This window comes from Aquarana catesbeiana, linkage group LG10, assembly GCF_042186555.1.
Source record: "Aquarana catesbeiana isolate 2022-GZ linkage group LG10, ASM4218655v1, whole genome shotgun sequence".
NCBI classification, from domain to species: domain Eukaryota; kingdom Metazoa; phylum Chordata; class Amphibia; order Anura; family Ranidae; genus Aquarana; species Aquarana catesbeiana.
Window position 1 is genome coordinate 15,401,058 of NC_133333.1, and position 144,179 is coordinate 15,545,236.

The 144,179-nt window shown below is 41.4% G+C and overlaps 3 protein-coding genes and 1 long non-coding RNA gene across 4 annotated transcripts in view; all 4 read left to right on the top strand.

Annotated features, from left to right (window-relative positions):
- Positions 1–34,844: 34,844 nt before the first annotated feature.
- LOC141109799 (uncharacterized) lies at positions 34,845–35,961 on the top strand. The gene is made up of 3 exons (XR_012236201.1): positions 34,845–34,985; positions 35,356–35,493; positions 35,836–35,961. It is a non-coding gene; the product is annotated as an uncharacterized lncRNA (long non-coding RNA).
- A 15,379-nt stretch (positions 35,962–51,340) lies between these two features.
- On the top strand, positions 51,341–54,601 carry LOC141111489 (alpha-tectorin-like). The gene is made up of 4 exons (XM_073603780.1): positions 51,341–51,355; positions 51,492–51,617; positions 54,053–54,212; positions 54,420–54,601. Exons 1-4 carry the CDS (start codon positions 51,341–51,343, stop codon positions 54,599–54,601), a joined length of 483 nt encoding a protein of 160 aa, XP_073459881.1.
- Positions 54,602–56,137: 1,536 nt separating this feature from the next.
- LOC141111490 (uncharacterized) lies at positions 56,138–110,467 on the top strand. The gene is made up of 33 exons (XM_073603781.1): positions 56,138–56,157; positions 56,231–56,393; positions 58,832–58,991; positions 59,194–59,331; positions 59,674–59,798; positions 59,998–60,279; positions 60,390–60,515; positions 62,562–62,721; positions 62,940–63,065; positions 63,411–63,535; positions 64,726–65,007; positions 65,118–65,243; positions 66,556–66,715; positions 67,908–68,045; positions 69,392–69,516; positions 69,725–70,006; positions 71,105–71,230; positions 75,827–75,986; positions 79,202–79,309; positions 81,642–81,766; positions 81,958–82,239; positions 82,356–82,481; positions 84,240–84,399; positions 87,700–87,837; positions 88,750–88,874; positions 89,074–89,355; positions 89,496–89,621; positions 91,434–91,593; positions 93,378–93,455; positions 95,435–95,512; positions 101,429–101,506; positions 104,500–104,607; positions 108,962–110,467. Exons 1-33 carry the CDS (start codon positions 56,138–56,140, stop codon positions 109,129–109,131), a joined length of 4,968 nt encoding a protein of 1,655 aa, XP_073459882.1. The 3' UTR covers positions 109,132–110,467.
- A 29,401-nt stretch (positions 110,468–139,868) lies between these two features.
- LOC141109800 (sushi, nidogen and EGF-like domain-containing protein 1) overlaps positions 139,869–144,179 on the top strand; it is a 27,942-nt gene continuing 23,631 nt past the window's right edge. Inside the window, exons 1-2 of the mRNA XM_073601072.1 lie at positions 139,869–139,965; positions 142,843–142,903. Coding sequence (XP_073457173.1) covers positions 142,864–142,903 — 40 coding nt within the window. The 5' untranslated portion in view covers positions 139,869–139,965; positions 142,843–142,863. The remainder of the gene's footprint in view (positions 139,966–142,842; positions 142,904–144,179) is intronic.

Sequence of the window (144,179 nt, forward strand, 5' to 3'; positions counted from 1 at the left end):
GTAACCACTGTTTACGCAGTCATCCCTGCTAGTCCAACCCACAAAGAGAAATGGAATGAGCTGATTGAATGATATTGACTGGATTCACCTGCAATGGAAATTAATGAATGGAACTAAATTATTTTCGGATTCATTTGGTTATGTTATGACTTGGAGATTCTGACGGATCCTCCTCCATCCAACCCAAACACAATAAGTAGGAATCATCTTATTTCACTTTTATACCTTACTGTAGACAGAGAAAACTGAGTACTGTCCGTGATACTTTTTTATTTGTGCTAACATACAATTTTTCAGGACAAGCTTTTGGGTTATCTCCCCTTCTTCAAGGTCCAAGCAGTACTTGGACCTTGAAGAAGGGGACATACCCCGAAAGCTTGTCCTGAAAAATTGTATGATAGTGGAAATAAAAAAGTATCACTGACAGTACTCAACTTTCTCTGTCACAATTGCACTAATACGGCTACAATCACATCAAGTATACCTTACTGTATTTATTGCAATATGTTTCCATTTCATATGTGGTGCATTTTTTTATAATAATGAAAAACGTTAATGCAAAAATAATCGGCTGATTATCCAAGAGTCACAGATTACCACGCCACTCTCATCCGAATAAAGCGAAAGGATCTGATTCAAATCATTCGTTATGTCTTTACATTATTTTAAATGCTTCAATCGTTAACAAAAGGACCAAACTGTCAGCCCTTCCTTCTCTGAGCTGGCCGCTCAGCTGTCGGCTTATTGCCAGCTCCTATCTCTCCACAGTTATTCAGCTGTTGATGATAACCTGCTTGTCAGTCCTGCCTACTTAAGCCGTTCAGCCCAAAGGATCTCTGCCTTCGCCTTGGTCAACATCACAGAGACTATCTCCTGAGACTATTTATCATTATGAGGGGCTCCCACCATCCCTTTGCTGTGCTGACTTCCTGGGTTTTTAACTTTTAGGTTCGTTAACCTTTCGTAACAATTACGAATGTTCGTTATGATGAATTTATCATTATGAGGGGTTCCACCATCCCTGTGCAGAGTTCCCAGGTCTGTACAACCGCTGTGTCCATTATGAGGGGTTCCCACCATCCCTGTGCAGAGTTCCCAGGTCTGTACAACCGCTGTGTCCATTATGAGGGGTTCCCACCATCCCTGTGCTGAGTTCCCAGGTCTGTACACCTGCTGTGTCCATTATGAGGGGTTCCCACTATCCCTGTGCTGTGCTGACTTCCTGGGTTTTTAACTTTTAGGTTCGTTAACTTTTCGCAACAATAACGAATGTTCATTATGAAGAATTTATCATTATGAGGGGTTCCCACCATCCCTGTGCTGTGCTGACTTCCTGGGTTTTTAACTTCATCATAATGGATAACCGTAATTAACAAACATTATTATTTTGTCCAATTCTGGAATTTGAATCCGAAGTTCGTAAACGAAATTTCGTAATTTGTACAAAATTCGTATGTATAAAAATTTGTATTTCGGACCCTCACGAATGTACGAATTTCCAGAAATTCGTATGAATTTTCGATTCGTACGAAACTAATCGCACATGTCTATTGGCTAGATCTTCCCACCATTTTTTCTGAGAACCACATAAAAAAGGGTTCTTCCATGCCCCAAAGGGTTCTGCTGCTGAAACAATGGAAACAAAGGGTCTGCTGCTGAAACAATGGCAAAATGTAGTCCCAAGCTGTGGGGGGGGGGTCTTCCAAGGTTCCCTGATGGGGCTGAGGACTTGCTGGACTCTTTGCTACCCAGGGCTTTTTTTCATCGGGAACGCGGGGGAACGCAGTTCCGGCACCTCCAGCACTTTATGAATGTAATAGCATGGGAGTGAAGGTTCAGGAATTGGGGCTTATCTGATGTGTGAAGGTACAGGAAATGTGGTAACCTGAGGTGTGAAGGTACAGGAACTGGAGCTGATCTGGAGTGTGAAGGTGAAGAAATCAGGGCTGATCTGAGTTATGAAGGTGCAGGAGCTGGGTTTATCATAGGTGTGTAGGTGCAAGAATTGTGGTTGATCTGGGGGAGAGAAGGTGCAGGGATTGGGGTAATCTGAGGTGTGTATTGGTGCAGGAACTGGAGCTGATCTGGGGTATGAAGGTGAAGGAATTGGGGCTGATCTGAGGTGTATAGGTACAGGAGAAGGGGTGATCTGAGATGTGAAGGTGCAGGAATTGGGGCTGATCTGGGATAAGAAGGTGCAGGAATCAGGGTTATATGAGGTGTGTAGGTGCAGGAACTGGCGCTGATCTGGGGTGTAAATGTGAACGAATTGGGGCTGATCTGAGGTGTGAAGATGCAGGATTCAAGGCTGATCTGAGATGGGAAGTTGCAGGAATTGGGGATGATCTGAGGTGTGAAGGTGCAGGAATTGGGTTGATCTGAGATGGGAAGGTGCAGGAGTTGGAGTAATCTAAGCTGTGTAGCTGAAGGAACTGGGGCTGATCTGGGGTGTTAAGGTAAAGGAATTGGGGTTGATCTGAGGTGTGAAGGTGCAGGAATCAGGGTGATCTGAGATTGGAAGGTGCAGGAGTTGGGGTCATCTGAGGTGTGAAGGTGCAGGAATTGGAGCTGATCTGGGGTGAGAAGGTGCAGGAATTGGGGTAATCTGAGGTGTATCACTGCAGAAACTGGAGCTAATCTAAGGGTGTGAAGGTGCAGAAATTGGGATGATCCTGAGGCATGAATGTGCAGGAATTAGGGATGATCTGAGGTGTGAATGTGCAGGAATTGGGGATGATCTGAGGTGTGAATGTGCAGGAATTGGGGATGATCTGAGGTGTGAAGGTGCAGCAATTGGGGTAATCTGAGGTGTGTCACTGCAGAAACTGGAGCTGATCTGGGGTGTGAAGGTGCAGGAATTGGGGCTGATCTGGGATGAGAAGGTGCAGGAATCGGGGTTATATGAGGTGTGTAGGTGCAGGAACTGGAGCTGATCTGGGGTGTAAATGTGAAGGAATTGGGGCTGATCTAAGGTGTGAAGGTGCAGGATTTAAGGCTGATCTGAGATGGGAAGTTGCAGGAATTGGGGATGATCTGAGGTGTGAAGGTGCAGGAATTGGGTTGATCTGAGATGGGAAGGTGTAGGAGTTGGGGTAATCTAAGGTGTGTAGCTGAAGGAACTGGGGCTGATCTGGGGTGTTAAGGTAAAGGAATTGGGGTTGATCTGAGGTGTGAAGGTGCGGGAATCAGGGTGATCTGAGATTGGAAGGTGCAGGAGTTGGGGTGATCTGAGGTTTGAAGGTATAGGAATTGGAGCTGATCTGGGGTGAGAAGGTGCAGGAATTGGAGTAATCTGAGGTGTGCCACTGCAGGAACTGGAGCTAATCTAAGGGTGTGAAGGTGCAGGAATTGGGATGATCCTGAGGTGTGAAGGTGTAGGTATCGGGGTAATCTGAGGTGTGTGGCTGCAGAAACTGGAGCTGATCTGGGTTGTGAAGGTGGTGGAAATGCTGCTGATCTGAGGTGTAAAGGTTCAGGAACTGGGGGTACCTGAAATGTGAAGGTGCAGGAATTGGGACTTATCTAAAGTGTGAAGGTGGGGGAACTGGAACTGATCTCAGGTGTAAAGGTGCAGGAATTGGGCTGATCTGGGATGTGATTTCTAATTGTATATTTCGCAGAAGTCCTTGGCTGGCATATTCATTTCAACCTTACCATACTTACACCTTAATTCACAGCACACATCTTCGGGAAAAATGGTAAGTTATTATTTACTGGACCAGTTTCCATTGATCTTTGAAAGCCCAATTCTCATTTCTTACTATTATTCAAGTGGTTTTTCCTTTTCGCAATTGATAGTGCAAAGTGACTGGAACTCTCAATTTCTTTGAGAACATTTTTCAGCACACTGTGCTCAAAAGGTTGCCTACCCCTGTTGTACATTTTTAAACCACTGGAATAATTGAACAATTTACCCAAGAAAGAACATTTTACCCAATGTAGCAGTTAACTGCTGATAATGTGCAGTTTCAGGGCAGGTTTCCACAATTCCCCAGATGTCCCCTTTACAGTGGACTACAGACATTTCCTGATCCTGTCTATTATTTCTGCCAAGCTTTATTCCACAGTTCATGCATGCAAAACATGGAAATAAAACATGTTATTTGAAATATTGCACTTAATAACAAGACTATAATGACCTGCGCTCACTCTAAATGTTACACGTAGTGTGTAAAAATTTTAATTTAGAAACATTTTAATGTGGTCAAAGCAATATCTTTATTGTTTTATCCTATAAAATATTGAACTGAACATTCCTATCTTCTACATCTGGATCTGCAAATTGAGGCCCATGAGCCACATCTGACCCGCTACAAGAATTTAACTGGGCCACAGCTAGGGTCAGTCGGGTATCCTTAATGTGCCAGAGGGCTGCCTATGGTGTTCGCTTAAAAACCCCTCCATATAAGAGGGGGACTCTAAGGGGTACCCTGATTTTAGAGGGGACTGACGGAGACCTTATTGTAAGAGGGAACTCTGATGGGTATCACTGATATAATGGGGGATCTCTAATTTAAGGCATACTCTGATGGGGATCCTGATATAAGGGGGACACTGATGTACAGGGGCTGTGATGGAAGGGGGTGCTAATGGGGACCCTGATGTAGGGGAAAAAAAATCTTATGAGGTTCCCTCATGGGGATTGTTTTTGGTCTGCAAGTATTTGTAAAATAAACAATGTGTCATTGGTACTAAAGAGTATGCAGGCCCCCGCTTTACGTGAAACAAATTCTTTCTTAACTCTAACATCTAACATGTGATCTATAACGCAACCTTCAGAAAACTAAGCTAAGAAAACTAATATTAAAGCAAAGACATTTGCGAGAAACGCTTTTAATTTGTCAGCTGGGTGGAACTAGTTTATAATACATTTTTTGCAACTACTTCCTGCAACTACTTCCTTGTACAAAAATAACCCCAGAAAAGTGACACTGACTATTCCTAATTACATTTTCTTCTGTTTTAACCTCTAGCCCCTAGCATGTTACATTCTTCTACTGTTGACTAACCCCATACCTCTGCTGGCAGTCCGTTCCAAACAATAGCTACTCTTTCAATAAAAGAAAAAAAAACTCTCTAAGATTAGTTTTGAACTTTGCGCCTACTAGTGCATTAAGGCCACGTCCCCGTCATTTTGTATTTGAGTTTGAATTTTGATACTTTCAATACTATTGGCTATTTGGTTTTAAATTTGACGCCATGGGGGGGATATTGTATTGATATTGGGGTGATATGGAGATGTCCTTAAGTTATTTCTAGCCCTGATGAAGGGGGCACTCTTGGACCCTCAAAACACATTTGCTGCCTTATGAATTGTCCTGCCCAGACCTTTTTCGGAATAAAGTTTGATCTGGACCTCTTAGCAGTGGTGTGGCACTTCAATTTTAATTTTCTTGCTTTGGTAAATAACAGCATAAATATAAATAGCAGCGTAAATACCTTTTTTTTGTATCCTATTCCTAGCGGTCATGTGATTGCACACTTCTGCTATGACTGATGGGAAAAAAAGAGATCATCAGGACACTTAAATGTGTGGAGCAACAGATAGCCACACAATGTGGTTGTGGGTATATGGTCCAAATCAATTAAAATTGCATGGGTTACCAGATGGGATGTGGTCTGTGGGAAAAAACATCAATTGTATGTGAGGTCCCAAAACTGTTGTGAAGGGCCCAAGGAATCCATATATTGAACACGAAGCAGGTGTTAAACCACTATGTCTTTCTCATTGAGAGTAAAGATAAAAACATATATGGTGTGCCACTTACATCCAGAAGGTGTAACAATTCACAGTCCCACATGAGATCCGGTGCTGCTGAAGAGAGGTACCATCTATGTCGCCTGTGGTCATCAGGTGAACAAAGGATGGGAGGATGGATGGACCAGCCGGGAGGAAAAAATTGGCAATGGTGAGTAGTGTGTATTCCAAACCGGGAAGAGCCGTTGACCAGACTGAAAATAACATTGCAGGAAATTACGTCACAGGAAGTGATGTTTCGCCAACCAGCAAGACCCGTTGACTGCACCGGAAATGACACCATAGGAAATGATGTTCCAACCAGAATCCAGAAAGCTGGGGACTGTGCTGGAAGAAGGCAAACAATTTTGGTCTTCGCAGCAACTTTTCAAGGCTCTGCTTCTTTGTCAAGCTCTGTCTCTATGTCAGCCTTGAAAAATTGCTGTGGAGACCAAGATATTTTTGCCTCATTCCAGCACAATCCTCAGCTTTCTGGATTCTGGTTGGCAAGATGTCACTTCCTGTGACGTCATTTCCAGTCCGGTCTACAGCTTTTCCAGGTTTGGAATACACACTATTAACCTTTGGCAATTTTTTCCTCCCAGCATACCATACATGTTTTTATTTTTACTCTCAATAAGGAAGACATAGTGGTTTAGCACGTGCTTTGTGTTCACTATATGGATTCTTTGGGTCCTTTACAACAGTTTTGGGACCTCATATACAATTCATGTTTTTTTTTCCCATAGGCCACATCTCATTTGGTTACCCGTCCAATTTTAATAGATTTGCACCATATACCCACAACCACATTGTGTGACTAAAGTTATCTAGACTGATCACTGGAGGGATCTCTCCACATCTTCCTTCCATGTCACGCTAAAAAAAAATATCTGCTGCATAGGGAGTGCATTGTTTCCAGTCAATCAGCCTGCTCATAGTCTTGCCTTGTGATAGGAGCAGACATTGTGTGGCACTGCAAAGCAGGAAGCAGGGCCTGCATAGGTAATGAGCAAATATGGCTGCTCCCATGTACATTACTCACAGAGACTATTTTTTAAAAAAATTTTATAATGATAGGTTTTTTTTACAAGATTACCTAAATCAAGCTGATTTATTTTACATGTATTGTTTTTATAAAAAAGGAAACGACTATACTCTCTCTTGAAGGTGACAGTTATAATGTAAACTTTGCTTCCTTCTGTGAAAAGGTGGTACACATTATATTTAGATGAAGCAAGAAGAAGTGAGTGAGTGAGTGAATCGGGAGGCTTCAGTAACCAAAACTGCAGTGTTTATCCTCATGACACAACACAGGAAACACCTCCATGGTTAACAGAGGACAGAATTAAAATTAGACTTGAGAAACTTAACATTAATAAATCACCGGGACCAGATGGCTTGCATCCGAGGGTACTTAGGGAACTCAGTCAAGTGATTGCCAGACCGTTGTTCCTAATTTTTACAGACAGTCTATTGACTGGAATGGTACCAGCTGATTGGAGAAAAGCCAATGTAGCACCAATATTTAAAAAGGGCCCAAAATACATCCCTGGGAATTACAGACCAGTCAGCCTAACATCAATAGTATGTAAACTCTTGGAGAGGATGATAAGGGACTATATACAAGATTTTAGTAATAAGAACAATATCATTAGCAGTAATCAGCATGGATTCATGAAGAATCGTTCTTGCCAAACCAATCTATTAACCTTCTATGAGGAGGTGAGTTGCCATCTAGATAAAGGAAGGCCCATAGACGTGGTGTATCTGGATTTTGCAAAAGCATTTGACACAGTTCCCCATAAACGTTTACTGTACAAAATAAGGTCCGTTGGCATGGACCATAGGGTGAGTACATGGATTGAAAACTGGCTACAAGGGCGAGTTCAGAGGGTGGTGATAAATGGGGAGTACTCAGAATGGTCAGGGGTGGGTAGTGGGGTTCCCCAGGGTTCTGTGCTGGGACCAATCCTATTTAATTTGTTTATAAACGACCTGGAGGATGGGATAAACAGTTCAATCCCTGTATTTGCAGACGATACTAAGCTAAGCAGGGCAATAACTTCTCCGCAGGATGTGGAAACCTTGTAAAAAGACCTGAACAAATTAATGGGGTGGGCGACTACATGGCAAATGAGGTTCAATGTAGAAAAATGTAAAATAATGCATTTGGGTGGCAAAAATATGAATGCAATCTATACACTGGGGGAAGAACCTCTGGGGGAATCTAGGATGGAAAAGGACCTGGGGGTCCTAGTAGATGATAGGCTCAGCAATGGCATGCAATGCCAAGCTGCTGCTAATAAAGCAAACAGAATATTGGCATGCATTAAAAAGGGGATCAACTCCAGAGATAAAACGATAATTCTCCCACTCTACAAGGCTCTGGTCCGGCCGCACCTGGAGTATGCTGTCCAGTTCTGGGCACCAGTCTTCAGGAAGGATGTACTGGAAATGGAGCGAGTACAAAGAAGGGCAACAAAGCTAATAAAGGGTCTGGAGGATCTTAGTTATGAGGAAAGGTTGCGAGCATTGAACTTATTCTCTCTGGAGAAGAGACGCTTGAGAGGGGATATGATTTCAATTTACAAATACTGAACTGGTGACCCCACAATAGGGATAAAACTTTTTCGCAGAAGAGAGTTTAATAAGACTTGTGGCCACTCATTACAATTAGAAGAAAAGAGGTTTAACCTTAAACTACGTTCTTTACTGTAAGAGCGGCAAGGATGTTGAATTCCCTTCCACAGGCGGTGGTCTCAGCGGGGAGCATTGATAGCTTCAAGAAACTATTAGATAATCACCTGAACGACCGCAACATACAGGGATATACAATGTAATACTGACATATAATCACACACATAGGTTGGACTTGATGGACTTGTGTCTTTTTTCAACCTCACCTACTATGTAACTATGTAACTATGTAAGACAACGCCGATCGCTTAGCTTCAGGGCCCTTCATGTGCAGTAAACTCGCTGGATGAGATTTGTGTCTGCATAATTCAGCATTTTTGTTTTTGCAGAAAGTTGTCACTAAATGATATATTGCTTAAACATGCCATAGGCATATGTGAAATTACACCCAAAAATACATTCTGCTGCTTCTCCTGAGCATGGGGATACCACATGTGTGAGGGCTTTCTAAGGGCGTAAAATGGTGATTTTACTTCCTCATTACCTATCACAGTTTCGGAGGTCATGAAATGTCAAGATAGCACCCCCCCCCCCCCAAATGACCCCATTTTGGAAAGAAGACACTTCAAGCTATTTGCTGAGAGTCCATGGAATATTTTAAATTTTGCACACAAGTTTCGGGTAAACTTTTTTTTTTTACACAAAGTTGTCACTAAATGATATATTGTTCAAACATGGCTTGGTTATATGTGGACTTACACCCCAAAATACATTCTGTTGCTTCTCCTGAGTACGGGGATACCACATGTATGGGACTTTTTGTGAGCCTAGCCGTGTACAGGACCCCAAAAACCAAGCACCGCCTTTAGGCTTTCTAAAGGCGTAACATCGTGATTCTACCTCTCACTACCTATCACAGTTACGGAGGCCCTGAAATGTCCAGATAGCACAACCCCCCCACCCCCACCCCCAATTGACCCCACTCAATATTGAACCCTACGGACTAAGATTTGGATGCCATTAAAGTTCATGTGCGTGTAAAGGCAGGTGTCCCAATACTTTTGCTAATATAGTGTGTGTGTGTGTGTATATATATATATATATATATATATATATATATATATATATTGTATATACTGTGTATCTCACCCCAATTAAAAAAAAAAATTGCATATGGAAAAAAATACAGGCGGTCCCCAGGTTACAAACAAGATAGGGTCTGTAGATTTGTTCTTAAGTTGAATCTGTTTGTAAGTCAGAACAGGTACATTGTTTAAGTGTAACTCCAGCTAAAAAAAATATTTTTAAGCTTTTTGGATAGCATAGGGAAGGGTTAACACTCCTGTAACGTTTTGTTTTGCTGTTTGTGCCCCATTTCAGAAAATTTCACCTCTTTTTCTGTCCCAATGACAAATGGATTTTGAAAATTTTGGGTTATTGTGGAAACAAGCCTTGGTGATAATAAAGCATCAGTGGTGACCCCTTTTTCCCCATAATAACTCTTACAGGAGAGAATTTCCCTTCCTAGGGGTAGATTTCATCTCACTTCCTGTTGTCTCCCTCCGTTTGTAAGTCGGATGTTTGTAACTAGGGGATTGCCTGTAAACTGAAAATGTTTTGTACATTTATATATAAAAAGAATATGTCTGATGGTGTTTTTTTTTTTTTTCAGGGAAGGAAGTCTGTGTGGAACGTTCAAAGGTAGAAAATGAAGAATCTCTGCATCGTCTTCCTGTTCCTTCACACTGGTGAGATGCTCTTATGGTCATTTCCATAATCTGGTAGAGGACTTCAGTCATGATAACATGATTCTATATTATTTATGTATCCATTGTGAAATACTATGGGGGAGAGATAACTGCATGGTAACTTTAAATAGTTGTCTTCAAAAATTAAATAATATTGTGCTAAAAGAAATGGCTACGTGAGAAAACTGGTCTTTACTTTGGGCTGTGAAAGATCAGATCATCAAGAATTTAAACTAAAAAAACAATACAGGTGCTACTACTGATAATACTAATCCTACTATTTCTACTAGTACTACTTATACTAACACTACTCCAACTTCTCTTATTACAACTACCACCATTGTTTTACTGCTACATCGTATACAACATTTCTATTACTACTACTGCCACCAGTGTAATATTGCTACATCATATACCATATATACTCGAGTATAAGTCATTCCGAGTATAAGTTGAGGCCCCTAATTTACCACAAAAAAATGGGAAAAATGTATTGTCCCGAGTATAAGACGAGGGTGAGAAATGCAGAGGGTCAACAATGCCCATCTGCAGCTGCCTGCCTCCCTGTGTCCTGTGCAGCCTACCTGTACCCTGTGTCCTGTACATGTGTGTCCTGTACATGTGTGTCCTGTACATGTGTCCTGTGTCCCTGTGTGCATGTGTCCTGTACATGTCCTGTGTGCATGTGTCCTGTGTGAATGTGCAGCCTACCTGTGTCCTGTGCAGCCTCCTTGTGGCGGTCTCCAGCCTCCCTGTGGCGATCTCCATCCTCAAACGGCGGCCGGCGTGTGATGATAGTGTTCGGCGGCCATTCCACAGTTCAAAAGCCGCGCCTCCTCCTCGTCTGTGATAGGCTGACCGCTGACTGCCTTTCACGGACATTCTCTCATTCTCGTACCACGGACGAGGATGAGAGAATGTCCGTGATAGGCTGTACACTGACAGCTGTTCAGCCTATCACAGACGAGCAGGAGGCGCGGCTTTTGAATGCTGGAATAGCCGCCGAACACTATCATCACACGCCGGCCGCCGTCTGCCTGCATGACACACTGATCATGCAGACAGACGGCGGTGACTCGAGTATAAGTCGAAGGGGACACTTTCAGCCCAAAAAAAAGGGCAGAAAAATTCGACTTATACTCGAGTATATACGGTACTAAACTTCTTTTACTACTACTACCGCTGCTGTAATATTGCTACATTGTATACTAAACTTTTATTATTACTACTACCACCACTGTAGTATTGCAACAACTGATACCCACATCTGATATTTCTTCTACTAAGACTACTCCAGCTCCTATTACTACTACTAGTACCACTATGCTACAGCTACAACTTATGTTGGTACTTTCACTAATACAACAACTACTAATAGTAATAATTATTATTCTTACTAATTAGAAGCAGTAGTAGGAATATTATTACTAATACTAATAGTATTATTATTTATACTTCTGCTACTATATTATTATTATTATTATTATTATTATTATTAATATTTTGTTATTTTTACTATAAAACTTAATTCTATTTCTTCTTCTGCTACTACTACATTTTTTACATTATTTTTTCTACTACTACATTTCCTATTACTCTTACACTACACTTTTCTACTATTAACACTCTTATTGCAGCTTATACTACTACTTTTATTACTTCTACAGCAACAACAACTGCTACTACTATTTCTATTACTTCTCTTGATACTACTACTGTTAATATTACCTTTACTTCTGCTATTACAACTTAGAATGATTCTGCTACTACTATTACAACTACTTCTACTACTACGAGTACTCTTATGCCGCGTACACACGGTCAGAATTTCCAACAACAAATGTTCGATATGAGCTTGTTGTCGGAAATTCCGACCGTGTGTAGGCTCCATCGGACATTTGTTGTCGGAATTTCCGACAACAAAAATTGGAGAGCTGGTTCTCAAATTTCCCGACAACAAAATCCGTTGTCGGAAATTCCGATCGTGTTTACACAATTCCGACGCACAAAATTCCACGCATGCTCGGAATCAAGCAGAAGAGCCGCACTGGCTGTTGAACTTCATTTTTCTCGGCTCGTAGTACGTGTTGTACATCATCCCGCGTTCTTGACGTTTGGAATTTCCGACAACATTTGTGCGACCGTGTGTATGCAAGACAAGTTTGAGCCAACATCCGTCGGAGATAAATCCAGGATTTTGCTGTCGCAATGTCCGATTGTGTGTGCGCGACATTACTGTTACGACTACTACTTTTATTTAAACAATTACTAGCATTATTATAACTCCTGCTTTTGGCAATACCTCTATTACTGCTTCTGCTTTTACTACTGCAACCACTACTATTTCTATTATTACATCTACTATTTCAGTTACTACTATTACTGTAGCTACTACTACTATTGCTACAAATGCTATCAGTATTACTCCTGATACTATTCCTGCAACTATTCCTTATGCCATGTACACACGGATGGACTTTTCGACCGGACTGGTCCGACGGGTGGAATGCGTCGGACAATCCGACCGTGTGTGGGCTTCATCGGACCTTCAGCTGACTTTTTCAGGCGAAAGTCAGACGGACTTTAGATTTGAAACATGTTTCAAATCTTTCCGACGGACTCGAGTCCGGTCGAAAAATCAGTTTGTCTGTATGCTAGTCCAACAGACAAAAACCGACACTAGGGCAGCTATTGGCTACTGGCTATCAACTTCCTTATTTTAGTCCGGTCATACATCATCACGTACAAATCCGTCTGACTTTGGTGTGATCGTGTCTAGGTAAGTCTGTTCGTTCGAAAGTCCTTCGGAAGTCCGTCCAAATTCCGTTGAAAGTCCGTCGTAAAGACCGTCGGACCTTTGATGCCGAAAAGTCCGACCGTGTGTACACGGCATTAGATTACTTCTTACAGCATACTTCTACTACTCCTGCTACTGCTGCTCTTTCAGCTACTATTCCTCTTATTCCTTCATCTATTATCTTTACTTATTCTTTTCTTGTTATATAATTCTGAAATAAACATTGATATACCTGTATAAGTTTTTACTATACTTATTAAGGTAAAGCTATTTTATAATAAAGTTTACATTGGGTTATTGTGGCTATTATTTAGATTTATACAGGTGCTTCTCATAAAATTATAATATCATCAAAAATTCAATTCAAAAAGTTAAATACATATATTTTATACAGATTCATTACACACAGAGTTATATATTTCAAGCATTTCTTTCTTTTAATTTTGATGATTATGGCTTACAGCTAGTGAAAACCCAAAATTCAGTATCTCAGAAAAATAGAATATAACATAAGACCACCAAAAAAAGGATTTTTAATACAGAAATGTTGGCTCACTGAAAAGTCTGTCCATGTACAGTATAGTATGCACTCAATACTTGGTCGGGGCTCCTTTTGCATTCATTACTGCATCAATGCAGCGTGGCATGGAGGCGATCAGCCTGTGGCACTGCTGAGGTGTTATGGAAGCCCAGGTTTCTTTGACAGCGGCCTTCAGCTCATATGTTGGGTTTGGTGTCTCTCATTTTCCTCTTGACACTACCCCACAGATTCTCTATGGGGTTTAGGTCAGGCGAGTTTGCTGGCCAGTCAAGCACAGTGATACCATGATCATTAAACCAGGTATTGGTAGTTTTGGCAGTGTGGGCAGGTGCCAAATCCTGCTGGAAATTAAATCAGCATCTCAATAAAGCTGGTCAGCAGAGGGAAGCATGAAGTGCTCTAGAATTTCCTGGTAGAGGGCTGCACTGACTTTGGACTTGATAAAACACAGAGGACCAACACCAGCAGATGACATGGCTCCCCAAATCATCACTGACTGTGGAAAATGTTGCATTTCATTTGGAAATCAAGGTCCCAGAGTCTGGAGGAAGAGTGGAGAGGCACAGAATCCAAGTTGCATGAGGTCTAGTGTGAAGATTTCACAGTTAGTCATGATTTTGGGGAGCCATGTCATCTGCTGGTGTTGGTCCACTGTGTTTTATCAAGTCCAAAGTCAGCGCAGCTCTCTACCAGGAAATTCTAGAGCACTTCATGCTTCCCTCTGCTGACCAGCTTTATGGAGATGCTGAGTTAATTTCTAGCAGGACTTGGCACCTGCCCACACTGCCAAAACTACCAATACTTGGTTTATTGATCATGGTATCACTGTGCTTGGTTGGCCAGCAAACTCACCTGACCCAAACCCCATAGAGAATCTGTGGGGTATTGTCAAGAAGAAGATTAGACATCAGACCCAACAATGCAGATGAGCTGAAGACCGCTATCAAAGAAACCTGGGCTTCCATAACACCTCAGCAGTGCCACAGGCTGATCGCCTCCATGCCATGCCACATTGATGCCGTAATTCATGCAAAAGGAGCCCCGACCAAGTATTGAGTGCATACTATACTGTACATGGACAGACTTTTCAGGAAGCCAACATTTCTGTATTAAAAATCTTTTTTTTTTTTTTTATTGGTCTTCTATAATATACAAATTTTCTGAGATGCTGAATTTGGGGTTTTCACTCGCTGTAAGCCATAATCATCAAAATTAAAAGAAAGAAATGCTTGAAATATATCACTCTTTGTGTAACGCATCTATATAAAATATATGAGTTTCACTTTTTGAATTGAATTACTGAAATAAATTAACTTTTTGATGATATTCAAATCTTGAGATGTACCTGTCTATACAGAGCCTTGAAAAAGTATTTATACCCCTTGAAATTTTCCACATTTTGTCATGTTAAAACCAAAAACTTAAATGTGTTTTATTGGGATTTTATGTGATAGACCAACACAAAGTGGCACAAAATTGTGAAGTGGAAGGAAAATGATAAATGGTTTTCAATTTTTTTTACAAATAAATATGTGAAAAGTGTGGGGTGCATTTGTATTCAGCCCCCTTTACTCTGATACCCCTAACTAAAATCTAGTGGAACCAATTGTCTTCAGAAGTCACCTAATTAGTAAATAGCGTCCACCTGTATGTAATTTATTCTCAGTATAAATACAGCTGTTCTGTGAAGCCCTCAGAGGTTTGTTAGAGAACCCTAGTGAACAAACAGCATCATGAAGGGCAAGGAACACACCAGAGAGGTCAGGGATAAAGTTGTGGAGAAGTATAAAGCAGGGTTAGGTTATAAAAAAACATCCCAAGCTTTGAACATCTCACGGAGCTCTATTCAATCCATCATCCGAAAATGGAAAGAGTATGGCACAACTGCAAACCTACCAAGACATGGCCGTCCACCTAAACTGACAGGTCGGGCAAGGAGAGCATTCATCAGAGAAGCAGCCAAGAGGTCCATGGTAACTCTGGAGGAGCTGCAGAAATCCACAGCTCAGGTGGGAGAATCTGTCCACAGGACAACTATTAGTCGTGTTCTCCACAAATCTGCCCTTTATGGAAGAGTGACAAGAAGAAAGACATTGTTGAAAGAAAGTCATAAAAAGTCCCATTTTCAGTTTGTGGGAAGCCATGTGAGGGGCACAGCAAACATGTGGAAGAAGGTGCTCTGGTCAGATGAGACCAACATTGAACTTTTTGGCCTAAAAGCAAAAAGCTATGTGTGGCAAAAAACTAACATTGCACATCACCCTGAACACACCATCCCCACCGTGAAACATGGTGGTGGCTGCATCATGTTGTGGGGATGGTTTTCTTCAGCAGGGACAGGGAAGCTGGTCAGAGTTGATGGGAAGATGGATGGAGCCAAATACAGGGCAATCTTAGAAGAAAACCTGTTAGAATCTGCAAAAGACTTGAGACTGGGGTGGAGGTTCACCTTCCAGCAGGACAACGACCCTAAACATACAGCCAGAGCTACAATGGAATGGTTTAGATCAAAGCATATTCATGTGTTAGAATGGCCCAGTCAAAGTTCAGACCTTAATCCAATTGAAAATCTGTGGCAAGACTTAAAAAAATGCTGTTCACAGACGCTCTCCATCCAATCTGACAGAGCTTAAGCTATGAATGCGCAAAAATGTCCCTCTCTAGATGTGCAAAGCTGGTAGAGACATCCCCAAAAAGACTTGCAGCTGTAATTGCAGTGAAAGGGGGTTCTACAAAGTATTGACTCCGGGGGGGGCGCCATAGAAATGCACGCCACACTTTTAACATATTTATTTGTAAAAAATGTTGAAAACTATTTATCGTTTTCCTTTAACTTCACAATTATGTGCCACTTTGTGTTGGTCGATCACATAAAATCCTAATAAAATACATTTACGTTTTTGGTTGTAACATGACAAAATGTGGAAAATTTCAAGGGGTATGAATACTTTTTCAAGGCACTGTATAGCTGAAATAAATTGATTATTGAATGAGTGACTTTATCTTTTTGTCTTTTTCTCCAGATGGTCTTCTCTATCCATATGGACCCTCAATTGACAATGTTTCCCCAAAAAGTGATGATGGGGTGTCACCACCAATACCCGCCACTGTTCCTTATTTTGGGAAAAATTATTCTTCTATATATGTGAGTTGTACTATTTAAAGCTGAAGATTATTCTGCTTATATTTAGTGGCCCCTGGTTTCTCCCTGCCACTCATCAACATGTAAATGACATTTAGTTTTAAAAATAACTTTCCATTTTCTTTCATACTTTATTTTTAGACCCAGTGAAGTCAATTCTGGGTCACTGTGCTTGCAGGAAGATCGTGGCTGGTGGGAGGGGCCGGCGGTGTTCTTTCCAAAAATATCACAGCCCCTGGCCTCAGGATTCCTCTGAAGAGCCTTTGGCCCTTATGATAGCAGTGGGCTGGCTCTCTAGAGAAGTTATGAAAATATCAGAATGCCTTGATAGAAGTCAGTCTGGAGCAGTGAGCATTTGCATGCAGATTGCACTAACCAATGCCATTGCTGAGCCTCCACGACTGAAACCATTTAAATCCAATGAATAAAAGGGGTGGGGAGGAAATTACTAGATAGCAGTGGCAGCCGGTGCTCAAAATTTTTTTTTGGGGGGGCAAGCAAACTGAAAAATTCTGAAAAAAACCCCATCTATTGCAGCCTCACTGTACCATCAATCGCAGCCACTGTGCCCATCAATTGCCGCCACTGTGCCATCAAACTCAGCCACTGCACCCATCCATTGCTGCCACTGTGCCATCAAATGCAGCCACTGTGCCCCATAAAATGCAGCGATTGTGCCCATCAATTGACACCACTGTGCCCATCAAACACAGCCACTGTGCCCATCAATTGCCACCATTGTGCCCATCAATCGCAGCCACTGTGCCCATCAATTGCCGCCACTGTGCCCCATCAAACTCAGCCACTGTGCCATGTCAAACGCGGCCAGCGTGCCACCCGCTGGCCCACCGTCTGCACTTACCTGTCTCGGTGGGACAGCTCCTCGATGTCTTCTCCCGTCCTCTCTTCCTGTCCTCTGCTATGATTGGACGTCTGGCGTCCAATCACAGCGCCTGTCGTTTCAGCCAATCAGGTGTGCCATATCAAATGCTGCCAGTGTGCCCCATCAAATGCTCCCACTGTGCCATATCAAATGCTGCCAGTGTGCCCCCCACCCGCCGTCTGCACTTACCCCGTCTCGGTGGGACAGCTCCTCGATGCTCCTTGATGTCTTCTCCCGTCCTCTCTTCCCATCCTCTGCTATGATTGGACACCTGATAGGCGTCCAATCACAGCTCCTGTCGTTTCAGCCAATCAGGTGACGGGTAACAGATCCGAGCACCTGATTGGCGGAGAGTCAGTTTAGTGTTAGGAAAGCGAATATTAATTCGCTTTTCTAACACAGCTGAGTGACCTGCGAGCGCCCCAGCATGGTTCTCGCAGGTCACCTTTTTTGATGCCTATTAGAGCCTATGGCTCTAATCAGGTGCTTCAAAACCACCCCTCCCCGCCGCTGTAATTCAGGAGCCTGAAAAGGGGCCGGGCGCCTGAATAGGGGGTGGCAGCGGCGGCCATAGATAGATTCATGCAATGCATGACTATCTATTGGTGATAGAGGGGGTGGCAGGAGAGAGGGGGCGGCGCCGTGCGCCCCCTACGCATGGGCCGCCACTGCTAGATAATGCTGGAGGTCCTCCAGCTAGGAAATGAGGCGGGGCTTTATCTGACTTGTTGCAGCTTCTAATGCACATTCCAAGAAGCTCACAGTGTGCAGCGAACTCAGAGTAAGCCATTTCAGAAGGGGAGCCGGTACAACTGTGCAAGAATGAAGGGAAGGCATAGATTGCATTCACAACATAACTCACTGTTGACAACCTTTTGTGTCTCCTACAAATAAATTTACTGTTTTGTCATCAGATTTTATTTTGTAAACTTAAAGCACAGATATATTCACCTCCCGTCACTCCCTTAGCCAGCGCCAGACATTTTTGATGTGCATGCCTAAGGGTTTATTCATTCCGACACCGAGGTATGCCTTTAACCACTTGACCTCCAGAAGATTTTAACTGTGTCATGACCAGACCATTTTTTGCTATTCAGCACTGCGCTACTTAACTGCTTGCCGACCAGCCGCCATCATTTTACTGCAGCAGGTCGGCACGATCCCGCGAGCCATCGCAGCTATATGTCTGCTCGTGGGATTGGGATCGCAGGCACGTGCCGCTGCACAGCGGGGGGGTGCCGATGCTCATGGCCGACGGTCGCAATGACCGCTGGCCACGAGCGATCACGGGCACGAGAGGCAGAACAGGGACGTGTGTGTAAACGCACAAATCCCTGTTCTGTGGGGCATGACAGATTGTGAGCTCCTATTAACTAGGAAGCACGATCCGTCACTTCCTCTAGGTCAGTCCCCTCCCCCTTCAGTTAGAAACACAAACAGGGAACGCATTTAACCCCTTGATCACCCCCTAGTGTTAACCCCTTCCCTGCCAGTGACATTTATACAGTAATCAGTGCATTTTTTTAGCACTGATCGCTGTATAAATGCCAATGGTCCCAAAAATGTGTCAAAAGTGTCCGATGTGTCCGCCATAATGTCGCAGTCCTGATAAAAATCGCAGATCGCCGCCATTACTAGTAAAAAAAGCAAAAAATAATAAAAATGCTATAAATCTTTCCCCTATTTTGTAGACGCTATCATTTTTGCGTAAACTAATCAATATATGCTTTTTTTTACCAAAAATATGTAGAAGAATACATATCGGCCTAAACTGAGAAAAAATTTGTTTAAAAAAAAAAAAAAAAATGGGGATATTTATTATAGCAAAAAGTACAAAATATAGTGTTTTTTTTCAAAATTGTCGCTCTTTTTCTGTTTACAGCACAAAAAATAATAACTGCAGAGGTGATCAAATACCACCAAAAGAAAGCTCTATTTGTGGGAAAAAAAGGATGAAAAATAAAAATGAAAATTTTGGCAAAAAATGTAATGTTCTACTTTCTGCTATAAAACATATCCGAAAAAAAAAAATCAAATCCAATTTTTTTATACATTTAGGCCAAAATTAATTCTGCTACATGTCTTTGGTAAATAATAATAATAATAATCCCAATAAGAGTATATTATATTTGTTTTTTTGTGAAAACTACAAAGTCTACATACTATAGTATATGCTGTATATTTTAAAGTTGATCTATCCTGATGTACTGATGGCCGATCTCATTTCTTGAAGCACTAAAATGTCAGGACAGTACAAATATCACCTAATGACCCCTTTTTGAAAAAAAAAAGACATTCTGAGGTATTTAGTAATACATGGCAAGTTTTTAAATTATAATTTTTCGGCATAATATTTTGGAAAATGAAGACATTTAATAAAACATTTTTTATATGCTGTCACCAGTGCAACACGGCATCATTATACTATATAACTGGTATGGCAGTAATCAGGGACACTGACCGGTGATAGTATGTACAAAAAAAAATAATATTTAATTTTTTTTATTTTATTTTTTTTTATTATTTTCATTTTTTTAAACATTTAGTTTGTTTATTTTTTTTAAACTTTTTTTTTCTTTTCTTACTATTTTTTTTTTTCATTCTGTCACCAGAGTAGTCCGGTGTCACCCTAGCGATACTGTACTACTGTACTACTGTACTACTACTGTACTACTGTACTACTACTACTGTACTACTCTGTGGGGAGTGTAATCGGGGATTTGTTTTTACACTGTTATTGCTTATAACCGTTTTAGCTGTCATGAATTGGTTAACATTCATGACAGTTTAGTTACTGATGACATGCTGTGATTGGCTACAGCTAATCACATAGTACAGGTAGCCAGGTACCATGTGATAGCTGTGAGCCAATCACAGCATCACAATACTAAGCAAGCAGTCTTAAATGACTGACCAATCATAATGATCACATGATACCCAGTTACCGGTTGCCGGTTGCCACTAACAGCAATCCCCTGTATCTGGTGGACAAAGTGATCAAAGTAGCACCCTTAACCCGCAGCAGGCTGGATGATGTTATGACTAAGTCATAGGCACTGGACTGCAGCCCAGACCTTATTTGATACACCAATTGTTACCCAGGTTTTCTCATCCAACAACCTCACAAATGCTCTTTTGGCTGAATGGGCACAAATTCCCACAGAAACCCAAACCCTGGTTGAAAGCCTACCCAGAAGAGAATGTTATAGCTGCAAAGGAGGTGAGGGGACTCTATATTAATGTCCATGGTTTTGGAATAGAATGTCCAACAAGATCATATAAGGTCGGGTGTTTTTGGTCATATCGCCTACTTCATTAGGGAATAATTTAGATAATGAAAAATGAAAATGTATAACGTTTTAGAAATTGATCATTTTAATTCCCCATCTTTCAATATATAGCGCCCTCCTGGTAAGGTCGCTAGGGATGTTAAGGTAAGTTTAGTTTTTGGCTCCTCTGTAGCCAGTGGAGCAGAGTGTGATTGCTTTTGACTGGTCTGGGTCTTGCTGGTTACAGGGCCAACTATCATAAAGCAATGATTCCGAATGGCTGCACTTCCAAAAATCCTCTTTATTGAAACTTCATGTGGCAAGTGGTTAACAGATGGAGCAGGGGACAAAGAGGTAGACGCGTTTCGTGCAAATGTTAGCGCTTAGTCATTACCTGACAATGACCTGACTAATGACTAAGCGCTAACATTTGCATGAAATGTGTCTACCTCTTTGTCCCCTGCTCCATCTGTTAACCACTTGCCACACGAAGTTTCAATAAAGAGGATCTTTGGAAGTGCAGCTGTTTGGAAACATTACTTTATGATACACAGCATGTGAGCTGGGCTAGCACCTGACTAGTGTGTGTGTGTGGGGATTAACTGAAGACTCACTCATCTTGAACAGCTTTCTTTGTTTCATACACTGTCAACTATTTTCCCCTGCCTTCTAGTGGATTCTAGTGGGCTGAAAGAGTCAGACCCTGGACTTGCATAATTATACAGTTTCAGCAAATCCCTGGGATAGAGAATGGCCAGTACGGGGCTGAGGTGTGCATAAATAGGATGGGGCCTGGACCAGCAAGGCCCTTGTCCAGGAGGAGAAGACCCAGCCTGAAAGGCTGCTGACCTCCTGGGCAAGATAGCTGATGTCTGCAGGAGTGTCAATGAGGTCTCAGCTCAGGGAGAGCTGGAGGGCCTACTTTTTCAAAGGGGTTCATTGAGGTCCCAGCTCAGGGAGAGTTGAGGGACCTGCTTTTCTCAAAGGGGTTCATTGAGGTCCCAGCTCAGGGAGAGTTGAGGGACCTGCTTTTCTCAAAGGGGTTCATTGAGGTCCCAGCTCAAGGAGAGTTGGTGGCCTGCTTTTCTCAAAGGGGTTCATTGAGGTACCAGCTGAGGGAGAGCTCGGAGGCCAATCTCTAAAGTCAGTTTGAAGGGAGTCCACTGATGATCTGGCCTGGGGGCTAACGGTTAGAGGGGTCTGCTGAGTATTGGAAGGAGGCATCCTAGCACACAAGGACACAGTGAGTGAAGGTCTGAGAGAGAGGTCCTAGTGCCTGTTTCAATTTAACCATTTGGGTGACTGTTACAGAGTTGCTGGCTTAGGACTGCTCTAGAAATTGAGAATTCTCTGAGTTGTGTGTCCATTTACTGCTAGTCCGAAAATGGGCCCGCCCTAGAGGGTCTCGTTATAACCAGAGAGTGTCTTCTGTTACACTTTACATTAAATTTTAAGCATTAAACTTCAAAAAGGACATCCATTGCGCGATCATTGTGTTGTGAGATTGTGGAGCTAATGTGTGCTTGGCTGCCATTGACCCGAATAGGGAATAGAACCGGGGACAAAATTACAAGACCGGTCTGGGGTCTGTGCTACAAATATAGTCAAAGATTTCTTTAAATGTCTAAAAGGATTTATGGCTTGACCTGCACCTGCTGGCAGAAAATAAGAACATACCATTTTCATATTCAATACTTATATTATACTTTATTTAAATCCAACCAAATAAAGAAAGAAAGAAAAAAAATGCATAAACCCACTATAAATCCACTAAAGTTGGATAGTTCTTATACTTTGCAGATACTGTATAAGGCAGAGGCAGCCTGAGCTTTTTGGGTAACAGAACCACCAAAAAAAAGATCAAACTCTGTATAAGATTATACCATGTAACACTGTAAGGAAAATAATAACCCAAGTTTTTTCCTATCATAGGTGAACAACAATGGTCTTTTGTCATTTGATGTAGAGCTTGGGAATAGCAGCGTGCTGAATTTAACCATTGCCACGATGGGGCCGTTCTTAGCTCCGTTTTGGGCTGATATAAATAATGAAGTCTCAGGGGAGGTATATTATCGTCTCAGCAATAATTCAGAGCTTCTTAATTTGACAAGAAATTACATTTCCAGCTATTTCCCAGATGTTTCCTTTTCGCCAAAATGGGTTCTTGTGGCAACATGGGACAAGGTTTCATATAACCATTCCCAAACAAACAAGGTGTGTATTATATCGGTATAGGGAAAGTGAACTACTGTGGCAACTAAATTCAGAATCCACTATCTGTTAACTATCTGCTAACTAACTACTACTCATTCACCTTTTTCTCATCAACTACCTAGTCTGTACCCACTAAATATCACTTCTTCTACATTAATACATACAAACGAATGCTGCTCCTCCTCTACCATCTACTAACTACCAGCTAATCAACTATGAATGAAACTAATCCTCAACTTATTCACTGCTCACTAACTACTACTAATCTATCATCTATTAACTACCTGCTAACTAGCTGCTACTACTCCCCCTCAGCTACCTACTCAGTACCTCCTTATTACTATTTCTCCTTCTCTACTGCCTACCCACTAACAAATGATACTCCTTCGCTAATAACTAACCGCTAGCTAACAAATCAGTAAAAACATCCACCCACCATTTTTTTTTCCATTTTTAGACAAACACATTTCAAGCTGTTCTGAGCACAGATGAGAACTCAACATTCATCATATTTAATTATGGTGATATTCAGTGGCCAACAGGCAAAGAAAATGAAGGTCCTCCTGCATTGGTATGCATTTTTTTCCCCATCATTCATTTGCTTACTCTTATATTATTGGCTGTATTAGCTGCAACCCCGGTATCCCACCCATAGATAATTCTATTCTACTCTGCACAGAGCTTGGACCTCAAAGGCCCTGCATTAGTTTGATGATGTCCATGAACCTCAATGAAACTCTATACAGCAGTGGTTCTCAACCCCTGTCCTCAGGGGCACACTAACATGCCAGGTTCACAAGATAATTGAAATAAATCACAGGTGATATAATTTGCCGCTAAGTAATTGCAGTATCCTAGTCTGCATCTCCCCAAGGTAATACTTAAAATCTGGCCTGTTAGTGGGTCCTGAGGACGGGAGTTGAGAACCAATGCTATAGGGAAACTTGTATGTAGCATTATAACTTGATTAAAGGGTTAAGAACAATCATGGTTATGGATATTTAAAAGAACAATGCTCCATCAATGGTGAACTCAGCTGAACGCCACTACTTTTATATATATACACTATATGGCCAAAAGTATGTCAACTCCCCTCAAAATGATTATGTTTGGGTGTTTCCATTGAAGGATCTTGTTAATGCTACACCAATTGTGCTCTTCCAGCCTTGTAGTCCCAGCTTGGGAAAGACCCTTTTCTGTTCTAGCATGACTGTGCCCCTGTGTTACATAGTTATATAGTTAGTCAGGTTAGTTCGGTTGAAAAAAGACACAAGTCCATCAAATTCAACCAAAAAAAATAAAGTAAAAATACAATCCCATATACACAAATCTATGCCCACAGTTGATCCAGAGGAAGCCAAAAAAACCCCAGCAAAGCATTCTCAAATTTGCTACAGCAGAGGAAAAAATTCCTTCCTGATCCCCCGAGAGGCAATCAGATTTTCCCTGGATCAACTTTACTGATAAATGTTAGTACCCAGTTATATTGTGTACATTTAGGAAAGAATCCAGGCCTTTCCCAAAGCGATCGGCTGATCTTGCCAGAACAACCCCTGGAGGGAGTCTATTCTATTCTATTTTTACTACTTTACTACTGTGAAGAAACCTTTCTGTGTACAAAGCCAGCTCCATAAAGACAAGGTCTGATGAGTTTGTTGTAGAGGAACTCAGGTGCATTGTATAAAGCCCTGATCCCAACCCTACTGCATAGTTTAGGGATGGGTTGGATTACCGACCAAGTCCAATCTTCTCCTCCAACTTTAGCCTTCGAGGCCACAAATGCTCTTTTGGCTTAATGGGCACAGATTCCCACAGACACACTCCGAAATCTGGTGTACAGCTTTCCCAGAACAGTGGAGGCTGTTATAGACACAAAGGATGGCCAATTCCATTTTAGCACCCATTATTTAGGATAGGATGTCCATCAAGCTCCTATATGCCATACAATATATATGTATAGAAATAAATTAACAGAGCATAATTTTTCTCTAGGCCGGAGGTAGTGGTGGATTTACTGAACTGAACTTTGAAATCCCAGGATCTTTAACTGCTGACATAATCAACATAACTCACACAAGTAATGTCAACTTTCCAGGACGTTGGGTGTTCAGAGTTGACCAGGTAGAGGTTGGGTCACCTACAATGAACATAGGTAAGAAATATTGTTGTTAAATGTAGTTTTTTGATAAAGTTTTTTCTCTGTAATAAAGTTCTACTGCAACAGTGATAACTGGACAAAATACAACTTTTAATACCAGCAGAGCACACAGTAACTATAATAATGCAGTATGGAGAACTCAAACCTTTTTCAATGGGTGGAAAAGAAAATTTACTTTCCAAGTGATAGTTTCTATTTGAATTCTTTATCACAGTGACATTGAGCTGTGGTTACATAACTGCAGCACCAGGGGATTTGTCATTTGTGTTGGGATTGTGGCAGGGAAACATCGTCAGTCGCAGGTTATCATGGTGGCAGGGAACATTGTGGTGGTGCCAGGGAAAGATTGTTGGGTGGTGGGTCATTTGATTGAGAATGTATTTGCATAATTGGATGACATGAATGATGATAGATTTACATCAGGGAGACATTATTTTACGTATTTTTGTATTAGAGGAATTTTTCAAGGTGTCTGTGTATTGAAATTTTATTTTTTACAAAATTAGATAAGAGGAACTAATGTACTCCTATTCTCATCTCCCAGAGATGAGGGCTGATATCTGGCGGTCCCTTATTATAAAGGGGTTTCTAGAGTCTTTTAAGTCCCCCCTCAAAACTCCACATCTTTTTTTGAGGGACTGAATATGGGGAAGCAGCCCTTGTCCCTTTACATTGGGACAAGACACTTTGCAGAGAAGGAAGGCTTCACTGCTCCCCCTTGCAAGGTACCCCCCCCCAAAGTTGAAAGGCATGTGGCCTGATTTTTAGATTTTTACCAGAAGAGATGGGTGCATACTCACTGCCCCCCTTTTCTTGCCCCCCCCCCAGGCTGCATGCATGGAATATTTTTTAAATAAGCTATAGCCATAGCTTAGCTATGAATAAGCGCCATGATGGGGCGTGAAACATGTTAGCTATTTTCCTGTTCCTCCCTGTACATGAGGTGACTGCATTTGGATTTTATTTCTTTACATCAATAAGATGCCTTCTATGGTGTGCGGCCGTCCAGGATCTTTTTCTTTCCTCAAGCTTGTGCAGAGCCAGCACCTGTAAGTTCGATAAGGGTGGGTGTCTTGTTACGGATTTTAAAGATTGGAGCGGCAATCTTTTGCTTATGTTTTTGTGCTCATATATTTATGTATATACAACACTAATAGAATTAATATCAATAAGCTGATTTACTTTAAAAAAAGAATGTACTGTACATTTTCTTGAAGAGTACAAATGAGATACATAGCCATTGTAAGGCTGAGTCTATCAGCAGAATATTCTCAGAGAACATGTCGTGTGTTCTTCTTGTTCCTTACCTATTTCACCAAAACAGAATGGGGTAGGTGGGTTAGAAGGCCGCTGTGTGTAAAATAAATTAGGTATGTTTTTTCTTCCTAGATAATTCTAGAGAAAATGACAATTCTACAGGCATGCCATTGGCAACTACGTCTGGACCCATCACCACATACTCCAGAAATATTACCTCTACATTCCCACGCAACACAACTAATACCCCTGCTTTTATACAGTCTTCAGGTAACAAAGATTTATGAGCAACTATTCAAAGTAGTATAAACTAGATTGAGGAACCCTGAGATCTTCTTACTAAAACATGATCTATGATGAATTCTGCTCTTTAGTTGCTCTTCAAAGTTGTTTATAATAAGTATGAGGGTCTGTGAAATCTTCTTACTGATACACAGTTTGCAATGAATCCTACACTTCAGCTGCTCCAACAGATTAAGTACAACAGTCCCCATGTATGCGGGAGGCTGAAGCTAGAGGATCATGTTTGCACATTTAATCTTCTAGGTTGATGGTTAGAGTGTAGATATATTCTTGGATGGGGAATTAAGTTATGATTGTTCTTTTGGTCAGATCTGCTCTACCCATATGGATCTGCAATTGACATTATCAGTCCAAAGATGGATGATGGAGGATCTCCAAAAATATTTCCATCCAGGAACATCCCACTATTTGGGAGAAATTACTCTTATCTCTATGTAAGTATACCATTTATTCAAAATCTCTTTCTTTATTATATAACATACTGAAACAACCCTCAAATCAAAATTAGGCTTCACCCAATAAAAAATTGTTCTCCGGTCATACACCCATTTCCTACTTCAGTTAAATAGGTGCAATTCCTCACAAATTCTACATTGGTACATCTGGTTAAAATGGTTTTCTTCTCAATTTTCTCATTCACAGGTGAATAATAATGGTCTGTTATCATTTACATCATCAATCAGTCAATATACACCACAAGCTCTTCCTGTTGCTTTTGGAAACCCGTTCCTGGCTATCTTCTGGGCTGATATAAATAATGCATTAGCGGGTGATATATATTACCGTGAGAGCACCGATCCCTCTCTTCTGTCCCGGGCCACCTCTGATATCAGAACTTACTTCCATTCCTTGAATTTCACAGCTCAGTGGGTGTTTGTAGCCACGTGGCACCGAGTTGCTTATTATGGTTCTTCAACAAACAAGGTGAGGATATTACCATGTTGGGTTTTTTGAAGCTGCAATAATGGCTGTTTTCTGAACTTAAAAATCTTTTTCAGAGGTTTAGTCTCCAACTATCATTTTCTGTACTTTCAGGTGAACACATTTCAGGCTGTCCTGAGCACAGATGGCAATCAGACCTTCCTTCTGTACAATTATGCAGATATTCAGTGGCCAACTATGAGTTTAAATGGTTTCTCCCGGGATGGACCTTTGGCATTGGTGAGCAGATCACTTTATTCCTGAACTACAAGTTTTTCAATTCACTGGGGGCTTTCAATAAAGCATCATTTCATGAGTTAAGCACTGCAAAAGAAACACATGTATAAACTGTGATCACATGACTTTGTTTATCAGCGGAGAAACTGTTTACCGTGCTAGCAATGACATGGTGATCAATTGTTTTGTTGAAAAACTTCTAAAACCATCTTTATTAGAACAAACAGATGCAAAAATTAGGGGTTCCAAACTTTCGGCTCAGATCGCCACAGCAATGTGAGCCGGAAGTGGGAGCGAGTACCTCTCAAAACCAGGTTACTGCTCCCCTCCCCCCCCCCCAAAAAAAATTGCCAAATGTGGCAGTGGAGAGGGGTTGCAAAGAAGTTTAGCTTCACATAATGGCTGCAGCTCCACTTTAAGGACCACTTTAGAACATACTCAAAATAGTTAAGCCTTGAGGCTCACGGTTGACTCTGGTCAGTTACAGAATGGAACAGCCTGGTTACTACTGTGCATGCGCAAGTCACGCTGTGCTTTGTGATTGGTCCCGCTATGGGACCTTTACGTGTCCCAGAAGAATGCGGGGGGAAGGAGGGGGTCCGATCTTATGGCTCACATTGCCACAGTGATGTGAGCAGAAAGTGGGAGTGAGTACCTCTCAAAATCAGGTACTCGCTCCCCCCCCCAAAAAAAAAGTGCAAAACATGGCAGTGGAGGGGGGTATTGTACAAAGAAGTAGAGCTTCACATTTTGGCTGAAGCTCCACTTTAAGGAACACTTCTCACCAAAGTTGCTTTTCTGGTTAAAACATGGACTTTTTGTCCTTCTTGAGTATCAGTAAATAAAGTTTTTACAGCTTACAGTATACAGTGTAATGTGCATAGACAACCCTTTATACATGTTCTTGCACTACATAGGCTGGACTGAACAGCGGCTATGATACAGGATACTACACACTCCCAGGATCCCTTACAATCTCAGTCGCCAATTTATCATCTACAAGCAATGTCAATGTAACCGGACGTTGGGCATTTAAAGTGGACAAATTACATCCAGAAGATGTCAATGGAAATATAGGTGAAGTGCCACTGTGTCTATACCAGTGTTAATAAATCACTGTAAATATATTATCTGACCAAATCTGAAGTAACTAATTTCAAGGGAAAGTATTGTATGTTTTTGTGCTCATATATTTACATATATACAACACTAATAGGATTAATAACAATAAGCTGATTTACTTTCCAAAAGAATGTACTGTACCTTTTCTTCAAGAGTACAAATGAGATACATAGCCATTGTAAGGCTACTGTAAATCTATCAGCAGAATATTCTCAGAGAGCATGTCGTGTTTTCTTCCTGTTCCTTACCTATTTCACCAAACCAGAATGGGGTAGGTGGGTTAGAAGGCCGCTGTGTGTAAAATAAATTTACTTATGTTTTTTCTTCCTAGATAATTCTACAGAAAACGAAAATTCTACAGGCACGCCATTGACAACTACGTCTGGACCCATCACCACGCGCTCCACAAATATTACCTCTCCATTCCCACGCAACACAACTAATACTTCTCCTTTTATACAGTCTTCAGGTAACAAAGATTTATGAGCAACTATTCAAAGTAGTATAAACTAGATTGAGGAACCCTGAGATCTTCTTACTAAAACATGATCTATGATGAATTCTGCTCTTTAGTTGCTCTTCAAAGTTGTTTATAATAAGTATGAAGGTCTCTGAGATCTTCTTACTGATACACAGTTTGCAATGAATCCTACACTTCAGCTGCTCCAACAGATTAAGTACAACAGTCCCCATTAGGGATGAGCTTCGAGTTCAAGTCAAACTCATGTTCGACTCGAACATTGGCTGTTCGCAAGTTCGCCGAACAGCGAACAATTTGGGGTTTTCGCAGCAAATTTAAATGCCGCAGAACACCCTTTAAAAGTCTATGGGAGAAATCAAAAGTGCTAATTTTAAAGGCTTATATGCAAGTTATTGTCAAAAAAAGTGTTTGGGGACCTGGGTCCTGCCCCAGGGGACATGGATCAATGCAAAAAAAAGTTTTAAAAACGTCAGTTTTTTCAGGAGCAGTGATTTTAATAATGCTTGAAGTCAAACAATAAAAGTGTAATATCCCTTTAAATTTCATAGCTGGGGGGTGTCTATAGTATGCCTGTAAAGGGGCGCATGTTTCCTGTGTTTAGAACAGTCTGACAGCAAAATGACATTTCGAAGGTAAAAACCCATTTAAAACTACTCGCGGCTATTGCATTGCCGTCCGACAATACACATAAAAGTTCATTGATAAAAACGGCATGGGAATTCCCCACAGGGGAACCCTGAACCAAAATTGAAAAGAAAAATGACTTGGGGGTCCCCCTAAATTCCATTCCAGGCCCTTCAGGTCTGGTATGGATAATAAAGGGAACCCCGGCCAAAATTTTAAAAAAAAATGACGTGGGGGTCCCCCTAAATTCCATACCAGACCCTTCAGATCTGGTATGGATTTTAAGGGGAACCCTGCGCCAAAAATAAAAAATGGCGTGGGTTCCCCCCAAACATCCATATCAGACCCTTATCCGAGCACGCAACCTGGCAGGCCGCAGGAAAAGAGGGGGGGATGAGAGTGCGCCCCCCCCCTCCTGAACCGTACCAGGCCACATGCCCTCAACATTGGGAGGGTGCTTTTGGGTAGCCCCCCAAAACACCTTGTCCCCATGTTGATGAGGACAAGGGCCTCATCCCCACAACCCTGGCCAGTGGTTGTGGGAGTCTGCGGGCGGGGGGGGCTTATCGGAATCTGAAAGCCCCCTTTAACAAGGGGACCCCCAGATCCCAGCCCCCCCCTGTGTGAAATGGTAAGGGGGTACTTACCCCTACCATTTCACTAAAAAACTGTCAAAAATGTTAAAAATGACAAGAGACAGTTTTTGACAATTCTTTTATTTAAATGCTTCTTTCTTCTATCTTCCTTCATCTTCTTCTTCTGGTTCTTCTGGCTCTTCTGGTTCTTCCTCCGGCGTTCTCGTGCAGCATCTCCTCCGCGGCATCTTCTATCTTCTTCTGCTCGGGCCGCTCCGCACCCATGGCATGGGGGGAGGCTCCCGCACTTCTCTTCATCTTCTTCTTCTCTTCTTCTTTTCTTCTCTTCTTCATTTTCTTCTCCGGGCCGCTCCACATCCATGCTGGCATGGAGGGAGGCTCCCGCTGTGTGATGGCGTCTCCTCGTCTGACAGTTCTTAAATAATGGGGGGCGGGGCCACCCTGTGACCCCGCCCCCCTCTGACACACGGTGACTTGAAGGGACTTCCATGTGACGTCACAGGGAATGCCACAGGGAAGTCCCATCATGTCCCGTGCATCAGAGGGGGCGGGGTCACCGGGTGGCCCCGCCCCCCGTTATTTAAGAACTGTCAGACAAGGAGATGCTGTCACACAGCGGGAGCCTCCCTCCATGCCAGCATGGATGCGGAGCGGCCCGGAGAAGAAAATGAAGAAGAGAAGAAGAGAAGAAGAGAAGAAAAGAAGAGAAGAAGATTAAGAAGATGAAGAGAAGAGCGGGAGCCTCCCCCCATGCCATGGGTGCGGAGCGGCCCGAGGAGAAGAAGATAGAAGACGCTGCGGAGGAAATGCTGGACGAGGAAGAACCAGAAGAGCCAGAAGAACCAGAAGAAGAAGATGAAGGAAGATAGAAGAAAGAAGAAGCATTTAAATAAAAGAATTGTCAAAAACTGTCTCTTGTTATTTTTAACATTTTTGACAGTTTTTTAGTGAAATGGTAGGGGTAAGTACCCCCTTACCATTTCACACAGGGGGGGGCGGGATCTGGGGGTCCGCTTGTTAAAGGGGGCTTCCAGATTCCGATAAGCCCCCCGCCCGCAGACCCCCACAACCACCGGCCAGGGTTGTGGGGATGAGGCCCTTGTCCTCATCAACATGGGGACAAGGTGTTTTGGGGAGCTACCCCAAAGCACCCTCCCAATGTTGAGGGCATGTGGCCTGGTACGGTTAAGGAGGGGGGCCGCACTCTCGTCCCCCCCTCTTTTCCTGCGGCCTGCCAGGTTGCATGCTCGGATAAGGGTCTGGTATGGATCTTTGGGGGGACCCCACACCGTTTTTTGTTTTTTTTTAGGCGTGGGGTTCCCCTTAAACTCCATACCAGACCTGAAGGGCCTGGTATGGAATTTAGGGGGACCCCCAGGTCATTTTTTTTTTTAATTTTGGTTCGGGGTTCCCCTGTGGGGAATTCCCATGCCGTTTTTATCAATGAACTTCTATGTGTATTGTCGGACCGGCAATGCAATAGCCCGCGAGTAGTTTTAAACGGGTTTTTTCCTTCGAAATGTCATTTTGCTGTCAGACTATTCTAAACACAGGAAACATGCGCCCCTTTACAGGCATACTATAGACACCCCCCAGCTACGAAATTTAAAGGGATATTACACTTTTATTGTTTGACTTTAGGCATTATTAAAATCACAGCTCCTGAAAAAAACACAGTTTTTAAAACTTTTTTTTGCATTGATCTATGTACCCTGGGGCAGGACCCAGGTCCCCAAACACTTTTTATAACAATAACTTGCATATAAGCCTTTAAAATTAGCACTTTTGATTATTCATGTTCGTGTCCCATAGACTTTAACGGTGTTCGCGTGTTCGAACGAACTTTTTTCCTGTTCGCATGTTCGGGTGCGAACCGAACAGGGGGGTGTTCGGCTCATCCCTAGTCCCCATGTATGCGGGAGGCTAAAGCTAGGGGATCATGTTTGCACAATTAATCTTCTAGGTTGATGGTTAGAGTGTAGCTATATTCTTGGATGTGGAATTAAGTTATGATTGTTCTTTTGGTCAGATCTGCTCTACCCATATGGATCTGCAATTGACATTATCAATCCAAAGATGGATGATGGAGGATCTCCAAAAATATTTCCATCCAGGAACATCCCACTATTTGGGAGAAATTACTCTTATCTCTATGTAAGTAGACCATTTATTCAAAATCTCTTTCATTAATATATAAAATCCTGAAACAACCCTCAAATCAAAATTAGGCTTCACGCAATAAAAAATTGTTCACCGGTCATACACCCATTTCCTACTTCAGTTGAATAGGTGCAATTCCTCACAAATTCTACATTGGTACATCTGGTTAAAATGGTTTTCTTCTCAATTTTCTCCTTCACAGGTGAATAATAATGGTCTGTTATCATTTGCATCATCAATCAGTCAATATACACCACAAGCTCTTCCTGTTGCTTTAGGAAACCCGTTCCTGGCTATCTTCTGGGCTGATATAAATAATGCATTAGCGGGTGATATATATTACCGTGAGAGCACTGATCCCTCTCTTCTGTCCCGGGCCACCTCTGATATCAGAACTTACTTCCATTCCGTGAATTTCACAGCTCAGTGGGTGTTTGTAGCCACATGGCACCGAGTTGCTTATTATGGTTCTTCAACAAACAAGGTGAGGATATTACCAAGATGGGTTTTTTTAAAGCTGCAATAATGGCTGTTTTCTGATCTTAAAAATCTTTTTCAGAGGTTTAGTCTCCAACTATCATTTTCTGTACTTTCAGGTGAACACATTTCAGGCTGTCCTGAGCACAGATGGCAATAAGACCTTCCTTCTGTACAATTATAAAGATATTCAGTGGCCAACTATGAGTTTGAATGGTTTCTCCCGGGATGGACCTTTGGCATTGGTGAGCAGATCACTTTATTCCTGAACTACAAGTTTTTCAATTCACTGGGGGCTTTCAATAAAGCATCATTTCATAAGTTAAGCACTGCAAAAGAAACACATGTATAAACTGTGATCACTTGACTTTGTTTATCAGCGAAGAAACTGTTTACCGTGCTAGCAATGACATGGTGATCAATTTTTTTGTTGAAAAACTTCTAAAACCATCTTTATTAGAACAAACAGATGCAAAAATTACACAGGTATCAAGGTTAGAATGTCTTGATACGTTTCAAGCTCAAAGTGATTAGAACGTATGACTAAATGTTTTGTATGTGTGAAACTCGTCAAGGCTACTTATCTTGATACCCATCTACGTTAAATCTGATTGCACTAATAAGCTTTAGTGTAGCAGTGAGAACAAGGAAGTACTATTTTTTTTTTTTTTTTTTTTTGCACGTAGTAAAAATAGTTAAGCCTTAAGGCCAGGGTGACTCTGGTCAGTTACAGAATAGAGCAGTCTGTTTTCTACTGTGCATGCATGAGACACGCTGCACTTTGTTAATGGTCCCGTAGTCTTATGGAACCGTTGATGTGTCCCAGAAGACTGTGGGGGAAGGAGGGGTTCCAATCTTCCGTCTCAGATTGCCACAGCAATGTGAGCCAAAAGTGGGAGCGAGTACCTCTCAAAACCAGGTTACTGCTCCCCCTCCCCCCAAAAAATTGCCAAATGTGGCAGCGGAGGGGGGGTTCAAAGAAGTGGAGCTTCACATCATGGCTGCAGCTTCACTTTAAGGACCACTTTAGAACGTAATCAAAATAGTTAAGCCCTAAAGGCTCACGGGTGACTCTGGTCAGTTACAGAATGGAACAGCCTGTTTACTACTGTGCATGCACAAGTCATGCTGCGTTTTGTGAATGGTCCCGTTATGGGACCTTTTATGTGTCCCAGAAGACTGCGGGGGTAAAGAGGGGGTCTGATCTTCTGGCTCACATCGCCACAGCGATGTGAGCAGGAAGAGGGAGTGAGTTCCTCTCAAAACCAGGTACTTGCTCACCCCCCCAAAAAAGTGGAAAATGTGGCCGTGAAGGGGGGGGGGGTTGTACAAAGAATTGGAGCTTCACATTTTGGCTGAAGCTCCACTTTAAGGAACACTTCTCACCAAAGTTGCTTTTCTGGTTAAAACATGGACTTTTTGTCCTTCTTGAGTATCAGTAAATAAAGTTTTTACAGCTTACAGTATACAGTGTAATGTGCATAGACAACCATTTATACATGTTCTTGCACTGCATAGGCTGGATTGAACAGCGGCTATGGGACAGGATACTACACACTCCCAGGATCCCTTACAATCTCAGTCGCCAATTTATCATCTACAAGCAATGTTAATGTAACCGGACGTTGGGCATTTAAAGTGGACAAATTACATCCAGAAGATGTCAATGGAAATATAGGTGAAGTGCCACTGTGTCTATCCCAGTGTTAATAAATCACTGTAAATATATTATCTGACCAAATCTGAAGTAACTAATTTCAAGGGAAAGTATTGTATGTTTTTGTGCTCATATATTTACGTATATACAACACTAATAGTATTAATATCAATAAGTTGATTTACTTTACAAAAGAATGTACTGTACATTTTCTTCAAGAGTACAAATGAGATACATAGCCATTGTAAGGCTGAGTCTATCAGCAGAATATTCTCAGAGAACATGTCGTGTGTTTTTCTTGTTCCTTACCTATTTCACCAAACCAGAATTGGGTAGGTGGGTTAGGAGGTCGCTGTATGTAAAATAAATTAGGTATGTTTTTTCTTCTCAGATAATTCTACAGAAAACGGAAATTCTACAGGCACGCCATTGACAACTACGTCTGGACCCATCACCACATACTCCAGAAATATTACCTCTACATTCCCACGCAACACAACTAATACTTCTGCTTTTATACAGTCTTCAGGTAACAAAGATGTATGAGCAACTATTCAAAGTAGTATAAACTAGATTGAGGAACCCTGAGATCTTCTTACTAAAACATGATCTATGACGAATTCTGCTGTTTATTTGCTCTTCAAAGTTGCTTGTAATAAGTATGAGGGCCTCTGAGATCTTCTTACTGATACACAGTTTGCAATGAATCCTACATTTCAGCTGCTCCAACAGATTCAGTGCAACAGTTCCAACCTATGCGGGAGGTTGAAGCTAGGGGATCATATTTGCACATTTAAGCTTCTAGTTGATGGTTATAGTGTAGATATATTCTTGGATGGGGAAGTAAGATATGATTGTTCTTTTGGTTTAGATCTGCTCTACCCATATGGATCTGCAATTGATATTATCAATCCAAAGATGGATGATGGAGGATCTCCAAAAATATTTCCATCCAGGAACATCCCACTATTTGGGAGAAATTACTCTTATCTCTATGTAAGTAGACCATTTATTCAAAATCTCTTTCTTTAAAATATAAAATCCTGAAACAACCCTCAATTCAAAATTAGGCTTCACCCAATGAAATATTGTTCTCCGGTCATACACCCATTTCCTACTTCAGATAAATAGGTACAATTCCTCACAAATTCTACATTGGTACATCCGGTTAAAACGGTTTTCTTCTCAATTTTCTCCTTCACAGGTGAATAATAATGGTCTGTTATCATTTGCATCATCAATCAGTCAATATACACCACAAGCTCTTCCTGTTGCTTTTGGAAACCCGTTCCTGGCTATCTTCTGGGCTGATGTAAATAATGCATTAGCGGGTGATATATATTACCGTGAGAGCACCGATCCCTCTCTTCTGTCCCGGGCCACCTCCGATATCAGAACTTACTTCCATTCCGTGAATTTCACAGCCCGCTGGGTGTTTGTAGCCACATGGCACAGAGTTGCTTATTATGGTTCTTCAACAAACAAGGTGAGGATATTACCATGATGGTTTTTTTTAAAGCTGCAATAATGGCTGTTTTCTGAACTTAAAAATCTTTTTCAGAGGTTTAGTCTCCAACTATCATTTTCTGTACATTCAGGTGAACACATTTCAGGCTGTCCTGAGCACAGATGGCAATCAGACCTTCCTTCTGTACAATTATAAAGATATTCAGTGGCCAAGTATGAATTTGAATGGTTTCTCCCGGGATGGACCTTTGGCATTGGTGAGCAGATCACTTTATTCCTGAACTACAAGTTTTTCAATTCACTGGGGGCTTTCAATAAAGCATCATTTGCTAAGTTAAGCACTGCAAAAGAAAGATATTTAGAAACTGTGATCACATGGCTTAGTTTATCAACGGAGAGACTGATAACCAAGTTAGCAATGATATGACGATCAATTGTTTTGTTAAAAAACTGCTAAAACAAACTTTATTAGTACAAACAGATGTAAAAATTAGACATGTATCAAGATTAGAAAGTCTTAAAGCGTTTCAAGCTCAGAGCGATTAGACCTTACAACTAAGCACGTTGTATGTGTGAAACTAGCCAAGGCTACTTATCTTGATACCCATCTACATTACTTCTGATTGCACTAATAAACTTTAGTGTAACAATGAGAACAAAGAAGTACTATTGTTTTGTATTTTTTGCACGTAGTCAAAATTGTTAAGCTTTAAGGCCAGGGTGACTCTGGTCAGTTACAGAATAGAGAAGTCAGTTTCCTACTGTGCATGCATGAGTCACGCTGCGCTTTGTGAATGGTCCTGTAGTCTTATGGAAGCTTTGATGTGTCCCAGGAGACTGTGGGGGAAGGGGGGGTTCCAAACTTCCGGCTCAGATCGCCACAGCAATGTGAGCCAAAAGTGGGAGTGAGGACCTCTCAAAACCTCTCCAAACCAGGTTACTGGTTACTGCCCCCCCCCCCCCCCCAGAAAAGTGACAAATGTGGCAGTGGAGAGGGGAGGTTGCAAAGAAGTGGACCTTCACATCTTGGCTCTAGCCCCACTGTAAGGACAACTTTAGAACGTAGTCAAAATAGTTAAGCCTTGAGGCTCACGGGTGACTCTGGTCAGTTACGGAATGGAACAGCCTGTTTACTACTGTGCATGCGCGAGTCATGCTGCGCTTTGTGAATGGTCCTATTATGGGACCTTTTATGTGTCCCAGAAGACTGCGGGGGTAAAGAGGGGGTCTGATCTTCTGGCTCACATCGCCACAGCGATGTGAGCAGGAAGCGGTAGTGAGTACCTCTCAAAACCAGCTACTCGTTCACCCCCCCCAAAAAAAGTGGAAAATGTGGCAGTGGAAGGGGGGGGTTGTACAAAGAATTGGAGCTTCACATTTTGGCTGGAGCTCCACTTTAAGGAACACTTCTCACCAAAGTTGCTTTTTTGGCTAAAACATGGACTTTTTGTCCTTCTTGAGTATCAGTAAATAAAGTTTTTACAGCTTACAGTATACAGTGTAATGTGCATAGACAACCCTTTATACATGTTCTTGCACTACATAGGCTGGACTGAACAGCGGCTATGGTACAGGATACTACACACTCCCAGGATCCCTTACAATCTCAGTCGCCAATTTATCATCTACAAGCAATGTCAATGTAACCGGACGTTGGGCATTTAAAGTGGACAAATTACATCCAGAAGATGTCAATGGAAATATAGGTGAAGTGCCACTGTGTCTATCCCAGTGTTAATAAATCACTGTAAATATATTATCTGACCAAATCTGAAGTAACTAATTTCAAGGGAAAGTATTGTATGTTCTTGTGCTCATACTGTATATTTACGTATATACAACACCAATAGAATTAATATCAATAAGCTGATTTACTTTACAAAAGAATGTACTGTACATTTTCTTCAAGAGTACAAATGAGATACATAGCCATTGTAAGGCTGAGTCTATCAGCAGAATATTCTCAGAGAACATGTCGTGTGTTTTTCTTGTTCCTTACCTATTTCACCAAACCAGAATGGGGTAGGTGGGTTAGGAGGTCGCTGTGTGTAAAATAAATTAGGTATGTTTTTTCTTCCCAGATAATTCTACAGAAAACGGAAATTCTACAGGCACGTCATTGACACCTACGTCTGGACCCATCACCACATACTCCAGAAATATTACCTCTACATTCCCACGCAACACAACTAATACTTCTGCTTTTATACAGTCTTCGGGTAACAAAGATTTATGAGCAACTATTCAAAGTAGTATAAACTAGATTGAGGAACCCTGAGATCTTCTTACTAAAACATGATCTATGATGAATTCTGCTCTTTAGTTGCTCTTCAAAGTTGTTTATAATAAGTATGAGGGTCAATGAGATCTTCTTACTGATACACAGTTTGCAATGAATCCTACACTTCAGCTGCTCCAACAGATTCAGTGCAACAGTTCCAACCTATGCGGGAGGCTGAAGCTAGAGGATCATATTTGCACATTTAAGCTTCTAGTTGATGGTTATAATGTAGATATATTCTTGGATGGGGAAGTAAGATATGATTGTTCTTTTGGTTTAGATCTGCTCTACCCATATGGATCTGCAATTGATATTATCAATCCAAAGATGGATGATGGAGGATCTCCAAAAATATTTCCACCCAGGAACATCCCACTATTTGGGAGAAATTACTCTTATCTCTATGTAAGTAGACCATTTATTCAAAATCTCTTTCTTTAAAATATAAAATCCTGAAACAACCCTCAATTCAAAATTAGGCTTCACCCAATGAAATATTGTTCTCCGGTCATACACCCATTTCCTACTTCAGATAAATAGGTACAATTCCTCACAAATTCTACATTGGTACATCCGGTTAAAACGGTTTTCTTCTCAATTTTCTCCTTCACAGGTGAATAATAATGGTCTGTTATCATTTGCATCATCAATCAGTCAATATACACCACAAGCTCTTCCTGTTGCTTTTGGAAACCCGTTCCTGGCTATCTTCTGGGCTGATGTAAATAATGCATTAGCGGGTGATATATATTATCGTGAGAGCACCGATCCCTCTCTTCTGTCCCGGGCCACCTCCGATATCAGAACTTACTTCCATTCCGTGAATTTCACAGCCCGCTGGGTGTTTGTAGCCACATGGCACCGAGTTGCTTATTATGGTTCTTCAACAAACAAGGTGAGGATATTACCATGATGTTTTTTTTTAAAGCTGCAATAATGGCTGTTTTCTGAACTTAAAAATCTTTTTCAGAGGTTTAGTCTCCAACTATCATTTTCTGTACATTCAGGTGAACACATTTCAGGCTGTCCTGAGCACAGATGGCAATCAGACCTTCCTTCTGTACAATTATAAAGATATTCAGTGGCCAAGTATGAATTTGAATGGTTTCTCCCGGGATGGACCTTTGGCATTGGTGAGCAGATCACTTTATTCCTGAACTACAAGTTTTTCAATTCACTGGGGGCTTTCAATAAAGCATCATTTGCTAAGTTAAGCACTGCAAAAGAAAGATATTTAGAAACTGTGATCACATGGCTTAGTTTATCAACGGAGAGACTGATAACCAAGTTAGCAATGATTTGACGATCAATTGTTTTGTTAAAAAACTGCTAAAACAAACTTTATTAGTACAAACAGATGTAAAAATTAGACAGGTATCAAGATTAGAAAGTCTTAAAGCGTTTCAAGCTCAGAGCGATTAGACCTTACAACTAAGCACTTTGTATGTGTGAAACTAGCCAAGGCTACTTATCTTGATACCCATCTACATTACTTCTGATTGCACTAATAAGCTTTAGTGTAGCAATGAGAACAAAGAAGTACTATTGTTTTGTATTTTTTGCACGTAGTCAAAATTGTTAAGCCTTAAGGCCAGGGTGACTCTGGTCAGTTACAGAATAGAGAAGTCTGTTTCCTACTGTGCATGCATGAGTCACGCTGCGCATTGTGAATGGTCCTGTAGTCTTATGGAAGCTTTGATGTGTCCCAGGAGACTGTGGGGGAAGGAGGGGTTCCAAACTTCCGGCTCAGATCGCCACAGCAATGTGAGCCAAAAGTGGGAGTGAGGACCTCTCAATCAAAACCTCTCAAAACCAGGTTACTAGTTACTGCCCCCCCCCTCAGAAAATTGCCAAATGTGGCAGTGGAGAGGGGAGGTTGCAAAGAAGTGGACCTTCACATCTTGGCTCTAGCCCCACTTTAAGGACAACTTTAGAACGTAGTCAAAATAGTTAAGCCTTGAGGCTCACGGGTGACTCTGGTCAGTTACAGAATGGAACAGCCTGTTTACTACTGTGCATGCGCGAGTCATGCTGCGCTTTGTGAATGGTCCCATTATGGGACCTTTTATGTGTCCCAGAAGACTGCGGGGGTAAAGAGGGTGTGCGATGTGAGCAGGAAGCGGTAGTGAGTACCTCTCAAAACCAGGTACTCGCTCACCCCCCCCCCCCAAAAAAGTGGAAAATGTGGCAGTGGAAGGGGGGGGGGGGTTGTACAAAGAATTGGAGCTTCACATTTTGGCTGGAGCTCCACTTTAAGGAACACTTCTCACCAAAGTTGCTTTTCTGGTTAAAACATGGACTTTTTGTCCTTCTTGAGTATCAGTAAATAAAGTTTTTACAGCTTACAGTATACAGTGTAATGTGCATAGACAACCCTTTATACATGTTCTTGCACTGCATAGGCTGGACTGAACAGCGGCTATGGAACAGGATACTACACACTCCCAGGATCCCTTACAATCTCAGTCGCCAATTTATCATCTACAAGCAATGTCAATGTAACCGGACGTTGGGCATTTAAAGTGGACAAATTACATCCAGAAGATATCAATGGAAATATAGGTGAGATTCAACTATGTTTACATTCATGTTAAAAATGCATTCTAAGGAAACTCAGCTATCAATAAAAAATTCTATCTGCATAATATTCTCAGAGAACATGTCATGTGTCGTTTTTGATCCTTACCCATTTCACCAAACCAGAATGGGGTAGGTGGGTTAGGAGGTCGCTGTGTGTAAAAATATTTAGATATGTTTTTTCTTCCTAGATAATTCCACAGAAAATGTAAATTCTACGGGCACTCCATTGACAACGATGCCTGGACCCTTCACCACACGCTCCACAACTATTACCTCTCCATTCACACGCAACACAACTAATACTTCTCCATTCATACAGTCTTCAGGTAACAAAGATTAACAAGCAACTATTCAAAGTAGTATATAAACTAGGCATGAGGAACCCTAAAATCTTCATACTAAAACATGATCTATGATGAATCCTACTCTTCAGCTGCTCTTCAAACTTGCTTGTAATAAGTATGAGGGTCTCTAAGATCGTTTTACTGATACACAGTTTGCAATAAATCCTACACTTCAGCTGCTCCAACAGATTCAGTGCAACACTTCACACCTATGCGGGAGGCTGAAGCTAGAGGATCATGTTTGCACATTTAAGCTTCTAGTTGATGGTTATAATGTAGATATATTCTTGGATGGGGAAGTAAGATATGATTGTTCTTTTGGTTTAGACCTTCTCTACCCATATGGATCTGCACTCGACATTATCAATCCAAAGGCAGATGATGGAGGATCTCCACAAATATTTCCTTCCAGGGACATCCCACTATTTGGAAGAAATTATTCTTATCTCTATGTAAGTATACCATTTAAACAAAATCTCTTTCTTTAAAGTAATAAATCCTGAAATGACAATCATATAAAAATGAGGCTTCACCCAAAGAAATGTTTTTCTCAGGTCATACACCTATTTCCTGCTTTGGTAGAATTCCTCACAAATTCTACATTGATAAACTTGGATACAACTGTTTTCTATTCAATCTTCTCCTTCACAGGTGAATAATAATGGTCTGTTATCATTTGCATCACCAATCAGTCAATTTACACCACAAGCTCTTCCTGCTTCTTTTGGAAACCCGTTCCTGGCTATCTTCTGGGCTGATATAAATAATGCATTAGCGGGTGATATATATTATCGTGAGAGCACCGATCCCTCTCTTCTGTCCCGGGCCACCTCTGATATCAGAACTTACTTCCATGCCGTGAATTTTACAGCTCAGTGGGTGTTTGTAGCCACATGGCACCGAGTTGCGTATTTTGGTTCTTCAACAAACAAGGTGAGGATATTACCATGATGATTTTTTTTAAGCTGCAACAATGGCTGTTTTCTGACCTTAAAAATCTTTTTCAGAGGTTTAGTCATCAACTATCCTGTTCTGTACTTTCAGGTGAACACATTTCAGGCTGTCCTGAGCACAGATGGCAATCAGACCTTCCTTCTGTACAATTATGGAGATATTCAGTGGCCGAGTATGAATTGGACTGCTTTCTCCCGGGATGGACCTTTGGCTTTGGTGAGAAGATCACTTTATTCTTGAACTACAAGTTTTTCAATTCACGGGGGGCTTTCAAGGAACTATCGTTTAATGAGTTAAGCACTGCAAAAGAAATACATTTAGAAACTGTGATCACATGGCTTAGTTTATCAGCGGAGAAACTGGTAACCAAGTTGGCAATGAAATGGTAATCAATCGTTTTGTTGAAAAACTGCTAAAACAAACTTTATCAGTACAAAACAGATGCAAAAGTTAGACAGGTATCAAGATTGGACAGTCTTGAAGCGTTTCAAGCACAAAGTAATTAGACTTTACGACTAAGCGATTTGTATGTGCGAAATTTGTCAAGTCTACTTATCTTGATATCTGTCTACATTACATCTGTTTGTACTAATAAGCTTTAGTCTAGCAGTGAGCAACAAGGAAGTACTATTGCTTTTTTTTTTAAATAGTTAAAATAGGTAAGCCTTGGGGCCTATGGGAGACTCTGGTCAGTTACAGAGTGGAAAACCCCTTTAGGGAAAACAATGAATAATATATATTTTATTTGTTTTTTTTAGGACTAAACTGGGTTCGAAGCACTAGAAAGATGGTTGAACCCTGACTTTATTGGAACAATTGTACCATGAACCCATATTTTAATGTGTTCTACTTAAGCAGTATTATATTTTTGCAATTAAAGTGGTTCTAAAGGTTTACGTTTTCTTTTTTTTTACCTTAATGCATTATCTGCATTAAGGTAAAAAAAAAAAAAAAAAAAACTTCTGTGATCAGAACCCCCAGCCCCCCTCAATACTTAAGTGTACCTGATCTTGATCCAGCACTGTGCCTGAGAGCAGCGGCTCTCCAAACTCTATTTCTTGTGACTGGACAAAGAAGCAGCAATGGGAGGCATTGGCTTATACTACTGACAATCAACTCTTTTGATGAGAGAATGGGGAGGCAAGGCCAAGCCATGCTGCCTGTGTCTATGGACATGGGCAGCAGAGCTCAGGTTTGAGCCCACATGAGTGACCCCATAGCAAAGAGCTTGCTATGGAGGCAATCACCGAAGAGGAGGAGCCAGGAGCTCCAGCGGGGAACCCTTGCACAGGAGTTTCAGGGATGCTCTGAGCAAAACCATTGCCCAGAAGAGATAAGTAAAATATGTTGTTATTAAAAATAAAATAAAAATAAAATGAAGGTTTATAATCACTTTAAAGAGAAGCTCCAGGCTCCTTCAGAAAAAAAATAAAGTCAGTACTTACAAATACTGTAGCTGCTGACTTTTAATATAAAGGACACTTACCTGTCCAGGGATAATGCAATGTCCTCACCTGGACCGATTCTTCAAGCAGCTTCGGATGCAGGCACAGGCATCTTGTCATGAATCCGCAGTAATGTTTCTCTGTCAGCTTACCTCTCCATGTGTTCAGCTTAAGAGACCAGCCGCCCTTCACCTGGCTGCTTAAGTAATCTCTCCTCAAAGCATGGCTCTACCCCAGCCCCTATCAGGGAACACTATATTAACCTGTGCACTGCAAGCCAGCCCTGCTGATCAATATTGTGTTTTTGGCTTCCGTGTGCTCCTTTCTGTGTGTTCTACGTTTGATTCTAGTTACCAATCTTGGCTTGTTCTTGACTTTCCTTGTCTGCTTCATATGCTGACCTTGGGTTGTTCCTTGACTATACTTACCTGCTTGTTTCTCTGACCTTTGGCTATCCCCTGACTATCCTTTGTTGTTGCAGTCTGCTGCTTCCTCTCTACCTTCCTGTAGTTTACTGTTAGCGTGAGCTGGGAGGCCCTGGGGGTCGCAACCTGGAGCCAGACTGCAGGTAAATCCATCCCCACCACTAGGGGCCTCTGGTGAACACCCGCTGGCTCTTAGGTTCCGTGCCCTGGGAAATCTCTTGCTCTAGCTCCCAGTGTGATTCGTGTTGATGCTCCAGAATACCAGCTCTCCTTAATCACTCAGAGCTCCATCCGCAGCAGTCAGCCGTAGGGTCCACTACCTTGCGGTGCACTCCTGACTCTGACGGGGTGCATCTGTCACCTGGACTCAGGTGACCTGACACATCTCTACTAAGGGAAACAGGAAGTGAAGCCTTGGGGATTAACAGCCTGTTTCCTACTGCGCATGTGTGAGTCGCACTGTGCCTAGTGAATGGTCCCATAGTCGTCTGGGACCTGTGATGTGTCCCAGAAGGCTGTGGGACAAGGAGGGGGTCCAAATCAGGTATCCGCTCCCCCCCCCCCCCCCCAAAAAAAGTGCCAGATGTGGAAGTAGAGGATAGGAGGGTGCAAACAAGTGGAGCCTCACATTTTGGGTGGAGATCCACTTTAAGGAACACTTACCAACAAAGTTGCTTTTCTGGATAAAACATGGACTTTTTGTCCTTCTTGAGTATCAGTAAATAACGTTTTTATAGTGTACAGTATACAGTGTAATGTGCATAGACAACTCTCTATACATGTTTTTGATCTGTATAGGCTGGACTGAACAGCGGCTATGAGACAGGATACTACACACTTCCCGGATCCCTCACAATCTCAGTTGCCAATTTATCATCTACAAGCAATGTCAATGTAACTGGACGTTGGGCATTCAAAATGGACAAATTACATCCAGAAGATATCAATGGAAATATAGGTGAGATTCAACTGTGTTTACATTCATGTTAATAACGCATTCTAAGGAAACTCAGCTATCAATAAAAAATTCTATCTGCATAATATTCTCAGAGAACATGTCTTGTTTTCTTTTTTGATCCTTACCCATTTCACTAAACCAGAATGGGGTAGGTGGGTTAGGAGGTGGCTGTGTGTAAAAATATTTAGATATGTTTTTTCTTCCTAGATAATTCCACAGAAAATGTAAATTCTACGGGCACTCCATTGACAACGATGCCTGGACCCTTCACCACACGCTCCACAACTATTACCTCTCCATTCACACGCAACACAACTAATACTTCTTCATTCATACAGTCTTCAGGTAACAAAGATTTACAAGCAATTATTCAAAGTAGTATAAACTAGGCATGAGGAACCATAAATCTTCATACTAAAACATGATCTACGATGAATCCTACTCTTCAGCTGCTCTTCAAAGTTGCTTGTAATAAGTATGAGGGTCTCTGAGATCTTTTTACTGATACACGGTTTGCAATGAATCCTACACTTCAGCTGTTCCAACAGATTCAGTGCAACAGTTCCCGCCTATGTGGGAGACTGAAGCTAGAGGATCATGTTTGCACATTTAAGCTTCTAGTTGATGGTTATAGTGTAGTTATATTCTTGGATGGGGAAGTAAGATATGATTGTTCTTTTGGTTTAGATCTTCTCTACCCATATGGATCTGCACTCGACATTATCAATCCAAAGGTAGATGATGGAGGATCTCCACCAATATTTCCTTCCAGGGACATCCCACTATTTGGTAGAAATTATTCTTATCTCTATGTAAGTATATTATTTAAACAAAATCTTTTTCTTTAAAGTAATAAATCCTAAAATGACAATCATTTCAAAATGAGGCTTCACCCATAGAAATGTTTTTCTCAGGTCAGGTCACACCCATTTCCTGCTTTGGTAGAATTCCTCATAAATTCTACATTGATACATTTGGATACAACGGTTTTCTTCTCAATTTTCTCCTTCACAGGTGAATAATAATGGTCTGTTATCATTTGCATCACCAATCAGTCAATTTACACCACAAGCTCTTCCTGTTTCTTTTGGAAACCCGTTCCTGGCTATCTTCTGGGCTGATGTAAATAATGCATTAGCGGGTGATATATATTATCGTGAGAGCACCGATCCCTCTCTTCTGTCCCGGGCCACCTCCGATATCAGAACTTACTTCCATGCCGCGAATTTTACAGCTCAGTGGGTGTTTGTAGCCACATGGCACCGAGTTGCTTATTATGGTTCTTCAACAAACAAGGTGAGGATATTACCATGATGGATTTTTTGAAGCTGCAATAATGGCTGTTTTCTGACCTTAAAAATCTTTTTCAGAGGTTTAGTCATCAACTATCCTGTTCTGTACTTTCAGGTGAACACATTTCAGGCTGTCGTAAGCACAGATGGCAATCAGACCTTCCTTCTGTACAATTATGGAGATATTCAGTGGCCGAGTATGAATTGGACTGCTTTCTCCCGGGATGGACCTTTGGCTTTGGTAAGAAGATCACTTTATTCTTGAACTACAAGTTTTTCAATTCACGGGGGGCTTTCAAGGAACTATCGTTTAATGAGTTAAGCACTGCAAAAGAAATACATTTAGAAACTGTGATCACATGGCTTAGTTTATCAGCGGAGAAACTGGTAACCAAGTTGGCAATGAAATGGTAATCAATCGTTTTGTTGAAAAACTGCTAAAACAAACTTTATCAGTACAAACAGGTGTAAAAATCAGTCAGGTATCAAGATTGGACAGTCTCGAAGCGTTTCAAGCACAAAGTGAGTAGACCTTACGACTAAGCGATTTGTATGTGCGAAATTTGTCAAGTCTACTTATCTTGATATCTGTCTACATTACATCTGTTTGTACTAATAAGCTTTAGTCTAGCAGTGAGCAACAAGGAAGTGCTATTGCTTTTTTTTTTTTTAAATAGTTAAAATAGGTAAGCCTTGGGGCCCATGGGAGACTCTGGTCAGTTACAGAGTGGAAAACCCCTTTAGGGAAAACAATGAATAATATATATTTTATTTGTTTTTTTAGGACTAAACTGGGTTCGAAGCATTAGAAAGATGGTTGAACCCTGACTTTATTGGAACAATTGTACCATGAACACATATTCTAAAGTGTTCTACTTAAGCAGTATTATATTTTTGTAATTAAAGTGGTTCTAAAGGTTTACATTTTCTTTTTTTTTACCTTAATGCATTTGCATTAAGGTAAAAAAAAAAAAAAAAAAAAAAACTTCTGTGATCAGAACCCCCAGCCCCCCTCAATACTTAACTGTACCTGATCTTGATCCAGCACTGTGCCTGAGAGCAGCGGCTCTCCAAACTCTATTTCTTGTGACTGGACAAAGAATCAGCAATGGGAGGCATTGGCTTATACTATTGACAATCAACTCTTTTGAAGAGAGAATGGGGAGGCAAGGCCAAGCCATGCTGCCTGTGTCTATGGACATGGGCAGCAGAGCTCAGGTTTGAGCCCACATGAGTGACCCCATAGCAAAGAGCTTGCTATGGAGGCAATCACCGAAGAGGAGGAGCCAGGAGCTCCAGCGGGGAACCCTTGCACAGGAGTTTCAGGGATGCTCTGAGCAAAACCATTGCCCAGAAGAGATAAGTAAAATATGTTGTTATTAAAAATAAAATAAAAATAAAATGAAGGTTTATAATCACTTTAAAGAGAAGCTCCAGGCTCCTTCAGAAAAAAAAAAGTCAGTACTTACAAATACTGTAGCTGCTGACTTTTAATATTAAGGACACTTACCTGTCCAGGGATAATGCGATGTCCTCACCTGGACCGATTCTTCAAGCAGCTTCGGATGCAGGCACAGGCATCTTGTCATGAATCCGCAGTAATGTTTCTCTGTCAGCTTACCTCTCCATGTGTTCAGCTTAAGAGACCAGCCGCCCTTCACCTGGCTGCTTAAGTAATCTCTCCTCAAAGCATGGCTCTACCCCAGCCCCTATCAGGGAACACTATATTAACCTGTGCACTGCAAGCCAGCCCTGCTGATCAATATTGTGTTTTTGGCTTCCGTGTGCTCCTTTCTGTGTGTTCTACGTTTGAATCTAGTTACCAATCTTGGCTTGTTCTTGACTTTCCTTGTCTGCTTCATATGCTGACCTTGCGGTGTTCCTTGACTATACTTACCTGCTTGTTTCTCTGACCTTTGGCTATCCCCTGACTATCCTTTGTTGTTGCAGTCTGCTGCTTCCTCTCTACCTTCCTGTAGTTTACTGTTACCGTGAGCTGGGAGGCCCTGGGGGTCGCAATCTGGAGCCAGACTGCAGGTAAATCCATCCCCACCACTAGGGGCCTCTGGTGAACACCCGCTGGCTCTTAGGTTCCGTGCCCTGGGAAATCTCTTGCTCTAGCTCCCAGTGTGATTCGTGTTGATGCTCCAGAATACCAGCTCTCCTTAATCACTCAGAGCTCCATCCGCAGCAGTCAGCCGTAGGGTCCACTACCTTGCGGGGGACTCCTGACTCTGACGGGGTGCATCTGTCACCTGGACTCAGGTGACCTGACACATCTCTACTAAGGGAAACAGGAAGTGAAGCCTTGGGGATTAGCAGCCTGTTTCCTACTGCGCATGTGTGAGTCGCACTGTGCCTTGTGAATGGTCCCATAGTCGTCTGGGACCTGTGATGTGTCCCAGAAGGCTGTGGGACAAGGAGGGGGTCCAAATCAGGTATCCGCTCCCCACCCCAAAAAAAGTGCCAGATGTGGAAGTAGAGGATAGGAGGGTGCAAACAAGTGGAGCCTCACATTTTGGGTGGAGATCCACTTTAAGGAACACTTACCATCAAAGTTGCTTTTCTGGTTAAAACATGGACTTTTTGTCCTTCTTGAGTATCAGTAAATAACGTTTTTATAGTGTACAGTATACAGTGTAATGTGCATAGACAACTCTCTATACATGTTTTTGATCTGTATAGGCTGGACTGAACAGCGGCTATGAGACAGGATACTACACACTTCCCGGATCCCTCACAATCTCAGTTGCCAATTTATCATCTACAAGCAATGTCAATGTAACTGGACGTTGGGCATTCAAAGTGGACAAATTACATCCAGAAGATATCAATGGAAATATAGGTGAGATTCAACTGTGTTTACATTCATGTTAATAACGCATTCTAAGGAAACTCAGCTATCAATAAAAAATTCTATCTGCATAATATTCTCAGAGAACATGTCTTGTTTTCTTTTTTGATCCTTACCCATTTCACTAAACCAGAATGGGGTAGGTGGGTTAGGAGGTCGCTGTGTGTAAAAATATTTAGATATGTTTTTTCTTCCTAGATAATTCCACAGAAAATGTAAATTCTACGGGCACTCCATTGACAACGATGCCTGGACCCTTCACCACACGCTCCACAACTATTACCTCTCCATTCACACGCAACACAACTAATACTTCTTCATTCATACAGTCTTCAGGTAACAAAGATTTACAAGCAATTATTCAAAGTAGTATAAACTAGGCATGCGGAACCATAAATCTTCATACTAAAACATGATCTATGATGAATCTTACTCTTCAGCTGCTCTTCAAAGTTGCTTGTAATAAGTATGAGGGTCTCTGAGATCTTTTTACTGATACACAGTTTGCAATGAATCCTACACTTCAGCTGCTCCAACAGATTCAGTGCAACAGTTCCCACCTATGCGGGAGGCTAGAGGATCATGTTTGCACATTTAAGCTTCTAGTTGATGGTTATAGTGTAGATACCGTATTTATCGGCGTATAACACGCACCCCAATTTAGGAGGGAATTTTAAGGAAAAAAAACTTTTAGGAGGGAAGTTGAAGGGAAAAAAACTTACATTTAAATGCCCATCAGTGCAGCCTTGTCAGTGCAGCCTTCCCCAGTGCAGCCTTCCCCAGTGCAGCCATGTCAGTGCAGCCTTGTCAGTGCAGCCTTCCCCAGTGCAGCCTTCCCCAGTGCAGCCTCCCCCAGTGCAGCCTCCCCCAGTGCAGCCTTCGATCCCCTATCTTCAAAATCGCCGACCACGAACCTAGCCGAGTAGGTTCGGATAGCTCCGCTCGGGACTACGAGTGGAGCCGAAAATGAACGAGAGCCGCCGGAAAGAGCCGAGGACCGGCTCTGTGTATTTCGGCGCCGGCGGCGCCATTTTCAAATCGCGGTAGGCGATTTTTGAGTTGTGCAGCTCAGGGGATCGGCATATAACACGCACCTGCGACTTTCCCCTGATTTTAAGGGGAAAAAAGTGCGTGTTATACGCCGATAAATACGGTATATTCTTGGATGGGGAAGTAAGTTATGATTGTTCTTTTGGTTTAGATCTTCTCTACCCATATGGATCTGCACTCGACATTATCAATCCAAAGGCAGATGATGGAGGATCTCCACAAATATTTCCTTCCAGGGACATCCCGCTATTTGGAAGAAATTATTCTTATCTCTATGTAAGTATACCATTTAAACAAAATCTCTTTCTTTAAAGTAATAAATCCTGAAATGACAATCATTTCAAAATGAGGCTTCACTCAAAGAAATGTTTTTCTCGGGTCATACACCTATTTACTGCTTTAGATAAATTGGTAAAATTCCTCAGACATTCTACATTGATACATATGGATACAACTGTTTTCTTCTCAATCTTCTCCTTCACAGGTGAATAATAATGGTCTGTTATCATTTGCATCACCAATCAGTCAATTTACACCACAAGCTCTTCCTGCTTCTTTTGGAAACCCGTTCCTGGCTATCTTCTGGGCTGATATAAATAATGCATTAGCGGGTGATATATATTATCGTGAGAGCACCGATCCCTCTCTTCTGTCCCGGGCCACCTCCGATATCAGAACTTACTTCCATGCCGCGAATTTTACAGCTCAGTGGGTGTTTGTAGCCACATGGCACCGAGTTGCGTATTTTGGTTCTTCAACAAACAAGGTGAGGATATTACCATGATGATTTTTTTTAAGCTGCAACAATGGCTGTTTTCTGAGCTTAAAAATCTTTTTCAGAGGTTTAGTCATCAACTATCCTGTTCTGTACTTTCAGGTGAACACATTTCAGGCTGTCCTGAGCACAGATGGCAATCAGACCTTCCTTCTGTACAATTATGGAGATATTCAGTGGCCGAGTATGAATTGGACTGCTTTCTCCCAGGATGGACCTTTGGCTTTGGTGAGAAGATCACTTTATTCTTGAACTACAAGTTTTTCAATTCACGGGGGGGGCTTTCAAGGAACTATCGTTGAATGAGTTAAGAACTGCAAAAGAAATACATTTAGAAACTGTGATCACATGGCTTAGTTTATCAGCGGGGAAACTGGTAACCAAGTTGGCAATGAAATGGTAATCAATCGTTTTGTTGAAAAACTGCTAAAACAAACTTTATCAGTACAAACAGGTGTAAAAATCAGTCAGGTATCAAGATTGGACAGTCTCGAAGCGTTTCAAGCACAAAGTGATTAGACCTTACGACTAAGCGATTTGTATGTGCGAAATTTGTCAAGGCTACTTATCTTGATATCTGTCTACATTACATCTGTTTGTACTAATAAGCTTTAGTCTAGCAGTGAGCAACAAGGAAGTACTATTGCTTTTTTTTTTTAAATAGTTAAAATAGGTAAGCCTTGGGGCCTATGGGAGACTCTGGTCAGTTACAGAGTGGAAAACCCCTTTAGGGAAAACAATGAATAATATATATTTTATTTGTTTTTTTAGGACTAAACTGGGTTCGAAGCACTAGAAAGATGGTTGAACCCTGACTTTATTGGAACAATTGTACCATGAACACATATTCTAATGTGTTCTACTTAAGCAGTATTATATTTTTGTAATTAAAGTGGTTCTAAAGGTTTACGTTTTCTTTTTTTTTACCTTAATGCATTATCTGCATTAAGGTAAAAAAAAAAAAAAAAAACTTCTGTGATCAGAACCCCCAGCCCCCCTCAATACTTAACTGTACCTGATCTTGATCCAGCACTGTGCCTGAGAGCAGCGGCTCTCCAAACTCTATTTCTTGTGACTGGACAAAGAAGCAGCAATGGGAGGCATTGGCTTATACTACTGACAATCAACTCTTTTGATGAGAGAATGGGGAGGCAAGGCCAAGCCATGCTGCCTGTGTCTATGGACATGGGCAGCAGAGCTCAGGTTTGAGCCCACATGAGTGACCCCATAGCAAAGAGCTTGCTATGGAGGCAATACCGAAGAGGAGGAGCCAGGAGCTCCAGCGGGGAACCCTTGCAGAGGAGTTTCAGGGATGCTCTGAGCAAAACCATTGCCCAGAAGAGATAAGTAAAATATGTTGTTATTAAAAATAAAATAAAAATAAAATGAAGGTTTATAATCACTTTAAAGAGAAGCTCCAGGCTCCTTCAGAAAAAAAATAAAGTCAGTACTTACAAATATTGTAGCTGCTGACTTTTAATATAAAGGACACTTACCTGTCCAGGGATAATGCGATGTCCTCACCTGGACCGATTCTTCAAGCAGCTTCGGTTGCAGGCACAGGCATCTTGTCATGAATCCGCAGTAATGTTTCTCTGTCAGCTTACCTCTCCATGTGTTCAGCTTAAGAGACCAGCCGCCCTTCACCTGGCTGCTTAAGTAATCTCTCCTCAAAGCATGGCTCTACCCCAGCCCCTATCACGGAACACTATATTAACCTGTGCACTGCAAGCCAGCCCTGCTGATCAATATTGTGTTTTTGGCTTCCGTGTGCTCCTTTCTGTGTGTTCTACGTTTGATTCTAGTTACCAATCTTGGCTTGTGCTTGACTTTCCTTGTCTGCTTCATATGCTGACCTTGGGTTGTTCCTTGACTATACTTACCTGCTTGTTTCTCTGACCTTTGGCTATCCCCTGACTATCCTTTGTTGTTGCAGTCTGCTGCTTCCTCTCTACCTTCCTGTAGTTTACTGTTAGCGTGAGCTGGGAGGCCCTGGGGGTCGCAACCTGGAGCCAGACTGCAGGTAAATCCATCCCCACCACTAGGGGCCTCTGGTGAACACACGCTGGCTCTTAGGTTCCGTGCCCTGGGAAATCTCTTGCTCTAGCTCCCAGTGTGATTCATGTTGATGCTCCAGAATACCAGCTCTCCTTAATCACTCAGAGCTCCATCCGCAGCAGTCAGCCGTAGGGTCCACTACCTTGCGGTGCACTCCTGACTCTGATGGGGTGCATCTGTCACCTGGACTCAGGTGACCTGACACATCTCTACTAAGGGAAACAGGAAGTGAAGCCTTGGGGATTAACAGCCTGTTTCCTACTGCGCATGTGTGAGTCGCACTGTGCCTTGTGAATGGTCCCATAGTCGTCTGGGACCTGTGATGTGTCCCAGAAGGCTGTGGGACAAGGAGGGGGTCCAAATCAGGTATCCGCTCCCCACCCCAAAAAAAGTGCCAGATGTGGAAGTGGAGGGTGCAAACAAGTGGAGCCTCACATTTTGGGTGGAGATCCACTTTAAGGAACACTTACCATCAAAGTTGCTTTTCTGGTTAAAAAATGGACTTTTTGTCCTTCTTGAGCATCAGTAAATAACGTTTTTATAGTGTACAGTATACAGTGTAATGTGCATAGACAACTCTCTATACATGTTTTTGATCTGTATAGGCTGGACTGAACAGCGGCTATGAGACAGGATACTACACACTTCCCGGATCCCTCACAATCTCAGTTGCCAATTTATCATCTACAAGCAATGTCAATGTAACTGGACGTTGGGCATTCAAAGTGGACAAATTACATCCAGAAGATGTCAATGGAAATATAGGTGAGATTCAACTGTGTTTACATTCATGTTAATAACGCATTCTAAGGAAACTCAGCTATCAATAAAAAATTCTATCTGCATAATATTCTCAGAGAACATGTCTTGTTTTCTTTTTTGATCCTTACCCATTTCACTAAACCAGAATGGGGTAGGTGGGTTAGGAGGTCGCTGTGTGTAAAAATATTTAGATATGTTTTTTCTTCCTAGATAATTCCACAGAAAATGTAAATTCTACGGGCACTCCATTGACAACGATGCCTGGACCCTTCACCACACGCTCCACAACTATTACCTCTCCATTCACACGCAACACAACTAATACTTCTTCATTCATACAGTCTTCAGGTAACAAAGATTTACAAGCAATTATTCAAAGTAGTATAAACTAGGCATGCGGAACCATAAATCTTCATACTAAAACATGATCTATGATGAATCTTACTCTTCAGCTGCTCTTCAAATTTGCTTGTAATAAGTATGAGGGTCTCTGAGATCTTTTTACTGATACACAGTTTGCAATGAATCCTACACTTCAGCTGCTCCAACAGATTCAGTGCAACAGTTCCCACCTATGCGGGAGGCTAGAGGATCATGTTTGCACATTTAAGCTTCTAGTTGATGGTTATAGTGTAGATACCGTATTTATCGGCGTATAACACGCACCCCAATTTAGGAGGGAATTTTAAGGAAAAAAAACTTTTAGGAGGGAAGTTGAAGGGAAAAAAACTTACATTTAAATGCCCATCAGTGCAGCCTTGTCAGTGCAGCCTTGTCAGTGCAGGCTTCCCCAGTGCAGCCTTCCCCAGTGCAGCCATGTCAGTGCAGCCTTGTCAGTGCAGTCTTCCCCAGTGCAGCCTTCCCCAGTGCAGCCTCCCCCAGTGCAGCCTCCCCCAGTGCAGCCTTCGATCCCCTATCTTCAAAATCGCCGACCGCGATTTGAAAATGGCGCAGCGCCGAAATACACAGAGCCGGTCCTCGGCTCTTTCCGGCGGGTCTCGTTCACTTTCGGCTCCACTCGTAGTCCCGAGCGGAGCTATCCGAACCTAGCCGAGTAGGTTCGGATAGCCCTGCTCGGGACTACGAGTGGAGCCGAAAATGAACGAGAGCCGCCGGAAAGAGCCGAGGACCGGCTCTGTGTATTTCGGCGCCGGCGGCGCCATTTTCAAATCGCGGTCGGCGATTTTTGAGTTGTGCAGCTCAGGGGATCGGCGTATAACACGCACCTGCGACTTTCCCCTGATTTTAAGGGGAAAAAAGTGCGTGTTATACGCCGATAAATACGGTATATTCTTGGATGGGGAAGTAAGTTATGATTGTTCTTTTGGTTTAGATCTTCTCTACCCATATGGATCTGCACTCGACATTATCAATCCAAAGGCAGATGATGGAGGATCTCCACAAATATTTCCTTCCAGGGACATCCCGCTATTTGGAAGAAATTATTCTTATCTCTATGTAAGTAGACCATTTAAATAAAATCTCTTTCTTTAAAGTAATAAATCCTGAAATGACAATCATTTCAAAATGAGGCTTTACTCAAAGAAATGTTTTTCTCGGGTCATACACCTATTTACTGCTTTAGATAAATTGGTAAAATTCCTCAGACATTCTACATTGATACATATGGATACAACTGTTTTCTTCTCAATCTTCTCCTTCACAGGTGAATAATAATGGTCTGTTATCATTTGCATCACCAATCAGTCAATTTACACCACAAGCTCTTCCTGCTTCTTTTGGAAACCCGTTCCTGGCTATCTTCTGGGCTGATGTAAATAATGCATTAGCGGGTGATATATATTATCGTGAGAGCACCGATCCCTCTCTTCTGTCCCGGGCCACCTCCGATATCAGAACTTACTTCCATTCCTTGAATTTTACAGCCCGCTGGGTGTTTGTAGCCACATGGCACCGAGTTGCTTATTATGGTTCTTCAACAAACAAGGTGAGGATATTACCATGATGATTTTTTTAAGCTGCAACAATGGCTGTTTTCTGACCTTAAAAATCTTTTTCAGAGGTATAGTCATCAACTATCCTGTTCTGTACTTTCAGGTGAACACATTTCAGGCTGTCCTGAGCACAGATGGCAATCAGACCTTCCTTCTGTACAATTATGGAGATATTCAGTGGCCGAGTATGAATTGGGATGGTTTCTCCCGGGATGGACCTTTGGCTTTGGTGAGAAGATCACTTTATTCTTGAACTACAAGTTTTTCAATTCACGGGGGGGGCTTTCAAGGAACTATCATTTAATGAGTTAAGCACTGCAAAAAAAATACATTTAGAAACTGTGATCACCTGGTTTAGTTTATCAGCGGAGAAACTGGTAACCAAGTTGGCAATGAAATGGTAATCAATCGTTTTGTTGAAAAACTGCTAAAACAAACTTTATCAGTACAAAACAGATGCAAAAATTAGACAGGTATCAAGATTGGACAGTCTTGAAGCGTTTCAAGCACAAAGTGATTAGACTTTACGACTAAGGGATTTGTATGTGCGAAATTTGTCAAGGCTACTTATCTTGATATCTGTCTACATTACATCTGTTTGTACTAATAAGCTTTAGTCTAGCAGTGAGCAACAAGGAAGTACTATTGCTTTTTTTTTTAATATAGTTAAAATAGGTAAGCCTTGGGGCCTATGGGAGACTCTGGTCAGTTACAGAGTGGAAAACCCCTTTAGGGAAAACAATGAATAATATATATTTTATTTGTTTTTTTAGGACTAAACTGGGTTCGAAGGACTAGAAATATGGTTGAACCCTGACTTTATTGGAACAATTGTACCATGAACACATATTCTAATGTGTTCTACTTAAGCAGTATTATATTTTTGTAATTAAAGTGATTCTAAAGGTTTACGTTTTCTTTTTATTTACCTTAATGCATTATATGCATTAAGGTAAAAAAAAAAAAATACTTCTGTGATTAGAACCCCCAGCCCCCCTCAATACTTAAGTGTTCCTGATCTTGATCCAGCAATGTGCCTGAGAGCAGCGGCTCTCCACACTCTATTTCTTGTGACTGGACAAAGAAGCAGCAATGGGAGGCATTGGCTTATACTATTGACAATCAAATCTTTGATGAGAGAATGGGGAGGCGAGGCCAAGCCATGCTGCCTGTGTCTATGGACATGGGCAGCAGAGCTCAGGTTTGAGCCCACATGAGTGACCCCATAGCAAAGAGCTTGCTATGGAGGCAATCACCGAAGAGGAGGAGCCAGGAGCTCCAGCGGGGAACCCTTGCACAGGAGTTTCAGGGATGCTCTTTGCAAAACCATTGCCCAGAAGAGATAAGTAAAATATGTTGTTATTAAAAATAAAATATAAATAAAATTAAGGTTTATAATCACTTTAAAGAAAAGCTCCAGGCTCCTTCAGAAAAAAAATTAAAGTCAGTACTTACAAATACTGTAGCTGCTGACTTTTAAAATAAGGACACTTACCTGTCCAGGGGTGATGCAATGTCCTCACCTGGACCGATTCTTCAAGCAGCTTCGGATGCAGGCACAGGCATCTTGTCATGAATCCGCAGTAATGTTTCTCTGTCAGCTTACCTCTCCATGTGTTCAGCTTAAGAGACCAGCTGCCCTTCACCTGGCTGCTTAAGTAATCTCTCCTCAAAGCATGGCTCTACCCCAGCCCCTATCAGGGAACATTATATTAACCTGTGCACTGCAAGCCAGCCCTGCTGATCAATATTGTGTGTTTGGCTTCTGTGTGCTCCTTACTGTGTGTTCTATGTTTGATTCTAGTTACCAATCTTGGCTTGTTCTTGACTTTCCTTGTCTGCTTCATATGCTGACCCTGGGGTGTTCCTTGACTATACTTACCTGCTTGTTTCTCTGACCTTTGGCTATCTCCTGATTATCCTTTGTTGTTGCAGTCTGCTGCTTCCTCTCTACCTTCCTGTAGTTTACTGTTAGTGTGAGCTGGGAGGCCTTGGGGGTCGCAACCTGGAGCCAGACTGCAGGTAAATCCATCCCCACCACTAGGGGCCTCTGGTGAACACTCGCTGGCTCTTAGATTCCGTGCCCTGGGAAATCTCATGCTCTAGCTCCCAGTGTGATTCGTGTTGATGCTCCAGAATACCAGCTCTCCTTAATCACTCAGAGCTCCATCCGCAGCAGTCAGCCGTAGGGTCCACTACCTTGCGGGGCACTCCTGACTCCGACGGGGTGCATCTGTCACATGCACTCAGGTGACCTGACACATCTCTAGTAAGGGAAACAGGAAGTGAAGCCTTGGGGATTAACAGCCTGTTTCCTACTGCGCATGTGCGAGTCGCACTGTGCCTTGTGAATGGTCCCATAGTCTTCTGGGACCTGTGATGTGTCCCAGAAGGCTGTGGGACAAGGAGGGGGTCCAAACCAGGTATCCGCCCCCCCCCCAAAAAGTGCCAGATGTGGAAATAGAGGATAGGAGGGTGCAAACAAGTGGAGCCTCATATTTTGGGTGGAGATCCACTTTAAGGAACACTTACCATCAAAGTTTCTTTTCTGGTTAAAACATGGACTTTTTGTCCTTCTTGAGTATCAGTAAATAACGTTTTTATAGCGTACAGTATACAGTGTAATGTGCATAGACAACTCTCTATACATGTTTTTGATCTGGATAGGCTGGACTGAACAGCGGCTATGAGACAGGATACTACACACTTCCAGGATCCCTCACAATCTCAGTTGCCAATTTATCATCTACAAGCAATGTCAATGTAACTGGACGTTGGGCATTCAAAGTGGACAAATTACATCCAGAAGATGTCAATGGAAATATAGGTGAGATTCAACTGTGTTTACATTCATGTTAATAACGCATTCTAAGGAAACTCAGCTATCAATAAAAAAATCTGCATAATATTCGAGAGAACATGTCATGTTTTCTTTTTTGATCCTTACCCATTTCACCAAACCAGAATGGGGTAGGTGGGTTAGGAGGTCACTGTGTGTAAAAATATTTAGATATGTTTTTTCTTCCTAGATAATTCCACAGAAAATGTAAATTCTACGGGCACTCCATTGACAACGATGCCTGGACCCTTCACCACACGCTCCACAACTATTACCTCTCCATTCACACGCAACACAACTAATACTTCTCCATTCATACAGTCTTCAGGTAACAAAGATTAACAAGCAATTATTCAAAGTAGTATAAACTAGGCATGAGGAACCATAAATCTTCATACTAAAACATGATCTATGATGAATCCTACTCTTCAGCTGCTCTTCAAAGTTGCTTGTAATACGTATGAGGGTCTCTGAGATCTTTTTACTGATACACAGTTTGCAATGAATCCTACACTTCAGCTGCTCCAACAGATTCAGTGCAACAGTTCCCACCTATGCGGGAGGCTGAGGCTAGAGGATCATGTTGGCACAATTAAGCTTCTAGTTGATGGTTATAATGTAGATATATTCTTGGATGGGGAAGTAAGATATGATTGTTCTTTTGGTTTAGATCTTCTCTACCCATATGGATCTGCACTCGACATTATCAATCCAAAGGCAGATGATGGAGGATCTCCACAAATATTTCCTTCCAGGGACATCCCACTATTTGGAAGAAATTATTCTTATCTCTATGTAAGTATACCATTTAAACAAAATCTCTTTCTTTAAAGTGATAAATCCTGAAATGACAATCATTTTAAAATGAGGCTTCACCCAAAGAAATGTTTTTCTCAGGTCATACACCCATTTCCTGCTTTGGTAGAATTCCTCACAAATTCTACATTGATACATTTGGATACAACGGTTTTCTTCTCAATTTTCTCCTTCACAGGTGAATAATAATGGTCTGTTATCATTTGCATCATCAATCAGTCAATTTACACCACAAGCTCTTCCTGTTTCTTTCGGAAACCCGTTCCTGGCTATCTTCTGGGCTGATGTATATAATGAATTAGCGGGTGATATATATTATCGTGAGAGCACCGATCCCTCTCTTCTGTCCCGGGCCACCTCTGATATCAGAACTTACTTCCATGCCATGAATTTTACAGCTCAGTGGGTGTTTGTAGCCACATGGCACAGAGTTGCGTATTTTGGTTCTTCAACAAACAAGGTGAGGATATTACCATGATGATTTTTTTAAGCTGCAACAATGGCTGTTTTCTGACCTTAAAAATCTTTTTCAGAGGAATAGTCATCAACTATCCTGTTCTGTACTTTCAGGTGAACACATTTCAGGCTGTCCTGAGCACAGATGGCAATCAGACCTTCCTTCTGTACAATTATGGAGATATTCAGTGGCCGAGTATGAATTTGGACGGTTTCTCCCTGGATGGACCTTTGGCTTTGGTGAGAAGATCACTTTATTCTTGAACTACAAGTTTTTCAATTCACGGGTGGCTTTCAAGGAAGTCCCATTTAATGAGTTAAGCACTGCAAAAGAAATACATTTAGAAACTGTGATCACCTGGCTTAGTTTATCAGCGGAGAAACTGGTAGTCAAGTTGGCAATGAAAAGGTAATCAATCGTTTTGTTGAAAAACTGCTAAAACAAACTTTATCAGTACAAAACAGGTGCAAAAATTAGACAGTTATCAAGATTGGACAGTCTCTAAGCGTTTCAAGCACAAAGTATGTGCGAAATTTGTCAAGGCTACTTATCTTGATATCTGTCTACATTACATCTGTTTGTACTAATAAGCTTTAGTCTAGCAGTGAGCAACAAGGAAGCATTATTGCTTTTTTTTTTTAAATAGTTAAAATAGGTAAGCCTTGGGGCCCATGGGAGATTCTGATCAGTTACAGAGTGAAAAACCCCTTTAGGGAAAACCATGAATAATATATATTTTATTTGTTTTTTTAGGACTAAACTGGGTTCGAAGCACTAGAAAGATGGTTGAACCCTGACTTTATTGGAACAGTTGTACCATGAACACATCTTATAATGTGTTCTACTTAAGCAGTATTACATTTTTGTAATTAAAGTGGTTCTAAAGGTTTACGTTTTCTTTATTTTACCTTAATGCATTCTCTGCATTAAGAAAAAAAAAAAAAACCTTCTGTGATCAGAACCCCCAGCCTCCCTCAATACATAAGTGTACCTGATCTTGATCCAGCACTGTGCCTGAGAGCAGCGGCTCTCCACACTCTATTTCTTGTGACTGGACAAAGAAGCAGCAGTGGGAGGCATTGGCTTATACTACTGACAATCAAATCTTTTGATGAGAGAATGGGGAGGCGAGGCCAAGCCATGCTGCCTGTGTCTATGGACATGGGCAGCAGAGCTCAGGTTTGAGCCCACATGAGTAACCCCATAGCAAAGGACTTGCAATGGGGGCACTCACCGAAGAGGAGGAGCCAGGAGCTCCAGCGGGGAACCCTTGTACAGGAGTTTCAGGGATGCTCTCAGCAAAACCATTGCCCAGAAGAGATATGTAAAATATGTTGTTATTAAAAATAAAATAAAAATAAAATTAAGGTTTATAATCACTTTAAAGAGAAGTTCCAGGTTCCTTCAGAAAAAAATTAAAGTCAGCAGCTACAAATACTGTAGCTGCTGACTTTTAAAATAAGGACACTTACCTGTCCAGGGATAATGCAATGTCCTCACCTGGACCGATTCTTCAAGCAGCTTCGGATGCAGGCACAGGCATCTTGTCATGAATCCGCAGTAATGTTTGTCTGCCAGCTTACCTCTCCATGTGTTCAGCTTAAGAGACCAGCCGCCCTTCACCTGGCTGCTGAAGGGCGGTAAATCCATCCCCACCACTAGGGGCCTCTGGTGAACACCCGCTGGCTCTTAGGTTCCGTGCCCTGGGAAATCTCTTGCTCTAGCTCCCAGTGTGATTCGTGTTGATGCTCCAGAATACCAGCTCTCCTTAATCACTCAGAGCTCTATCCGCAGCAGTCAGCCGTAGGGTCCACTACTTTGCGGGGCACTCCTGACTCCGACAGGGTGCATCTGTCGCCTGGACTCAGGTGACCTGACACATCTCTAGTAAGGGAAACAGGAAGTGAAACCTTGGGTATTAGCAGCCTGTTTCCTACTGTGCATGTGCGAGTCGCACTGTGCCTTGTGAATGGTCCCATAGTCTTCTGGGACCTGTGATGTGTCCCAGAAGGCTGTGAGACAAGGAGGGGGTCCAAACCAGGTATCCGCCCCCCCCAAAAAAAGTGCCAGATGTGGAAATAGAGGATGGGAGGGTGCAAACAAGTGGAGCCTCATATCTTGGGTGGAGATCCACTTTAAGGAACACTTACCATCAAAGTTTCTTTTCTGGTTAAAACATGGACTTTTTGTCCTTCTTGAGTATCAGTAAATAACGTTTTTATAGTGTACAGTATACAGTGTAATGTGCATAGACAACTCTCTATACATGTTTTTGATCTGGATAGGCTGGACTGAACAGCGGCTATGATACAGGATACTACACACTTCCAGGATCCCTCACAATCTCAGTTGCCAATTTATCATCTACAAGCAATGTCAATGTAACTGGACGTTGGGCATTCAAAGTGGACAAATTACATCCAGAAGATGTCAATGGAAATATAGGTGAGATTCAACTGTGTTTACATTCATGTTAATAACGCATTCTAAGGAAACTCAGCTATCAATAAAAAATTATATCTGCATAATATTCTCAGAGAACATGTCATGTGTCGTTTTTGATTATTACCCATTTCACCAAACCAGAATGGGGTAGGTGGGTTAGGAGGTCGCTGTGTGTAAAAATATTTAGATATGTTTTTTCTTCCTTGATAATTCCACAGAAAATGTAAATTCTACGGGCACTCCATTGACAACGATGCCTGGACCCTTCACCACACGCTCCACAACTATTACCTCTCCATTCACACGCAACACAACTAATACTTCTTCATTCATACAGTCTTCAGGTAACAAAGATTAACAAGCAACTATTCAAAGTAGTATATAAACTAGGCATGAGGAACCCTAAAATCTTCATACTAAAACATGATCTATGATGAATCTTACTCTTCAGCTATTCTTCAAAGTTGCTTGTAATAAGTATGAGGGTCTCTGAGATCTTTTTACTGATACACAGTTTGCAATGAATCCTACACTTCAGCTGCTCCAACAGATTCAGTGCAACAGTCCCCATGTATGTGGGAGGCTGAAGCTAGAGGATCATGTTTGCACATTTAAGCTTCAAGTTGATGGTTATAATGTAGATATATTCTTGGATGGGGAAGTAAGATATGATTGTTCTTTTGGTTTAGACCTTCTCTACCCATATGGATCTGCACTCGACATTATCAGTCCAAAGGCAGATGATGGAGGATCTCCACAAATATTTCCATCCAGGGACATCCCACTATTTGGAAGAAATTATTCTTATCTCTATGTAAGTATACCACTTAAACAAAATCTCTTTCTTTAACCACCTCAATACAGGGCACTTACACCCCCTTCCTGCCCAAGCCATTTTTCAGTTTTCAGCGCTGTCGCACTTTGAATGACAATTGCGCGGTCATGTTACACTGCACCTTAATTAAATTTTTATCATTTTTTTCCCCACAAATAGAGCTTTCTTTTGGTGGTATTTGATCACCTCTGCGGTTTTTATTTATTGCGCTATAAACAAAAGAAGAGGGACAATTTTGAAAAAACACAATATTTTTTACTTTTTGCTATAATAAATATCCAATTTTTTTTTTTTTTTTAAACAAATTTTTTCCTCAGTTTAGGCCGATACGTATTCTTCTACATATTTTTGGTAAAAAAAAAATTGCGATAAGCGTATATTGATTGGTTTGCGCAAAAGTTATAGCGTCTACAAAATAGGGGATAGATTTATAGCATTTTTATTATTTATTTATTTTTTACTAGTAATGGCGGCGATCTGCAATTTTTATTGTGACTACGATATTGCGGCGGACACATCGGACACTTTTGACACATTTTTGGGACCATTCACATTTATACAGCGATCAATGCTATAAAATTGCATTGATTACTGTGTAAATGTGACTGTCAGGGAAGGGGTTAACACTAGGGGGCGCTCGAGGGGTTAATGTATGACCTAAGGAGGTGATTCTAACTGTGGGGGGAGGGGACTGACTGGGGGAGGTGACCGATCGCTGTCCCTATGTACAAGGGACACGCCATCGGTCTCCTCTCCTCTCTGACAGGACGTGGATCTGTGTTTACATGCACAGATCCACGCTCCTGCTCTGTTACCCGGCAATCGCGGGTGCCCGGCGGACATCGCGGCCGCCGGGCACGCACACCGGGTCCCGAGTGACACAGCGGGCACGCCCCCTAGTGGCTCGGGAGGGCGAGGACGTCATATGACGTCCTCCCAGAACAACAGAAGCCTCGTCCAGCCGTCATATGACGGTGGGCGGTGGCTTAGCGGTTAAAGTGATAAATCCTGAAATGACAATTATTTCAAAATGAGGCTTTACCCAAAGAAATGTTTTTCTCGGGTCATACACCCATTTCCTACTTTAGATAAATTCGTAGAATTCCTCACAAATTCTACATTCATACATATGGATACAACTGTTTTCTTCTCAATTTTCTCCTTCACAGGTGAATAATAATGGTCTGTTATCATTTGCATCACCAATCAGTCAATTTACACCACAAGCTCTTCCTGTTGCTTTTGGAAACCCGTTCCTGGCTATCTTCTGGGCTGATGTAAATAATGCATTAGCGGGTGATATATATTATCGTGAGAGCACCGATCCCTCTCTTCTGTCCCGGGCCACCTCTGATATCAGAACTTACTTCCATGCCGCAAATTTTACAGCTCAGTGGGTGTTTGTAGCCACATGGCACAGAGTTGCGTATTTTGGTTCTTCAACAAACAAGGTGAGGATATTACCATGATGATTTTTTTAAGCTGCAACAATGGCTGTTTTCTGACCTTAAAAATCTTTTTCAGAGGTTTAGTCATCAACTATCCTGTTCTGTACTTTCAGGTGAACACATTTCAGGCTGTCGTGAGCACAGATGGCAATCAGACCTTCCTTCTGTACAATTATGCAGATATTCAGTGGCCGAGTATGAATTGGACTGCTTTTTCCAGGGATGGACCTTTGGCTTTGGTGAGAAGATCACTTTATTCTTGAACTACAAGTTTTTCAATTCACGGGGGGCTTTCAAGGAACTATCGTTTAATGAGTTAAGCACTGCAAAAGAAATACATTTAGAAACTGTGATCACCTGGCTTAGTTTATCAGCGGAGAAACTGGTAATCAAGTTGGCAATGAAATGGTAATCAATCGTTTTGTTGAAAAACTGCTAAAACAAACTTTATCAGTATAAAACAGGTGCAAAAATTAGACAGTTATGAAGATTGGACAGTCTTGAAGCGTTTCAAGCACAAAGAGATTAGACCTTACGACTAAGGGATTTGTATGTGTGAAATTTGTCAAGGCTATTTATTTTGATATCTATCTACATTACATCTGTTTGTACTAATAAGCTTTAGTCTAGCAGTGCGCAACAAGGAAGTACTATTGATTTTTTTTTAATATAGTTAAAATAGGTAAGCCTTGGGGCCTATGGGAGACTCTGGTCAGTTACAGAATGGAAAACCCCTTTAGGGAAAATAATGAATAATATATATTTTATTTGTTTTTTTAGGACTAAACTGGGTTCGAAGGACTAGAAAGACGGTTGAACCCTGACTTTATTGGAACAATTGTACCATGAACACATCTTATAATGTGTTCTACTTAAGCAGTATTATATTTTTGTAATTAAAGTGGTTCTAAAGGTTTACGTTTTTTTTTTTTTTTTACCTTAATGCATTATCTGCATTAAGGTAAAAAAAAAAAAAACTTCTGAGATCAGAACCCCCAGCCCCCCTCAATACTTAAGTGTACTTGATCTTGATCCAGCATTGTGCCTAAGAGCAGCAGCTCTCTCCACTCTCTTTCTCTCCTCACTGGACAGAGAGGCAGCAGTGGGAACCATTGGCTCCTGCTATTGTCGATCATATTCTGTGATGTAAGAGTGGGGGGGACAAGACATGCTGTCTGTGTCCATGGATGCAGGCAGCATAGCTCAGGATCGAGCCTGCATGAGTGTCTCCATAGCAAGGGGCATAGCAAGGGGCTTGAAATGGGGGCACTCAACGAAGAGGAGGAGCCAGAAGCTCTGGCGGGGGACCCCTGAAGAGAAGGCTTTGTGCTGCTCTGTGCAAAACCAATGCACAGAGCAGGTAAGTATAACATGTTAATTATGTAAAAGTTCAAAATGAAGGTTTAGAACATTAGAACATTTATCACCAAAGGTGATTTTCTGGTTAAAACATGGACTTTTTTGTTCCTTGAGTATCAGTAAATAAAGTTTTTACAGAATACAGTGTAATTTGCATAGACAACCCTTTATACATGTTCTTGTACTGCATAGGCTGGACTAAACAGCGGCTATGAGACAGGATACTACACACTTCCAGGATCCATTGCAATCTCAGTCGCCAATTTATCATCCACAAGCAACGTCAATGTGACCGGACGCTGGGCATTTAAAGTGGACAAATTACATCCAGAAGATGCCAATGGAAATATAGGTGAGATTCAACTGTGTTTAGCCCAGTGTTAACAAATCACTGTAAATATTATCTGACCAAATCAGAAGAAACTCATTTCAAGGGAAAGCATTGTATTATTTTTGTACTCATATATTTAAATAGATAGATATTAATACACATTAATAGGATTAATATCAATACGCTGATTTATTTTACAATAGAGAATGTGCTGTACATTTTCTTCAAGGGTAAAAATAAGATGTATAGCCATTGTTAGCTGAAAAATCTAAGTAATTGCAGTCATGTTAATAACACTTTCTAACTCATCTATCAATAAAAGAGTCTTTCTGCAAATTATTCCCATGTAGACATGTGCACTGCAAAAAATGTGTTCGTTTTCGTTTCATTCATTTTTTGCTTTGTTTTTTTTTTCGTTTTTCGGGTCATTCGTTATGATCGCAATTCGTAAATTTGGAAATTTGGAAATTCGTAATTTCGTAAATTCGTAAACGCGAAAGTCCGAAAATTCTAAAGAACGAAAATTCCAAAGGAAAAATAACTAACTAATAATAACTAACTATTAAATTATAGGTATTGGAATTTCCTTTCAAATTTGGCTGTCAGCGAACATAACGAATACAAATTTATCCGAAGTTACGAATTATCCGAAATAACGAATGCCACATCTAAACAAATGGAATGGAATGAATTAATAATAAATAATAATAATAATAAAACGTTTTTATTATTATTGTTGTTTATTATTATTAATTCATTACATTCCATTTGTTTAGATACGGCATTCGTTATTTTGGATAATTCGTAACTTCGGATAAATTTGTATTTGTTATGTTCACTAACAGCCAAATTTGAAAGGAAATTCCAATACCTATAATTTAATAGTTAGTTATTTCAGATTTTTGAATTTTTTCGGGTTTTTGGATTTTCGAACTTCGAATTTCTGAATTTCCGATCTGTCAAATTTACGAATTTATGAATTTTCGAATATTCGGACAAACTTGTTGAACAGGTTTTCGTTATTCTGGATGTTTCCGAATTAACAAATTTGTGGCAATTCGTTAAAAAACGAATTCGGAACGAAACCAATTTCACATGTCTAATGTCATGTGTCCATCCTGATCCTTGCCCATTTCACCAAAACCAGAATGGGATAGGCGGGTTAGGAGGCCGCTGTGTGTAAAAATATTTAGGTATGTTTTTTTCTTCCTAGATAATTCTACCGAAAATGAAAATTCTACGGGCACTCCACTGACAACTACACCTGGACCCATCACCACAAGCTCCACAACTATTACCTCTCCATTCGCACGCAACACAACTAATACTTCTCTTTTTATACAGTCTTCAGGTAACAAAGATTCATCAGCTTCAATTCAAAGTTCAGTGGAGCCTCGGATTGCGAGTATCGCAGTTAACGAGCGTTTCGCAATACGAGCACTGTATTTTTAAACATCATAACTCGGTTTGCGAGTGTTGTCTCGCAAAACAAACACGATTCAGGCCAAAGCGTGTGCAATACCGTGTTTGGCCTGAGGTGGGGGGCGCCGGAGTCGAGCAGCGCCGTTCGGAAATGCACGGAAAGGCCCGAGGACAGCTCAGCTGACCTCGGAAGACTTTGAGACGGAGTCTTTCCGAGGTTTGCCGAGGTCAGCCGAGGTGTCCTCGGGCCTTTCCGGCCATTTCTGAGGCTCTCCGGCGCCCCCCACCTCTGGCCGCATGCGGTATTGCATGCCATTGAAGTCAATGCGTAACAAATTATTTTCGTTTCCATTGACTTCAATGGGGAAACTCGCTTTGATATGCGAGTACTTTGGATTATGAGCATTCTCCTGGAATGGATTATGCTCCTAATCCGAGGTTCCACTGGGTGTGAGGAACCCTGAGATCTTCTTAGTAAAACATGATCTGTGATGAATCCTACTCTTCAGCTGCTTCAGTGCAACAGTCTCCATCTATGCGGGAAGCTGAGGCTATGATGGAAACATGTGCAGTGGTTGTAAACATCTGGTTTTAGCAGTGGGATCACATTTTGCTAAGGACTATGTGGATAACAATGCACGGAAAGGCAATGCAGCTGATTTTGGTGAATGGCTGGTGGAGTAGAGTTGTCCATTTTACTCTCCAGCTGTACAAATTTATAATTGATGCACAGATTACGAAGCTTTCTTCTTAATACATTTTTTGGTACATTTTGTGGAAAATGTTTTCCCATGAAACTTCCCAATGAATTCTGCAGTATTTCCATAATTACTATAAAATGAACACCAGTTAGCGATCCCACAACATGACAACAGATTGATACAAAATTGTTATACCAAGATTTTCCATATCCACCATGGTGGCTTTCCACAAGTTTAGAACTTTAGGCGATTTTCAACCTTTGGTAACCCAGAGCAGTCGTCCAAAATCTATCCACGGCAGATGCTCAGTAGAACTGACTTTGGATTGAGTGTTATATGTTGCTGAACTTTTCACATATCATCATTGATTTTTATTTTGCCCTATTAAATAAGCCAACTCACATTTGTAGACGGTGTAAAGTACTTTATCTGGGTCCTGCCATGAGTTGAGCTCATGGCAGATATAACCTAAACAAATTAAGGCAGCCCCATGTTTGTTAAAATGTCAACGGTTTAAAATTAGTTTTGTGGGTTTTTTTTTTTTGCATGACATGAAGTTTCATCTTTGCCTTAGATCTTCTCTACCCATACGGCTCTGCTATCGACAATATCAATCCAAAGGAACTTGATGGAGGATCTCCAAAGATATTTTCATCTAGACAAATTCCGCTTTTTGGAAGAAATTGCTCTTATCTTTATGTAACTATAATGCTTGATATTTTTTATTACATATATTTTGAATTTAGTTTCTAAAAAATTCTTAAAAAAATAATAATTTTTTTAATTCTTAAAAAAAGAATTACGCACTTGTGTCTATGTAGTAGGTACAGTAATTAGCTACCATTCCTGCACTGTATATTGCTGTGGGTGCAAAAAAAAAAAATCCTGTCGATTTTCTCTTTCACAGGTGAATAATCATGGTCTGTTATCATTCAGCTCGCCAATCAATCAATATATACCACAAGCTCTTCCTGTTGCATTTGGAAACCCGTTCCTGGCTATCTTCTGGACAGATGTAGATGATAGAGTAGCGGGTGATATATATTACCGTGAGAGCACCAATTCCTCTCTTTTGTCCCGGGCCACCACTGATATCAGAACTTACTTCCATGGTGTGAATTTCACGGCTCAGTGGGTGTTTGTAGCCACATGGCACCGAGTTGTGTATTATGGATCTTCAACAAACCAGGTAAAGAAATGACTATGGTGCGTTTTCTTTAAGTTGCAAGAATGGCTGTTTTTTAAACTTTTTAACCAATTCATACAGTACAATACAGGGCCTTTTCACCCCCTTCCTGCCCAAACCAAGTTTCAGTTTTCAGCGCTGTTGCACTTTGAATGACAATTGCGTGGCCATGCAACTGTACCCAAATGAAATTTTTATCATTTTTTTCCCCACAAATAGAGTTTTCTTTTGGTGGTATTTGATCACCTCTGCGGTTTTTATTTTTTGCGCTATAAACAAAAGAAGAGCGATACGTTTGAAAAAAAAAAACATAATATTTTTTACTTTTTGCTATAATAAATATCCCAAATTTTTTTTTTTTAATTTTCCTCCGTTTAGGCCGATATGTATTCTTCTACATATTTTTGGTAAAAAAAAATCGCAATAGGCGTATATTTATTGGTTTGCGCAAATGTTATAGCGTCTACAAAATAGGGGATAGTTTTATGGCATTTTTATTATTATTTTTTTTTTCTACTAGTAATGGCGGCGATCTGCGATTTTTATCATGACTGTGGCAGACAGATCAGACACTTTTTGACACTATTTTGGGACCATTCACATTTATACAGCGATCAATGCTATACAAATGCATTGATTACTGTATAAATGTCACTGGCAGGGAAGGTGTTAACACTAGGGGGCAATCAAAGGGTTAACTGTGTGCCCTAGGGAGTGATTCTAACTGTAGAGGGAGGGGACTCACAAGGGGAGGAAACCGATCGGTGTTCCTCTGTACTGGGAACACATGATCAGTCTCCTCTCACCTGACAGGACCATGGATCTGTGTGTTTACACACACAGATCCACGGTCCTGCTCGGTTAACGGGCAATCGCGGGTGCCCGGCGGACATCGCGGCCGCCGGGCACGCGCATCGTGTCCCGAGTGACGCGGCAGGAAGCGTCGGGTCCCAGATGGCCGGGAAGCCCAGGACGTCATATGACGCCCGTCCAGGATGGGAGATCCCTCCTGCGGACATCATATGACTATATGCGGGATGTGAAGTGGTTAAAATGTCTTTCAGAGGTTTAGTCTTGAACAATTATATGTTGTATTTACAGGTGAACACATTCCAGGCTGTCCTGACCACCGATGGCAATCAGACCTTCCTTATGTACAATTATGATGATATTCAGTGGCCGAGTATTTATTCAAATGGTTACTACCAACATGGACCTTTGGCCTTGGTAAGCAGATCCCTTTATGCCCAAGCTACACGTTTTTGGATTAACTCAGGTTTTTCAAAGAAGTATAATTTCATGGGATAAGCACTGTGAGGAAACACATTTAGAAGCTGTGATCACATGACTTTGTTTATCACGGGAGCAACTGTTAAACATATTAGTGATGACATGGTGATCAATTGCTTTGTTGATAAACAAAGCCATATCTACAGTACATTGTTTTGTTTATAAACAAAAAAAATAGGGTTGCAAAGATACAGTATCTGAAGCGTAGGTCTTTGCTGCTTTCTGCTAGACCAAACTTTATTGGTAGACAATTCGTTTAGTTCCGAATTTGTTTTTTAATGAATTTCAACAAATTTATTCATTTGGAAATATCCGAATTAACGAAAACCTGTTTAACAAATTTTTCTAAATATTTGTAAATTTGAATATTAGAAAATTCGTAAATTCATAAATTCGGAAATGCGGAAATTCAAAATGTGAAAATCTGAAATAATAACTAACTAATAATAACTTAACTTATTAAATTATAGTTAGTTAGAATTGCCTTTCAAATTTGGCTGTCAGGGAACCTAATGAATACATAGTTACGTAATAGGTGAGGTCGAAAAAAGACACAAGTCCATCAAGTCCAACCCATGTGTGTGATTATATGTCAGTATTACATTGCATATCCCTGTATGTTGCGGTCGTTCAGGTTCTTATCTAATAGTTTCTTGAAACTATCGATGCTCCCCGCTGAGACCACCAACTGTGGAAGGGAATTCCACATCCTTGCCGCTCTAATGCCCTGTACACACGGTCGGACATTGATCCGACATTCCGACAACAAAATCCTAGGATTTTTTCCGACGGATGTTGGCTCAAACTTGTCTTGCATACACACGGTCACACAAAGTTGTCGGAAAATCCGATCATTCTGAACGCGGTGACGTAAAACACGTACGTCAGGACTATAAACGGGGCAGTAACCAATAGCTTTCATCTCTTTATTTATTCTGAGCATGCGTGGCACTTTGTGCGTCGGATTTGTGTACACACGATCGGCAAGCTCTCAAACTTTGTGTGTCGGAAAATCCGATAGAAAATGTGTGATGGAGCCTACACACGGTCAGAATTTCCGACAACAAGGTCCTATCACACATTTTCCGTCGGAAAATCCGACCGTGTGTACGGGGCATTACAGTAAAGAACCCTCTGCGTAATTTAAGGTTAAACCTCTTTTCTTCTAATTTTAATGGCCATGAGTCTTGTTAAACTCCCTTCCGCAAAAATCCCTATTGTGGGGTCACCAGTACGGTATTTGTATATTGAACTCATATCCCCTCTAAAGTGTCTCTTCTCCAGAGAGAATAAATTCAGTGCTCGCAACCTTTCCTCATAACTAATATCCTCCAGACCCTTTATTAGCTTTGTTGCCCTTCTTTATACTCGCTCCATTTCCAGTACATCCTTCCTGAGGACTGGTGCCCAGAACTGGACAGCATACTCCAGGTGCGGCTGGAGTCTTGTAGAGTGGGAGAATTATCGTTTTATCCCTGGAGTTAATCCCCTTTTTAATGCATACCAATATTCTGTTTGCTTTGTTAGCAGCAGCTTGGCATTGCATGCCATTGCTGAGCCGATCATCTACTAGGACCACCAGGTCCTTTTCCATCCTAGACTCCCCCAGAGGTTCTCCCCCCAGTCTATAGATTGCATTCATATTTTTGCCACCCAAATGCATTATTTTACATTTTTCTACATTGAACCTCATTTGCCATGTAGTTGCCCACCCCATTAATTTGTTCAGATCTTCTTGCAAGGTTTCCACATACTGTAGAGAAGTTATTGCCCTGCTTAGCTTAGTATCGTCTGCAAATACTGAGATTGAAGCTGTTTACCCCATCCTCCAGGTCGTTTATGAGCAAAATAAACAGGATTGGTCCCAATCTTTAAATATATATATTCTTCTGCCCTTATTGTTTTAACTTTGGATAGTAAAAAAAAAAATTCTTCCAATAAATACCTTATACAGCCCACTTCCTGTTTCTTGTCTGGTCATTAGCCTAGGCTTATGACATCATGCACAGCTCTCTCTCTCACTCTCCTGAGAGTTTGCCAGGAAGGGAGGGGGGTTGAATCATAAGAGGACCAATGAGAGCTGCAGAGCTGGAGGTGTGCCTCTTCGTGTCTGTGTAAATCCAGGAAGTGAACAGGCAGCAGCTTCAGCTGCCCACGGTTAAAATGGTTGCCGCCAGACTCAGTGGAGGGAGATTTTCTGCAGCATATTTGGCAAGTACAGATTCGCAGTAAATATAAAGTAATATGCAAACTGGTTGGAGGGAAGCTTCAGAATATCAAAGATGTTTTTATTACAAATTATGTGAGCAGACTGCAGTTCCTCTTTAACATACAGTATCTCATTGAATCCTCTGCATTAAAGGGAATTGTGACATTTTGCTAATATGTTCCCAGTTTTGACAAAATTAAGGAAAATCTACCCAAATTAAGGTGATAATTGGTGTGGGAAGGGTAAGACTAACATGACAAGGAGGGAATATACTATTACTGTGATTTTCCCAGCCCACCATAGAGGTTTATTATCAGCACGTGTGTTAGGCCATTGTAGGAGAACAGTTGAAATAATTAGTTCCATTTTGAAGAACACAAATTGTTCTTCCTTTTGGTGGTGTAAAAAATGACAGTTGGTGTTGCTCCTTATAACGGATAAAGATTTAGGGTAAATATTGACTAATCAAATATTTTTTATTCTAGTTTTTATTTTTGTATGACTAAACTGGGTTAGAAAGACTAGAAGGATGGATGTGTCCTGACCTTATTTGAACATTAGTACCATGAAGACATCTTGCAATTAGGGATGGGCCGAACACCCCCCGGTTCGGTTTGCAACAGAACATACCGAACAGGCAAAAATTTCTGCAGAACACACGAACACCATTAAAGTCTATGGGACATGAACATGAATAATCAAAAGTGCTCATTTTAAAGACTTATATGCAAGTTATTGTTATAAAAAGTGTTTGGGAACCCGGGTCCTGCCCCAGGGGATCAATGCAAACATTTTTTTTATTAAACGGACGTTTTTTCGGGAGCAGTAATTTTTTTAATGCTTCAAGTGAAAAAATAAAAATGAAATACTCCTTTAAATTTCATAAAACTGCTCATGGCTGTAATGAATTGTCGGGTCTCGGCAATGTAGATAAAACTCATTGAAAAAAAGAGCATGGGATCCCCCCCCATCTATTACCAGGCCCCTTGGGTCTGGTATGAATATTAAGGGGAACCTCAAACCAAAATTTAAAAAAAAATTGCGTGGGGGTCCCCCTAAAATCCATACCAGGCCCTTCGAGTCTGATTTGGAAATTAAGGGGAACCCTGCACCAATTTTTTTTTTTTAATGGCGTAGGGGTCCCCCCAAATCCATAACAGACCCTTACCTGAGCATGCAACCTGGAAGGCCCCCCTCCTGAACCGTACCAGGCCGGTTACGTAAACGGGTTACCCTGCCCCCCTCTGATGCCACGGGGAAGCCATGGGAAAGTCCCCGTGCGTCAGAGGGAGGTGGGGTCACCCGGTTACATCACTGTGTGGCCCCGCCCTCTGTTATATAAGAACTGTCACCTGTGAGGGTGCATCAGACGGCGGGTGCCGCCCATGGAGGCGGATCGTGTCAGTTTTTTTTTTTCAGTCTGTCAGCGGAGCGGTAGAAGAAGATGAATGGACTTTGTGGGACATTTTTATTTTTTTATTTCTTAATAAAGGACTTTTTAATAAAGGTCCCAAGTTGTGTCTTGGTTTTTTTTTAACATTTTGACACTTTTTTTGTGAAATGGTACGGGTACAATGTACCCGTTACCATTTCACACAGGGGGTGCTGGGATCTGGGGGTCCCCTTGTTAAAGAGGGGCTTCCAGATTCTGATAAGCCCCCCGCACACAGACCCCCACAACCACCGGGCAAGGGTTGTGGGGATGAGGCCCTTGTCCCCATCAACATGGGGACAAAGTGTTTGGGGGGATCCCATGCTCTTTTTTTCAATGAGTTTTATCTATATTGCCGAGACCCGACAATTCATTAGAGCGGCGAGCAGTTTTAAATGACTTATTTCCTTTAGAAATGTAATTTTGCTGTGGTACTGTTCTAAACACTGGAAAAATGCGCCACTTTACAGGCATACTATAGACACCCCCCAGGTACGAAATTTAAAGGAATATTTCATTTTTATTGTTTCACTTTAAGCATTATTAAAATCACTGCTCCCGAAAAAAAGTCAGTTTTTGAAACTTTTTTTTGCATTGATACATGTCCCCTGGAGCAGGACCCGGGTCCCCAAACACTTTTTATGACAATAACTTGCATATCAGCCTTTAAAATTAGCAATTTTGATTTTTCATCTTAGTGTCCATAGACTTTAACGGTGTTTCAAATGTTCCCATTTTCACATATTGTTCGGTGTTCGCAGAACATCCGAACAACCAAAGTTCGGCTCGAACTTATGCTCGGGCCGAACCGTTCGCCCATCCCTACTTACAATGTGTTCTATTTAATCTGTATCTTATTTTCATACTTTAAAAATGTTTTTAAATGGTATAGGCTGGGCTGAACAGCGGCTACAATACAGGATACTACACACTCCCAGGATCCCTCACACTCTCCATTGCCAATTTGTCCTCTACAAGCAACGTCAATGTAACCGGACGTTGGGCATTTAAAGTGGACCAACTACATCCAGAAGATGTCAATGGAAATATAGGTGAGGTTCCAGTTCGTTTAACGCTGTGGTAATAAAATAAGTATTATTTGACCCAAATCTGAATTTCAAGGGAAAGTTTTTTTTTCATATTTTGGTGCATACAATGCAAATACGTATGGCAGCTCCTGCTGCTGTCATTCACAGCCAATGAGGAGGGGGCAGGGGGCGGGGTTGAGCCATGCTGTGTGTGTCCATGGACACAAAGTGTGCAGCTTGAGAGCCAGCTCACACAAATGCCCCTATAGCAAGTGACTTGTTCTGGGGGCACTCAGCAGGAGGTATGAGCCAGGAGCGCCGGTGGGGGGACCCGAGAAGAGGAGGGTTAGGACAGCACTGTGTAAAATCATTGCACATACCAGGTACGTATGATATGTTCGTTATTTTAACTACTTCAGCCCCGGAAGATTTGGCTGCTGAATGACCGGGCCATTTTTTGCAATTCAGCACTGCGTCAATTTAACTGACAATTGCGCGGTCGTTCGACACTGCACCCAAACAAAATTTGACGTCCTTTTTTTCCCACAAATAGAGCTTTCTTTTGGTGGTATTTGATCACCTCTGCAGTTTTTATTTTTTGCGCTATAAACAAAAAAAGAGTGACAATTTTGAAAAAAAGCACAATATTTTGTACTTTTTGCTATAATAAATATCCTGATTTTCTTTTTTAAAAAAAGCTATTTTTTTCTCAGTTTAGGCCGATATGTATTCTTCTACATATTTTTGGTAAAAAAAATCGCAATAATCGTATATTGATTGGTTTTTGTAAAAGTTATAGCGTCTACAAAATAGGGGATGGATTTATAGCATTTTTATTTTTTATTTTTTATGATCTGCGATGATCTGCGATTTTTATCATGACTGCGACATTATGGAGGACACATCGGACACTTTTGACACATTTTTGGGATGATTGACGATTATACAGTGATCAGTGCTATAAAAATGCACTGATTACTGTATAAATCCCACTGGCAGGGAAGGGATTAACACTAGGGGGCGATCAAGAGGTTAACTGTGTGTTCTAACTGTAGGGGGAGGGGACTGACTATAGAAGATGACAAATCATGGTTACTAGCTATTAGGAACTCACGATCTGTCTCTCCTCACAGAACAGAACAGGGATTTGTGTGTTTACACACACGTTTACACACGTCCATGATTGACGATTATACAGCGATCAGTGCTATAAAAATGCACTGATTACTGTATAAATCCCACTGGCAGGGAAGGGATTAACACTAGGGGGCGATCAAGAGGTTAACTGTGTGTTCTAACTGTAGGGGGAGGGGACTGACTATAGAAGATGACAAATCATGGTTACTAGCTATTAGGAACTCACGATCTGTCTCTCCTCACAGAACAGAACAGGGATTTGTGTGTTTACACACACGTTTACACACGTCCCTGTTCTGCCTCTCATGCCCGTGATCGCTCGTGGCCAGAGGTCATCGCGCTGTCAGCCACAAGCATCGGCACCCACCGCAGTGCAGCGGCACGCGTGCGTGCCTGCTATCCCGCTTACAGGAGCCGACGTATAGCTACGACGGCTGGTGGGATCGCGCCAACCTGCCGCAGTATAATGACGGTGGCTGGTCGGCAAGCGGTTAAGGGAAAAAAAATTAGGTGCACACTTAGGAGATATTTACTGTACCTATAGGTAGGGGTGCAACAGATAAAAAAACTCATGGTTCGAATTGTTCCTCGGATCAGGAATCATGGATCGGATCATTTTCGGATCAACAAAAAAAATAATTAATTGAATTTACAAAAACCAGTGAAAATTCCACCACCATATAGTCCCCACTGTAATATCCATAATCTCCCCCACTGTAATATCCACATCTCCCCACATCTCCCCCACTAATCTCCACATCTCCCCACATCTCCCCCACTAATATCCACATCTCCCCACATCCCCCCCACTAATATCCACATCTCCCCACACTAATATCCACATCTCCCCACATCTCCCCACACTAAAATCCACATCTCCCCACATCTCCCCCACTAATCTCCACATCTCCCCACATCTCCCCCACTAATATCCACATCTCCCCACATCCCCCCCACTAATATCCACATCTCCCCACATCTCCCCTATGATTGTCTACTTGCTTGCAGGCGGGTGATGATGACGTCAGCGCAACGCTCACCTAGGCCGCCGCCGGGTGTACCAAGATGGCCACTGCTCCAGCGCTAGGCCGAAGCCACGATATTTCCTAAAGCCGAGGCAGCGGAGCTCTCCGCGGATCACGTGTTTGCGGATCCAAACAGGTTGAACCGCTCGGATCATGGATCGGTGACGATCCGTTGCACCCATACCTATAGGTAAGCCTTATTATAGGCTTACCTATAGGTAAAAATCATACCAGGGAATTTATTCCCACTTTAATATCAACAAGCTGATTTACTATGCAAGATAATATACTGTATATTTTCTTGAAGAGTAAAAATAAGACACAAGGCCATTGTTAACTGAACCATAAAAGTAATTACAGTCATATTAATAACACGTTCTAAGGAAATTCAGCTATTAAAAAGAGTGTTTGCAAATTATTTTCAGAGGACGGTATATAATGCCGCGTACACATGAGCGGACTTTACGGCAGACTTGGTCCGGCGGACTTTTCGAATGAACGGACACACGATCAACCAAAGTCCAACAGATTCGTACGTGATGACGTACGACCGGACTAAAATAAGGAAGTTTATAGCCAGTAGCCAATAGCTGCCCTAGCATCGGTTTTAGTCCGTCGGACTAGCATACAGACGGGCGGACTTTTCGACCGGACTCGAGTCCGTCGGAAAGATTTGAAACATGTTTCATTTCTAGGTCTGTCCAACTTTTGGGAAAAAAAAGTCCGCTGGAGCCTGCACACGATCGAATTGTCCGACGGACTCCGGTCCGCCGGACCAAGTCTGCCGTAAAGTCTGCTCGTGTGTACGCGGCATTAGGGTTGTTTTCTTAAAACTGGAGAGTGTAAAATGTGGTGCAACTCTGCATAGAAACCAATCAGCACCCAGGTTTTTGTCAAAGGTTAACTTAAAGAAGCTGAAGTTAGAAGCTGCAGCAGATTTGGCACTCTCCAGGTTTAGTAAATCAACCTCATTGAGTCTTACCTGATCCTTGCCCACTTTACCAAAACCAGAATGGGGTAGGTGGGTTAGAAGGCCGCTGTGTGTAAAAATATTTAGGTATGTTTTTTTTTCCCTAGATAATTCTACAGAAAATGAAACTTCTACGGTCACTCCACTGACAAGTACGTCTGGGACCTTCACCACACAATCCACAACTATTACCTCTCCTTTTATACTGTCTTCAGGTAACAAAAATTCACAAGCAACTATTTCTAGTATAAACTAGGCGTGAGGGATCCTAAGATCTTCTTATACGATCTACGATGAATCTTACTCTTCAGCTTCTCCAACATATTCTATGAATCTGTCTAGTCCTGAGATTCCTTAAATTTCAGGACTGGAGTGAACACATTTGAAAATCATTTGCTAGGTAAAAAAAAATCTCCCATATACAGTGCCTTGAAGAAGTATTCATACCCCTTGAAATTTTCCACATTTGGTCATGTTACAACCAAAAACTTACATTTTTATTGGGATTTTATGTGATAGACCAGGGGTCTCCAAACGATGGCCCTCCAGTTGTTTGTGAACTACACTTCCCATCATGCCTAGTCATGTCTGTGAATGTCAGAGTTTTCCAATGCCGAATGGGGCGTATAGTTCCGCAACAGCTGGAGAGCCGTAGTTGGGAGATCCCTGTGATAGACCAACACAAAGTGGCACATAATTGTGAAGTGGAAGGAAAATGATAAATGTTGTACAATTTTTTTTACAAATAAATGTATGCAAAGTGTGGCCTGCATTTGTATTCAAGTCAATACTTTGTAGAACCGCCTTTCACTGCAATTACAGCTGCAAGTCTTTTTGGGATGTCTCTACCATCTTTGCACATCTAGAGAGGGACATTTTTGCCCATTCTTCTTTCCAGAATATCTCAAGCTCTGTCAGATTGGATGGAGAGCGTCTGTGATCAGCAATTTTCAAGTCTTGCCACAGATTCACAATTGGATTTAGGTCTGGACTGTGACTAGAGCATTCTAACACATGAATATGCTTTGATCTAAACCATTCCATTGTAGCTCTAGCTGTATGTTTAGGGTCGTTGTCCTGCTGGAAGGTGAACCTCCACCCCGGTCTCAAGTCTTTTGCAGACTCCAACAGGTTTTCTTCTAAGATTGCCCTGTATTTGGCTCCATCCATCTTCCCATCAACTCTGACCAGCTTCCCTGTCCCTGCTGAAGAAAAGCATCCCCACAACATGATGCTGCCACCACCATGTTTCACGGTGGGGATGGTGTGTTCAGGGTGATGTGCAGTGTTAGTTTTTCACCACACATAGCGTTTTGCTTTTAGGCCAAAGAGTTCAATTTTGGTCTCATCTGACCAGAGCACCTTCTTCCACATGATTGCTGTGTCCCCCACATGGCTTCTCGCAAACTGCAAACGGGACTTCTTATGAATTTCTTAAAACAATGTCTTTCTTCTTGCCACTCTTCCATAAAGAGCAGATATGTGGAGAACACGACTAATAGTTGTCCTGTGGACAGATTCTCCCACCTGAGCTGTGAATCTCTGCAGCTCCTCCAGAGTTACCATGGACCTCTTGGCAGCTTCTCTGATGAATGCTCTCCTTGCCCGGCCGGTCAGTTTAGGTGGACGGCCATGTCTTGGTAGGTTTGCAGTTGTGCCATACTCTTTCCATTTTCCGATGATGGATTGAACAGAGCTCCGTGAGATGTTCAAAGCTTGGGATATTTTCTTATAACCTAACTCTGCTTTAAACTTCTCCACAACTTTATCCCTGACCTGTCTGGTGTGTTCCTTGGCCTTCATGGTGCTGTTTGTTTACTAAGGTTCTCTAACAAACCTCTGAGGGCTTCACAGAACAGCTGTATTTATACTGAGAATAAACTACACACAGGTGGACTCTATTTACTAATTAGGTGACTTCTGAGGGCATTTGGTTCCACTAGATTTTATTTAGGGGTATCAGAGTAAAGGGGGCTGAATACAAATGCCCCCCACACTTTTCACATATTTATTTGTAAAAAAAACATAAAAATAAAACCATTTATCATTTTCCTTCAACTTCACAATTATGTGCCACTTTGTGTTGGTCTATCACATAAAATCCCAATAAAATACATTTACGTCATTGGTTGTAACATGACAAAATGTGGAAAATTTCAAGGGGGTATGAATACTTTTTTAAGGCACTGTATACATTTTGTCTGTGTATTTAGCTGTTTGCCTGGAGATGATCTCTAAATTAGAGTATGAAAGTGAGGTTTATGACTCCATAGGTATCACTTCATTGCATTTTATTTTAACATTCAGCATATTTATTGTAAAGCCTTCACAGTGAGTACCGTCAGCAGCAGACTAGTTTCTGCGATAAGCCTTGTTCACAGCACACATATATGTTGAAAAACATTAATACATAAAAGACTTTCACATGACTACCACTCCTCTCCAATCAACGTGTTCAATGGAAATCAGGTGATTGGTTACAAATTGTCAATTGCATTCATTGCATTTTTGATATTCTATAAAATGATGTTTGATCTTTTCTTTTAGATCTTCTCTACCCCTATGGATCCGCTATCGACAACGAGAATCCAAAGATGGATGATGGAGGATCTTCAATTATATATTCTGATAGAGAAATCACACTTTTTGGAAGAAACTGCTCCTATTTTTACGTGAGCATCTCGCTTGGATTTTTATACATATATTTTGATACTAATTTCTAAAACGTGCTTCTAATTATTAAAAGAAATACTCTTACCATTTTTAAAGGAGGCTTTGTTCTTAATATATACTGTTATTTTTTATGTACTGTATATGGTTGTGGGCTCAAAAAAAAAAAAAATCTTGATGTTCTCTTTCACAGGTGAATAATAATGGTCTGTTATCATTCCACTCATCAATCAGTCAATTTGTACCACAAGCTCTTCCCGTTGCTTTAGGAAACCCGTTCCTGGCTATCTTCTGGGCTGATGTAAATAACGCATTAGCGGGTGATATATATTACCGTCAGAGCACCGATCCCTCTCTTCTGTCCCGGGCCACCTCCGATGTCAGAACTTACTTCCATGGTGTGAATTTCACATCACGGTGGGTGTTAGTAGCCACATGGCACCGAGTTGCGTATTATGGATCCTCAACAAACAAGGTGAGGGGAAAAAAACATAAAAAAACATTTTCTCCTAACCACTGACAATGTTAGTCTGAACCTAAAAATGCTGTTTATATAATTAGATCCTAAATTACCATTTTCTGTATTTACAGGTAAACACCTTCCAGGCTGTCCTGACCACCGATGGCAATCAGACCTTCCTTCTGTATAATTATGCAGATATTCAGTGGCCGAGTACACAAGGAAATGGTTCCTACTATGATGGTCCTCTAGCATTGGTGAGAAAATCATTAGTCTGTGGATTATAAAAAAAAATAATAATTCTTAATTATTAAAAAAAAAATGGAGAAATTTGGCATCAGAAACATATACGTAGCCTCCCTGACGGTATTCCCGAGTGTGGCTCGGGGTTCAATTTCAGCACCATTAGCGGTAACCCCGAGCCACACTCATGATTCCATCTCAGGATCCTGGTGCAGGTTACTTACCTTGTCCCCAGGATCCTGCGATGTCCCCCTGCGCTGTCTACGGGCTTCATCCTCTGCCCGAAGCCTCTCTGTGCCGGGCTCCGTTCCCTGCGAGCATCGCGACGCACGGGGGCGGAGCCTGGCGGAAAATTCAAAAGAATGTAAAAATCATAACACATACAGTACACTGGAATCTTACAGATTACAGTACTGTATGAAATCATTTCACTTCCCTTTTGTCCCCAGTGCTTTGTCCAATGCCCTGCATGCAGTTTTATATCATATATACTGTTCTTTCTGCCTGGAAAATGGAGATTGTCCATAGCAACCAAAAAGTGTCCCTTTACGTCAAAAGTGGCTTTAGACCAGCTAGAAAACAGCGATAGTAAATTAGAACACTTGCAGAATTGAGCGATAGTGAATCGTGGGGAAATTAATTTTATTATTATTTTTTTTTTTTTTTTTAATTATTTATATTTATTTATTATATTATAATTTATGATTTTGTGTTTCAAACTTCATCATACCGGGGATGTCTATTAGACTCTTGGTGGACAGATATAAGTGTGTTACAGGCATACCCCACTTTTAAGTACACAATGGAGTTATTTACTAAAGCTAGAAAGTGCAAAATCAGGCTCACTTCTGTATAGAAACCAATGAGCTTCTAACCCCAGCTTGTTCAATTAAGCTTTGGTAATAAAACCTGGAAGCTCATTGGTTTCTATGCAGAAGTGAGCCTGATTTTGCACTTTCCAGCTTTAGTAAATAAACCCCATTATGTACTTAAAAGTGGGGTATGCCTGTATTGCTAAGAATTACAGACTTACAATATAAAACGCCAAATTTCTATGCAAAATAACTGTACCGCTTTGAGACGTAAAAATCTGAAATAATCATACCGCCAGGGAGGTTAAAAAAAAAATTGTGTAAAAAAAAAAAGTTAATTACAGGCTCAGGCTTAAAAAGAAGCTTCGGTTTTTGTTTTTATTTAGTTTTTAGGTTTTTTTTGCTTGCTAAAACATGGACTTTTTGTTCTTGACTACCAGCAAAATAAACCCAGATCGCAAGCAATTGTGCTGCAAGTTTGTAAATGACTTGCTAAGCTATTGCTAGACTTGCCAGGCTTCACAAGTTTGTTGCACAATTGCAGCAAGTCCGCATTGCATGACTACTGATCAACTTTCTTTCCAAACATTCTACAAGTCTGCTGCAAGTTCAGGTCCAGTTATGTTGTGCAATAGTCCTCCCACCACAGGGGGTCACTGTGGCTGAATTTTCATGCTGTAGACTTGCAGAGCTCTTGCTGTAGACTCACCACTGCAACTTTGCTCTCGCTAGAGAGTTGCCACGCAAATTTGCTTCAAACTGGAAGAGTGACAACTAGAAAAGTTGCTCTGCGAGTGTACAACTTGCCAGTTAAAATGTGCAGCAAGTTAACAGACCTACAATTCAACACCGCCACAAATTTGTGGCAAGTTTATCCTTGCTGTCTGGGAAGTTTATACAGAGATGAATTCAGTATCATTTTTACAGACAATTATTTAAAAATGTTTCTGAACTGCATAGGCTGGGCTCAACAGCGGCTACAATACCGGATACTACACACTCCCAGGATCCCTCACACCATCAATTGCCAATCTATCATCTACAAGCAACGTCAACATGACCGGACGTTGGGCATTTAAAGTGGACCAACCACATCCAGAAGACGTCAATGGAAGTATAGGTGAGGTTCCACTGCATTTAACATTGTGGTAATAAATCAATTGTTATTTCACCAGATCTAAACTAATTTCAACAGAAGTATTGTATATTTTCAGTGAACATATGTTTAGAGTTATTGTAATAACTTCTGACCGTACATTATTCATTTATCTTGTACAATGTTCCTTTAGATTTACCAAAACCATACAATATGGAGGCCATGCCTAAACACTTTCAATGTGTATGCAAACAGGCAGGCCCTTGCACTACATAGTTGAAGGTAAATCTAAAGGAAATTGAACAAGAAAATTGTATAATGTGTGGCCAGCTTAAAGTGGTTCTAAAGGGTTGTAATTTCCCCCCCAAAAAATAACAAACATGTTATACTTCCCTCCTCTGTGTAATGGTTTTGCACAAAGCAGCCCAGATCCTCTTCTTTTTTGGGTCCCCAGCTGGCGGTCCAGGCTATTCCCCCTGCCTCTTGCTGTGGGGGCCACACAAGCAGGCTCGCTCCCGAGCCTCGTTCCTGTGAATTAGACATTGAGCACTTACGCGCAGAACGCAGCTTGGCCCCCACCCACACCATCTCCTCATCGGCTGACTGGCTGTGATTGACAACAGCTGGAGCCGTTTGTCTGCGTGAGCCCATGAGGAGAGAGAGAGACCTGGGAGAGAGCCGCTGATCTCAGGCACATCGCCGGATGGAGATGGGGCTTAAGTAAGTATAATGCCCCGTACACACGATTGGACTTTCCGACAACAAAACCGTGGATTTTTGTTTGAAGAATGTTGGCTCCAACTTGTCTTGCATACACACGGTCACACAAATGTTGGCCAACAATTACGAACGTGGTGGAAAAGAAACATATCACCGCTCCAGGAGGACAGACAGAAAGTAAACCTCTCTCTCGGTTCAGAAGCCGTAGGTGCTGGCAATTGCTAGTAGCAATAAACAGGAACTGATTCTGGACAGCCGCACTCTTAAAAAATAGCCTTATTTATTGGGAAAATTCACATCAAAATCAAAGATGAAAATCACAGCAGACAAAAGAGCTGACGTTTCGCACTAGCATTACGAATGCGGTGACGTACAACAAATACGACGAGCTGAGAAAAAGGAAGTTCAATAACCAGTGCGGCTCCTTCTGCTTGATTCCGAGCATGCGTGAACTTTTGTGCGTCTGACTTGTGTACACACGATCGGAAATTCCGACAACAAAGTTTTGTTGGCAGAAAATGTGAGAATATTAAAGTGACAGTGTGGCACTAATGATATATATATGTACCCTGGATATGGTACAGCTACAAAAAATAGAATGTGCAAATCCACAACAAAACAGAAATAAAAATATGCTGTGTTAAACACAGCGAGTGTATAAAACATAAAAAAATAGTCCACAAAATTGTGAAGAGGTGGGTTCTTCCCGTGAAGATGTCTCCAATCACATGGGAATAATGAACTGCATGTCTGTAGTCACTTTAAAACTTCTAAGGTGAATGAATACTCTTACTGACTTTGGTGGACCCAGAGTGTCATACGACAGATTGGTCTAGCAGGCTAAGGATCCTATATGATATGGATCAGGTACTGGACGTCGGGAGGTCAGCCGGATCTGATGTGGTGTCCCCAACTCTCGGTTCGTGGATCGCACCGGTAATCTGCGGACTGAACAGTGGTCTCCCAAGACGTTTCTTCATGGACTCCAAAGGACAAACATATAGAGGAAAAAGGAAGGAGGACTCCAAATAGTGCAGGTCAAACCATCAGGGTTTACTTCCTCTTTAAGTTACAGTACTTCTGGTACAGCATTTAATTTTTTTATGAGCTTTTGTTTTATTTAATTAAATATAAATGTTTATAGACCCTAAATTTGCAGTTGAGATATCATCCACAAAGGTTGTGCATTGTTTTTAGTTCAGGTGGCCAACATATAGACTATACATTGTAAGAAGGAGCAGTAAAGCACAACCACGGTCTAGCTCTCCAAAGCAGAAAGCACATCCTGCCTAAATAGTAGTTAAATGTCTGCCTTCATGTACCGCTAAAACTATACAAAAGTAAAACATCACACACACATATGCCCAACCTCATCGGCTGCTTGCTGGAGATGCTCTGGCATCCCTGCTGGTTTCCTACATAAGTTCTGGGATTGCCCAAAGGTTCAGGAATATTGGAGGGAGGTAGCTCAATTCATCCACGGATTGACTACTATACCTATTCCTCTGACAATTAGTGTCTGTCTCCTCGGCCTTGTGGAACAGTTGGCGTTAGCTAAAGCAATCCGCACCCTAATAGGTATCCTATTATTTTATGCAAGGAAAGCCATAGTACTAAAATGAAAGTCAGCCAACCCCCCTACCTTGTCATCGTGGAAAACATTAATTAACAAAATTATACCCCTATAAAAAGAAACATATTTATCCCGAAAATGCCACAAAAAAATATGAAAAAGTCTGGCACTTGTGGACAGACTCAGAGTCCACGACAGATGATCAGCCTGTTGGGGACTACCCTGGTTAGATACCCTGAATATCTCTCTGTGGAGTGGAGTGTTGGGGTCCAGGCCCCAAGCAAGTGAGTGGTGGAGTTAGTCCAGAGGTCGAGTGATTTTACTCGACCCTAGCTGTCCTTGCGACATCCGACTCTGAGAGATAAGAGAGATGAGAGGTCCTACAGGAATAGATATATCTTGTCACTATCCTACCATGTTGAACCTGGGTACTAGAAATTTTGTTAGTAATTTTAACTATAGTTAGATATGTTTTGAGATACACGGTGAGTTGTACGTTGTTATGCACATGGCTATGTGCACCAATTGGCCAGGGTATGCCATAATGGACCTGTTTTGTACCTCCACAGTGAAATTTTTCAATAAAAAGAATTTTCAAAAAAAAAAAAAAAAGAATAAACATATAGGGGCGAATTACTAAAACTGGAGAATGCAAAATCTGGTGCAGCTGTGCATGGTAGCCAACCAGATTCTAACTTCAGCTTGTTCAGTTAAGGTTTGACAAAAAAAAAACTGGAAGCTGATTGGTGTCTGTGCAAAGCCGCCCCAGATTTTGCACTCCCTAGTTTAGGTAAATCAACCCCGATAGACATTGTCCGCCCAACCATCAGAGTAATTACAGTCATGTTAATAACACTTTCTAAGGAAATTCATCTTTCTTTAAAAAAAAAAAGTCTTTGCAAAATATTCTCAGAGGATATGTTGGGTGCCTTTTTTTAATCCTTGCCCATTTCACCAAAACCAGAATGGGGTTGATGGGTTTGGAGGCCTCTGTGTGTGTGCACATTCTTAATTCTCTTTTTTCCTCCTAGATAATTCTACAGAAAATGAAAATTCTACAGACACTCCACTGACAACTACACCTGGACCCTTCACCACACGCTCCACAACTATTACCTCTCCCTTCACACGGACCACAAATGATACTCCTCCTTTTATACGGTCTTCAGGTAACAAAAGTTCACAAGCTACTTTTATTCATAAGTAGTATAAACTAGGCATGAGGAACTCTGAGATGTTCTTATATGATCTACAGTGATGTCTGGGGATGTCTCTTCTTGCTGAACCACCTGAGATGCTGGAAAGCTCCCTGTCTGATTGTTTGGATTTTCTTGCCTTGTCTCTTCTTTTTGGTGAACCCTTTGCTCCTCCCATGAACTTCCTGATTTAAGCCATGTCTCTGCACTTCCTGTTTATCAGATTATTGTGATCTCTCCAGCCAGTATGTCGTTCTTGTCACTTCTGCTGCTCTCCGCATCTCTGCTATGTCCGCATCTCTGCTACCACTTGTTACAGACCTTTGGCTTCTTCCTCGACTACCCTTTTTTAAACCCCAACCTGTGTGACCATGTGTTAGTGACCTTTGGCTTGTTTACTGACTACACTTCTGCTTGATCCCTACCTGCTATATCTGTTACTGGATCCCTTCTTGCTCACCTCCTGGTGGGGCAACCTGAGGACCGCGACCTGGTACTAACATGCAGCAAAACCCATCTCCACCATCAGAATCTTTACGAATATTACTTAGACCCCCACACCCCTCTGTCATCCTCCGGGGTGACCTGCTGCTGCACTTCCGAGCCTGACCCTGGACTGTGACACTTACTTTTCAGTTGCTTCAACATATTCTATGAATCTATCCATTCCTGAGATTCTGTATATCTCAGAACTGGATGGACCTTTTTGAATTCCTTTAAAATAAGCTCCCCTGTATTCATTTTATGTGTGTATTTAGCCATTTGTTTGAAGACCATCTTTAATTAAGAGTATGAAAATGAGACAGTGATGTTTCTGACCTAATAATTATCACTTTGTTGCATTTTTTTGATAATTCATAAAATGGTGTTTGGTCTTTGCTTTAGATCTACTCTACCCATATGGATCCACTATTGACACTGTCAATCCAAAGATAGACGATGGAGGATCTCCAGTGATATATTCTTCTAGACAAATCCCACTTTTTGGAACAGCTTACTCTTATCTTTATGTAAGCATCATGGCTTGAGTTTTTTATGCATATATATTTTGAACTTAATGTCTAAGCATGCTCATAAATATAAAAAAATAAAATAGTGCTCGTACCATTTTGAATGGAGGCTTCATTCTTCTTATATACTGCTTTGTTATATATTATATGTTGCTGTGGTTGAAAAAACATTTTTTTTTCTCATTGTTCTCCTACACAGGTAAATAATAATGGTCTGTTATCATTCAGCACACCAGTCAGTCAATATAGACCACAATCTCTTCCTGTTGCATTTGGGAACCCGTTCCTGGCTATCTTCTGGGCTGATGTAGATAATAGATTAGCGGGAGATATATATTATCGTGAGAGCACCGATCCCGCGCTTCTGTCCCGGGCCACCGCTGATGTCAGAACTTACTTCCAGGCCGTGAATTTCTCAGCTCAGTGGGTGTTTGTAGCCACCTGGCACCGAGTTGCATATTTGGGATCTTCAACAAATAAGGTGAAGGAGAAAACATAAAGACATTTTTTTTTTAAATAGCTATGACAGCTGATTTGTTTCACCATTGTCATCGTTTGTGTAAACCTCAATGTTCTGTTTAAATTTTTAGATCCTAAATGATCATTTTTTTGTATATACAGGTGAACACTTTCCAGGGTGTCTTGAGCACTGATGGCAATCGGACCTTCCTTCTGTACAATTACGAATATATTCAGTGGCCGAGTATACACGGAAATGGTTCCTACCAAGATGGACCTTTGGCATTGGTGAGAAAATCATCAGTCTGTGAATTATACATTTTTACATTTTTAATGGTTCAGGTCCGGAAATTATTTCTGAGGTACTGGAAGTCTACAGAACCTCCCACAGTGAAGGAATGGATAGCTCAAATGGGCAACATCGTAAGATTAGAAAAATATTTTTACCAACACAGGGGTAGCTTCAGGAAATTTGACAAGCTGTGGGCTCCCTGGTTGATTGTCCCCGGCTTAGCCCCAGTAGATCTTGTTCTGGACCGGATGCTATAACTGTGGTGCTCCAGAATTGTCATCTGCACTGCAGCACCCTCATTAAGAGCAGTGGAGGTGACATGATTTTATATATGCCTGATTGTGTATATCTAAGTGCTTGATGTCTGAGATCATCCTTTGTGTTGATGCCTTGTGATCGTACAGTGAAGATGTTCCTTTTTGTAATGTTTTTTTCTTTGAGATCAGCAGTGGCGGCCGCTCCATTAGGGGTGCCACCCACCTAATTCATGCGCCCGGCCCCTAATCTACATGCAGGGCACCGGACGCATGGATTTCAATGGGTTTTCTAAAACCCTGAGCCCACCCAGTTGTGTGACATTAGCAAATTAATATTCGCTAATGTCTTCCTGCTTCTCCTCCCGGGCCAATCAGGAAGTGGGTCCTGAGACCTGATTGGCCAGGGAGTCTTAGGACTCCTGGCCAATCGGGTCTCAGGACCCACTTCCTGTTCGGCAGAGAGGAGAAGCAATGCCTGTTCAGCCCGGGAGCCTGGAGCGAGGAGCAGCCTCCTAAGGTAAGGCCAGACTGATCGCCGCCTTCCCGTCCGATCGCCGCCTTCCCGTTAAAAAAAAACTGATAGTATTAGGGAAAGGAACAAAAAAATACTTGAATAGAAGCAAGTACATTTTTTGGCATTAGAAACTGGTACAAAAAAGTGCCAAAGAAAAGTTGCTTACAGGCTCAAGCTTCAGTTTTCTTTTTACAAATAATGTAGGTGATGACATTTAAAAAACAGGTTCTTGCCAGTGTCCGGAGTCTAGTGTTGTCTTCCTGCAGCCAGTTTTTCTTGCTGCTGGGGGTCCCTAGCACAGCTATCATGGATATGTGAGCCAGCTATGGCTTCCTAAGGAACCACAGCTGGCCGCCCACTACATGGCAGGATCCACATTTATTTTACACTTATCAAATAGATAAAACAAAACATTTTTAATGAGATATTTAATAGACTTAAAAGGAGCAAATAAGAAACAGTCATTATTATGGCATACTGTACATATGCTTTAAACAGATAAGTGTTCGGCTGAGACGAGTGACTTCTTCCGTTTTGGATAGCATCCTCTGATGTTTCAATAAAAAAAGTCAAGCCAAAAGGCAAGCAGTGTTCTATCTCATTAGCTGACCCACGGTGCTCTGGGAATTGTGTCATATTACTATTATACAGGATTTATATGGCACCAATACTTTGCGCAAGGTTAGACGGTCCATAGGCTCTAATAGGCTGCAAAATATGTGGGCTTGTGGTGCAGAGCATTGCGCCATGAGTCCACCCAAGTGTTACAACAGCAAATTAATATTTGGTGCTGTAACACTGATCTTCAATCCAGCCAATCAGAAGCGGGGTGAGACTGGGGGTGGCACTGTTTGCCACCCCCCCTGCAAAGAAAATTGTCACCGGCCAGCAGAAATCTCCCCAACACAAGGGATATTCTTATCTTTGACAGTTGCCACCAGAACATATTGTCCTCATTGGAAGATTCGTCCTCTTTTTTTCTATAACATTGTCCTCACACTGTTTGTTATAATATAATGTGTCCTTATGTTTCACAGGCTGGACTGAACAGTGGATATGACACAGGATACTATACACTCCCAGGATCCCTTTCATTAGGCATTGCCAATTTAGCAAACACAAGTAATGTCAACTTTACTGGACGCTGGGCTTTTAGGGTGGACCAGCTACATCCCGAAGATGCCAATGGAAATATTGGTAGGGGTAAATGAATGCTCGGAATTGTCTGGTAGATTATTATTTAATATTAATTTGTTATCATCATAGCAGGTTCATCACCACCATTGTTATGGACAATTACCCCCTCCTTGACTCAGTTGTTAAATTTCCATCAAGCAATAAACCTAAACTGATCAAACTCTTGTGCCCAGCTGTCCTAATCTATGCCACAAATATTAGAACTGAGTAAATGTTATATTAAAAATCTGCAGTCTATGACTTATAAAGTCATTGGGGTTTATTTGCTAAAGACAAATAGCCTGTTCACTTTGCAAGGGATTTTTTTTCCCCAGAACTTAGTGAATGAGGTGATTTTCATCAGCAAATGTTGTGCAAGCAAAAATGTATTTTTATTATTTTTCCCCCTGCGTATGATTTGGTAGTCTTTGTAAAGTGAAACTTCACCACATTCACTAAGCTCTGGGGCAATTTCCCTTGCAAAGTGCAACACCCCTTGCAAAGTGATTACCCTACATGCAAATGTAAAAAGTGACAGTGCAGCTCTTGGAAATTCTACATACCTATAATAACGTGCATAAATAAAATACTGGAATTCATAATCATCAAATTAAACCAAAGCAATTTCACATGAAAAAAAAAAAAATACATGCAATGAAGGGTACACGGTGTAGTATTTTATTAAAACATGTCCAATAATACATAAAATAAGCAATCCACATGGAAAATATATGCAATGCAATAAACTCACTCCAGAGGCTGCCGATCCACCTCATGGACTTGACGGTGAGATGTTGGCACGTACAGGCTCCACCCAATGTGTTTTGTGCGCACGCACGTCCTCAGGGGATCCAAATGTCCAATGCCTGCTGTCATAGGGTTTGTAAGATATATCAGAAATGAATATATTTTAGATTATCAAATCTTCAGTCCATGACCTATAAGGTCAATGTGACCGGTCTTTTGTTTTAATCACTTAACTGGTTTCCAAGTCCAAAACTGCTAAGTCCACGATTTAGTAGAATCAGGACAATGGGGCATTAATTAGTATTTCTTTATCTTCATAAGACTCTGGGGTTATTTTACTAAGGAGTAGAGAATGTTCACCATTAAACATGAATGTTCGCCCAGCTTGGGTAATAAGGTAACACTATCTTCATGTTGAATATATCAACCATGTGTAAGGGAAATGATATCTCAATTATGTGTAAAAACTCCATAGACTCCTAATCCAGGGAGTTAGTTGCCAGTTTATAACCTCTGGGTCAACTGTGAGTTTAGGGTCCTGTGGATGTGAATTTTCAGTTATTATTTTTTTTGGTCTGTTGGTTGAACTTGATGGATATACAGTATGTCCTTTTTCAACCCAACTTACTATGTTAGTTTGTAACTTTGGTACGTGAACCTTTTTACCTCTGAGATGGGACCATTTGGAATCCTTTAAATGAGTCTTATGAAGAGCTGAACTTATGATTTTTCCAATCCCGCTTTTGCCCATCATCACCAGCTAGGATACTTCAACGAGCAATAATCATGATTAATTTGAATTATTTTAGGAAAGACTGTAGATCAGGGGTCTCAAACTGGTGGCCCTCCAGCTGTTGCGAAACTACAAGTCCCATGAGGCATTACAAGCATGACTCCCACAGGTAGGGCCTGCTGGGACTTGTAGTTTCGCAACAGCTGGAGGGCCACCAGTTTGAGACCCCTGCTGTAGAGACATATCTTTGATATTTGATATTTGAATTTCCAAGTACCTTTTTTTTCATAAGAAAGGGGTTAGCTTATATCGTTTCTTTTTTCAGATGATTCAAATGAAACTGCCACAAACTGGACCACAGCTACACCAAACAACACAGCTGTACCTCCAACCACTTCTTTAGGTACTAATTAACAAATACTACAATTTTGCAATGCAAGCTGCAGTAGTATAAAGCCAAAAGATATGGAGGGAGTTAAAAATACCCTGAAAAGTGGGAGCTTGAAAAATAAATATGCAGACAGCAGAAGACATCAAATATCTACCAGAATCCCTAGAATAAAGTTGGGTAGAGTTCTGATTGATTGATAGTTTTGATTGCTAGCTCTGCAACTGTCCACACAACTGTTTGTAATGAGTGAAATTGTGTAATTAAAGTATATGTTCACCTTTGTTCACTTTTTTTTTCTAATTTCCAGCTTCCCTATGTACCAATTTAGCATTAATGTACTTCTTTTGCAAAAATAAAACAGCTTTCCATTTATTCTACACACGCTTACCTCACTGTCTTCATTGCTGTTTAAAAACACTTATCCATTACTTCTGCCTTGCTTCCTGGACAGACTTAAGGTCATGTCACAGGAAGGAGTTGACCAGCTGATCTCATTAGCACAGACCCTGCATCATCTACCCTCAGCTGGTCAACTTCTTCCTGTGTCATGACCTAAAGTCTGTCCAGGAAGTAAGGCGGAAGTAATGGATAAGTGTTTTTAAACAGCGATGAAGCCAGTGAGGTGAGCGTGGGTAGAATAAATGGCAAGCTGTTTTATTTTTGCAAAAGAAGTACATTATTGCTAAATTGGTACATAGGGGAGCTGGAATAAAAAAAAAAGGTGGTGAACAAAGGTGAACTTAGCCTTTAAAGCGGTTGTATACCCATTTTTTACTTTTTTACCTTATTAAAGGCTTACCTGTAGGTAACATAAATATCTCCTAAACCTACATGGTTTAGGAGATATTAACCCTGCATACAGCCACTGATGTCAGCGGCACACGCGCAGTGAAGATCCGGCGAAGGTCTGGCGTATAGTGCTGGAACGGTGGACTCCCGCGCACATGACGTCATCGCGGCTCTGGCCACTCACAGCGCCAGAGCTGTGTACCTGGAAGAGGGGAAAATGTCAGCTCCCTCGGCGGTGACCGGGATGTGATGCCGACGCTTCGTTCTAAGGTAAGTATTTCATATTGAGCTAGTATGCGATGCATACTAGCTCATTATGCCTTTGCCTTACGTGTTTTTTTTTTGGTTTGCGGGTATACAACCACTTTAAGTTACACATAATCAACACAATGCACTGGTGCAGAGATCAGAAGGAAGTAACTATTGCTAAGTCCATGGACGTGAGTACTTTTCTGTGAACCTGAGTCAGTATTTATGAATATTTTCTTAATATTTATGGTGCGATGTGGGTCCTGGTTCACATGTTTTCATTGAGGTCAAATCATTTAAAGTGATTCTAAGATATATATATATATATAGGTAAATTATATCTCAATTATGTGTAAAAACTCAATAGACTCTTAATCCAGGGAGTTAGTAGCCAGTTTATAACCTCTGGGTCAACTGTGAGTTTAGGGTCCTGTGGATGTGAATTTTCAATTATTATTTTTTTTGGTCTGTTGGTTAAACTTAATGGATATTTTTCGACCCAACTTACTATGTTACTTTGTAACTTTGGTATGTGAACCTTTTTACCTCTGAGATGGGACCATTTGGAATCCTTTGGGTGAGTCTTATGAAGAGCTGAACTTATGATTTTTCCAATCCCGCTTTTGCCCATCATCACCAGCTAGGATACTTCAACGAGCAATAATCATAATTAATTTGAATTATTTTAGGAAAGACTGTAGAGCAGGGGTCTCAAACTGGTGGCCCTCCAGCTGTTGCAAAAACACAAGTCCCATGAGGCATTGCAAGGCGGACAGTTACAAGCATGACTCTCACAGGTAGGGCCTGCTGGGACTTGTAGTTTCGCAACAGCTGGAGGGCCACCAGTTTGAGACCCCTGCTGTAGAGACATATCTTTGATATTTGATATTTGAATTTCCAAGTACCTTTTTTTTCATAAGAAAGGGGTTAGCTTATATCGTTTCTTTTTTCAGATGATTCAAATGAAACTGCCACAAACTGGACCACAGCTACACCAAACAACACCACTCTACCTCCAACCACTTCTTCAGGTACTAATTAACAAATACTACAATTTTGCAATGCAAGCTGCAGTAGTATAAAGCCAAAAGATATGGAGGGAGTTAAAATACCCTGAAAAGTGGGAGCTTGAAAAATAAATATGCTCCTAACAAACAACCTACACCATTCCTCTCACATATATTACAAGTGATTAATACACACAAAATAGGAACAGTGATAATGTGTGGGGATTCAAACCAGGTCCTCCTCCCATTTCTAGATAAATCACCTTTTACACCATCCAAAATAACCTCTAGATTACCTTTTTCTCAACTTCTTTCCAAATACAATCTGGTAGATTCATGGAGAGAAAGTAACCCAATGAAAAAGAAATTCACTTATTTCTCACACCCTCATCAAACCTTCACCAGAATAGATCATATTTTTCTAACAATAGGAATGATACCAGAAATTATTGCATCAGATATAATTCCGATTCCGTGGTCTGACCATAATGCAGTATACACTACTATAGCCTCAGCCATACCAAAAGCGCATGACCCAACGTGGTACTTACCGGACATAATGCTCAAACACCCACTACATCAGATGGCCATTGAACAAGCTTTAAAGGAATACATATCAATTAATAATACAACAGACATCTCCCCAATAACACTGTGGGAAGCTCATAAGCCTGTCTTGCGTGGTACAATACAAAGACAAATGGCACTATTTAAACGGGAACGCAAAAATCTAGCAAAAAAACTAGAACTCAATTTTAATGCAGCCTACATATCATTTCAAGATAATCCATCTCAGAGTACAAAATCTCATCTGGAAAAATCTAGATTGGAATACGATCTATTTCTCACTGAGTCAGTTGATAAATCCCTCAAACGCTCCAAACACAATTTCTACATGAATACAAACAAACCAGGTACATATTTGGCTCGGGCATTAAATTCAACTAACAAATCTTTCAAACCAATACGTTTGAAATTATCAAAAAATGTTTACACTTGTAATCCAGTTAAAATAGTCCATAAATTTCACTCACATCTCGCAACTTTATACAAGACAAACAATGAATTTAATCCTACAGAAGCTGAATCCTTCTTCTCAAAAATAACCTTACCTGAGTTATCTCAGAATCAAAAAAGCAGTTTGGATGAGCCTATAACTATAGATGAAGTTACTAACGCCATAAAAGACCTAAAACTTAACAAAAGACCAGGCCCAGACGGCTACTCGGCTTTATACTATAAAACATTCTCAGAAATACTCTCTCCCATTCTCACTGAAACTTTTAACAAACTTCTAGATGGACATTCTTTTCGGCAAGAAACACTAATGGCAATTGTTTGTATGATCCCAAAACCCCTTTCTGATGATACTTCCTGTGTGAATTATCGGCCTATCTCTGTTAAACCTCGATATTAAATTATTAGCAAAAATAATAGCAAAACGCCTCAATAGCATTATAGGAAAATTAATACATAGAGATCAAGTAGGCTTCATGCCAAATAGACAGGCAGGCGATAATATACGCAGGGCAGTGTTATTGGCACATATTGCTAAAAAACGGAAAATCCCTTTATGTTTTCTATCTCTCGATATTAAGAGGGCATTTGACACAGTATCCTGGCAATATATGCAATATTCATTACAAAAATGGGGTTTTGGACCCCACTTTTTAACATGGATCAAAGCATTATATAATAAACCCAAAGCCTATATAAAATATGCTGGATACAAATCTGAAGCCTTTAATATCGAAAGAGGTACCCGACAGGGTTGCCCATTAGCTCCCTTATTATTTGCCCTTATACTCGAACCCATGGCCCAATACATCAGAACAAACCAAACTATAACTGGCATTGAAGTAGGAGGTATTACACACAAATTATGTATATTTGCAGACGATATATTACTTTTTCTATCATCACCACAGGTCTCTGGTCCTAACTTAATACCAGCTCTTGATGGATTTGCAGCCCTATCCGGCCTTATGATTAAACCTAAGAAATGCCTAGTGCTTAATATTTCACTCACAAACATGGAATTGATCCCGGCTAGGGCTGCACTCCCATTCACATGGGCAGAAAAATCAATCCCATATCTTGGAATTCATTTAACAGCATCTCATTCTGACTTATTCTCTACCAATTATCCTCCTGTATTAAGACAGATCACAAATCTAATAAAACAATGGTCGCAACTTCCTTTATCCTGGATAGGGAAGATTAATGCAATCAAAATGACTATTCTACCCAAATTGCTTTATCTATTCAGAGTCCTCCCTATTCCAATTCCTTCCTATTTTTTGAGAATAGTACAAAAAAGAGCAACTTCGTTTATATGGGGCTCTTCTAAACCACGTATACCTATACACACACTACATCTTCCCAAAAATAAAGGAGGTCTGGGATACCCTAATTTTACTAACTACTACAGAGCAGCACATTTGGCCAATCTGTCCAAATACCATGCAAAACAGGAAATCCCATTATGGGTATTTATAGAGGCTTCAGAAAATGACCCTCTATTAATATCAAATTTATTATGGCTTGATCCTAAAGACCGCTTTAAAATTCATAATCCCATAACTAAACACTTCTTATCTCTCTGGGATAAACTAAAAACCAAATATCAGTTACAATCTCCACACAATCCTCTCCTTTCTTTTATCAGAAATCCGGCATGGATCTACCCAAATTCTTTTAAAGCTTGGACAACATCAGGCATTCAGACACTAAATGACTTCATAGCATCTAAATCATTCCTTTCATTCCCATCGCTTAGAGAAAAATATGATCTACCAAACTCTGAGATATTTAGATATCTCCAAATCAAAAATTTCTATACACCATTCCTAAAGGGGGATACACCATTATCCCAATTATCCATTTTTGAATCAATCTGTACAAAAGATCCATTTGCTAAAGGTACAATTTCATCACTTTATAATCAATTATATGGAGTAGCAAATCTTAATAGACCCTCTTACGTTCAGAGGTGGGAGGAGGACCTGGGACGAACTTTAGAAGACACGGACTGGTCTAACATATGGCTCACATCGAAGTCATCTTCACCCAACATCTTAACACTGGAGACAAATTATAAAGTCCTAACTCGCTGGTACCTTGTACCCGCTAGAGTGGCAAAATATTCACCTAATACCTCAGCTCTTTGTTTTCGAGGATGCCCAGAAATAGGCACATATTTACACATATGGTGGACGTGCCCAGTAATCCAAACCTTCTGGAAGGAAGTCTTCGTGATTGCATCTAAAATATTTAAAAAAATAATACAACCAGATCCATATTTAACTTCACTTAATCTAAAACCGGAATGGTTAACACTCTCTCAATTCAAACTTATGTTCCAACTAATAACGGCTGCAAAATAAACAGTGGCCAAGGCATGGAAATCTCCTACATTGGTACTAGGAGAAACAATTCATAGAATGAATAATACAATGTCCCATGCTAAGATGGTAGCCATCGATCAAAATCAAATTCCAAAATTTGAAAAACTTTGGCATCCTTGGATAAAACAACAGTTCCTGTCAAACTTCAATGACTCTGTCCTGTTGCCATGGTAACAGATTAAATGACTTACAGAGACACCCATTCTAATGCTTCAAAGAGAACTAAAAAGAATAATAAACTGACAAGCGGGACAACCTTGCGGACCATACCTCTACCTTTCAACCCTTTTTCTTCTTTCTCTTTCCTTTTCTCCACCTTACAATTAAAGCTCATTATCAGAATTTATTTGACCTATATACACTCTACTTGTAAACAATATGTATAGTAGGTATAAATCATTTAAATACCTACAAAAGTAACTAAGGAAATGATATATATCTTTAATTTAGGTTTACGTGAACCCAATGTTTAATATTTGAAATTTCATGATATTTACCTATATAAACCCTACTGTAAAACAATGAGCTTACTTTATAGATCCTTGTAAACTTACTTTATGTATCTTTATAACATTGTATACTCAATAAACTTCTTTTGACAAGGAAAAATAAATATGCAGACAGCAGAAGATATCAAATATCTACCAGAATCCCTAGAAAAAAGTTGTGTAGATTTCTGATTGATTGATAGTTTTGATTGCTAGCTCTGCAACTGTCCACACAACTGTTTGTAATGAGTGAAATTGTGTAATTAAAGTATATGTTCACCTTTGTTCACTTTTTTTCTAATTTCCAGCTTCCCTAGGTACCAATGTAGCATTAATGTACTTCTTTTGCAAAAATAAAACAGCTTTCCATTTATTTTACACACGCTTACCTCATTGTCTTCATTGCTGTTTAAAAACACTTATCCATTACTTCTGCCTTATTTCCTGGACAGACTTAAGGTCATGTCACAGGAAGGAGTTGACCAGCTGATCTCATTAGCACAGACCCTGCATCATCTACCCTCAGCTGGTCAACTCCTTCCTGTGTCATGACCTAAAGTCTGTCCAGGAAGTAAGGCGGAAGTAATGGATAAGTGTTTTTAAACAGCGATGAAGCGAGTGAGGTGAGCATGGGTAGAATAAATGGCAAGCTGTTTTATTTTTGCAAAAGAAGTACATTATTGCTAAATTGGTACATAGGGGAGCTGGAATAAAAAAAAAAGGTGGTGAACAAAGGTGAACTTAGCCTTTAAAGCGGTTGTATACCCATTTTTTACTTTTTTACCTTATTAAAGGCTTACCTGTAGGTAACATAAATATCTCCTAAACCTACATGGTTTAGGAGATATTAACCCTGCATACAGCCACTGATGTCAGCGGCACACGCGCAGTGAAGATCCGGCGAAGGTCTGGCGTATAGTGCTGGAACGGTGGACTCCCGCGCACATGACGTCATCGCGGCTCTGGCCACTCACAGCGCCAGAGCTGTGTACCTGGAAGAGGGGAAAATGTCAGCTCCCTCGGCGGTGACCGGGATGTGATGCCGACGCTTCGTTCTAAGGTAAGTATTTCATATTGAGCTAGTATGCGGTGCATACTAGCTCATTATGCCTTTGCCTTACAGGTTTTTTTTTTGGTTTGCGGGTATACAACCACTTTAAGTTACACATAATCAACACAATGCACTGGTGCAGAGATCAGAAGGAAGTAACTATTGCTAAGTCCATGGACGTGAGTACTTTTCTGTGAACCTGAGTCAGTATTTATGAATATTTTCTTAATATTTATGGTGCGATGTGGGTCCTGGTTCACATGTTTTCATTGAGGTCAAATCATTTAAAGTGATTCTAAGATATATATATATATATATATATATATATATATATATATATATATATATATATATATATATATATATATAGGTAAATTATATCTCAATTATGTGTAAAAACTCCATAGACTCTTAATCCAGGGAGTTAGTAGCCAGTTTATAACCTCTGGGTCAACTGTGAGTTTAGGGTCCTGTGGATGTGAATTTTCAATTATTATTTTTTTTGGTCTGTTGGTTAAACTTAATGGATATTTTTCGACCCAACTTACTATGTTACTTTGTAACTTTGGTATGTGAACCTTTTTACCTCTGAGATGGGACCATTTGGAATCCTTTGGGTGAGTCTTATGAAGAGCTGAAGTTATGATTTTTCCAATCCCGCTTTTGCCCATCATCACCAGCTAGGATACTTCAACGAGCAATAATCATAATTAATTTGAATTATTTTAGGAAAGACTGTAGAGCAGGGGTCTCAAACTGGTGGCCCTCCAGCTGTTGCAAAAACACAAGTCCCATGAGGCATTGCAAGGCGGACAGTTACAAGTATGACTCCCACAGGTAGGGCCTGCTGGGACTTGTAGTTTCGCAACAGCTGGAGGGCCACCAGTTTGAGACCCCTGCTGTAGAGACATATCTTTGAATCTTTGATATTTGAATTTCCAAGTACCTTTTTTTTCATAAGAAAGGGGTTAGCTTATATCATTTCTTTTTTCAGATGATTCAAATGAAACTGCCACAAACTGGACCACAGCTACACCAAACAACACTGCTGTACCTCCAACCACTTCTTCAGGTACTAATTAACAAATACTATAATTTTGCAATGCAAACTGCAGTAGTATAAAGGCCAAAAGATATGGAGGGAGTTAAAAATATCCTGAAAAGTGGGAGCTTAAAAAATAAATATGCATACAGCAGAAGACATCAAATATCTACCAGAATCCCTAGAATAAAGTTGGGTAGAGTTCTGATTGATTGATAGTTTTGATTGCTAGCTCTGCAACTGTCCACACAACTGTTTGTAATGAGTGAAATTGTGTAATTAAAGTATACGTTCACCTTTGTTCACTTTTTTTTTCTAAATTACAGCTTCCCTATGTACCAATTTAGCATTAATGTACTTCTTTTGCAAAAATAAAACAGCTTTCCATGTATTCTACACACGCTTACCTCATTGTCTTCATTGCTGTTTAAAAACACTTATCCATTACTTCTGCCTTACTTCCTGGACAGACTTAAGGTCATGTCACAGGAAGGAGTTGACCAGCTGATCTCATTAGCACACACCCTGCATCATCTACCCTCTGCTGGTCAACTCCTTCCTGTGTCATGACCTAAAGTCTGTCCAGGAGGTAAGGCAGAAGTAATGGATAGGTGTTTTTAAACAGAGATGAAGACAGTGAGGTGAGCGTGGGTAGAATAAATGGCAAGCTGTTCTATTTTTGCAAAATAAGTACATTAATGCTAAATTGGTACATAGGGGAGCTGGAATAAAAAAAAAAAAGGGGTGATCAAAGGTGAACTTAATCTTTAAAGCGGTTGTATACCCATTTTTTTTTTTTACATTTTTACCTTATTATAGGCTTACCTGTAGGTAAAATGAATATTCACCCTGCATATAGCCGCTGACATCAGTGGCACACGCACAGTAATGCCCCGTACACACGGTCGGATTTTCCGACGGAAAATGTGTGATAGGACCTTGTTGTCGGAAATTCCGACCGTGTGTGGGCTCCATCACACATTTTCCATCGGATTTTCCGACACACAAAGTTTGAGAGCTTGCTATAAAATTTTCCGACAACAAAATCCGTTCGGAATTTCCGATCGTGTGTACACAAATCCGACGCACAAAGTGCCACGCATGCTCAGAATAAATTAAGAGACGAAAGCTATTGGCTACTGCCCCGTTTATAGTTCTGATGTACGTCTTTTACGTCACCGCGTTCAGAATGATCGGATTTTCCGACAACTTTGTGTGACCGTGTGTATGCAAGGCAAGTTTGGGCCAACATTCGTCGGAAAAAATCCATGGATTTTGTTGTCGGAATGTCCGAACAATGTCCGACCGTGTGTACGGGGCATAAAGATCCGGCGAAGATCCGGTGAAGTTCCGGCGTATCGTGCAGTACCTTGCTGGAACGGAGCTGACGTCATCGCGTCACTCACAGCGCTGGGTTCAGAGCCGTGAACCCAGAAGAATCGCCGAGGGGAAAATGTCAGCTCCCTCGGCGGTGACCGGGATGTGATGCCGACGCTTCGTTCTAAGGTAAGTATTTCATAATGAGCTAGTGTGTGGTGCATACTAGCTCATTATGCCTTTGCCTTACAGGTTTTTTCTTTTTGTTTTGTTTTGTTTTTGTTTTTTGGTTTGCGGGTATACAACCGCTTTAAGTTACACATAATCAACACTGTGCATTGGTGCAGAGATCAGAAGGGAGAAACTATTGCTAAGTCCATGGACGTGAGTACTTTTCTGTGAACCTGATTCAGTATTTATGAATATTTTCTTAATATTTATGGTACGATGTGGGTCCTGGTTCACATGTTTTCATTGAGGTCAAATCATTTAAAGTGATTCTAATATATATATATATATATATATATATGATTTAGAACCACTTTACAGGATATAACTTGTACTATATTGCAGATCAGCAATCCTTAGATGTGGTGGCTGCTAGACATGTGCAATTCGTTTCGTTCCGAATTCGTTTTTTAACGAATTTTGACAAATTCGTTAATTCGGGAATATCTGAATTAACGAAAACCCGTTTAACGTTTTTTTTTTTCGAATATTCGTAAATTCAATAAAATCGGACATTCGTAAATTCGGGCATTCGTACATTAGTAAATTAGTGAATTCGTAAATTTGTAAATTCGAAAATTCGGAAATCTGAAATAATAGTTAACTAATAATAACTTAACTATTAGTAATTACTAGTAACTTTTAAATTATAGGTATTGTAATTTCCTTTCAAATTTGGCTGTTAGTGAACATAACACATACAAATTTATCCGAAGTTATGAATGATCCGAAAAAACGGAATGGAACGTAATGAATTGATAATAATAAATAACAATAATAATAAGAACAACGTTTTATTATTATTATTTGTTATTAATTTGTTCCGTTCCACCTGTTTAGATGCAGCATTCGTTTTGGATAATTCGTAACTTGGGATAAATTCGTATTTGTTACGTTCACTGAAAGTCAAATTTGAAAGGAAATTACAATACCCATAATTTAATAGTTAGTTACTATTTCAGATTTGTGAATTTTCGGGTTTTTGGATTTTCAAACTTCGAATTTACAAATTTCCGAATTTTCTAATTTACAAATGTACGATTTTACGAATGTACGAATTTATGAATGTACAAATGTAAAAATGTACGAATGAACGATTGTACGAATGAACATATGTTCGAATTTACGAATGTACGAATGTACGAATGTACGAATGAACGCATTTACGAATTTACGAATGAACAAATTTACGAATCGCGATCATAATGAATGACCCGAAAAACTAAAAAAAATATTAAACTAATGAAACGAAATCGAAAATGAACTAATTTTTTGGCTGTGCACATGTCTACTGGCTGCATTCGTTTAGCTTTTTTCTGCATTTACAGAAAAATTCCTGTTGATCCTAATGGAAATCTTATGTCCTCTTAAATTTGAAAAAAAAATGAGCATATAATTATTTTTGGGGGTTTTTTTATGTTCAGATGATCTTTAAGTTATTCCGTTAAATTCAAAATAATTTTGAATTTTTGCCACAGTGCAACATTCTACCACTAGAGTGAGCACAAGTCCATCCAACACAAGTCCTCAAACAAGGAGCTCAACGTTTGCGGTGACGAATACAACTTCTCAACCTACACCTCCTGGTGAGTTCCTTCTCAAAATATACTTTAGTTTAACAGAAACATGGTTTATATATGACTATGGAATAGAGAGTACTCATTGCTCCATGAGTTAATGAACAGTTTTAGCACCAACATGCAAATGTTGGTGATGTGTTTAACATTTACTGTAAAATGGAGCCATAAGCTTAACCATGGAGAAGCGTCCTTGAAGTGTCTATAGACCCAAACAATGAACTCCTCTTTTTTTTTTTTTTTTTGCTTCCTTTTGGTCTGTTAAATTTACAAATGAAATCATTCTGTTATATTTGGTTCACTAAGTGCAAAAAATTCAAAGCTGTCCTTTATATTTTGCACTTTTCCTCTATTATCACAAACAGGTTATTTAGCCCACCCAGTTCTTTTATCTTGGAATACAGAATGATCAGCCTCCTATGTTCACCACTTCCGCTCCAGAAAGTTTACTCCCCTTCATGACCAGGCCATTTTTTTTTTTGCGATACGGCACTGCGCTAATTTAACTGAGAATTGCGCGGTCGCGTGATGCTGTACCCAAATAGAATTGATGTCTTTTTTCCCCACAAATAGAGCTTTCTTTTGATGGTATTTGATCACCTCTGTGGTTTTTATTTTTTGTTCTATAAACAAAAAAAGGCTGACAATTAAAAAATAAAAAATAAAAAACTATATTTTTTTTACTTTCTGCCATAATACATATCCAAGAGGTGGTATTTGATCACCTCTGCGTTTTTTATAAACAAAAAAAGGACGACTATTTAAAAAAAAAATAAAAAACTATATTTTTTTTACTTTCTGCCATAATACATGTCCAATAAAACAAATGTAGAAAATCTAATTTCTTCATCAGTTTAGGCCAATATGTATTCTGCTACATATTTTTGGTAAAAAAAAAAATCCCAATAAGCGTATAGTGATTGGTTTGCACAAAAGTTATAATGTCTACAAACAATGGCATATATTTATTTATTTATTTTTTATCGTTTACTTGTAAAGGCGGTGATCAGCGACTTATAGTGGGACTGCAATATTGCGGCGGACAAATCAGACACCTGACACTTTTGACGCTTTGTGGGGAACCAGTAACACTAATACAGTGATCAGTCCTAAAAAATATGTACTGTCACTGTACTAATGACACTGGCAGGGAAGAGATTAACATCAGGGGCGATCAAAGGGTTAAATGTGTTCCCTGGGAGTGATTGCTAACTGTGGGGGAGGTCCTTTGACTGGGGGAAGGTAAAGATGAGTTTTTCCGCTTAGCAGAATCACAGGATCAGCACATTCCCCTCTCACAGAACGGCGGGTTGCCTTGTTTACATAGGCAAACCGCCGTTCTGCCTGTCTCCCGAATGATCGGCAGGCCCTGCTGGACATCACTTCAGCCAGACCCGCTGATTGGCTCCTAATGTGTCCAATCACAGCGGGAGGGGGTCTACTTTTAGTTATAAAAAATATCAAATAAAATCAAATGTATTCATAAATTTAGGCCAAAATGTATTCTGGCACGTGTCTTTGGTAAAAAAAAAAAAAAATCCCAAGAAGTGTATATTAATTGGTTTGTGTAAAAGTTAGAGAGTCTACAAGCTATGGTAAATACAATATATTTTTGAAAATTGATCAATCCTGATGTACTGACGGCCGATCTCATTTCTTGAGGCCTGAAAATGCCCAGGACAGTACAGATACCCCCCACCCCAAATTACCTCTTTTTGGAAATTAGACAGTCTGAGGCACTTAGTAAGAGGCATGGCGAGTTTTGAAATTTTTTGTCCAAATTTTTGAGAAAATTAAGAAATTAAATAAAATTTTTTTTTTTTTTTTTACATTTTCTTTTTACATACTGTCACCAGCTCAGGACAATGTCATCAGATGACTGGTGTGGTGCTCATCGGAGACACTGACTGATGGCAGTATGTTTAAAAAAAACTAAAAACATTTTTAAATAATTTATTAAATGTTTAAATATATTTATTTTTCTTTTTTCTTTTTTTTTTTTTCTTTTTTACTATTTCATCATACTTTCATCAGAGTAGCTCATTGTCACCATAGTAACATTGTATTACTCTGGGGGGGTGAACAGGGATTTTTTTTTTATACTTTGATTGCTATTACAATGATGATTACTGTAATGCCCCGTACACACGGTCGGATTTTCCGACGGAAAATGTGTGATAGGACCTTGTTGTCGGAAATTCCGATCGTGTGTAGGCTCCATCACACATTTTCCATCGTAATTTCCGACACACAAAGTTTGAGAGCTTGCTATAAAATTTTCCGACAACAAAATCCGTTGTCGGAAATTCCGATTGTGTGTACACAAATCCGACGCACAAAGTGCCACGCATGGTCAGAATAAATTAAGAGACGAAAGCTATTGGCCACTGCCCCGTTCATAGTTCCGACGGACGTGTTTTACGTCACCGCGTTCAGAACTATCGGATTTTCCGACAACTTTGTGTGACCGTGTGTATGCAAGACAAGTTTGAGCCAACATCTGTCGGAAAAAATCCATGGATTTTGTTGTCGGAATGTCCGATCAATGTCCGACCGTGTGTACAGGGCATAACAGTAATGTTGTCCAATGTCATGAATGGGTTACATTCATGATAGCTGTGATTACTAGTGGTCTGTGATTGGCTACAGCTAATCACCCGGTAAAGGGTGCTGTGATTGGCCCAGTTACCATGTGAAAGGGTTAGAATTTGTAACAATGATTTACCCTGTTTCTCCGAAAATAAGACCTAGCATGATTGTCGGTGATGGCTGCAGTATAAGACCTACCCCCCAAATAAGCCCTAGTTAAAGTCCTTGTAGGTCTTATTTTCAGGGTAGGGCTTATTTTCGGGGAAAGAGGGTAGGGCTTATTTGGGGGGTAGGGCTTATATTGCAGCCATCACTGACAATCACGCTAGGTCTTATTTTCAGGGAAACAGGGTATCTTACTAAGCCTTCCTGTCTCAGTGGAGTCCACTCCATTCCCTGTAGAGGCTGCACACGTATTGGAAGGAAGGGAAGACCTCCACACTCTATCCAAAAACAAAATTTCATACTACAGTCATGGCCAAAAGTCTTGAGAATGACACAAATATGAATTTTCACAAAGTCTGCTGCTTCAGTGTTTTTAGATCTTTTTGTCAGATGTTGCTATGGCATACTGAGTTATAATTACAAGCTTTTAATCAGTGTCAAAGGCTTTTATTGACAATTACATGAAGTTTATTCAAAGAGTCAATATTTGCCGTGTTAACCCTTCTTTTTCAAGACCTCTCTAATTCCCCCCGGCATGTTGTCAATCAACTTCTGGGCCACATCCTGACTGACGGCAGCCCATTCTTGCATTATCAATGCTTGGAGTTTGTCAGAATTTGTGGGGTTTTATTTTGTTCACCCGCCTCTTGAGGATTGACCACAAGTTCTCAATAGGATTAAGCTCCGGGCCATGGACCCAAAATTTTGATGTTTTGTTCCCCGAGCCACTTAGTTATCACTTCCGCCTTATGGCAAGGAGCATCCATCATACATGCAAGGTCCACCATGCTGGAAAAGGCATTGTTCCTCATCAAACTGTTCTTGGATGGTTGGGAGAAGTTGCTCTCGGAGGATGTTTTTGGAGCATTCTGTATTCATGGTTGTGTTCTTAGACAAAATTGTGGGGGAGCCCATTCCCTTGGCTGAGAAGCAACCCCACACATGGATGGTCTCAGGATTGCTTTCCTGTTGGCATGACAGAGGACTGATGGTAGCGCTCATATTTTCCTCTTTGGAAAAGATTTTTTTCTGGATTGCCCCAAACAATCGGAAAGGGGATTATTCAGGGAAATTTACTTTAGCCCAGTCCTCAGCAGTCCAATTCCTGTACATTTTGCAGAATATGAGTCTGTCTATTTTTTCCTGGAGAGAAGTGGCTTCTTTGCTGCCCTTCTTGACACCAGGGCATCTTCTAAAAGTCTTCGCCTCACAGTGCATGCAGATGCACTCACACCTGCCTGCTGTCATTCCTGAGTAAGTTCTGTACCGGTGGTGCCCCGATCCCACAGCTGAATAAACTGTAGGAGATGGTCCTGGTGCTTGCTGGACTTTCTTGGGCGCCCTGAAGCCTTCTTCACAATTGCAGTGGAAATATTTTTTCATGGGATTAAGTTCATCTTCATGGCAAAGAGGGAAGTTGCGATTAATTGCAATTCATCTAATCACTCTTCATAACATTCTGGCATAAATGCAAATTGCCATCATAAAAACTGAGACAGCAGACTTTGTGAAGATTAATATTTGTGTCATTCTCAAAACTTTTGGCCACGGCTGTACAAACACAGAACACAGAGCAGATTGTTAGAATTAACTGACTCTTTTCTTTTAGGTCTGTCATCTGCAAATACTACCTCTTCTAATACAACAAATGTCGAAAGGGACTGGCAATCTACTGTCCCCATCGGTGGGACAGCAAAGGCATTGTTTTCTACAGCATCCAAGTCTTCAACAGCTGGATTTTTTTTAATTTGTTTTACAGCTTTTATTGTATTGTTCTAAGTTGTATTTATTCAAATCATCAAATCTAAGATAATCTCTATTTCTCTATTTTTTTAATCACCAAGTGGAAATTATACTTTTACCAACTGACTCCACACTTTCTAAATTTCTTTTTTATCCTTGCCTCAGTTGGCTGATCATGGCCCACAGTAATCTTCACAGTCTCTGGCCAAAATTGTCCTTCTCCTCTCTCCACCTACACAGTAGAGCCCCTAAGACTTTAATGGGACCATCTCCCGAGGGTCTTCTGTATCAGAATATTCTAAGTACTGTTAGCCTTTACAAGATACTCCACATGCTCTACCACCAAAACTTCAGATAGGCAACCCTGGAGAGGTGAAGGTCTACCTGAACAGCAGCAAGGAGATCAAAGATCGCCAGGGCACAGCAAATTGTTTTTAAGGAGATAACCTAGCAAGGAGTACCTATTAAAAAGTAAGGAAGGCCTAAAGAGTTCAGGGGTCAGTAGTAAAGCAGAATTCAAGGGTCAATAGTAAGTAACACAGAGTTCATTACATTCCTATGTTATGCAGGGTTCAGAGGTCAGTACTAAGCAAAGCAGAGAGCAGAAGTCAAGGGTATTGCAGAGTGCATTGGCCAATAGTATGTAACACACAGTGCAGGAATCAGGAGTATGTGACACAGAGTGCAGAGGTCAATAGTATATAACACACAGTGCAGGGACCAGGAGTAAGTGACATAGAGTGCAGAGGTCAAAGTTATGTAAAATACAGCACAGAGGTCCCTCAGTTTGGGAGAGGTCTACCAAGTACCAACTACCACGTAGCATCTGTTGAACACAGAGTTCTATTGCTGCTTAGTAACTGTGGTCAAGTTGTTACTCCACATAGAGAGATCAGTACTGGTTCTTATATAGATCTGTTGGGTCACTGTTTTCTACAAGTCCAGCTAGGTTTTATCCTGTGTTGAGCCCTGATGAAGGGGGAACGATGTTGCCCCTGAAAGGCTTTGAATGTTTTCATATAACTTTTTTTTTACCAACAATAACAATTATCTTGGACTCTTATCTAGTTTTGGTCCACTGCTTCCTTGGTTTGCATCTCTGGAACAGGCAGTGGTTCTTTGTACCATTGTACCTCTACAATGGTACAAAGAATGCAATCGTTTAACCTGGTAGGGATTTAACCATTTCCTACCCTATCCCTAACTAAAAGAAAAAGGTCTGGGCAATACATATACCTCAACTGATGTGCACCTTACTTGCAAATCCTGTATTTATTGCTACCACCTGCATATGGGCTGAAAATACATCTAGGCATAATATTCTTGCTTATTATTAGCTGATTTTTATAAAGTTTTAACATTCTAATAAAAAATGTGAATTGTAGAAAGGTTGCCATGTGTCCTTAATATCTGCTTAGAGCTCAGCTCTAAAACAGTGTCAAAAACTTGAGGTAATCAGTCAACTGGATGACATGTAACGAGCATTGCTAAAATATACAAAATCCAAATTAATTACATTTCTAAACTTTCGGCGGTTGGTGCTGTGCGTGTGAACTCAGTATCACAGGTAAGCTGATCAGGTCTTTAAAGCGGAAGTTTAGCTAAAATGCTTTTATTTCCCTACTTCTTTAATTACATTACCGACCTGTAATGAAGGATGTCCCTTTTCTTCTCTCTGCTACCGATGACCTCTTTGACAAAATCTCTGTCCTTATCCTGCACTGACCTAGCCACTTCTGTTTACAACACTTCACTTCTATCCTCACTGGACTCACTGGCACCCCTCACTAAACACAGAATCAGGCCCAGACCCCTTCAACCTTGGCAAACAGATGATACTAGATGTCTGAAAAAACATAGTCGTGCTCATGAGCGCCTGTGGTGTAAGACTAAGTCTATGAAAGATCTCAACCAATATAAATCTGCCCTCCAAAAAATACAATTCCAGCCTCCTCACTGCCAAGCAGACCTATTTTATCACTCTCATTAGCAACTTATCATCCCATCCCAATCAACTCTTCTTTACCTTCAACTCCCTACTTCGTCCTCCACTGCCTCCATTCACCAACTCACTCACTGCCCAGGAGACCGCCAATCACTTCAAACAGAAGATTGATACAATTCGCGAGGAGATCTCCACTGATCAGATACCCTCCACGCTTTACACTTCAATGCAAGAGGTACAATCATTACTTCCCTCTTTCAACCCCACCACTATAGACGAGGTTGCTAAACTACTTGCTAACGTCCATCTTACCACCTTCCCTCTGGATCCTGTTCCCTCGTAAATGCTACATCCCCCGCCCCCCCTCTGACTCTATTCTACACTCTCTAACCCACATCTTCAATCTATCCCTCTCTTCTGGCATCTCCCCCAACTCTCTAAAACATGCACTTGTCAGCCCCATACTTAAAAAGCCCTCACTGGACCCACGCAATCTTAACAACCTATGCCCCATCTCCTTGCTCCCCTTTTTTTTTCCAAACTCCTTGAATGTCTGGTCTACAACCGACTGAGTGACCACCTTGCTGATAATAGCCTTCTTGATCCCCTTCAGTTTGGATTTCGTCCTCGACACTCCACAGAATCTGCTCTCCCAAAACTAACAAACAATCTACTAGCGGTCAAAACCAATGGACACTATTCTGTACTCCTACTCCTAGACCTCTCTGCCTTTGATATGGTTGACCACCCCCTCCGCCTCAAAAAACTCCATGCCTTTGGTCTCCATAACTGTACCCTTCACTGGTTCTCTTCCTACTTATCCAACTGCACCTTTAGCATTTCTTACAACTCTACTTCCTCCTCTCCTCTTCTTTTCTCTGTTGGGGTCCCCCAAGGTTCTGTTCTTGGACCTCTAGTAATTTTCAATCTACACCTCCTCCCTGGGTCAGCTGATAGCCTCCCAGGGCTTCCAATACCACCTGTATGCTGACGATACCCAAATCTATTACTCTACCCCTCAGCTCACAACCTCCGTCTCCTCACATATCACTAATTTACTATCAGATATATCAGTCTGGATGTCACACCACTTTCTCAAACTCAATTTATCTAAAACCGAACTTATAATTCTTCCTCCCCCATGTGCCCCTTCCCCTGATTTCTCTGTCAAAATCAATGGCACAACTATGAGCCCATCCCCGCATGCCAAGGTCCTAGGTGAAATCCTGGACTCTGAACTCTCCTTTAAGCCCCACATTCAATCACTGTCCAAATCTTGCCACCTCAACTCCAGCAACATCTCCAAAATACGCCCCTTTCTAACCAATGACACAACAAAGCTCTTAATTCATTCCCTGGTCATCTCTCGCCTCGACTACTGCAACTCCTTTCTCATTGGCTTACCTCTACATAGTCTATCACCTCTTCAATCCATCATGAATGCTGCTGCCAGACTCATCCACCTTACCAATCGCTCAGTGTCTGCTACTCCTCTCTGTCAATCCCTTCACTGGCTTCCACTCACCCAACAAATTAAATTCAAATTACTAACAACTACTTACAAAGCCATCTACAACTTAGCCCCCAGCTACATCGCTAGCCTAGTCTCTAAATACTAACCTATTTGTTCTCTTTGTTCCTCTCAAGACTTCCTGCTCTCTAGCTCCCTCATCAGCTCCTCCCATGCTCGCCTCCAGGACTTTTCCAGAGCCTCTCCAATCCTTTGGAATGCCTTACCCCAATCTGTCTGATTACCTCCTACTCTATTAGCTTTTAGACGATCCCTGAAAACCCTTCTCTTCAGGGAAGCCGATCCTACCCACACCTAACAACTGTATGTTCATTTTCTCCATCTGCTCATCCCCCACAGTTATTACCTTTTGTTCCACTTGACCCTCCCTTTTAGATTGTAAGCTCTAATGAGCAGGGCCCTCTGATCCCTCCTGTATAGATTTGTATTGTAAGTGTACTGTCTGCCCCCATGTTGTAAAGCACTGAGCAAACTGTTGGCGCTATATAAATCCTGTATAATAATAATGTCCCATATTGTGCAGACAGTTGGATTCTTTGCTGCAGAGCTGCCCTGTCCTCTTCCTGCTGCTCTTACATAGAATGCATTAAGGTAAAAAACCTTGAGCCTTTAGAACCACTATAATTTATTCTATATATACGAGAGTTCTTCAAAAAGTGTTAACACTTTTTTTTAACTCTTTTTATTAAGGATTTCAAAAACAAATGACATCACCTTTCTGCATAGTCACCTTCCTTTGCAATGCATTTTTCCCAGTGTCATACCAACGCTCAGGCATAATAAATGGAAAATTCAGGCTGTGCCCAGCCAAAACACTGACATTGATTAAAAAACAGTACATTGGAAAGCTCCTCCTGTTAAGTGCATCTTGTGCCTCCTGCATATTGTACTTTCTTCATGGATTGCACCTGGACTAATATCCCTACAAGAATGTGTGGTGGCCCACCTCTTCACTACCTCTATAAAGAAAAAAATTAATTTTATATATATATATATATATATATATATATATATATAGGAAAAAGTTCATGCTATATAGGAAAAAGTTCATGCTGTGTATATATATATATATATATATATATATATATATATATATATACAGCATGTACTGTATGCATACAACATAGTGATATAGGCATTCATAGCATAAATTATGTGTAGTTATAGAATGTGGCCACAGGATGGCTCTGTTAGCAGTTTAACATCGAGATATTTGTTTACAACTAAATTTATTTTTAGAACAAGAGTTTGCTTATCGGCCTGTTACTTTGTAGCTGTTTTTATGGATGATTACAGTGCCTTGAAAAAGTATTCATGTGAAATTTTCCACATTTTCTCATGTTGCAATCAAAAACATAAATGTATTTTATTAGGAAATTTGTGTGATAGACCGCCACAAAGTGGCACATAATTGTGAAGTGGAAGGAAAATGATAAATGGTTTTTAAAACGTTTTACAAATAAATATGTGAAAAGTGTGGATTTGTATTCAGCCCCCTTTACTCTGATTCCCCTAACTAAAATCTAGTGGAACCAATTGCCTTCATAAGTCACCTAATTAGTAAATAGAGTCCACCTGTGTGTAATTTAATCTCAGTATAAATACAGCTGTTCTGTGAAGCCCTCGGAGGTTTGTTAGAGAACGTTGGTGAACAAACAGCATCATGAGGGCCAAGGAACACACCAGACAGGCCAGGGATAAAGTTGTGGAGAAGTTTAATGCAGGGTTAGGTTATAAATATATCCGAAGCTTTGAACATCTCACGGAGCTCAATACATCATCGGAAAATGGAAAGAGTATGGCACAACTGCAAACCTGCCAAGACATGGCCGTCCACCTAAACTGACCGGCCGGGCAAGAAGAGCCTTCATCAGAGAAGCAGCCAAGAGGTCCATGGTAACTTTGGAGGAGCTGCAGAGATCCACAGCTCAGGTGGGAGAATCTGTCCACAGGACAACTATTAGTCGTGTTCTCCACAAATCTGACCTTTATGGAAGAGTGACAAGAAGAAAGACATTGGTGAAAGAAAGTCATAAGAAGTCCTGTTTGCAGTTTGTGAGAAGCCATGTGGGGGACACAGCAAACATGTGGAAGAAGGTGATCTGGTCAGATGAGACCAAAATTTAACTTTTTGGCATAAAAGCAAAATGCTATGTGTGGCGGAAAACTAACACTGCACATCACCCTAAACACACCATCCCCACTGTGAAACATGGTGGTGGCAGCATCATGTGGTGGGGGTGCTTTTCTTCAGCAGGGACAGGGAAGCTGGTCAGAGTTGATAGGAAGATGGATGGAGCCAAATACAGGGCAATCTTAGAAGAAAACCTTTCAGAGTCTGCAAAAGACTTGAGACTGGGGCGGAGGTTCACCTTCCAGCAGGACAACGTCCCGAAACATCCAGCCAGAGCTACAATGGAATGGTTTAGATCAAAGCATATTAATGTGTTAGAATGGCCCAGTCAAAGTCCAGCGACGCGCTGACGTCACCTCGTACTCCATTCGTATACCCAGAGGACGGGTTGTCTGCTTGTGCTCCGTCCGGCACAGCAGTCTTCAGGCTCGTTTTAATCTGCAACATTGTAAGTGTATTTGCTTCGTTTTAATCTAATAAACAATACCAGGTTTACACTATGGAGTGTTTATATTTTTTATGCACCGTGGGATCTTCACGATGATTTGATCGGTTGGGAGGGGACCGCCTGGCATCTCTGACTGTGCCTGATGTCCTTGGAGCCATTGGGTGTTTCCTTCACACGCATTCCCTGATCCTCTGTTATGGGGGATCATGGAACTCTGGTAAGAGTTTGGTGGTGGATTCAGAACAGTTTTTTCATCAAGTTTCTTTGAGGAAGGCTTGCTTGCATTATATGGACTTTTTATTTTTACACGGGTGTTTTTTTCCCTTTTTTTCATTTATTTGTTCACTAGATTGCTTTATTCACAATTACAATCTGAGTATATATTATGGATTCATAAATTTATATTCATGTATATTATTTTCCTAATCCATTACCCACGCACTTATCAATGTTTGGCTTTATTATCAATGCGTTTATGCACATTTAATTTTTGGGGAGTTCTTTATTATATAATTTTTTTATTTTTATTTTTATGAAGGTTTCATCACTATTAGATGTACTTATTAGATCAGTTTGATTTTTTCGGTCAATAATGTTTGGATAGCGCGATTCTAATTTTCCAATCTTCTTTCTTGTATTAATGTTATACATGAGAATTGCAGCTTCTGAGGGGGTCACAGTTTTGGATACAACTCCTCTCAATTTTTAAATTTATTTTATTTTTGTTTCAGCGCAGTTTTTGATATTTTTTCCATAGTTGAGTTGAGTTGCATCTTGATATAGCGCCGTCATTTACCCTGTAGGATCTCGACGCGCTTACATACACATACTACATACTATATACTAGGACCATTTTTTTTTTTTTTTGTGGCCAGCTTTATTTGATGGATTTTTCCAGGTCTACCACTAAGCCATCTTTCTGTTAAAAAAAAAAATGACACCCCCCCCCCTCATTCCCTTCCCCCCTTTTTTCTACCCTGTTTTTTCTATCCACTCCTATTTTTAGTTTTCTACCTTTCTTGTGTTGTACTTATAAACAGATTATCTCTTCTGTTTTTAATATATACCTATGAGATTGATCTCCTTATTACTGCTCTTGCAAAATGAACCGATGGAATAGAATAGAATTGTATAATGCTTTCGATGTAATACTTTATTGGTTTATTTGTTGCTCTATTCGTTACATTTTTTACATTTTTACATTGTTATCTACTCATCCTGTTCATAAATCGATATGTTTAGCTCTATTGCTATTTTAATATTATACCACCATCCTTATATGTACTCAATTTGTCAACCTTTGTTATATTTAAAAAATAATAAACAAATTCGACGAGGAAAAAAAAATGACCAAAAGGAGTCATCACAATAAGCTAAATTCAATAATAACTTTGTTCTGGTGCTGGTGAGGAGGATGAGCATTGAATGTATTTGTGTTTATATAAAATGTTGATCTGAAACACCAGAGAGTAGTGTATATTTTCCACTGGATATATACAAATAGACGACCAAGGGTTTGTTAAAGATAGGGTGCTTCTTGGCTTTAAACACTATTAAAAGAGAAGTATGGGATTTTTTTTTTTTACACATCGTACTTACCTAGCTGGCTGTCCCCTGCCTGCTCTAACACTGAGAACCGAGCGATCAAACACCGCCGATCACTCGGTTCTCACGGCTCCCTGAGCAGAGAGCTAGTGACTGTCAGTCATCGCTCTCTGGTCTGCCCCCCCCCTCGCTTACTGGAGGGGGTGGGAGCACCCAACACAGGCTCCCAGTAGCTCGCTGAGCCGGGTGCCAGTCCGGGCATGTGGGCGGATCTCGACCATAAGATTGCGATCTTGCCCGAGCCTGGACCGGCTCTGTGACGTTAGCAGACAGCGGATTTCAGCCCTCCGTCTGCTGAAAACGGGTCACAGCAGTGCAGAACTGACTGCACTCCTGTGATCCACAGGAGAAGTAGAGCCAAACAAGCTTTCCCTGTACTTTTCCTTTAAGGAGAGATATTCAGAAATTTGTGTTTGTGAGAATCAGAATTTCCACCATAAATTTGTTATTATAGGGAAGCCTTAGAGCTGTCATGGGAAGGTGGTGTATCATAATGGCGGGATTTACCTTCATAAACTTTGACATACCATTATAAGCCTTTGAAATAATTACTAGTGATTTTTGTATACTGTGTATACCAATGAGTTTACTGAAACTAACCCCTGCTATTACTTCCATATATGTTTAACCACTTTGGCACTAGAACAATTTTTTCATTTATAATCTATAACTCATACTCAAAACCTCCCAGAACATTATACTGTCAGGGCTGGGCTCAGCCCTTCCTTCTCAAAGCTGGCCGCTCAGCTGTCAGCTAATTTCCAGCTCCTATCTCTCCACAGTGACTCACCTGTTGATGATGTCCTGCTCCTCAGTCCTGCCTACTTAAGCCATCTCCAGTCCAGATGATCTCTGCCTTCGCCTTGGTCACATCTCTAGAGATGCTCTCCTGTGTTCCTGTTAAAGACTTGCTTGGCTGACATTCCTTCTGGCTTCAGATCCTGCTTGCTGTTCTATTACACTCATCTCTGGCTCCCTGACATTTTGGCTTTCTGACTATCTGTTTTGGTTCCTGAACTCTGGCTATGTTTTGACTATGTTTACCTTTTTTTATTATTATTAAACAAGTGTGATTTAACTGTACTTCTGTTTCAGTCTGATTCATGGTTTCTGACATCTACATTTTCTGAAGGCAGAGGCCCTGTAGAATAAAAAGACCTAACACCAACAATAAATTGCCCCTGGGACTTTACTGAGTTGTGCCAGAAATAACATCATAAAACAGATAGTAGAAGAATATACATTTTATTCCATATGTAGTTAAAAAGCAAACAGTTTGGATGCAAAAAGTTTCATAAAAGCAACCACATTAAAAATGCACTACTGGAAGTATATATGCAATACATATTCAAGTTGGAATATTTAGGAACTGGAGTCCCTACGCGTTTCATGAATCAGGGCCCACTTCATCAGGAGTTAACCAAAGCATTTTTGCATCTGTGGGAAAACATGTAAAGGATAAATAAAAGAAAATGTTTTTTCACCTTTTTAAGTATCCTTCATGCTAAACTAGTCCATGATTTTTCTCACCTGGCAGTGACCGTTGTGCGCATTGATGTTTGCACCCGTACTTGTATGTAAGTATGGGTACCCAGCAGGTGACTCTATCATGAATTTTACAATAAAAAATGTTTTTCTTATATTTATCTTTTACATGGTTTTCCCACGGATGCAAAAAAAGTGCAGAGGGGTTAGAACCCCTCTCAGATTTTTATTGCTATTTATGCCCCCTATTAGGGAGATTTACGGTTTCTATTTGTTCTGGTAACCATTATCACTAAAAGCTAAGGTGAAAGATAATCACAAATTTTGGGTCATCACTAGAACAGGAATAGAGGGCAAACCTATCAATGGAGACACTAGTTCTGATGACAAATTACTTTGAAGGGATTTCCTCCCAGTTCCTGCTTTGGTTATAGGGCAGGAAGTGAAGGGAAATTTCTCCAATGGGACACAGATTACTTTCGTTCTACTCTAAATCATACCTAAAACCAAGAACAAAGAATGACCCTTTTTTGAAAACGTTGTATCTGTGCAACCACGCACCGCCAATGAATGAAACCTGTACTACTTGAACATGCGTGGCCTAGAATTTCAAATGACAACTGCTAAATACCACTACTACCCAGATATACGTTAACCTTAGTCTTTAACAAGATGGCGTCTATGCAACAGAAGGCATTGTGTTCTCCAGTTTAGCAAGACTGAGTTCATAATAATGGTGGGGAGTGCGTTTCAACATCATTTCGGGATTGATCCACCAGTGGCAAAGAACATTCGTCATTGGTATAAACAATTTGAACAATCAAGGTGTTTATGTAAGTGGAAGAGTCCAAGGCAACCACGCACTTCAGAGAAAAATGTACAATGAATTCAAGATGCTTTTTGGTGAAGCCCGCAAAAGTCCGCTCGTCATGCTAGCCAAAAATCCCTCAAACGACTGTTTGGCGTGTGTTAAGACGATGATTGCTTCTGGGGCCATACCGATTGCAACTGGTGCAAGCTCTTCATGTACTGTAAGTGACAGAAGAAAACATTTAGATTTCTGTCATATGCTCTTAGACGACATGAAGGACAACAGATTCTAACAGTGGTTGATTTTTAGCAATGAAGATAGGTTTCATCTAAGCGGTAAAGTTTTGCGTCACAATGTTCATTTATGGAGACTTGAGGAGCCGTACAAACTTGTACAACATGAACGAGATTCACCAAAAATGTATGTGCTTTGTGCAGTTAGGTTTACAAAGATTTATGGTCCGGTCTTTTTTGAGGGAAACAATGTTACGAGACATTCCTATCTTAAAATGCTGAAGGACTTGCTTTTCCCACAACTTAATGAAAACATTTTTCAGCAAGATGGAGCACCGCCAGATTGGCACAGCCAAGTTCATTGGTTTCTAAATGAAACATTGTCTTAATGTTGGATAGGTTGGAGGGGACTCCAAGACTAGGCACTACACTCTTGGCCCCCAAGATCTCCAGACATTACACCCTGTGACTTTTTCTTGTGGGGATATGGTGTTTATGTTCCACCATTAGGCACTGACTTGGATGAGCTCAAAAACAGAATCACGGCTGCAGTAACTTCTGTGGAAGAAGACACTCTCAAACACGTTGGGGACAAATTGAGCTATCATCTTGATGTCATATATGCAGCAGGTAGAGGACACATACAGTGCCATCACTAGGGTTGGTGTCACCTGGTGCAGAAAAAACATGGTGTCACCCCCACAAAAAAATATATTTTCCTGTTTTCTCCCCCCCCCCAAAAAAAAAATATTTTCTTGTTTTCTGAAAGTGGGCCAAAGATGCAGCATGCGGGATTTTTGGTGCCCTTTCAGAAAATGCCGAAAAAAAAGCTCAACCCAATAGAAATCTATAGGACTGCAGCTATAACTGTGGGTAAAATGTAGGAAGAAGCCTTTACATTACACGGTCCCACACCTCTGGACCCCTGCACACTACACAGCCCCCACACCTCTGGACACCTGCACATTGCAAAGCCCTCACACCTCTGAACCCCTGCACATTACACAGCCCCTGTCCCTCTGGACCCCTGCACATTACAAAGCCCCCTCACCTCTGGACCCCTGCACATTACACAGCCCCCACACCTCTGGACCCTTGCACATTACACAGCCCCCACACCGCTGGACCCTTGCACATTACACAGCCCCTGCACCTTTGGACCCCTGCACATTACATAGCCCCCACACCTCTGGACCCTTGCACATTACACAGCCCCTACACCTTTGGACTCCTGCACATTACACAGCCCCCACACCTCTGGACCCCTTTACATTACACAGCCTCCACACCTCTGGACCCCTGCACATTACACAGCCCCATCCACACCTCTGGACCCCTGCACATTACACAGCTCTCCCCACACCTCTGGACCCCTGCACATTACACAGCCCCTATCCTCTGCAGCTCTGCCCCTTCCTACTTTATTCTGGCATGCAGAGCTGGAGACACAGAAGAGCGGAGCAGGGAGCAGGAGGCAGAATGGGAGAGAGACAGCAGCGCTGAATAGACAGCAAGAGCTGCTGAAGTTAACTTTCCAAGTTAACCAGCAGATGATTGGTTGCTACCACCATGTTTCACAGTGGGGATGGTGTGTTCAGGGTGATGTGCAGTGTTAGGTTTCTGCCACACATAGCGTTTTGCTTTTAGACCACAACGTTAAATTTTGGTCGCATCTCACCAGAGCACCTTCTTCCACATGTTTGCTGTGTCCCCCACATAGCTTCTAACAGACTACTAATGGGACTTCTTATGGCTTTCTTTCAACAATGGCTTTCTTCTTGCCACTCTTCCATAAAGGTCAGATTTGTGGAGAACACGACTAATAGTTGTCCTGTGGACAGATTCTCCCACCTGAGCTGTGGATCTCTGCAGCTCCTCCAGAGTTACCATGGACCTCTTGGCTGCTTCTCTGATTACTGCTCTCCTTGCCCAGCCTGTCAGTTTAGGTGTCTTGGTAGGTTTGCAGTTGTGTCATATTCTTGCCATTTTCAGATGATGGATTGAACAGAGCTCTGTGAGATTTTCATATCTTGCAATATATTTCTATAACCTAACTCTGCTTTAAACTTCTCCACAACTTTATCCCTGAACTGTCTGGTGTGTTTCTAGACCTTCATGATACTGTTTGTTCACTAAGGTTCTCTAACAAACCTCTGAGGGCTTCACAGAACAGCTCTATTTATAATGAGATTAAATTACACACTATTTGCTAATTAGGTGACTTCAGAAGATAATTGGTTCCACTAGATTTTTGTTAGGAGTCAGAGTAAAGGAGGCTTAATACAAATGCACGATACACTTTTCACCTATTTATTTGTAAAAAATTTTGGTCTATCACATAAAATCCCAATGATATACATTTACGTTTTTGTTCGTAACATGACAAAATGTGGAAAATTTCAAGGGGTATGAATACTTTTTCAAGGCACTGTATATTTCATGGGGATAGCTGAATACAATGTACCGGATAGAAGTTAGCACGGGAAGTTATCAGCTCACAAGATTTCAGGCAGGACCAATAGTTTTTTTTTTTAATTATCAAACAGATATAGCAAAATGCTTTCAGTGGCATGTTTAACCTGTCCCCACCCACCTGTTCACACTGATGCGGCTCCTGGACAAGTGGGCTTTAACGCCAAGAAGCTGCATTGATGCAACCATTGGGAATAGCTTTTCTGCGCTGAGAGTATGCTCACTGTGTGCTCCCAGCACAGCCACTAAAATGTCATGGGCAGCTTCTGCTGATCATATGACCACTGTGTCAGCCAATCACAGCCGTCACTTAATCAGAATGCCCATCTGCCAGCATTTACGTTTCTCTTAAAGAGCCAGGGGCAGCAGCGTCAAGGGAAGGCAAATAAGAAAAGTTCATTTTCGGGAATTACATACACTTTAATTGGCCTCCATTTTTTTGGTCCCTATCTGTGAGTACCACCAATCATGGTCACGTTCTTTTAGCTCCCTCGCGGCTAAGTCATATTTATGTTTATCATCTTAGAATATATGTTTTCACATTCTAACCAGATCTATCTGGAGTGCCGCGATAATCCGGCAAGTGAGATGGACTTTTCCACAAGGTCACTTTCTTTACTTTCTTTGTGCATGTGCGCCTGTGTGCATTCATGCATGGATACACAGAATATTTCTGTTTCGTGCTGGTGTTCAGTAAGTATGCAAAGAGAATGGTGGAGTTATTTCGAAGGCAAGTTTCAGATCATTTTAAACAAGTAACAAAGAATGTTGTTGACAAAACTAAAGTAGAATATGGGTAAAACTTTATATCACGAACATTTTCCTTGTTAACTGCGGCTTTGGAACGGCCCTTGGCTCAAATTGTTCGACTTTGCTCAATGCCATGGTCAAATTGTGGGAAGCAGGGCTAATTAATGAGCTGATGTAGTAGAGGTCGGTGTCTAAATCAGGAGACTGACTGAACAAAATGACAAATCCCTAGTGGATTGGCCAGAGTTTAGGCTTATTGGGTAACTCCACTTTCTTGTTAAAAATTATAGCAAATAAAACATTTTATAATAACAAATCAGCCATTCTCAACCAGTGTTTCATGGAACTCTAGGGTTCCTCCAGTGGTGGCTAGGGAATCCTTGCGTTATGGCTAACTGACCTCCCATGTGATGGTGTGTGCATAGTTCCAGGTCCAACACCACTTGGCAGGGCCAGCGGCATGACTGCATGTCTTTCTGGCCAACCTGGGCATTCTTCCCACTTACCACCACCAGGGTAAGGAGCATTTTCCCAATGACCCTCAATCGACTAAGCTTACCAGGAGTTCCCTGAAATATTGTATATTATTTCATGGGTTCCTCTGGGACAAAAAGGCTGCCATATACTGCACAATTGCTACACAATTGCAATTTAATGGTATCAAAACTTCACTTTCCTTTTCAATCTGCAGCCATTATAATTTTCTGGAAAATTCAATGCAATATGGTGACTTAAAAGAGTAGAAATATTCTCGCACTACCAGAGAAAGAGGGTAAATTGCTAATTGCTGCAAACGCCAAAATGGTCAGTCTATAGCCACAACAGAAAAATATATAAAGTGAATGGCGCTGCACTGTTAATAATAATATTTAAGTGTAATGTAACAACAATATATATATATAAAACAAACGAAGAACTGCAAAAACGTGAATAAAGTGTTGTGTGCTTGAAATGACAGTATGAAACGTGATAAAATCCAAGATAAATATAAATCAAACAGAGGATTACACAATATAGATAAAGTGCTACGTGCTAAAAGTGACAATATGAAACCTGATAAAGTCAAAAATTACATAGACAAATGTCCTAAATCGATGAATGTATGATGGAGGGGGAGTGAAAAACAAGTGCTGGATTCCCTCTAACACTCTGTGCAAATAGAAGCAAAACAGCTCAGTGCAGGGTGGCCCCTTACCTTACAGCTGTAAGATAACAGCGTATGCAAAAAACAGCTGTGGTACTCACATCACAAACAATATTTAAGAGCTATTCACAAGTGGCGAGTTCACGCGCTGATGTCACTTCCGTTTCCTGTCTGCATAGCGTCACGGCCACATAACTTCATCAGGTGAAGACCACATGACTTCATCCCCTGATGAAGTCACATGGGCGTGACGCTACGCGTTGGGACAGACAGGAAAGTATTTGTTTTTTAAGAACCATCTGTCAGGATAAAGAGGCCCTCTAGATGATTACCATCATACGCTATCTATAAGAAGCCCACAGCGTGATTCAGTTCACCATCCAGGATCTCCATTGTTATCTGTGTAGCGCACTACCCCCGTAGGAGCTGCTGGGTAGTTCATTCTTTTCCGTAGTGTGACCCATTACCTCCTTTCCTGCATAAATCATACAGCAAACACTCCAAAACAGTAAAACGTTTATTCTTTTCTATTGATGAATGGCAGAACAGAATGTGCAACATGGACAGTTTATACCTTCAAGAGATATGAGTTGCCTTTACATCTCTGGTTCCTTTTGACAGTTACTTTCTGTAAATCACTTTGCATCTTTCCTCCCTCCTGTTTACTGCTACTTCCCAACCGTACAGCATTTCCAAATTATGTCCAAAGAACAATACTCTGAATAAAGTTCTTAGACTGACTGTTTGGATTTCTCCTGGGTGATAACTCTTTAAGACTCCAAGGTCAGCACCTTAACACCCTCAGTCTATGGAATTACTGTTTCCCTGGGTTTACACTCACGTGTACTCCTGAGAAACCGTCCATGCTTGCCATAGAGGGTCCTCTCCCAGTCCTTCTTCTGTTAGTAATAGCAGCTTCCTCCTGTCAGTAGTAACAGCTTTCTCCTGATGTCTCCTCCATTTCTCCTCTCCGCATGGCACATTGCCCTCCCCTAAGGGAAGAGTTCCTAAGCTGCACCAGCTTCTACATACTGTCTTCTTCTCTCACACTTTCCCATCCAGAGAGCCCTTTGAGCATGTGACCCACAGCTTATATAGGCCTGAAAGCCCCTGCCCATTCAAATTAATGATTGGTTCAGGGTGACCTACACATCTAACTGCATCCTGTTTCCAATTTACCTTCCCTCCAGCACCTCTCACTGGAAGAACAAGGCATCACTCTCAACAGAATACAGGTGGTCACACCCCCAATTCTACACTGTCACTATTCCCAACCAAAACAAACCCAACTAGGCTTAAACCAACAGGGTAATGCACTGGAATTTTTACCTAACACTAACCCTTACTAACTAGTTAGCACACAGCTAAGTAGGTGGGCGCTACATCTGCATATGCTGTTACCTTACAGCTGTAATGTATGATACCTCCATCATACATTCATCGATTTAGGACATTTGTCTATATAATTTGGACTTTATCACGTTTCATATTGTCACTTTTAGCACGTAGCACTTTAGCTATATTGTGTAATCCTCTGTTTGATTTATATTTATCTTGGATTTTACCACGTTTCATACTGTCATTTCAAGCATGCAGCACTTTATCCACGTTTTTGCGATTCTTTGTTTGTTTTATATAGTGTTGTTACATTACACTTGAATATTATTATTAACAGTGCAGCACCATTCACTTTAAATATGGCAACTTAGAGGCATCCTCTAAATCAGTGGTTCTCAACTCCAGTCCTCAGGACCCACCAACAGACCAGATTTTAAGTATTACCTTGGGGAGATACAGACTAGAATACTGCAATCACTGGGCAGCAAATGATGTCACCTGTGATGTATTTCAGTTATCTTGCAAACCTGGCCTGTTAGTGGGCCCTGAGGACCGGAGTTGAGAACCACTGCTCTAAATCATTTGTAGGCAGGTGCAGTTAGTCTTCTACCTGGAAGAACGGGACTGGAACAGGAATCAACCCCTTCGAGATTCCATCCAGTGCCTCGAGAGAAGGAGTTGTCTGATTGGACACAGAACTCCCGGGAGACTTGGCAGCCATTTTGGTTGGGGGAACATTTTAAATAGGGGAACTCACATCAGTTTGGTGCCCTTTTGGGCACGTGTCTGGAAAGGGATGGGAATCCACTTGTGAGGGACATTCTCCAGAATAGGGAAAGATTCCAGCCGAACAGGGAACGCTCAAGAAAGGCTCCTTCATCAGTACTTTCATGCTGGTATCATGGAGCTAGAGCAGATTTTCAGAATACCATTGGTATTCTGCCAAGGAACAATACCTCAGATAGCTGAAACTAGCTGAGGCTGATTACTTAGGTATCAAGTGCCAAACACTGGTAAATCTGTCGTACTAATAAGCCTGCTCAACGTTTACATAAAATACCTCAGTGCATCACATTCTGTGTGAATGATTCCTCCCAAACAAGGTACCTAACTTAGTCCCTCCCTACACTTTGCTGTACAGAACACACATGGTGAAGCAAACAGCTATTTCTTCAGAACAACTAAAGGTAGGAATCTTCTACAAAGTTTGTTAAAGCCCCTGCAATGTACACTAATAGCCCAGTTTGTTAGTGAGTTGTTTTTTCTTAGCAAAAGTTGATCGGACATGCCTTTAATCTAGTTCTATGGATTTCCTGAGCCAGGGCAAAACTACACGAAAAAAGAAAAAAAAACAGCTTCAAGAGCTAGTAAACTTGAGCATGGCAGGGACTCCGATAGAGTCTCTGGTGAGTATGGGTAGACTGACATCATCAAAGTTTGCATTCAAGTATGGATTCTATTGAGCTAGATCCCAACTGCTTGTTCTCCTTCTATATGGCCTTAGGGGTCCATGCCTTGAAACACAAGGCTTTTGGCAACACAGCTCCCAAAGTAAGACCAAAGTGGTGCCTCAGGTGCAATACTCCAAATATAGGACAAACAGAGCAGCAGTAAGTCAATATCATTTGACCGTCAAATCAGGTGCTGAAGTGATCTCATCATTTAATTATTATAGGTATATTCACATCAGCCTTTGCCCTCAAGGAGCTTACAATCTATCTCACATATACTAGGGCCAACTTAGACAGAAACCTAATCTAACCTACCAGCATGTCTTTGGAGTGCAGAAGAAGCCCAAGGAGAACATGCAAACCCATGCATCTAGCGTCACAGCCAGGATAGATCTTCTGCCAGTGCAAGGCAGAAGAGCTAACCATTAGCCCACTGTGCTACCCACCTTCTCTCAAAGTCATCTTCTTCGGTTTGCGTATCCCTATTTTCTGAAATGTTGAAGCCCTGATGAAATGGGTCACCTATAGTCCACCAAACATGGTGGCTTGGTAATGGACTATTTATGAGGCTTCTAACTTGGACTCTACCAATCGTCTGATGCTCCTTTTGTTCTATTATATTTTTATTAAAGTGTCAGAGAAGAGCTATGCACCTGATAGGCTGAACTTTAAATAACTTTTTAAGATATCTGCCAGTTGGATGCACATAGCCAGTTTTCTCCTCTCTTCTGTTGCTTGTGCTCTTCACCACCTTCTCATTTCTATCCTGAATTGCTCCATTGGATGTGAATTTTATGGGCTCACTCACTGGGCAACATTAACACTCTGAGATCATTTTAACGACCAGCATAAGTATGACAACTGGGCCTCTTCGAACGTGAAAAAACCTCAAATTTTATAATTTGTATGTGTGACTGTTGTTTTTTCATGTACATATTTTAAATTACTTCGTTTTGCTTCTGTTTTTTTATTACCTGATAATTATCACATACAGTAGGATTTACAAAGTTTATACAACTAGCAGGAAGATCGCATTATATAACATAAAGTAAGTCTGAATAGCTACAAAAGTGTACACTTGTTGTGCCCATTAGGAGGGGTCCCCACTATCCTACTGACTTTACATTTATTTTATGGAGGATGTTACAGGAGAAAGTGGGAAACACAAAAGATGGGTGGAACAGAGCTGGGAATTATGACAGCGAGGTCTTACTCAGCATTCAGGGGCTTGGCTATAAGCAGACAATAGAGATTGTACCTTCAGGTATCAAGCGACATGGTCAAACAGGATGCCCCTCTCCACTAGTTACGTGGCTTCCCAGATAGCAAGCATAACTTGCCACAAATTTGTGACAGTGTTGAATTGCAAAGCCTCGTACACACGATCGGATTGTTGGCCAACAAAACCATGGCCCAACTTGTCTTGCATACGGCCACACAATTGTTTGCCAACAATTACGAACGTAGTGACGTACTAGACGCACTATGTGGTTTTTTAGCTCTTTAGCGCCACCCTTTGGGCTCCTTCTGCTAATTTTGTGTTAGTAGAAGTTTGGTAAGTGTTGATTCGCACTTTTCATTTCGTGCTTTTCAGTTTGTTTCTGAACGGCCGTTCGTCAACCAGACATGTTACGGAATCAGATGAGATAACGCGTTATTTATTATTGGCCTTGGAGTTATTGCTTTGACATTTTTTTTTGTTGAATAATGATTTGATTTGGTATATTTTCTATATTTTTGGATGCATATAATGCACTTTTGGTTAAGTTCTATTGTCAGATAGCATGTCTAATTTTATTTGTTTTCTTTTTTTCAATGAACAAAAAAAAAATTGTGCAGAATAATACTTGGCTATGCGTTTTACTTCAAATGACAGTTTGGGAGTAGGCAGTTACTTTTAAAAAAATATAATGTAAAATTGACAAGGGACACCAACATAGTTGTATCTTTGATCTTAAAAACTACGGGATAATGGTGTTGTGGTAACTTGCCCAAATAAAAAAAAAAGCATAATAATATTATTCTTGACATCACTAGAAAAAAAAAGCCTTTGAAAATTTGTTTGTAATAACTCCATCAGTATCACCAGCAAAGCAGCTTCATTATTATCCCATTAAAGAAGAAGAGAATTGTGCGCCTCATTTCGGGATTTCATAATTTGCCGCGTCACGAATGTTAATTCTCCATTACGAAAGCTAGTTTACAAGACCGGCCACTTCTGGCTCCTCCTTGCTTCCGAGCATGCGTGTTTGTACTTTAGACTTTTGTCCGATGAAATTGTGTACGCACGCTCGGAAAATCCGACAACAGACATTTGTCAGTGGAAAATTTTAAAACCTGCCATCTAACATTTGTCCACAGAAAATCCGACAATAATTGTCCGATGGAGCATACACACAGTCGGATCTACCACCAACAGCCTGTCATTGAAGATTTCCTGTCGGAAAGTCCAATCATGTGTACGGGGCTTAAGTCTGTTAACACGTTTTTACTGGCAAGTTGTACACTTGAGAGCAGAGCACAGAGAACAGAGCACTTGAAGCACAAGTTCTAGTTGACACTTTTCCAATTTGTAGCAAATTTACGTGGTAAGTCTCTAGCAAAAGCAAAGTCACAGTGGTGAGTCTACAGCAAGAGCTCTGCAAATCTACAGCATGAAAATTTAGCCACAGTGACCCCCTGTGGTGGGAGGACTATTGCACAATATAACTGAACCAGAACTTGCAGCAGACTTGTAGAATGTTTGCAAAGAAAAAAGACTTGCTGCATTTGTACAACAAACTTGTGAAGCCTGGCAGGTCAAGGAATAGCTTAGTAAGTCATTTTCAAACATGCAGCACAATTGTTTGCTATCTGGGTGTCCAAGAACCCAACTATCAAGGAGATAGTTGCATTAATAGCCGTCTCTGGCGCCAAACACTTTTCATAAACAAGGACTACCAAGAGGAATGTGGGGAGCAGGGGTGGGGGGCATGTCAACCACCCATCCCTCTGCATTGCTGGTGCAGTAGAATTCTCTTATTAAAAAAAACAACATTGTGGGGTTGATTACTAAAGGCAAACAGACTGTGCACAATGTGAGTGTAGTTGCACCCTGCAGAGGCAGTTCCAGAGCTTAGTAAATACTGTAGGTGAAGCCAGGGGCGGACTGACAAAGAAAATTGCGGCCGCGGGCCAATGGCACCCATCTTTTTTGGGCCCAGCCGGGCCCCAGAGCTGCCTTGGAGGGGAAGGGGGGGCGAGCGCCGCTGGATCTCACAGAGCGAGCATCACCTGCTGTGACACCTGGCGGCCACTGTCATACGAAGTCCCACCTCCTGGACCGGCTTCTTTGATAGACTTCACACTGGTCCAATGCTGGGGAGTGTGATGTCTATCAAAGGAGCTGCTCAAGGAGGCGGGACTTCATATGACAGCAGCCGCCAGGTAATTAATTCAAATCCATGCTGTGTGATTCAGCAGCTCTGCTCTCTCTAATCCTCATGCACTGGTGAGTCTGTATTGATGGGAACTGGTGATCAGGCTGCATTGATGGGCACTGGTGAGGCTGTATTAATGGACATTGATCAGGCTGCACTGATGGGCACTGGTGAGGCTGTATTGATGGGCATTGATCAGGCTGCATTGATGGGCACTGATGACGATGCGCTGATGGGCACTGGTGAGGCTGCATTGATGGGCAATGAATAGGCTGCAATAAGGGGGTGGTTTTTTTGAGTACTAATTAGAGCCAAAGGCTCTAATAGGCTTCAAAATAGGGTGGACTTGGGGGCGCAGAATGCGTTCATAACCCACCCAGGTGTGTTAGAATAGGGAATGAAGATTCGCTATTCTAACACTGATTCTCCTCCTGGCCAATCAGGAAGCGGGTCTGAGCCACGTCACCTGATTGGCTGAAAGGATAGATGATCCTATAGGACACCTAAGAGGAGGGGAGGAGACGCACAGCCGCTGTGATGGAGGAAGGGGACACAGGAGGCACTACCCGATGCTCGGTGCCCACTGCTCGATGCCTGCTGCCGCGCTGCTCGATGCCTGATGTCCGATGCATGCTGCCCACTGCCTAGATGGGGTAAGTGTTGGACTGACCAGCAGATTGGGGGGATGGGGATGGTTGTTTGCTGCGCCCCCCCCCAAAAAAACCACCAGCCACCACTGCTCTAATGGGTCCTGGACACTGTTAGAGAGATTCCCCTCCAGGTCCCATTAAACTCTATTGTAGACTTTAATGGGGCCTGGAGGGGACGCTTTCTAACAGACTGTCTAATAAAACACTGTAATGGGGCATACACACGGTCGGACTTTTCGTCTACAAAAGTCCGACAGCCTGTCCGACAGACTTCCGGCGGACTTTCGGCGGACTTGCGGCGGACTTGTGGCAGACTTTCTAACGAACAGACTTGCCTACACACGACCACACAAAAGTCCGACGGATTCGTACGTGATGACGTACACCAGACTAAAATAAGGAAGTTCATAGCCAGTAGCCAATAGCTGCCCTAGCGTGGGTTTTTGTCCGTCGGACTAGCACACAGACGAGCGGATTTCGGGGTCCGTCGTAGTTACGACGTAAAGATTTGAAGCATGTTTCAAATCTAAAGTCCGTCGGATTTGAGGCTGAAAAAGTCAGCTGAAAGTCCGGGGAAGCCCACACACGATCGGATTACCAGCCAGCTTTAGTCCGTCGGCGTCCGTTGGACTTTTGTAGACGAAAAGTCTGACCGTGTGTATGCCCCATAAGAGAAAGACCCCCCTCCAGGTCCCATAAAAAAAAAGGCAGAAGTTGTAGGGTCAGGGCCCAGGGCATGGTCTGACAGGGGTCCCTTGCTTTATTTGGTCTGGGGGCCCTGAGTGTTGCTAGTCCACCCGTGTGTGAAGCTTTACTTTGCAAAGAATACCTAATCACTTGCAAGAAAAGTAAAAAGAAAAACAGCCTTTTTTCTTGCACATGATTAGATGATAGACTTCAGTAGAGTTTCCTCTCATTTAATAAGCTCTGGAACAACATGCCCTTTGTAAATCAACCCCTGTGTTTATTTTCTACCATCTCAGATTCCACAAATCTTCCATGAACAAGAGAAAGCAGAAATACCCAGAGAAAATAACATTAACTTTGTTACTTTTGCATCTCGTTTTTCCAGTAACATAACCTTTTCATATCTCTGGAGGTGGAACAAGTAAAACTACATTCGATCACAGACAGGATAAATTATTGCTGAGATCTGTTTTCACTTCTAAAATTTCACTCCTGCTATTTTTTCTGGTTAAAGTATAACTATACAAAAGGTTAAAGAAAAAAAAAATCAGAGCTAGGAGCAGAGACGTAACTAGAACCTTGAGGGCCCTGGTGCAAGGAACAATGAAGGGCCCCCCTGACCTCTGGTCCCGGGTCCCTTTCCAATGATCCGGGGGTCCTTTGCTCCCATAGTGTGGTCCTTTGACGATGGCCCTGCAGCAGGACTCCTTCCTGACATCTTGGGTGGGGTTGCCACCTTTTTTCAAGCCAAAACCAAAGACTTTAGCAAATTAAGCAACGCACAGCTTTTTTTTTTGTAGTATACACTATACAAATATTTTGTGATTGAATAACAATTGTATATATTTAATCACAAGAGTCCCTCTTTTACATCAAAGTCCACAGAGTTATGCTTTACATCTGAATATGCAGAGTTTCCCATTTACATTTGAACTTGCAGAGTTCCCCTACACTCTAAGGGGGGACTGTGCAGACTCTGATTTAACCCTTTCATGATTACCGTATATACTCGAGTATAAGCCGAGATTTTCAGCCCTTTTTTTAGGCTGAATGTGCCCCCCTCGGCTTATACTCAAGTCACCTCCATCTGCCTACCTGATCAGCATGTCACGCAGACAGACGGCAGCCAGCGTGTCATAAAAACATACAGCGGCCATTCCAGTGTTCAAAAGCCGCGCCTCCTCCTCATCTGTGATAGGCAGAACACTCAATTTCCTAGCAGTCAGTGTTCAGCCTATCACGGACATCCTCTCATTCTCGTCCGTAGTATGAGGATGAGCGGATGTCCATGACAGGCTGAACACTGACTGCTGGGAAATTGAGTGTTCTGTAAGGATGAGCCGAACACCCCCGGTTCGGTTTGCACCAGAACTTGCGAACAGACCAAAACTTCGCAAGAACGTTAGAACCCCATTGACGTCTATGGAACTCGAACGTTCAAAATCAAAAGTGCTCATTTTAAAGGCTAATTTGCATGGTATTGTCCTAAAAAGGGTTTGGGTCCTAAAAAGGACCCGGGTCCTGCCCCAGGGGACATGGATCAATGCAAAATAAAGTTTTAAAAATGGCCGTTTTTTCGGGAGCAGTGATTTTAATAATGCTTAAAGTCAAACAATAAAAGTGTAATATTCCTTTAAATTTCATACCTGTGGGGTGTCTATAGTATGCCTGTAAAGGGGCGCATGTTTCTTGTGTTTAGAACAGTCTGACAGCAAAATGACATTTCAAAGGAAAAAAGTAATTTAAAACTACTCGCGGCTATAATGAATTGCCGGTCCGACAATACACATAAAAGTTCATGGATAAAAACGGCATGGGAATTCCCCACAGGGGAACCCCCGAACCAAAATTTAAAAAAAAAAATGACGTGAGGGGTCCCCCTAAATTCCATACCAGGCCCTTCAGGTCTGGTATGGATTTTAAGGGGAACCCCACACCAAAAAAAAAAAAAAATTGGCGTGGGTCCCCTCAAAAATCCATACCAGACACTTATCTGAACATGCAACCTGGCAGGCTGCAGGAAAAGAAGGGGGGATGAGAGAGGCCCCCTCCTGAACCGTACCAGACTACATGCTCTTAACATTGGGGGGGTGCTTTGGGGTCCCCCCTAAAGCACCTTGTCCCCATGTTTATGAGGACAGGGGCCTCATCCCCACAACCCTTGGCTGGTGGTTGTGGGGGTCTGCGGGCGGGGGGCTTATCGGAATCTGGAAGCCCCCTTTAACAAGGGGACCCCCAGATCCCGGACCTCCCCCCTGTGTGAAATGGTAAGGGGGTACAAAAGTACCCCCACCATTTCACAAAAAAACTGTCAAAAATTTTAAAAATGACAAGAGACAGTTTTTGACAATTCCTTTATTTAAATGCTTCTTCTTTCCATCTTCTTTCTTCTATCTTCTATCTTCCTTCGGTTTCTTCCTCCATCTTCTTCTTCTTCTGGTTCCTCTGGATCTTCTGGTTGAGGCCATGAGGGGATGAGGCCCTTGTCCCCATCAACATGGGGACAAGGTGTTTTGGGGGGCTACCCCAAAGCACCCTCCCAATGTTGAGGGAATGTGGCCTGGTACGGTTCAGGAGGGGGGGCGCTCTCTCGTCCCCCCCTCTTTTCCTGCGGCCTGCCAGGTTGCATGCTCGGATAAGGGTCTGGTATGGATTTTTGGGGGGACCCCACGCCAATTTATTTTTCATTTTGGCACGGGGGTTCCCCTTAAAATCCATACCAGACCTGAAGGGTCTGGTATGGATTTTGAGGGGGACCCCACGCCATTTTTTTTTTAAATTTGGCCGGGTTCCCCTTAATATCCATACCAGACCTAAAAGGCCTGGTATGGAATTTAGGGGGACCCCCCCACGTCATTTTTTTTTAAATTTTGGTTCGGAGTTCCCCTGTGGGGAATTCCCATGCCGTTTTTATCAATGAACTGTTATGTGTATTGTCGGACCAGCAATTCATTAATAGTCGCGATAAAAACGGCATGGGAATTCCCCACAGGGGAACCCCGAACCAAAATTTAAAAAAAAAATGATGTGGGGGTCCCCCTAAATTCCATACCAGGCCCTTCAGGTCTGGTATGGATTTTAAGGGGAACCCCGCTGCAAAATTTAAAAAAAAATGGCATGGGATACCCCCAAAAATCCATACCAGACCCTTATCCGAGCACGCAACCTGGCAGGCCGCAGGAAAAGAGGGGGGGACAAGAGAGCGCCCCCCCTGAACCGTACCAGGCCACATGCCCTCAACATTGGGAGGGTGCTTTGGGGTAGCCCCCCAAAACACCTTGTCCCCATGTTGATGGGGACAAGGGCCTCATCCCCACAACGCTTGCCCGGTGGTTGTGGGGGTCTGCGGGCGGTGGGCTTATCGGAATCTGGAAGCCCCCTTTAACAAGGGGACCCCCAGATCCCGGCCCTCCCCTCTGTGTGAAATGGTAAGGGGGTACAAAAGTACCCCTACCATTTCACAAAAAAAGTGTCAAAAATTTTAAAAATGACAAGAGACAGTTTTTGACAATTCCTTTATTTAAATGCTTCTTCTTTCTTCTATCTTCTTGCTTCTATTTTCTATCTTCCTTCGGTTTCTTTCTCCATCTTCTTCTTATTCTGGTTCTTCTGGATCTTCTGGTTTTTCCTCTGGTGTTCTCGTCCGGCATCTTCCTCAGCGGCGCCTTCTTCTCTTCATCTTCTTTTCTCGGGCCGCTCTGTATCCACGATTGGATGGGAGGCTCCCGTTGTGTGACGCGTCTCCTCTTCTGACGGTTCTTAAATAATGAAGGAAGTCACAGGGAATGCCACAGGGAAGTCCCCGTCAAGTCCCCGTGCGTCAGAGGGGGGCGGGGTCACCGGGTGGCCCCGCCCTCCGTTATTTAAGAACCGTCAGAAGAGGAGAAGCGTCACACAGCGGGAGCCTCCCTCCATGCCATCATGGATGCGAAGCTGCCCGGAGAAGAAGATAAAGAAAAGAAGATAAAGAGAAGGAGACGCCACGGAGGAAGATGCTGGACGAGAACACTGGAGGAAGAACCAGAAGAAGCAGAAGAACCAGAAGAAGAAGAAGATGGAGGAAGAAACTGAAGGATGAAGGAAGAAAGAAGTTAGAAGAAAGAAGAAGCATTTAAATAAAGGAATTGTCAAAAACTCTCTTGTCATTTTTAACATTTTTGACACTTTTTTTGTGAAATGGTAGGGGTACTTTTGTACCCCCTTACCATTTCACACAGAGGGGAGGGCTGGGATCTGGGGGTCCCCTTGTTAAAGGGGGCTTCCAGATTCCGATAAGCCCCCCGCCCGCAGACCCCCACAACCACCGGCCAAGGGTTGTGGGGATGAGGCCCTTGTCCTCATCAAAATGGGGACAAGGTGCTTTAGGGGGGACCCCAAAGCACCCTCCCAATGTTGAGGGCATGTGGCCTGGTATGGTTCAGGAGGGGGGGTGCTCTCTTGTCCCCCCCCCTCTTTTCCTGCGGCCTGCCAGGTTGCGTGCTCAAATAAGGGTCTGGTATGGATTTTTGGGGGGACCCCACGCCAATTTTTTAAAAAATGTTGGCGCGGGGTACCCCTTAAAATCCACATTTCCTTTGAAATGTCATTTTGCTTTGGTACTGTTCTAAACACGGGAAACATGCGCCCCTTTACAGGCATACTATAGACACCCCCCAGGTATGAAATTTAAAGGAATATTACACTTTTATTGTTTGACTTTAAGCATTATTAAAATCACTGCTCCCGAAAAAATGGCCGTTTTTAAAACTTTTTTTTGCATTGATCCATGTCCCCTGGGGCAGGACCCAGGTCCCCAAACACTTTTTATGACAATACCATGCATATAAGCCTTTAAAATTAGCACTTTTGATTTCTCCCATAGACTTTTAAAGAGTGTTCCGCGGCATTCGAATTTGCCGCGAACACCCCAAATTGTTCGCTGTTAGGCGGACTGGCGAACAGCCGATGTTCGAGTCGAACATGAGGTATGCACAGGACACAGGGACGTATGCAATGGACACAGTGAGGTATGCACAGGACACAGTGAGCTATGCAATGGACACAGGGAGGCATACAGCTGCAGATGGGCATTGTTGACCCTCTTTTCCACTTACAGTAGCTGCTGCATTTCTCACCCTTGGCTTATACTCGAGTCAATACGTTTTCACAGTTTTCTGTGGTAAATTAGGTGCCTCGGCTTATACTCGGGACAGCTTATAATCGAGTAATTACGGTAAGCCTATTTCTGACGACATTTGTTGCTTGCAAGTTAAAATCCGTATTTTTTGCTAGAAAACTACTTAGAACCCCCAAACATTATTTATGTATATATATATATATATATATATATATATATATACATATATATATATATTAGCAGAGACCCTAAACAATAAAATGGTGATCATTGCAATATTTTATGTTGCACGGTATTTGCACAGCGGTCTTTCAAACGCAATTTTATGGGAAAGACACTTTCATGAATTTAAAAAAAAGTAAAGTTAACCCAATTTTTTGTATAATGTGAAAGATGATGTTATGCCAAGTAAATAGATACCTAACATGTCATGCTTTGAAATTGCGCGCACTCGTGGAATGGCGAAAAACTACGGTACCTAAGAATCTCCATAGGCGATGCTTTAAAAATTTTTAGCGGTTACCAGGTTAGAGTTACAAAGGAAGTCTAGTGCTAGAATTATTGCTCTCGCTCTGACGATCGTGGCGATACCTCACTTGTGGGGTTTGAACACTGTTTACATATGCAGGCGCGACTTACATATGCGTTTTCTTTGCCACGCGAGCTCGCGGGGACGGGGTGCTTTAAAAAAATTTTTTTTCCTTATTTATTTTATTTATTTTTATTTTTTTACATTGTCTCTGTAAAAAAAAAAAAATCTAATCACTTTTATTGCTGTCACAAGGAATGTAAACATCCCTTGTGACAGTAATAGGTGGTAACAGGTACTCTTTATGGAGGGATCGGGGGGTCTAACAGACCCCAAATCCCTCCTTTGCACTTCAAAGTATTCAGATCACCAAAAACGGCGATTCTGAATACTGTAGTTTTTTTTAATTCTGCACCATTGGCAGCCAAGTAAACCAGAAGTGACGTTGTGACGTCGCTTCCATGTTTACACGTAGGAGACTGGAACTAAGTTGTTTCCAGCTTTGATTCAGTCTCTCTCTAGCCGGCAGAAGTGCCGGATCGCAGATCGGGTCTCCCGGTGGAACGGGAGGCCCCCGGAAACAGTGATGGAAGGCGGTGGGAGGGGGGGACGTCTCCTCCCGCTCCTGTTTGATAACAACTAAAAAAGGTTTTGCTTAGAGTTAGACTTTTATCCTAATGACCTCCTTTCCCTTGCTAACTAAACACCATTGCACTTATCTTAGATCAAGGGGCAATGCCGTCCAGAAGCCTACACCATGTGGCACTCAGTGAACAAAGCTTTACTGCAGGTTTAAAAAAGAAGGGTGCTTTGGTATTATGGCCTATAAATAACTCTCTGCAGCCTGAAAGTGCATCTCATTTTCACCCAGCACCCTTACCACTGTACCCTCCTGCACCCCTGACTCTGAACCTCCCTGCACCCCAACACCATTGACCCTGAAGCTCAACTCCCTAGAGACAGTACCTTAACGCCCCAGACTCTGCACCTCAGCACCCCAGACACTACACGCCAACACCACTAACTCTGAAGGTCAACAATCCAGGCACTACACCTCAACTCTTCAGACACTGCACCCCTCCACACCAGACACTGCACCCAAACACCACTGACCCCGAAGCTCAACAATCCAGACACTAAATCTCAACTCCTCAGATACTGCACCCCTCCACCCCAAACACTGCACCCAAACACCACTGACCCCAAAGCTCAACAATCTAGACACTGAAACTCCCCCCAACACCCCAGACACTACACCTCAACTCCTCAGACACTGCAACAATATACCACCAACCCTGAAGATCAACAATCCAACACCCCAGACAATGCACCCCATCACCACTGCCCCCGAAGCTCAACAATACAGACACTACATCTCAACTCCTCAGACACTGCACCCCTCCACCCCAGGCACTGCACCCAAACACCACTGACCCCGAAGCTCAATAATCCAGACACTACATCTCAACTCCTCAGACACTGCAACTATATACCACCAACCCTGAAGATCAACAATCCAACACCCCAGACAATGCACCCCATCACCACTGCCCCGAAGCTCAACAATCCAGACACTACATCTCAACTCCTCAGACACTGCACCCCTCCAACCCAGACACTGCATCCAAACACCACTGACCCCGAAGCTCAACAATCCAGACACTGAAACTCCCCCCAACACCCCAGACACTACACCTCAACTCCTCAGACACTGCAACTATATACCACCAACCCTGAAGATCAACAATCCAACACCCCAGACAATGCACCACATCGCCACTGCCCCTGAAGCTCAACAATCCAAACATTACAGATCCAAAATTACATTATAGACACTGTACCCCAACCCACTGACCATGAAGCTCAACAACCCAGGCACTGTACCCCATTACCCCTGAACCTGATGTTCAACAATACATACACTGTACCCCAACACCCCAGACATTGCACTCCAACACCACTGACCCTGAAACCCAACAATTCAAACACTGTACCCACAACAACCCAGACACTGCACCCCAACACCCCTGACCCTGAAGCTCAATCATCCAGCAGGATGTTTCATCCCAGGAGCTGAAAAAAATCAAACAGATTCCTCCATCCTAACAGCATGGATGGACAAATCTCCTCCTGCGGCTTTTGTATTTTGGCAGTTGGCCCCTCTGGCTGTCAAAATACCTGGCAGTGGCTGAATCTGATTGGATGCAGCTGCTATTCAGCTGCTAATTTTCCACCTGGCTCATTCAATTTTTCAGTCGAGGGATGCCAGGTGGAAGGAGGCCAACAGGGCCACCCTCCCAACAAATTTTGTCTGGTTCCTCATGAACTGGCCCAAATTCTATCAGCGAATGGCAAGCTTAAAGTCCATCTCCTGGAAATGGCAAGAATCTTCCTTGCACTGGGGCTGCTCCTGTACAGCTGGAACTGTCTGCTGTTTAGTTTAGGGGAGAGGGAAAGCACTTTTAATTACCAGATCCTCTGCTCCCCCAGCATTTGGCGCTCCCCTATGCTTTGCCAGTGGACTGTCCCATGGATTCCTCACTTCCAATGCAGGGCTATGGATTGGTTTTGATGACTTCAGCACCATAGAGTTCACATGGGGGGAGAAGAAACAGTGTGATTTGGCAGAGGATTGGGTAAGAAAATCTACTATTCAATGCTCCCTAGACCTAAATAGGCCGTCACCCTTTGCAGTGTGGATGCAGCCACGCTTTAAGTTTCCTGGAGTTCAGCTTTAAGTCTGGAGTTTCTGGACCCTCTGTCCACTTCTGTCTCATTTTATTGCTTGTGGGGTTGGTTGTGAAAGATGAAAAGAGGCGAGACATTGAAAGAGGCTTTTCCTAGATGCTGTGACCCTTGGGTTAGTCTAATTTCTGAAATGTTTGTTGGACCATGATGTTCATGTTACAGAAGTCATCTGTTCTGAAACATAAATAGTAATAATAATAATAAGGTGAGGTATTTGAGATTGGTATCGCAAAAACGCAATCCTTCCAAATTATACTCACCAGGCAGGAAATACATCTTTTGCGTGTACATATAAGTCACTTTTCTTTACCAGGACTCAGATTTCTTTCAGAAAGCTGCTGGCGAGTTCACCTCCATCAGGTCATGAAACAGAGGTGAGTGTGAAGAAATACGATTTGCTATAATGTAATTGAAAAATAATTACTTGATTAATGGTTAAATTTAATTTTTTTAGGAAAAAAAGTTTTCATTTAAACCTACACCATACTTACTATATATAGCACAACTTTAATAATTGCTTCAAAAAAAGACTCTTTGCGGATCTCATAGCTTGCAGTCACTGGTTCTTTCTCTATGAGCTGTAGCAATGTAGTGGCTTTGGGCAAACAATAAACTTAAATTGGCTTTGAATTTTTTCCTGCAGCCCTCATATAACTTGCTGGGTGATTTAAAAGGCTGAAGGTTTTATGGGGTTGAATTACTAAGGCGAATAGTTTAATCACTTTGCAAGGGAAGTTGCACTTTGCGAGGGAATTTTCCCCATCAAATCAAGCGCAAACAAAACTCCTATTTTTTTCTTTTTTTTTGCTAAGTGAATTTTTAACATTTTCACTAAGCCCTGGGGAAAATTTAACTGCAAACTGAACAGGCTATTTGCACTTTAGTAAATCAGCCCCTATAAGTGCCTAAATGCCAAGTGCTAAATGTAGCCTTGGACATGGCACACTTCTTTTTTGTTGTCCATGTAAACATTTTTTTATTATCGCTTTTTGCACTGTATTCCTACAATGACATTGGTAATAAAAGCCCAGTTTATGTACGGCATCCATAAATGGGATAGAAGGATATCTGGTGCTGTTAGAAGAACGGAGATATTTAGTCAATCAACTGATTTTTTTCAGCAAAATGACCTATTACCAACATTTCACAGACTTGAGCTGCTGGCGGTTTGCTACAAAAAAAAAACACTTTTCAATTTATTTCAAGTTTTTTAGGGGATGTATTTAGGATATTTTAGTTTGTTTTATTTAGTGCTCTTTTTATTTGTATTTTTGTTTCATTTTTTTTTGTGTGTGTGTATTTGATCATAATTTGTCATTGATTATTTTACTTTTTGTGGCTGTCTGCTTTTTCTTCATGTGAAAAATATGTAAAATAATGAGGCTAATGAATGACAATTTTTTTGGCATAATACAGGTCCAGGATAGGTGAAAGCAGCTTTTAAAAACTTGAGGGACAATTTAAAGCCCCTCACTCCCTTAAATGTCACCAAAAACCACCAAAATGTCATCTTCCCTACTGAGTTCATTGCATTTTGGCAACATTTTCACCAGACTTTCAGAGAAATAAAAACTGTCAAGTTCAGTTAACCATACTGGTCATACAGAAGGGTAATTAGGTTGTCCATTTTGTGGTCATCATGCAATCTGCTAAAATTAGTAGAATTTAGTGATCCATGAGATGTTTATGTCACTGTGGGTTTCCATTTGTGTGTATAAAGTAAGATCAGATCATGCAGACTGGATGAACCTGAAATGTGCCTCAAGCTTGGGCAAAGTATCATAGTATCTATGAACCAATTTGAATCATTTGCAATCAACCGAAAACTGATGTTTTAGATGTTGGAGAGGTAAACCTCCTGACAATTTCTTCTCATACTTGGGGACTCTGTTAGTGAGATCCATGTGCTGAGTTCCTGGGTCTACACACCTGTTATACCCATTATGAAGGGTTCCCACTATTCCTGCACTGAATAACCTGGGTCAGCACATCTGCTGTGCCCATTTTGAGGGGCTTCCACCTTTCCTGCACTGCGTTCTTGGGTCTGCACATCTTCTAAACCCATTTTGAGGGTCTCCCACCATTCGTGCACTGAGTTCCTGAATCTGCACATCTGATGTGCCCATTATAAGGGTCTACAAAAGTGAAGTGACAAATGTGAATATCAACATATAATATCCTAATAATAATAAATATCAAATGTCCATTTTCAATAAATCAAAGTCCATCATTCTGTGAAACCATTGTAATCACCACGTGTGGGGCATGCTCGAGGACGTTTTTAACATCTACATGGAGAAAGTACTCCGGTGAGGTACCCCCAGGATTCCTTTTCCAGTTTGCCTTTGGGATCTCCTCTCCATTGCCAGTGGGCAGTTTAAGCTTGCTTGACTCATACAGCATACGCTGTCTTGAGTCCCAACCTTCCGGTAAGCCTCCATTCATTTGGGTGGTGGTATCTGCACAAGTTTGGTTTTCATATACTAAATTCCCGAGAAGGCTTCCAAGACCACATATCTTTCTTTGCTCTCCATCGTCTATACCATTGCCGTTGGGCAGCAGAAGCCTGTTTTGACCTATGTAGCATATGCTATTTTTAGGTCTAAAATTTATGGTACGCCTTCATTACTTTGGGGATGGTTTGGTCACTAATTCAGCCCTATATCCACGTGGTGATTACAACGGTTTCACAGAATGATGGACTTTGATTTATTGAAAATGGACATTTGATATTTATTATTATTAGGATATTATATGTTGACATTCACATTTGTCACTTCACTTTTGTATAATCTATAGCGCTGCACTTATTTTTATATTTATGGTTTACAGCAAAAATTCTATTTGCAGTGTTAGCTGCTTGCACTTTTGAGTTAGCGCAAAGTTATTTTGTTTTCTCTGTACACATTATAAGGGTCTCCCACCATCCCTGTGCTGAGTTCCTGGGTCTGCATACCTGTTGTGCCTTATATGAGGGTCTCACACCATCCCTGTGCTGAGTTCCAGGGTCCGCACACCCGCTGTGCCCATTATGAGGGTCTCCCACCATCCCCATGCTGAGTTCCAAGGTCTACACACCTACTGTGCCCATTATGAGGTACTCCCATCATCCCTGCACTTAGTTCCCTATGTCTGTACACCTGCTGTGCTCATTACTAGGGTCTCCCTCCCTGTGTATAAAAAAAACACATTTTACAGAAAAAAAAGAGTAGGGTTATGTACTAAATAAGTATGTTATGATTATATTCTAGGGATCCACATACAAGCATCCAATGATGATTGTCTATGGGGTCCTTCTGCTTCTTTATTTAGGTAAGTAGAAGGGAGGTCTTTGTTTTTCTTTTTAGCTTTGATCTGTCAACACCATGTCTCTGCTCTGTCAACTAATTATCTTGACCTTTATTAGCCTGAGGCCATCCTCTAAACTTCTTGAGCTTTATAACGTCTAGACCAGTGTTTCTCAACTCCAGTCCTCAAGGCGCCCCAACATGTCATGTTTTCAGGGTCTCCATTATTTTGCGCATGTGATTTGATTACTTTCACTGCCTTAGTAATTACCACAGTCATTTAATCTGAGGGAAATCCTAAAAACATGACCTGTTGGGGCGCCTTGAGGACTGGAGTTGACAAACATTGGTCTAGACACTGTCTAATTCTCAATGGAAACAGGTCAATGCCCTTTACAAGTTTAGCACTTTCTTCTTGCCTATAACATCCCAGTCCTTTAGAAAATTTTAAGTGTTCTACATTGCTGCTTTAACCTAGGGGAATCTTTCATCTTTAATATGGCCCAGCTAGTGGTAGTTCTATCTGAAGTAGAAGGTAGACATGTGCAGAATGGAAAAAATGGTTTAGTTTACTACTTTTATCTCATTGATTTGTTTCGGAATTAGGTTTTGTTTCATTAAATTCCGTTTTGTTTATTAATTTTTTATTAATTTTCTAACAAATTTCAAATTTACGCAACGATTCGAATTCGAATCGGTTTGAAAAATGATTGACCGATTTGAACTCTGTGTAAAGAATAGCTAGTTGTTGAGGAGCGGGCCGAGAAGCTGGCCGCCGCGTCCTTACCAACCGATGGCTCATCAGCTGTCAGCGAACTACCCCGCTGAGAGCTGAAATTTAAACAAAACAATGGCGGCAATAGAAAAGCGAGCAACCCCCACCAAATCTATACCAGGCCCTTCCAAAAATGTTAAAAAAAGGGTGTGGGGTCCCCCCAAAATCCATACCAGACCCTTATCCGAGAATGCAGCCCAGCAGGCCAGGAAAGGGAGGACGAGTGGGCTCTCCCCCCCCCCTTAACCATACCAGGACACATGCCCTAAACATGGGGGGGTGCATGGGGGGGTACATCCGAATCTCCGAATAACCAAAAATTTGTCCAAATTTACCTTTGGACCAAAACAAATTGCACATGTCTAGTAGGAAATGGCTGATACTCATCTGGGGAAAATGAGACTAGTTTTGGGGCTGGGTGACCCTCTATATTATTGACTGTCCTGGAGCCAACATTGTTTCTCAAGATGGCAGCTTCCAGCACTGGATGCAGGAACTCCCCTGTGTTAAGTAAAGCTGGCCATAC

Bases quoted from the DNA above. Each gene is read 5' to 3' on its own strand.
- LOC141111489 (XM_073603780.1), top strand. The intron at 51,618-54,052 runs GTGAGAAGATCA...TGATCTGTATAG, and splicing joins AGGATGGACCTTTGGCTTTG to GCTGGACTGAACAGCGGCTA. The intron at 54,213-54,419 runs GTGAGATTCAAC...TTTTCTTCCTAG, and splicing joins AGATGTCAATGGAAATATAG to ATAATTCCACAGAAAATGTA.
- LOC141111490 (XM_073603781.1), top strand. From the start codon at position 56,138: ATGGTTCTTCAACAAACAAG. The intron at 59,799-59,997 runs GTAAGTATACCA...TCTCCTTCACAG, and splicing joins GAAATTATTCTTATCTCTAT to GTGAATAATAATGGTCTGTT. The intron at 68,046-69,391 runs GTAACAAAGATT...TCTTTGCCTTAG, and splicing joins TCTTTTTATACAGTCTTCAG to ATCTTCTCTACCCATACGGC.